The 144,179-nt window shown below is 49.8% G+C and overlaps 3 protein-coding genes across 4 annotated transcripts; 1 reads left to right on the forward strand and 2 right to left on the reverse strand.

Moving 5' to 3' along the window:
* Window positions 1-1,822: 1,822 nt before the first annotated feature.
* Window positions 1,823-62,325, reverse strand: ARHGEF19 (Rho guanine nucleotide exchange factor 19). The gene is made up of 16 exons (XM_040326755.1): window positions 62,113-62,325; window positions 37,836-38,341; window positions 35,569-35,901; window positions 33,935-34,028; window positions 32,054-32,199; window positions 31,428-31,675; window positions 27,760-27,920; window positions 25,084-25,236; window positions 24,668-24,797; window positions 24,291-24,365; window positions 16,434-16,523; window positions 16,092-16,255; window positions 8,012-8,170; window positions 7,156-7,235; window positions 6,190-6,294; window positions 1,823-2,437 (listed from the first exon to the last, which is right to left on the reverse strand). The coding sequence occupies exons 1-16, from the start codon at window positions 62,115-62,117 to the stop codon at window positions 2,280-2,282; spliced, it is 2,607 nt and encodes an 868-aa protein (XP_040182689.1). The 5' UTR covers window positions 62,118-62,325; the 3' UTR covers window positions 1,823-2,279.
* A 19,955-nt stretch (window positions 62,326-82,280) lies between these two features.
* Window positions 82,281-126,518, reverse strand: ANO7 (anoctamin 7). 2 transcript variants are annotated; one of them, XM_040326753.1, is made up of 24 exons: window positions 126,059-126,518; window positions 125,608-125,780; window positions 123,606-123,708; window positions 123,280-123,449; window positions 123,082-123,189; window positions 116,854-116,990; window positions 111,917-111,974; window positions 111,722-111,832; window positions 110,445-110,610; window positions 110,249-110,339; window positions 110,062-110,158; window positions 109,838-109,981; window positions 107,563-107,700; window positions 106,639-106,737; window positions 105,518-105,620; window positions 99,769-99,880; window positions 99,543-99,597; window positions 97,639-97,736; window positions 96,477-96,613; window positions 95,204-95,409; window positions 94,859-95,001; window positions 93,374-93,464; window positions 91,144-91,303; window positions 82,281-82,848 (listed from the first exon to the last, which is right to left on the reverse strand). In XM_040326753.1, exons 2-24 carry the CDS (start codon window positions 125,746-125,748, stop codon window positions 82,814-82,816), a joined length of 2,703 nt encoding a protein of 900 aa, XP_040182687.1. In that variant the 5' UTR covers window positions 125,749-125,780; window positions 126,059-126,518; the 3' UTR covers window positions 82,281-82,813. The 2 variants fall into 2 exon arrangements, with proteins under 2 accessions (XP_040182687.1, XP_040182688.1); XM_040326754.1 differs by having other exon boundaries at window positions 91,169-91,303; window positions 126,059-126,517.
* Window positions 126,519-135,096: 8,578 nt separating this feature from the next.
* On the forward strand, window positions 135,097-135,816 carry LOC120916147 (claudin-8-like). Its single transcript, XM_040326965.1, has one exon. It carries the CDS (start codon window positions 135,097-135,099, stop codon window positions 135,814-135,816), a length of 720 nt encoding a protein of 239 aa, XP_040182899.1.
* The last annotated feature ends 8,363 nt before the right edge of the window (window positions 135,817-144,179 follow it).

Here is a 144,179-nt window from a genome sequence, read left to right on the forward strand (position 1 = left end):
GTGTGCGGCCACTGGCGTCCCTAACAACCAGTAAACAACGCGGTTGTTAAGGAGTGTGCGGTTACTGGCGTCCCTAACAACCAGTAAACATCACGGTTGCTGAGGAGTGGGCTGCCGCTGGCTTCCCTAACAACCAGTAAACAACGCGGTTGTTAAGGAGTGTGCGGTTACTGGCGTCCCTAACAACCAGTAAACATCACGGTTGCTGAGGAGTGGGCTGCCGCTGGCTTCCCTAACAACCAGTAAACAACGTGGTGGTTAAGGAGTGGGTGGCCGCTGGCGTCCCTAACAACCAGTAAACAACACGGTGGTTAAGGAGTGTGCGGCCGCTGCATCTTTACCTATCTATGAGTCATCTGCTCTCAGTGGGGTTCCCTGCTGACAGCTGAATGTAAAAAGAATAGCCGGCAATGAAAATTTAAGTAAAAATTATGTGGCGTGACCTCCGATCCATACCGGGTCCTTTTGGGTCTGGTATAGACTTTGAGGGGAACCCCCATGCCAATTTTTTTTTTAATTGGCTGGGGGTCCCCCACAAAATCCATACCAGGCCTAAAGAGTGGGCGGCTGCTGGCATCCCTAACAACACAGTTGTTAAGGAGTGGGAGGCCGCTGGAGTCCCTATCAACCAGTAAACAACACCGTTGTTAAGGAGTGGGCAGTCGCTGGAGTCCCTAACAACCAGTAAACAACACCGTTGTTAAGGAGTGGGCGGCCGCTGGAGTCCCTAACAACCAGTAAACAACGCGGTTGTCAAGGAGTGGGCGGTCGCTGCTTCCCTAACAACCAGTAAACAACACCGTTGTTAAGGAGTGGGCAGTCGCTGCATCCTTAACTACCTATGAGTCATTTGCTGTCAGTGGGGTTCCCTGCCGACAGCTGAATGTAAAAAGAATTGCCGGCAATCAAAAATGTAAGTAAAAATGACGTGGGGTCCCCACCGATCCATACCCTTTGGGTCTGGTATAGGTTTTGAGGGGAACCCCCATGCCTCACCGTTTTTATTTCAAATTTTGGAGTGCGGGTTCCCCTCAAAATCCATGCTAGGCCCTTTGGGTCCGGTGTAGATTTTGAGGGGAACCCACATGCCAATTTTTTTTTTTTTATTATTGGCTTGGGGGTCCACCCCCAAAATCCATATTGGGGCCCAAAGGGCTCGGTATAGATTTTGAGGGGAACCCGCACTCCAAAATGTAAAATAAAATGGCGTGGACCCCCCCAAAATCCATACCAGGGGTCTGGTATGGATTTGAGGGGGGCCCCCACCAAAATTGAAAAAAAAATGCAGTGGGGTCCCCCCAAAATCCATACCAGACCCAAAGGGCAAGGTATGGATTGGGGGGGACGCCACGCTATTTTTTTTTCGGGATTTTTTTTAATACCAGCAAAGCTTTTCTTTACATTCAGCTGTCAGTGGGGAACCCCGCTGACAGCTGATGACTCATCGGTTGTTAAGGATGCGGAAGCTGCCCGCTCCTTAACAACCACATTGTTTACTGGTTGTTAAGGATGCTGGCGGGTGCCGGTTCCTTAACTATCGCATGCCGGGATTACTACTTATTTACATTTATTGACTTTATCTCGTGATCTATGTGGTATTCATCGAGCGTTTTTTTTTGCTTTCTGCGGTGAAAACCACGTACAGCGATAGTAAATTGGCGCGGGATTTGGGAAAACGCCTAAAAGCCGCATGCGATCTGCTTCTGATTGGAGGAGGTTTTGTTATTTATGTTGCGGCTCCATAAATGAAGAGTAACAATGTATCTGCTCTGAGGGCCCCGTGTCTTCTAAGCAGTGCTGTGAGAAATGACGGCGACCTCCATAGGCGTGAATCAGAATCAAATTTAATTACAATGTAATGCGGAAATATTTACATAGTTTAGTGTCGCTCCCGGGGGGTGCCAAGACACACCCCCCCCCCAGTTTTTAGGGCCCCCCCCCCCGGGTAAAGTTCTCAGGCTCAGCCCATCCAGGACTGAAGTCTGTGCGATCGTCTTCATGCTGCAGAGTGTTCGATAAGCCCCTTTCGGCGTCTGGACAATCTATTGGCTGATTGGTGAAGAGGCTCCTCGGGGGCGGTCTGAGAGCGGCACAGATCGCCAAATATTTCAAGTACTTTGCAGAATAAGACCCGGGGGCCGGCGTGCTGCAGCAGTCATGTGCGATCGATGCCGCCGCCGTCATACAGTCGGGCGGCTGAAATGTACAGGACGTTAGAAAGTTCTACAGGTAAGCGGGGCTTCCCCCCCGCAGGGGGCGTGGTCCTCCGCGCGTCTCCTCTAAGGCGGCTTCATCTCTAATTTGCTGGTGGCGTGTTTGATGCGCTTGTTCTCGCGCAGGTTGCGCAGCCGGGCGTTCTTGTTGGTGATTTCCTCCACGTGCGTCGCCGGGACCCAGCCCCTCTCTCCGTCCGAGAGCCGGATCCCTTCCATCCAACCTGCCGGGGGGAGCAAAAGGGAAACCGTCAGCACCTGGCGGACGCATGCGGCAGACGCGTAATCCGATCCACAGCATCTGTTTGGGCCTGGGGGGCTCATTGTTATTCCCCGGCAGATGTGGAGTTTTACCCCCCCTCCCAGATTAATTTTCAGAGATCATCGGTGGTGGAGGGAATGGAAAGACTTTACTCTTTCATTCTTTCTATTCACTTTTTTTCCTTCTACCTTTCTTTTTTCTTTCTTTCTTTCTTTCTTTCTTTCTTTCTTTCTTTCTTTTTTCTCTTTCTACTTCTTTATTTCATTCTCGCTATTCACTTTTTTTTTCTTTCTTTCTTTCCTTCCTTCCCTCTTTTCTTTCATTCTTTTTTTGGTTTGTTTTTTTCTTTTCTCTCTTTCTTTCTTTCTTTCTTTCTTTCTTTCTTTCTTTCTTTCTTTTCTCTCTTTCTACCTTTCTTTCTTTTCCTTTTTTCTTTCTCCTTTTCTTTCTTTCTTTTTTCTCTTTCTACTTTTCCTTTATTTTTTTTTCTTTATTTTTCCTTCTTTATTTTCTCTTTCTGTCTACCTTTCTTTCTTTTCTCTCTTTCTACTTTTCTTTCTATCTTTCTTTCTTCTCTTGTTTTTTTTCTTCATTTTCTTTCTTTCTTTCTTTCTTTTTCCTTTTTTTTCTTTCTCCTTTTTCTTTCTTTCTTTCTTTTTTCTCTTTCTACTTTTCCTTTATTTATTTATTTTTTTTCTTTCTTTTTCCTTCTTTATTTTCTCTTTCTGTCTACCTTTCTTTCTTTTCTCTCTTTCTACTTTTCTTTCTATCTTTCTTTTTTCTCTTGTTTTTTTCTTAATTTTCTTTCTTTCTTTCTTTCTTTTTCCTTTTTTCTTTCTCCTTTTTTCTTTCTTTCTTTTTTCTCTTTCTACTTTTCCTTTTATTTATTTATTTATTTATTTTCCTTCTTTATTTTCTCTTTCTGTCTACCTTTCTTTCTTTTCTCTCTTTCTACTTTTCTTTCTATCTTTCTTTCTTCTCTTGTTTTTTTTCTTCATTTTCTTTCTTTCTTTCTTTCTTTCTTTCTTTCTTTCTTTCTTTCTTTCTTTCTTTCTTTCTCCTTTTTTTCTTTCTCCTTTTTCTTTCTTTCTTTCTTTCTTTCTTTTTTTCTCTTTCTACTTTTCCTTTATTTTTTATTTTTATTTTTTTTTCCTTCTTTATTTTCTCTTTCTGTCTACCTTTCTTTCTTTTCTCTCTTTCTACTATTCTTTCTATGTTTTTCTTCTCTTGTTTTTCTTTCTTTCTTTCTTTCTTCTCTTGTTTTTCTTCATTTTTTTTTCTTTTTTTTTTTCTACCTTTTCTTTTTTCCTTTCTTTCTTTTCCTTCTTTATTTTCTTTCTCTTTTGCTTTCTTTCTTTCTACCTTTTTCGTCTTTTCTTTTCCTTTTTCGGACGGAAAATCCAATCGTGTGTACGGGGCATTACAGACCAACTCCAGGCAAAACCAATTTTGGGTGGAACAGGAAAGGCAGAGCAATGGTCTGTGTCCCCGTGTATGACACCCCCTCACTTGGACAAGAATTGAGGGGAAATCTCCCCAATGGAGAGATGGACAGCATTTCTCACCCTTCCCCACCCCCGCTGAACTATAAGGGATTTCTATCTGTCCTCTTTGATTACATTGACCCCGATACTTCGGCTTGAGAGTCGCCTGGAATCTGACAATTGTCACCCACCTGTCTCCCAGCTCCTGAGTGCGCATAACATCAGATTCCTCCATAGTTAAAAGGAATGTAAAGCTCTGCTATGCACGCTCAGGAGCCGGGAGGCACCATTATTATTATACTATATATATCTCAAAACAACCAATCAGATCTGAGACACCCCTTTTTATAGTAGAGGATGGACAATAAAAGGAAGGCTCTGATTGGTTGTTAGGAGTAGCGCAGACACTTTCCTGTCCTCTGTTGTTTCTAGAACTGGCTCCATAATTTCCCAACCTGATCAGTAGAAGGCAAAAGTTAAAAAGTGCCTCTCCCCCGCCTTTCCCCCTGTCCCTCCCCTGCCTTTTCCTCACCCACCCCTCCCCTGCCCTTTCCTCACCCCTCCCCTGCCCTCACCCCCTCATCTGCCTTTTCCTCGTCCCTCCCCTGCCTTTTCCTCACCCCTCCCCTGCCCTCACCCCCTCATCTGCCTTTTCCTCGTCCCTCCCCTGCCTTTTCCTCGTCCCTCCCCTGCCTTTTCCTCGTCCCTCCCCTGCCTTTTCCTCGTCCCTCCCCTGCCTTTTCCTCGTCCCTCCCCTACCCTTTCCTCGTCCCTCCCCTACCCTTTCCTCGTCCCTCCCCTACCCTTTCCTCGTCCCTCCCCTGCCCTTTCCTCGTCCCTCCCCTGCCCTTTCCTCGACCCTTCCCTGCCTTTTCCTCGTCCCTCCCCTGCCCTTTCCTCGACCCTTCCCTGCCTTTTCCTCGTCCCTCCCTTGCCTTTTTCCTCGTCCCTCCCTTGCCTTTTCCTCGTCCCTCCCCTGCCTTTTTCCTCGTCCCTCCCTTACCTTTTCCTCGTCCCTCCCCTGCCTTTTCCTCGTCCCTCCCCTGCCTTTTCCTCATCCCTCCCCTGCCCTTTCCTCGTCCCTCCCCTGCCCTTTCCTCGTCCCTCCCCTGCCCTTTCCTCGTCCCTCCCCTGCCCTTTCCTCGACCCTCCCCTGCCTTTTTCCTCGTCCCTCCCTTGTCTTTTTCCTCGTCCCTCCCTTGTCTTTTTCCTCGTCCCTCCCTAGTCCTTTTCCTCGTCCCTCCCCTGCCTTTTTCCTCGTCCCTCCCTTACCTTTTCCTCGTCCCTCCCCTGCCTTTTCCTCGTCCCTCCCCTGCCTTTTCCTCATCCCTCCCCTGCCCTTTCCTCGTCCCTCCCCTGCCCTTTCCTCGTCCCTCCCCTGCCCTTTCCTCGACCCTCCCCTGCCTTTTCCTCGTCCCTCCCCTGCCCTTTCCTCGTCCCTCCCCTGCCCTTTCCTCGACCCTCCCTTGTCTTTTTCCTCGTCCCTCCCTTGTCTTTTTCCTCGTCCCTCCCTTGTCTTTTTCCTCGTCCCTCCCTTGTCTTTTTCCTCGTCCCTCCCTTGTCTTTTTCCTCGTCCCTCCCTTGTCTTTTTCCTCGTCCCTCCCTTGTCTTTTTCCTCGTCCCTCCCTTGTCTTTTTCCTCGTCCCTCCCTTGTCTTTTTCCTCATCCCTCCCTTGTCTTTTTCCTCATCCCTCCCTTGTCTTTTTCCCCGTCCCTCCCTTGTCTTTTTCCTCATCCCTCCCTTGTCTTTTTCCTCGTCCCTCCCTTGTCTTTTTCCTCATCCCTCCCTTGTCTTTTTCCTCGTCCCTCCCTTGTCTTTTTCCTCGCCCCTCCCTTGTCTTTTTCCTCGTCCCTCCCCTGCCTTTTCCTCATCCCTCCCCTGCCCTTTCCTCGTCCCTCCCCTGCCCTTTCCTCGACCCTCCCCTGCCTTTTCCTCGTCCCTCCCCTGCCCTTTCCTCGTCCCTCCCCTGCCCTTTCCTCGACCCTCCCTTGTCTTTTTCCTCGTCCCTCCCTTGTCTTTTTCCCCGTCCCTCCCTTGTCTTTTTCCTCGTCCCTCCCTTGCCTTTTTCCCCGTCCCTTCCTTGCCTTTTTCCCCGTTCCTCCCTTGCCTTTTCCCCATTCCTCCCTTGCCTTTTTCCTTGTCCATCCCTTGCCTTTTTCCTCGTCCCTCCCCTGCCCTTTTCCTCGTCCCTCCCCTGCCTTTCCCCCATCCCTCCCCCGCCCTTCTTACCATCGCTGGTCTTTGTGGTGAGGCGCAGGATGTCGGCCTTTTCCAGGGTGAGTTCATCGTGTTCCTGGGCGGTGTACCCCTTAATGCACTGGACCTGAGGAGCATCTGGGGAGGAGAGACATGGAGGGCAATCAGCCAATGGGAAGAGGGGGAGGGGTCAGCTGAAAACTGCGCCAATCCTGCACTGCGCTACAAATATGCGACTTTGCCAATTGTAAAAGTGACAAGGAAGGAAATGAACGTCCATCGTATATAAAAAAAAAATGGACATACCATGTAGAGGACAGAGAGGGTTTATATTATTTGATAGACGTGCGGTTCGTTTCGTTCCGAATTAAAATTCGGAGTAATTTTCGTTCTTCAGATGTATCCGAATTTCCGAATTAGAATAGTATCACAAAATAACGATTTTCGAATCGTTTTCGAATTTGAATAGTTGAGAAAAAAAAGAAATAGAAAATAAAGGAATAGAATATTTTATTTCTTTTATTTTCTATTCTATTTTTATTCTTTTTGGAAATTGAATTAATTCGAAAACTTTTCGTATGAATTCGAAAATGAATAAACGAAACGAATCCCGAAAAACAAATTAAACAAATTTATGTAAATAACAAATCCAAAAATCAAACAAAACAAATTTGCCTGTCAGACGATGCAATCAGCACCTTTTCTGAACAGCTGCTAAGCAGTGCATTGAATTTAATGGGATTCCCTTTTAAGTGGAGCTCCGCCCTAATTCTGCGGTCGGCTGCTACCCGCGTCACCGACAAGTTTATCAAAGTCGCTCTTCAAGGTTATTTTTCCCGGATATTAATGGCGATTTTCTTATTTTATTCGATATCCGGCGGCGTTCTTGCGCTCTTCCAGGAATTTATGCTAATTGGCCACCCCCCTGGGCGGCCTCATTTGCATACATTTCCCGTGACACCCCGCAAGTGAAGTGATGATAATAATCATAGGAGGCACCTTCGCCGTCGGTGAGGTTCTCGAGGTCGATGAGCGGCTTGGAGGGACACATGGCGGAGATCCAGCGCTGCTTCTGACTCCTGCGGAGGGAGAGAGACGGGGAAAAGGTTAGGATCGCGCATGCGCTGTCACTTAATACACCGTTCTGAGCGCCGTGACGCTGAAAATTTCATATTTATAGATTTTAGAGGTTCAAATTTACACCCAAACTCCCATCAAAAGGCATAAAGCTGCTTTTTTTTTATCCCCCCCCCCCCCCCCCCATCATCAAACCTTTCTATTTTCATTACATTCCTTATTTTATACCCAATGGGAATCAAGCAGATCGTGGCTGGTGGGAGGGGCTTCCTGAAAACATCTCAGCCCCCCGGCCTCAGTACTCCTCTCCAGAGCCCTCAGTCCTGATGCAAACAGTGGGCTGGCTCATGGGAGGAGTTATGCAAATATCAAAATTCCTTGGTGGGTGGGTGTCCGTCTGGAGGAGTGGGCGTTCCTAGGGAGGATGAATTTGTATAGGTAACGCCCACATGTGATGCTGAGCCTCCATCACACCTCCCAAGTTTTTGAGATGGGAATGAGGGACACCTATCGGCAAAAGCATGCAGGCATAGGACACACCCCTTGCCACGCCCCCTTAAAGGAGAATCGCACAAAAAAACAAGATTGGTTAAACCCACGAGGGCTTTTTTTTTTTTACCACTATTATTCCTTTATATTGGCTTTTGGAATTTACAAAGGAGAGTTTCCGAAATGGTCTGACACCCCAGAATTGCCCTCTTGGTATTGTTATCTATACCCCCCTCCTCAAATCCCCTCATCCACTGCCAGACCCCCCCCCTCCCCCTCCTCCACTCACTCGCTCTGCGCACGGAGCAGGATCTGGTGTTTGGGGCGTTGCTCGTGGCACAGCTGGACGTGGAACACCTCGCCTGGGACCTCCTGTAGCTTCCAGCTCAGATCCGTCACCTTCAGGTCACACACCTGCGCGTGCGCAAAGACCGCGAACCGGCCCAGCCTGGGGGGCAGAAAGATCGATTATTATAAGAGAACGATTATTATACGAGAGTACTGTCTATTATTATATGTACAAATGGTGACAATGTTATAGATGCATTCCATATATAAATCTTTTATACAATACATTTATTTATTACTATAGACTTTCATGTTATTGGTTGGATTCTGGTTGGGGACAATGGACGGTGATTCTGGTTGGGGACAATGGACGGTGATTCTGGTTGGGGACAGTGGACGGTGATTCTGGTTGGGGACAATGGACGGTGAGTCTGGTTGGGGGACAATGGACGGTGATTCTGGTTGGGGACAATGGACGGTGATTCTGGTTGGGGGACAATGGACGGTGATTCTGGTTGGGGACAGTGGACGGTGATTCTGGTTGGGGACAATGGACGGTGAGTCTGGTTGGGGGACAATGGACGGTGATTCTGGTTGGGGACAATGGACGGTGATTCTGGTTGGGGACAATGGACGGTGATTCTGGTTGGGGACAATGGATGGTGATTCTGGTTGGGGACAATGGACGGTGATTCTAGTTGGGGACAATGGACGGTGATTCTGGTTGGAGACAATGGACGGTGATTCTGGTTGGGGACAATGGACGGTGATTCTAGTTGGAGACAATGGACGGTGATTCTGGCTGGGGACAATGGATGGTGATTCTGGTTGGGGACAGTGGACAGTGATTCTGGTTGGGGACAGTGGACAGTGATTCTGGTTGGGGGACAATGGACAGTGATTCTGGCTGGGGACAATGGATGGTGATTCTGGTTGGGGGACAATGATTCTGGTTGGGGACAATGGACGGTGATTCTGGCTGGGGACAATGGACGGTGATTCTGGTTGGGGACAATGGACGGTGATTCTGGTTGGGGACAATGATTCTGGTTGGGGACAATGGATGGTGATTCTGGTTGGGGGACAATGATTCTGGTTGGGGACAATGGACGGTGATTCTGGTTGGGGGACAATGGACGGTGATTCTGGTTGGGGACAATGATTCTGGTTGGGGACAATGGATGGTGATTCTGGTTGGGGGACAATGATTCTGGTTGGGGACAATGGACGGTGATTCTGGTTGGGGACAATGGACGGTGATTCTGGTTGGGGACAATGATTCTGGTTGGGGACAATGGATGGTGATTCTGGTTGGGGACAATGGACGGTGATTCTGGTTGGGGAAGAATGGACGGTGATTCTAGTTGGGGACAATGGACGGTGATTCTGGTTGGAGACAATGGACGGTGATTCTGGTTGGGGACAGCGGACGGTGATTCTGGTTGGGGACAATGGACGGTGATTCTGGTTGGGGACAGTGGACGGTGATTCTGGTTGGGGACAATGGACGGTGATTCTAGTTGGAGACAGCGGACGGTGATTCTGGCTGGGGACAATGGACGGTGATTCTGGTTGGGGACAATGGACGGTGATTCTGGTTGGGGACAATGGACGGTGATTCTGGTTGGGGACAGCGGACGGTGATTCTGGTTGGGGACAATGGACGGTGATTCTGGTTGGGGACAGTGGACGGTGATTCTGGTTGGAGACAATGGACGGTGATTCTGGTTGGGGACAATGGACGGTGATTCTGGTTGGGGACAGTGGACGGTGATTCTGGCTGGGGACAATGGACGGTGATTCTGGCTGGGGACAATGGACGGTGATTCTGGTTGGGGACAATGGACGGTGATTCTGGTTGGGGACAATGGACGGTGATTCTGGTTGGGGACAATGGACGGTGATTCTGGTTGGGTGACAATGGACAGTGATTCTGGTTGGGAACAATGGACGGTGATTCTGGTTGGGGGACAATGGACGGTGATTCTGGTTGGGGACAGCGGACGGTGATTCTGGCTGGGGACAATGGACGGTGATTCTGGTTGGGGGACAATGGATGGTGATTCTGGTTGGGGACAGCGGACGGTGATTCTGGTTGGGGACAATGGACGGTGATTCTGGTTGGGGACAGCGGACGGTGATTCTGGCTGGGGACAATGGACGGTGATTCTGGTTGGGGACAATGGACGGTGATTCTGGTTGGGGACAGCGGACGGTGATTCTGGCTGGGGACAGCGGACGGTGATTCTAGTTGGGGACAATGGACGGTGATTCTGGTTGGGGGACAATGGATGGTGATTCTGGTTGGGGACAATGGATGGTGATTCTGGTTGGGGACAGCGGACGGTGATTCTGGTTGGGGGACAATGATTCTGGTTGGGGACAATGGACGGTGATTCTGGTTGGGGGACAATGGACGGTGATTCTGGTTGGGGACAATGATTCTGGTTGGGGACAATGGATGGTGATTCTGGTTGGGGGACAATGATTCTGGTTGGGGACAATGGACGGTGATTCTGGTTGGGGACAATGGACGGTGATTCTGGTTGGGGACAATGATTCTGGTTGGGGACAATGGATGGTGATTCTGGTTGGGGACAATGGACGGTGATTCTGGTTGGGGAAGAATGGACGGTGATTCTAGTTGGGGACAATGGACGGTGATTCTGGTTGGAGACAATGGACGGTGATTCTGGTTGGGGACAGCGGACGGTGATTCTGGTTGGGGACAATGGACGGTGATTCTGGTTGGGGACAGTGGACGGTGATTCTGGTTGGGGACAATGGACGGTGATTCTAGTTGGAGACAGCGGACGGTGATTCTGGCTGGGGACAATGGACGGTGATTCTGGTTGGGGACAATGGACGGTGATTCTGGTTGGGGACAATGGACGGTGATTCTGGTTGGGGACAGCGGACGGTGATTCTGGTTGGGGACAATGGACGGTGATTCTGGTTGGGGACAGTGGACGGTGATTCTGGTTGGAGACAATGGACGGTGATTCTGGTTGGGGACAATGGACGGTGATTCTGGTTGGGGACAGTGGACGGTGATTCTGGCTGGGGACAATGGACGGTGATTCTGGCTGGGGACAATGGACGGTGATTCTGGTTGGGGACAATGGACGGTGATTCTGGTTGGGGACAATGGACGGTGATTCTGGTTGGGGACAATGGACGGTGATTCTGGTTGGGTGACAATGGACAGTGATTCTGGTTGGGAACAATGGACGGTGATTCTGGTTGGGGGACAATGGACGGTGATTCTGGTTGGGGACAGCGGACGGTGATTCTGGCTGGGGACAATGGACGGTGATTCTGGTTGGGGGACAATGGATGGTGATTCTGGTTGGGGACAGCGGACGGTGATTCTGGTTGGGGACAATGGACGGGGATTCTGGTTGGGGACAGCGGACGGTGATTCTGGCTGGGGACAATGGACGGTGATTCTGGTTGGGGACAATGGACGGTGATTCTGGTTGGGGACAGCGGACGGTGATTCTGGCTGGGGACAGCGGACGGTGATTCTAGTTGGGGACAATGGACGGTGATTCTAGTTAGGGACAATGGACGGTGATTCTGGTTGGGGGACAATGGATGGTGATTCTGGTTGGGGACAATGGATGGTGATTCTGGTTGGGGACAGCGGACGGTGATTCTGGTTGGGGGACAATGGATGGCGATTCTTGTTGGGTGACAATGGACAGTGATTCTGGTTGGGGACAATGGACGGTGATTCTTGTTGGGTGACAATGGACAGTGATTCTGGTTGGGGGACAATGGATGGCGATTCTTGTTGGGTGACAATGGACAGTGATTCTGGTTGGGGACAATGGACGGTGATTCTGGTTGGGGACAGTGGACGGTGATTCTGGTTGGGGACAGTGGACGGTGATTCTGGTTGGAGATAATGGACAGTGATTCTGGTTGGGGACAATGGACGGTTATTCTGGTTGGGGACAATGGACGGTGATTCTGGTTGGGGACAATGGATGGTATTCTGGTTGGGGAACAATGGACGGTGATTCTGGTTGGGGGACAATGGATGGTGATTCTGGTTGGGGACAGCGGACGGTGATTCTGGTTGGGGACAATGGACGGTGATTCTGGTTGGGGACAGCGGACGGTGATTCTGGCTGGGGACAATGGACGGTGATTCTGGCTGGGGACAATGGACGGTGATTCTGGTTGGGGACAATGGACGGTGATTCTAGTTGGAGAGAACGGACGGTGAATCTGGTTGGGGACAATGGACGGTGATTCTGGTTGGGGACAATGGACGGTGATTCTGGTTGGGGGACAATGGACGGTGATTCTGGTTGGGGGACAATGGATGGTATTCTGGTTGGGGAACAATGGACGGTGATTCTGGTTGGGGGACAATGGATGGTGATTCTGGTTGGGGACAGCGGACGGTGATTCTGGTTGGGGACAATGGACGGTGATTCTGGTTGGGGACAGCGGACGGTGATTCTGGCTGGGGACAGCGGACGGTGATTCTGGTTGGAGACAATGGACGGTGATTCTAGTTGGAGAGAACGGACGGTGAATCTGGTTGGGGACAATGGACGGTGATTCTGGTTGGGGACAATGGACGGTGATTCTGGTTGGGGGACAATGGACGGTGATTCTGGTTGGGGACAGCGGACGGTGATTCTGGTTGGGGACAGCGGACGGTGATTCTGGTTGGGGACAATGGACGGTGATTCTGGTTGGGGACAGTGGACGGTGATTCTGGTTGGAGAGAACGGACGGTGATTCTGGTTGAAGACTATGGACAGTGATTCTAGTTGGGGACAATGGACGGTGATTCTGGTTGGGGACAGTGGACGGTGATTCTGGTTGGGGACAATGGACGGTGATTCTGGCTGGGGACAGTGGACGGTGATTCTGGTTGGGGACAGTGGACGGTGATTCTGGTTGGGGACAATGGACGGTGATTCTGGTTGGGGACAGTGGACGGTGATTCTGGTTGGAGACAATGGACGGTGATTCTGGTTGGGGGACAATGGACGGTGATTCTGGTTGGAGACAATGGATGGTGATTCTGGTTGGGGGACAATGGACGGTGATTCTGGCTGGGGACAGCGGACGGTGATTCTGGCTGGGGACAGCGGACGGTGATTCTGGCTGGGGACAATGGACGGTGATTCTGGCTGGGGACAGCGGACGGTGATTCTGGTTGGGGACAGCGGACGGTGATTCAGGCTGGGGACAGCGGACGGTGATTCTGGTTGGGGACAATGGACGGTGATTCCGGCTGGGGACAGCGGACGGTGATTCTGGCTGGGGACAGCGGACGGTGATTCTGGTTGGGGACAGCGGACGGTGATTCTGGCTGGGGACAGCGGACGGTGATTCTGGTTGGGGACAGCGGACGGTGATTCTGGCTGGGGACAGCGGACGGTGATTCTGGTTGGGGACAGAGGACGGTGATTCTGGCTGGGGACAGCGGACGGTGATTCTGGTTGGGGACAGTGGACGGTGATTCTGGTTGGGGACAGTGGACGGTGATTCTGGTTGGAGACAATGGACGGTGATTCTGGTTGGAGACAGCGGACGGTGATTCTGGTTGGGGACAGCGGACGGTGATTCTGGTTGGAGATAATGGACGGTGATTCTGGTTGGAGACAATGGACGGTGATTCTGGTTGGAGACAATGGACGGTGATTCTGGTTGGAGACAATGGACGGTGATTCTGGTTGGGGACAATGGACGGTGATTCTGGTTGGAGACAATGGACGGTGATTCTGGTTGGAGACAATGGACGGTGATTCTGGTTGGAGACAATGGACGGTGAGTCTGGTTGGGGACAATGGACGGTGAGTCTGGTTGGGGACAATGGACGGTGATTCTGGTTGGGGACAATGGACGGTGATTCTGGTTGGGGACAGTGGACGGTGATTCTGGCTGGGGACAGCGGACAGTGATTCTGGCTGGGGACAATGGATGGTGGTTCTGGTTGGGGACAATGGACGGTGAGTCTGGTTGGGGACAATGGACGGTGATTCTGGTTGGGGACAATGGACGGTGATTCTGATTGGAGACAATGGACGGTGATTCTGGTTGGAGACAATGGACGGTGGTTCTGGTTGGGGACAATGGACGGTGATTCTGATTGGGGACAATGGACGGTGATTCTGGTTGGAGACAATGGACGGTGATTCTAGTTGGGGACAGCGGACGGTGATTCTGGTTGGGGACAGCGGACGGTGATTCTGGCTGGGGACAGCGGACGGTGATTCTGGCTGGGGACAGCGGACAGTGATTCTGGCTGGGGACAGCGGACAGTGATTCTGGCTGGGGACAGCGGACAGTGATTCTGGTTGGGGACAGTGGACAGTGATTCTGGCTGGGGACAGCGGACGGTGATTCTGGTTGGAGATAATGGACGGTGATTCTGGCTGGGGACAGCGGACAGTGATTCTGGCTGGGGACAGCGGACGGTGATTCTGGCTGGGGACAGCGGACGGTGATTCTGGTTGGAGACAGTGGACGGTGATTCTGGCTGGGGACAGCGGACAGTGATTCTAGCTGGGGACGGTGATTCTGGTTGGAGACAGCGGACGGTGATTCTGGTTGGGGACAGCGGACAGTGATTCTGGTTGGGGACAGTGGACGGTGATTCCGGCTGGGGACAGTGGACGGTGATTCTGGTTGGGGACAATGGACGGTGATTCTGGTTGGGGACAATGGACGGTGATTCTGGTTGGGGACAATGGACGGTGATTCTGGTTGGGGACAGTGGACGGTGATTCTGGCTGGGGACAATGGACGGTGATTCTGGTTGGGAACAATGGACGGTGATTCTGGTTGGGGACAATGGACGGTGATTCTGGTTGGGGACAATGGATGGTGGTTCTGGTTGGGGACAATGGACGGTGAGTCTGGTTGGGGACAATGGACGGTGATTCTGGTTGGGGACAATGGACGGTGATTCTGATTGGAGACAATGGACGGTGATTCTGGTTGGGGACAATGGACGGTGATTCTAGTTGGGGACAATGGACGGTGATTCTGATTGGGGACAATGGACGGTGATTCTGGTTGGAGACAATGGACGGTGATTCTAGTTGGGGACAGCGGACGGTGATTCTGGTTGGGGACAGCGGACGGTGATTCTGGCTGGGGACAGCGGACGGTGATTCTGGCTGGGGACAGCGGACAGTGATTCTGGCTGGGGACAGCGGACAGTGATTCTGGCTGGGGACAGCGGACAGTGATTCTGGTTGGGGACAGTGGACAGTGATTCTGGCTGGGGACAGCGGACGGTGATTCTGGTTGGAGATAATGGACGGTGATTCTGGCTGGGGACAGCGGACAGTGATTCTGGCTGGGGACAGCGGACGGTGATTCTGGCTGGGGACAGCGGACGGTGATTCTGGTTGGAGACAGTGGACGGTGATTCTGGCTGGGGACAGCGGACAGTGATTCTAGCTGGGGACGGTGATTCTGGTTGGAGACAGCGGACGGTGATTCTGGTTGGGGACAGCGGACAGTGATTCTGGTTGGGGACAGTGGACGGTGATTCCGGCTGGGGACAGTGGACGGTGATTCTGGTTGGGGACAATGGACAGTGATTCTGGTTGGGGACAATGGACGTGATTCTGGTTGGAGACAGCGGACGGTGATTCTGGTTGGGGACAATGGACGGTGATTCTGGTTGGAGACAGCGGACGGTGATTCCGGCTGGGGACAGCGGACGGTGAGTCTGGCTGGGGACAATGGACGGTGATTCTGGTTGGGGACAGTGGACGGTGATTCTGGTTGGGGACAATGGACGGTGATTCTAGTTGGAGACAGCGGACGGTGATTCTGGTTGGGGACAATGGACGGTGATTCTGGTTGGGGACAGCGGACGGTGATTCTGGCTGGGGACAATGGACGGTGATTCTGGTTGGGGACAGCGGACGGTGATTCTGGTTGGGGACAGCGGACGGTGATTCTGGTTGGGGACAATGGACGGTGGTTCTGGTTGGGGACAATGGACGGTGATTCTGGTTGGGGACAGCGGACGGTGAGTCTGGCTGGGGACGGTGCCCAATGTTGGGTAGACGGGTCCTCTTTGCGGCGGGACTCACTCCTTCTTCCTGGAGAGCAGTAGGCAGTCGTTGAACAGATGCAGGTAGACGGGTTTGGGGCTGAGTTTGAAGCGGGATCCGGCCGCGTTGGGGATCTGCATGTCCAGTTCCACCAGCTCCCCGTCCTTCACCAGCCAACGGGACTGCGAGATCAGAGGGAAGATCTGTGGAGGGAAAGGGGGAGGCGGTCAGATCTATAGGGGCCCCTGCGTGGCTACCAATCATAGTGAGACTATAAGGGGCCCATACATGGAGATGGAGCCACAGGGAGTCTTGCCCAGCCTGCCGATCCTGCCATGAACCAAACCTTCCCGAACCAGCCGGTCCCCTCCTCCGCCTTACCTTGCTCTCAAAGTGGATCTTCTTGTTGAGGTGGATCAGCTCTTCTGTCCTCTTCATTGATTGGACGCTGGCATTACATTCCTTCACCAGCTGAGGAGAAAAAACCCACCATTACAAGACGCCATTAGATTGTAAGCTCCTCCAAACAGACCCCCCCCCCACGCCCTCCATTTCAGCTCTATGTCCTGAGACTCTATCTGGGACCATCCCTCCCAGGGGCGGCTCTTTAATTAGGAAAATTAGGTGGTCTCCTAAGGCCTCGCACTCACAGGGGCCTCGCGGTCACCTAATATGCCTCTGCTCAGACCACTGTGTGCTAGATCCGTGCCTCCCAAAGCCTAGAGCTGCCTCTGCTCCATATGGGACCACTCTTCCTAACTCCCCCACTCCATATGGGACTACCCTTCCTATCCACCACCGCTCCATATGGGACTACCCTTCCTATCCACCACCGCTCCATATGGGACCACCCTTCCTATCTCCCACCGCTCCATATGGGACTACCCTTCCTATCCACCACCGCTCCATATGGGACCACCCTTCCTAACTCCCACGGCTCCATATGGGACTACCCTTCCTAACTCCCCCACTCCATATGGGACCACCCTTCCTATCTCCCACCGCTCCATATGGGACCACCCTTCCTATCTACCCCCACTCCATATGGGACCACCCTTCCTATCCACCCCCGCTCCATATGGGACCACCCTTCCTATCTACCCCCGCTCCATATGGGACCACCCTTCCTATCTACCCCCGCTCCATATGGGACCACCCTTCCTATCCACCCCCGCTCCATATGGGACCACCCTTCCTATCTCCCACCGCTCCATATGGGACCACCCTTCCTATCCACCACCGCTCCATATGGGACCACCCTTCCTATCTACCACCGCTCCATATGGGACCACTCTTCCTATCCACCCCCGCTCCATATGGGACCACCCTTCCTATCTACCACCGCTCCATATGGGACCACCCTTCCTATCCACCCCCGCTCCATATGGGGCCACCCTTCCTATCTACCCCCGCTCCATATGGGACCATCCCTTCTATCTGCCCCAGCTACAGATCCACCTGCACTACAGTTTTTTTTCCCCACCAAACTGAGCTAAAAACTGTATATCTGGAGTCCTGACCCTTCACTGGCTGAGTCTTATGATTGGCTACTCCATGCCCGGAGCTTTGTAGGGATCATGGAGAGGGATCAGGGAGAAGGGTCACACAGAGGGATCTTGGAGAAGGACCATGGGGAAGGATCTAGGAGAAGGATCACGCAGAGGGATCTTGGAGAAGGACCATTTAGAGGGATCACAGAGAGGGATCTTGGAGAAGGATCATGCAGAGGGATCTTGGAGAAGGACCATGGAGAGGGATCACAGAGAGGGATCTTGGAGAAGGACTATGAAGAGGGATCTTGGAGAAGGACCATGGAGAGGGATCTTGGAGAAGGACCATGGAGAGGGATCACAGAGAGGGATCTTGGAGAAGGACCATGGAGAGGGATCTTGGAGAAGGACCATGGAGAGGGATCACAGAGAGGGATCTTGGCGAAGGACCATGGAGAGGGATCCCAGAGAGGGATCTTGGAGAGGGATCACAGAGAGGGATCTTGGAGAAGGACCATGAAGAGGTATCCCAGAGAGGGATCTTGGAGAAGGACCATGGAGAGGGATCACAGAGAGGGATCTTGGAGAAGGACCATGGAGAGGGATCACAGAGAGGGATCTTGGAGAAGAACCACGGAGAGGGATCTTGGAGAAGGACCACGGAGAGGGATCTTGGAGAAGGACCACGGAGAGGGATCTTGGAGAAGGACCACGGAGAGGGATCTTGGAGAAGGACCATGGAGAGGGATCACAGAGAGGGATCTTGGCGAAGGACCATGGAGAGGGATCCCAGAGAGGCATCACAGAGAGGGATCACAGAGAGGGATCTTGGAGAAGGACCATGAAGAGGTATCCCAGAGAGGGATCTTGGAGAAGGACCATGGAGAGGGATCACAGAGAGGGATCTTGGAGAAGGACCATGGAGAGGGATCACAGAGAGGGATCTTGGAGAAGGACCACGGAGAGGGATCTTGGAGAAGGACCACGGAGAGGGATCTTGGAGAAGGACCACGGAGAGGGATCTTGGAGAAGGACCACGGAGAGGGATCTTGGAGAAGGACCACGGAGAGGGATCTTGGAGAAGGACCACGGAGAGGGATCTTGGAGAAGGACCATGGAGAGGGATCCCAGAGAGGGATCTTGGAGAGGAATCACAGAGAGGGATTTTGGAGAAGAACCACGGAGAGGGATCTTGGAGAAGAACCACGGAGAGGGATCTTGGAGAAGAACCACGGAGAGGGATCTTGGAGGACCACAGAGAGGGATCTTGGAGAAGGACCATGGAGAGGGATCATGAGAGGGATCATGGAAAGGGATCAGAACAGAGATCTTGGAGAAGGGCCATAGAGAGGGATCTTGGAGAAGGACCATGGAAAAGTATTAGGAGAGGGATCTTGGAGAAGGACCATTGGAGAGGGATCAGGAGAGGGATCTTGGAGAAGGACCATTGGAGAGGGATCAGGAGAGGGATCTTAGAGGACCACAGAGAGGGATCTTGGAGAAGGACCATGGAGAGGGATCAGAAGAGGGATCTTGGAGAAGGACCATGGAGAGGGATCAGGAGAGGGATCTTGGAGAAGGACCATGGAGAGGGATCAGGAGAGGGATCTTGGAGAAGGACCATGGGGAAGGATCTAGGAGAAGGATCACGCAGAGGGATCTTGGAGAAGGACCATTTAGAGGGATCACAGAGAGGGATCTTGGAGAAGGATCATGCAGAGGGATCTTGGAGAAGGACCATGGAGAGGGATCACAGAGAGGGATCTTGGAGAAGGACTATGAAGAGGGATCTTGGAGAAGGACCATGGAGAGGGATCTTGGAGAAGGACCATGGAGAGGGATCACAGAGAGGGATCTTGGAGAAGGACCATGGAGAGGGATCTTGGAGAAGGACCATGGAGAGGGATCACAGAGAGGGATCTTGGCGAAGGACCATGGAGAGGGATCCCAGAGAGGGATCTTGGAGAGGGATCACAGAGAGGGATCTTGGAGAAGGACCATGAAGAGGTATCCCAGAGAGGGATCTTGGAGAAGGACCATGGAGAGGGATCACAGAGAGGGATCTTGGAGAAGGACCATGGAGAGGGATCACAGAGAGGGATCTTGGAGAAGAACCATGGAGAGGGATCTTGGAGAAGGACCACGGAGAGGGATCTTGGAGAAGGACCACGGAGAGGGATCTTGGAGAAGGACCACGGAGAGGGATCTTGGAGAAGGACCATGGAGAGGGATCACAGAGAGGGATCTTGGCGAAGGACCATGGAGAGGGATCCCAGAGAGGGATCACAGAGAGGGATCACAGAGAGGGATCTTGGAGAAGGACCATGAAGAGGTATCCCAGAGAGGGATCTTGGAGAAGGACCATGGAGAGGGATCACAGAGAGGGATCTTGGAGAAGGACCATGGAGAGGGATCACAGAGAGGGATCTTGGAGAAGGACCACGGAGAGGGATCTTGGAGAAGGACCACGGAGAGGGATCTTGGAGAAGGACCACGGAGAGGGATCTTGGAGAAGGACCACGGAGAGGGATCTTGGAGAAGGACCACGGAGAGGGATCTTGGAGAAGGACCATGGAGAGGGATCCCAGAGAGGGATCTTGGAGAGGAATCACAGAGAGGGATTTTGGAGAAGAACCACGGAGAGGGATCTTGGAGAAGAACCATGGAGAGGGATCTTGGAGAAGAACCACGGAGAGGGATCTTGGAGGACCACAGAGAGGGATCTTGGAGAAGGACCATGGAGAGGGATCATGCAGTGGGATACTACAAGGGAACAGTAGAGGGATCTGGGAGAAGGACCATGGAGAGGGATCAGGAGAGGGATCATGGAAAGGGATCAGAACAGAGATCTTGGAGAAGGGCCATAGAGAGGGATCTTGGAGAAGGACCATGGAAAAGTATTAGGAGAGGGATCTTGGAGAAGGACCATTGGAGAGGGATCAGGAGAGGGATCTTGGAGAAGGACCATTGGAGAGGGATCAGGAGAGGGATCTTAGAGGACCACAGAGAGGGATCTTGGAGAAGGACCATGGAGAGGGATCAGAAGAGGGATCTTGGAGAAGGACCATGGAGAGGGATCAGGAGAGGGATCTTGGAGAAGGACCATGGAGAGGGATCAGGAGAGGGATCTTGGAGAAGGACCATGGAGAGGGATCAGAAGAGGGATCTTGGAGAAGGACCATGGAGAGGGATCAGGAGAGGGATCTTGGAGAAGGACCATGGAGAGGGATCAGGAGAGGGATCTTGGAGAAGGACCATGGAGAGGGATCTTGGAGAAGGACCATGGAGAGGGATCAGGAGAGGGATCTTGGAGAAGGACCATGGAGAGGGATCAGGAGAGGGATCTTGGAGAAGGACCATGGAGAGGGATCATGGAGAGGGATCAGAAGAGGGATCTTGGAGAAGGACCATAGAGAGGGATCTTGGAGAAGGACAATGGAGAGGGATCAGGAGAGGAATCAGAAGAGGGATCTTGGAGAAGGACCGTGGAGAGGGATCAGGAGAGGGATCATGGAGAGGGATCAGAAGAGGGATCTTGGAGAAGGACCCTAGAGAGGGATCTTGGAGAAGGACAATGGAGAGGGATCAGGAGAGGAATCAGAAGAGGGATCTTGGAGAAGGACCGTGGAGAGGGATCAGGAGAGGGATCATGGAGAGGGATCATAGAGAGGGATCTTGGAGAGGGATCAGGAGAGGGATCATAGAGAGGGATCAGGAGAGGGATCATAGAGAGGGATCTTGGATAGGGACCACATGAAAAAAAAAAATCAAACGATAATAAAATGCGATAGGGATAGAATAGAAGAGACATTTGGGACACAAGAAGCCCTCGGGAGCCACTTGCAGCCCATTGGCCCTTCTATTCCCCTGGAACTCCCTTCATTCCCCTCAGTGACATGTTGAAAATTTTACCCAAATGTTGGCAAAGTGAAAACGATGAATTTTGCTCCTGGGGGGGGGGGGGGGGGGGGGGGGGGTTGAGGTTCATCAGACCAAATGTGATTTCATCTCACAGGGGTGACAGTTTAGGAATGACAGTTACTGAGGGGGAGGGGTTAATGGAGATCCGCTGTCCAATCACAGACAAAGCTATGCTCTGTGAAAGGACATTTTCCGATCTGTGATGCGACTGATCGGAGGCGTCTGTGGTAAAGGTCAGACGGCCTGCGTCAGAATGTTCTGTTTGCCCCGCCCCCCTCCCCCCCAGCCAGTGACACCCCCAGAATGGCACCCCGGTGTCACTTCTCACCCTCCTGCCAACTCACCACAGCAGCCGGAATGCCAAACAGTCTGCTGTGTGCTGAGTGTCAATAAACCCCTTCACAGGATGACAGCTCCCCCCCCCCGCTGCTGAGAGTGCAGGATAGACCCCCCTGCTGAGAGTGCAGGATAGACCCCCTGCTGCCGCTGAGAGTGCAGGATAGACCCCCCTGCTGCCGCTGAGAGTGCAGGATAGACCCCCCTGCTGCTGCTGAGAGTGCAGGATAGGCCCCCCTGCTGCTGCTGAGATTGCAGGATAGGCCCCCCTGCTGCCGCTGAGAGTGCAGGATAGGCCCCCCTGCTGCTGCTGAGAGTGCAGGATAGGCCCCCCTGCTGCCGCTGAGAGTGCAGGATAGGCCCCCCTGCTGCCGCTGAGAGTGCAGGATAGGCCCCCCTGCTGCCGCTGAGAGTGCAGGATAGGCCCCCCTGCTGCCGCTGAGAGTGCAGGATAGGCCCCCCTGCTGCCGCTGAGAGTGCAGGATAGGCCCCCCTGCTGCCGCTGAGAGTGCAGGATAGGCCCCCCTGCTGCCGCTGAGAGTGCAGGATAGGCCCTGCTGAGGTGCTGCTGAGATTGCAGGATAGGCCCCCCCTGCTGCTGCTGAGATTGCAGGATAGGCCCCCCCTGCTGCCGCTGAGATTGCAGGATAGGCCCCGCTGAGCAGCCGCTGAGATTGCAGGATAGACCCTGCTGAGCAGCCGCTGAGAGTGCAGGATAGACCCCGCTGAGCAGCCGCTGAGATTGCAGGATAGGCCCCGCTGAGCAGCCGCTGAGATTGCAGGATAGACCCTGCTGAGCAGCCGCTGAGATTGCAGGATAGGCCCTGCTGAGCAGCCGCTGAGATTGCAGGATAGGCCCCGCTGCTGCTGCTGAGAGTGCAGGATAGGCCCTGCTGAGCAGCCGCTGAGTTTGCAGGATAGGCCCTGCTGAGCAGCTGCTGAGAGTGCAGGATAGGCCCTGCTGAGCAGCTGCTGAGATTGCAGGATAGACCCTGCTGAGCAGCCGCTGAGAGTGCAGGATAGACCCTGCTGAGCAGCTGCTGAGAGTGCAGGATAGGCCCCGCTGCTGCTGCTGAGAGTGCAGGATAGGCCCTGCTGAGCAGCCGCTGAGTTTGCAGGATAGGCCCTGCTGAGCAGCTGCTGAGAGTGCAGGATAGGCCCTGCTGAGCAGCTGCTGAGATTGCAGGATAGACCCTGCTGAGCAGCTGCTGAGAGTGCAGGATAGGCCCTGCTGAGATTGCAGGATAGGCCCTGCTGAGCAGCCGCTGAGAGTGCAGGATAGGCCCTGCTGAGATTGCAGGATAGGCCCTGCTGAGCAGCCGCTGAGAGTGCAGGATAGGCCCTGCTGAGCGGCCGCTGAGATTGCAGGATAGGCCCCGCTGAGCAGCCGCTGAGAGTGCAGGATAGGCCCCGCTGAGCAGCCGCTGAGATTGCAGGATAGGCCCTGCTGAGCAGCAGCTGAGATTGCAGGATAGGCCCTGCTGAGCAGCCGTTGATAGTGCAGGATAGGCCCTGCTGAGAGTGCAGGATAGGCCCTGCTGAGCAGCCGTTGATAGTGCAGGATAGGCCCTGCTGAGCAGCCGCTGAGAGTGCAGGATAGGCCCTGCTGAGCAGCCGTTGATAGTGCAGGATAGGCCCCGCTGAGCAGCCGCTGAGAGTGCAGGATAGACCCTGCTGAGCAGCCGCTGAGATGGCAGGATAGGCCCTGCTGAGCAGCCGCTGAGAGTGCAGGATAGGCCCTGCTGAGCAGCCGCTGAGATTGCAGGATAGGCCCTGCTGAGCAGCAGCTGAGATTGCAGGATAGGCCCTGCTGAGCAGCAGCTGAGATTGCAGGATAGGCCCTGCTGAGCAGCCGCTGAGAGTGCAGGATAGGCCCTGCTGAGATTGCAGGATAGGCCCTGCTGAGCAGCCGCTGAGAGTGCAGGATAGGCCCTGCTGAGATTGCAGGATAGACCCTGCTGAGCAGCCGCTGAGAGTGCAGGATAGGCCCCGCTGAGCAGCCGCTGAGATTGCAGGATAGGCCCTGCTGAGCAGCAGCTGAGATTGCAGGATAGGCCCTGCTGAGCAGCCGCTGAGAGTGCAGGATAGGCCCTGCTGAGATTGCAGGATAGGCCCTGCTGAGATTGCAGGATAGGCCCTGCTGAGCAGCAGCTGAGATTGCAGGATAGGCCCTGCTGAGCAGCCGTTGATAGTGCAGGATAGGCCCTGCTGAGCAGCCGCTGAGAGTGCAGGATAGACCCTGCTTAGAAGTCATAGGAGAAGGGGGTTGCCTTGGTACAGCAGAGCTCACCCCCCCGCATTGCTGATCAGGTAAGGTGGCCGGACACACACACGGGGGTCTTGGGGGGTGGGGGCGGGGATGGGCATTCCCTCGATTTAAAGGGTCTCTCTGCAGAGACCAATCCCTGAAGCGTCCAGCAGATGTCACTAGAGCACTGTGCTGGCCTGTGATTGGCCAGCCTGACGGTTGGGTCTGGCGGGTTCCGCTTACCTTCTTGAGCTCGGTGAACGCCTGGCTGGCCGTCTCCTCGTTCCGGGACCCGGGCGCCGTGTGCTTCAGGATATTCTGCGGAAATAAAAGGAGAAACGCTGAGAAATCGCCGAGGAGGTCGTTTCAGTCCAGGAGAGGAGCCTGAGAGGGGGCCCCAGGGGTCAGGTCAGTCCAGGAGAGGAGCCTGAGAGGGGGCCCCAGGGGTCAGGTCAGTCCAGGAGAGGGGCCCCCAGGGTCAGGTCTAAGCAGGAAATGGGGTCCTTTTTGGGTTGGGACCTTAGGCAGTTGCCTCATTTGCCTTACCGTTACCCTGAACAGAGCACATGGGGGGCGGGGGGGGGGATGGGCCCTACAGAGGGATAGTTGTGGCCCCGTACCTCCACCAGCATCTTCAGCCGCATGATCCTCTGGAAGGGCAGGATGAGGAAGGAGGTCAGAGGGAGACGTTGGCACACCTGGTCCTCCTCCAGCTTGGCCAGGATCCCCCGGAAACGAGCGTTTTCCTGTCTGGGGGGGAGAGAAGAGGAAGGAAGGACGGGTCAGCCTTCTGCTCTACATTCTACAAATCTCACAACAGAAGAAGCCCCGCCTCTACCACCGTTATAGGCGGGGTCTGGAGGTGGGCGGAGTCACCCCATAACTTCTTCTACAAGGATTTCCCAGTCTTATAGGTGACCATCAAGGGACCCCCCCATATTGCCCCCCCCCCCCACAACTGGTGCCACCCTCCCATTGGTTGAAGGCGGCCCATACAGGACCATCAGACATTATTCCCCGGGGAAGGGACACTTACAGCAGCCGTTGGTAGGTCTGTTCCTGGTAGGCCTGGTTGGTGACATAAGGTAAGTACACCCGCCGCAGCTCCGGGCAATGTCTCAGGACGATGTCACAGACGTCAAATCGCAGGATGTCCTCCTCCAACCGGTACTCCAGATCGTTCAGGAACCTGCGACGGGGAGCAGAGAATGTGACCTTCACCCAACATTCACCGCCAGAGAATGTGACATTCACCCAACATTCACCCAACATTCACCACCAGAGAATGTGACATTCACCCAACATTCACCACCAGAGAATGTGACCTTCACCCAACATTCACCGCCAGAGAATGTGCCATTCACCACGAGATTCACCGGCAGAGAATGTGACATTCACCCAACATTCACCACGAGAGAATGTGACATTCACCCAACATTCACCGCCAGAGAATGTGCCATTCACCACGAGATTCACCGGCAGAGAATGTGACATTCACCCAACATTCACCACGAGAGAATGTGACATTCACCCAACATTCATCACCAGATTCACCGGCAGAGAATGTGACATTCACCACAAGATTCACCGGCAGAGAATGTGACATTCACCCAACATTCACCACGAGAGAATGTGACATTCACCCAACATTCACCGCCAGAGAATGTGACATTCACCCAACATTCACTGATCACTTCGCTGTCAGTGATCCCCCCTCGCCCCTGTCAGGGATCCCCCTCCCCCTGTCAGGGATCCCCCTCCCCCTGTCAGTGATCCCCCCTCCCCCTGTCAGTGATCCCCCCTCCCCCTGTCAGTGATCCCCCTCCCCCTGACAGGGATCCCCCCTCCCCCTGACAGGGATCCCCCCCTGTCACTGATTTCCTCCCCCCTGTCAGTGATCCCCCTCCCCCTGTCAGTGATCCCCCCTCCCCCTGTCAGTGATCCCCCTCCCCCTGACAGGGATCCCCCTCCCCTGTCAGTGATTTCCTCCCCCCTGTCAGTGATCCCCCCTCCCCCTGTCAGTGATCCCCTCTCCCCCTGTCAGTGATCCCCCCTCCCCCTGTCAGTGATCCCCCTCCCCCTGTCAGTGATCCCCCCTCCCCCTGACAGGGATCCCCCCTCCCCCTGACAGGGATCCCCCCCTGTCACTGATTTCCTCCCCCCTGTCACTGATTTCCTCCCCCCTGTCAGTGATCCCCCTCCCCTGTCAGTGATCCCCCCTTCCCCTGTCAGTGAAACCCCCCCCCCCCTCCACCTCTGTCAGTGATCCCCCCTCCACCCCTGTCAGTGATCCCTCCTCCCCCCCTGTCAGTGATCTCCCCCCCTGTCAGTGATCTCCCCCCCTGTCAGTGATCCCCCCCTGTCAGTGATCCCCCCCCTGTCAGTGATCCCTCCTCCCCCTGTCAGTGATCCCCCTCCCCTGTCAGTGATCCCCCCTCCACCCCTGTCAGTGATCCCTCCTCCCCCCCTGTCAGTGATCCCTCCTCCCCCCCTGTCAGTGATCTCCCCCCCTGTCAGTGATCCCCCCCTGTCAGTGATCCCCCCCTGTCAGTGATCCCTCCTCCCCCCCTGTCAGTGATCCCTCCTCCCCCCCTGTCAGTGATCCCCCCTCCACCCCTGTCAGTGATCCCTCCTCCCCCCCTGTCAGTGATCCCTCCTCCCCCCCTGTCAGTGATCTCCCCCCCTGTCAGTGATCCCCCCCCTGTCAGTGATCCCCCCCTGTCAGTGATCCCTCCTCCCCCTGTCAGTGATCCCTCCTCCCCTGTCAGCGATCCCCCCTCCCCCTGTCAATGATAGTTTCCTGAATACATCGCCAACCCCCCCCCCCCCCCGCCTCAGTACTCCTCTCCAGAGCCCCCAGTCCTTATGCAAGCAGTGGGAGGGGTAATATTCTGTACGGTGGGGGATGGTATTTCATATGGTGGGGGATGGTAACCTGTACAGTGGAGGATGGAATTCTGTACAGTGGGGGGGGGGGTGATATTTCATACAGTGGGGGGGGGTATTCCATACGGTGGGGGGTGGTATTCTGTACAGTGGGGGGTGGGGTGGTATTCTGTATGGGGGGGGTGGTATTCTGTATGGTGGGGTGGTATTCTGTATGGGGGGGTGGTATTTCATAGGTGGGGGGGGTGGTATTCTGTACAGTGGGGGGTGGGATGGTATTCTGTATGGGGGATGGTATTCTGTATGGGGGGGTGGTATTCTGTACAGTGGGGGGGGTGGTATTCTGTATGGGGGGTGGTATTTCATAAGGTGGGGGGGGTGGTATTCTGTATGGGGGATGGTATTCTGTATGGGGGGTGGTATTCTGTACAGTGGGAGGGGGGTGGTATTCTGTACAGTGGGGGGGGGGGTGGTATTCTGTACGGTGGGGGGGGTGGTATTCTGTATGGGGGAGTGGTATTCTGTACAGTGGGGGGGTGGTATTCTGTATGGGGGGGTGGTATTTCATAAGGTGGGGGGGTGGTATTCTGTACAGTGGGGGGTGGTATGGTATTCTGTATGGGGGGTGGTATTTCATACGGTGGGGGGGGTTGTATTCTGTATGGGGGGTGGTATTTCATATGGTGGTGGGGGGGTGGTATTCTGTATGGGCGGGTGGTATTTCATACGGTGGGGGGGTGGTATTCTGTATGGGGGGTGGTATTTCATACGGTGGGGGGGAGGGGTGGTATTCTGTACGGTGGGGGGGGGGGGTGATATTCCATACCTCTCACTTATCTCCTTTACTTCGGGCAGTTTGGAGAAGAGCCACTGTCTCTCCTGGGCCCCCAGACACTCGTTGAGATCGGGGGAGTTGAGGAAATGATCGACAACGATGGAGAGACTGTTGACGTAGGACGCCTCCGAGGTCACCAACTCAAACTTGGCCTGCGGGAAAATGGCGGATGACAGATATCAGAATACAACACACTCCTCACAGCCACACCCCCCTCCCCTCCCCCGAGGATGAGATGATGTCATCAGTCTGCTGCAGGCAGGAGAAAACATTTCCTCAGTCTCTCTCCCCTCCCCCAAGACTGAGATGAAGTCACCGCCTCCTGCAATGTATCTGATGACAGGTCCACTTTATCAGCAAATAATTGTAATGTGTGGATTTACTGATCAATAAAACGGCCAATATAAGAGAATGTATTGATAATATTGATGTTCGGTATTTGTGTGATTGATGATCCAATCAATGAATGACATTGATAGACGTCTGATAATGAAAGTACAATATTGATACATTAGATGTCCAGAATAAATTAGAGATACACGATATTGATACGATAGATTTAAGTATTGATAAGATGGATTGATACATTGGATGTCCAATATTTGTAGGATAGATGAATGATATTGATACAATAAACTGATGGTATTGATATTAGATAAATAATATTGATATGATGGATATCCAGTATTGATAAGATAGCTGTATGATATTGATACAATAGATGTTCCTTATCAACACAATGGGCCAGATTCACAGAGCGAGTACGCCAGCGTACTTTCAAATTACCCGCGTCGTATCTTTAGTTTGAATCCTCAAACCAAGATACGACAGCATTTGGGTAAGATCCAACAGGTGTACGTCTTCGTACGCCTTCGGATCTTAGATGCAATACTTCGGCGCCCGCTGAGTGGAGTTTGCGTCGTTTTCCGCGTCGGGTATGCAAATTAGCGATTTACGACGATCCACGAACGTACGCGCGGCCGTCGCATTCTCTTACGTCGTCTGTAGTCGGCTTTTCCCAGCGTATAGTTAAAGCTGGTATTTTGCGGCGTATAGATAGACTTGCCATGTTAAAGTATGGCCGTCGTTCCCGCGTCGAAATTTGAATTTTTTTTTTTTTTTTTTTGCGTAAGTCGTCCGTGAATAGGAAAGGACGTAACTCACGTCTAAGTTAAAAAAATGACGTCCTAGCGACGTCATTTAGCGCAATGCACGATGGGAAATTTCGGGACGACGCATGCGCAGTTCATTCGGCGCGGGGACGCGCTTCATTTAAATGAAACACGCCCCCAACCCACCCAATTTCGAATCCGCCGCCAGAAATACACTACGCCGCTGTAACTTACGGCGCGAACTCGCTGAGCATTCGAATATACGCAAGGTAAGGTACGGTGGCGTAGTGTATCTCTGATACGCTGTGCCGATCGCAATGTATGTGGATCTGGCCCAATAGATTTACGATATTGATAAGCTATGTGTATGGTATTGATACGATAGATGTTCCTTATTGATACAATAGATGTACAGTATCGATAAGAGATATATATAAAATGAATGATAGATGGTAATTATTGATATGATAAATTTATAATAATGATATGTACGGTAATGATACAATAGATGTTCCTTATTACTGCAATTGATGTACAGTATTGATATAGATCTATCATTAATATCATATATAGATCAATACTGTACATCTATTGTATCCATAAGGAACATCTATCGTATCAATACCGTACATATAGCTTATCAATATCGTAAATCTATTGTGTTGATAAGGAACTATTGTATCAATATCATACAGCGATCTTATCAATACTGGACATCCATCATATCAATACCATTTATCTATCTAATATCAATACCATCAATTTATTGTATCAATATCATTCATCTATCCTACAAATACTGTACATCTAATGTATCAATACCATACATATAGCTTATCAATATGGTAAATCTATCAGATCAATAATGAACATCTATCATATTAATAATATATATATATATATATATGTGTGTGTGTTTCCATTATTAATACAATAGATGAACAGTATTGATCTGATAGATTTACGATATTGATAAGCTATATCTATGGTATTGATACGATAGATGTCCATTATTGAATCAATACACATTGATAAGATGGATTGATATTATAGATGTCCAGTATTTGTATGATATTGATACATTAGATGTCCAGTATTGATAAGATATATGTACGATATTGATACGATGGATGTTCCCTATCGACACGATAGATTTACGGAATTGATAAGCCATAGTTGCAGTATTGGTACGATAGATGTTCATTATTAAACCAATAGATGTACAGTATTGATAATATTATAGATATATATAAAATTAATATGATAGATGGTAATTATTGAGATGATAGATTCACGATATTGATAAGCTATACGTATGGTATTGATACAATAGATGTTCCTTATTGATACAATACATGTACAGTATTGATATAGATCTATCATATTAATATTTATATATATATATATATCTCTCAATACTAGATATCTATCACCACCTATTGTATCAATAATAGTCATCTATCGTATCAATACCATACACATAGCTTATCAATATCGTAAATCTATCATATCAATAATTACCATCATTCATATTAATTTTATATATATATGTTCATTATTGATACAATAGATGTACAGTATTGAGAGAGATATATATAAGATAATATGATATGATAGATGGTAATTATTGATATGATAGATTTACGATATTGATAAGCTATGTGTATGGTATTGTTACGATAGATGTCCATTATTGATACAAACACAATATTGATAAGATGGATTGATATTATAGATGTTCAGTATTGATATGATCGATGGTAATTATTGATATGATCGATTTACCATATTGATAAGCTATGGGTACATAATTGATATGATAGATGTGCTTTATTGATACAATAGATGTACAGTATTGATCTGATAGATTTACAATATTCATAAGCTATATTATTGATACGATAGATGTTCCTTATTGATTGACACAATAGATGTACAGTATTGAGATATATATATATATTTATGATATTGATATGATAGATGGTAATTATTGATATGATAGATTTATGATATTGATAAGCTATGTGTATGGTATTGATACGATAAATATACAGTATTGATCTGATAGATTTACGATATTGATAAGCTATGTGTATGGTATTGATACGATAGATGTTCCTTATTGATTGATACAGTATTGATATATATATATATTAATATGATAGATGGTAATTATTGATATGATAGATTTACGATATTGATAAGCTATGTGTACGGTATTGATACGATAGATGTCCATTATTGATACAATAGATGCACAGTATTGATAAGATATATATAAAATTAATATGATAGATTGGTAATTATTGATATGATAGATTTATGATATTGATAAGCTATGTGCATGGTATTGATACGATAGATGTTCCTTATTGATTGATACAGTATTGAGTTATACTGTATATATATTAAAATGATGGATGGTAATTATTGATCTGACAGAGTTACGATATTGATAAGCTATGTGTACGGTATTGATACGATGTCCATTATTGATACAATAGATGCACAGTATTGATCCGATAGATTTTCGTCATTGATACGCACCTCTTGCAGCTTCCTCTCCTGGACCGTGAGCGTATTCAGGACGCCGCTCCCTCGGACATCTGGGATATCCTGCCACAGGGAGAAGGTGGAGCCCCGGGATGAGCGCTGGGAGCGGAACGAGCTGCTGGGGGACAGGTTGCTCTTCGGACTCGCTGAAACGTCGTCCTCCTCCCCCGTCGTGTCTTCCCGCTTCTGTCGCTGCAGCTCGCGGTTTATGGCCACGTCGCTGTATTCCTGGTACAGGATGGCTGGGAATAGAAGAATTATTATAAGGGGGGGGGAGGGGAATAAAGTGTTCTTATTGTGTCTTTCTATCCTCCAGCAGAAGTTTGGATCTACAGCTGTGGACGGAACTCGCTACAACGGACGTCTTATGCGGAGAGCAAAGTGGATTACAAATGCTATGAGAAGGTAAGAATTACTGGACATCGTGCGTATAAACGCGTATAAACGCACAACTGGATGGAACTTGCTCACTTGTGTCTTTTTTATTTTTTTATTGCTCAATTTATTTGTGATGTAGACATTCTGAACTATTTGTATTATCTTAGAGCACAAAGCTGGTAGGTGGAAGTGGACAATCCCCTTGAAGGGCGGTCCGGGAATGGAAGGAGGGAGGGACTTACAGGTGAGCAGGAAGCGGGACTGTCTCCTCTCGCAGTAGGATTGCCTCCTTTGTGACTCGGCGTCCTCTGCCCTCTCCTGGCCGGGTGATAGTCTGCCCTCCTCGCTGGGTGGTCTGCCGGTCTGCCCACCCTCCGCCGATTTGCTCCTGAAAGGGTAAAAAAAAAAGAAAAGCCATTTGAGCCTCCGGGACCGGCCATGAGCCTCGACCTCGGCGGGGGAGGCAGAGAGGGGAGGCCGCCCAGGAACAATGGAAGGGCAAGGACTGAAAATTCCTCAAACTGAACAAACAAAGAGACGTTTCAGCCCCGGAGTGGCACAGAGAAGCGGCAGAGCGTGCTCACGCCACCGGAACCGGGACAATCCCCTCCATCTTCCTCCGGGGGGGGCGGGGCACTCATAGAGGGGCAAAGGATGACATTGGCCGATTATCTGCCAAAATTCTACCATCAGATGGGATTTACTCATTTTCATTCATCAACTAAATCATGTAGTAATAATAATAATAATAATAATAATGTAAATGTAATGTAGTAATAATAATAATAATAATAATAATAATAATATAAATAATTTAATAATGTAATAATAATAATAAAAATAATGTAATAATAATAATGTGATGTAATTATAATTATATTAATGTAGTAGTAGTAATAATAATAATATTAATGTAATAATAAAAATAATAATACTATAAATTTAATAATGTAATAATAATAATGTAGTAATAATAATAATAATAAAAATAATGTAATAATGTAATGTAATTATAATTATATTAATGTAGTAATAATAATAATAATAATAGTGTAATAATAATAATAATAATAATAATAATAATAATAGTAATGTAGTAGTAATAATAATAATAATAATAATAATATAAATAATTTAATAATGTAATAATAATAATAGTAATGTAATAATAATAATAAAAATAATGTAATAATGTAGTAGTAATAATAATAATAATAATAATAATAATAAAAATAATGTAATAATGTAGTAGTAATAATAATAATAATAATGTAGTAATAATAATAATAATAATAATATTAATAATAATAATAATAATGTAATTTCCAAGTGAATATTCTCACATTTGCTGCAAATCCAATACAGCTGAACTCCAGGGGGGGGGGGACTTTCATTTAAATATATTCCTCATTGGCTTCAAAGGATATAAATGCTGTTTTTGCCTTTGCAAACCCAGATATTACCATTTAATTTTTTTTGCAGTGACATCATCAGTGTGCTGTACATAGCCTGTGCCGAGAGCAGAGCTGTGGGAGGGGCCCAGCAGGCCCCACCCGCTACAGGAAGGGGCGGAGTTAAGACTAGTCAGTCTGTGCAAGGAGAGAGAGAGAGCAGAGTTGTGGGAGGGGCCCAACAGGCTCCACCCACTTCAGAAAACTACAGGATGGGGCGGAGACAAGGCAGTTACTCAGTTTGCACAGGGAGAGAGAGCAGAGCTGTGGGAGGAGCACATTAGGCCCCACCCACTACAGAAAATTACAGGAAGGGGCGGAGACAAGACCAGTCAGTCTTAATCATCTCTAATTGGGGATTTGAGGTTTGTATTCTGGTCTTGACCCCGTTGGGAAGATTTCTCTTACTTCCTGTCCTGGTGACACCCTCGTACACCTTGACACATTGGGTGTCACCTGGACAGGAAGTGGGGGGAAATCTCTCCAACAGATTACCAGGCTGTAAATAAAAACCCTCCCCGAGGGTCTAAGCCACTCCCTCCGAAATAATAATAGATGTTGGTGGAGCCGCACTCTTCAATGGCCCGTGTATTATACTCCACCCACTATGTCTGGGTCCCCCCACCCCCCCATCCCGGGGTATACAGAGCCCCCATTATACATCGCACTTACCTGAGCCAGGAGGTGTCCGTATCCCCCGGAGGCGGCTGCAGGAGGCTGGTCACCCCGGCACTGTTACATCTCCTCTCTCTCCTTCCAGATTTACCTGCAAAAGGGGGAGGGGGAGGGGCTCATTACATAGTCCATCAAGTCCAACCCAAAAATCAGATCTGTACAGAGGTGGGTGCCATCCCATCCCATTCCATGCCACACTGTACCACCTCATGCCTGCCAACCCATACCATCCCATGCCATCCCATCCTGCACCATCCCATCCCCTGTCATGCCATGCTATACCATCTCATCCTGCCTTATCTCATGCCAAACATTGCCTCCCATGCCATGTTATACCATCCCATTCCACCCTGCTTCACCCTGTACCATCCCACGCCACCCCATGCCATTCCATGTTATACTATCTCATGCCATCCCATCCCATATCATCCCATCCCATGCCATCCCATGCTATACCGTCACATGCCATCCCTATCCCATGCCATGCTATACCATCCCATGACATCCTGTCCTGCACCATGCCATGCCATGCCATCCTTCACCGTCCCATGCCATCCCATCACATCCCATCCTGCACCGTCCCATGCCATGCCATGCTATACCATCTCATCCTGCCCCATCTCATGCCAAACATTGCCTCCCATGCCATGTTATACCATCCCATGCCATCCTATCCTACACCATCCCATCCCATCCTGCTTCACCCTGTACCATCCCACGCCACCCCATGCCATTCCATGTTATACTATCTCATGCCATCCCATCCCATATCATCCCATCTTGCACCATCCCATGCCATCCCATGCTATACCGTCACATGCCATCCCATCCTGCAGCATCCTATCCTATGCTATACCATCCCATGACATCCCGTCATGCACCATGCCATGCCACGCCATCCCATACTGCACTGTCCCATGCCATCCCATCACATCCCATCCTGCAACATGCCATGCCATCTCATCCTGCACCATCCCATGCCATGCTATACCTTCCCATGCCATGCCATTCCGCACCATCCCATTCCCATGTTATACCATCTCATGCCATGCCATTCCATCCTGCACCATCCCATGCCAAGCATTTCCTCCCATGCCATGTTATACCATCCTATGTCATCCTATCCTGCACCATCCCATGCCAAGCACTGCCTCCCATGCCATGCTATACCATCCCATGCCATTCTATCCTGCACAATTCCATACTATCCCATCCTGCACCATCCCATACTATCCCATGCCATGCCAGGTTATACTATCACATGCTGTCCTGTGCCATCCCATGCCGTGTCATGCCCCCCCCCCCCCCATTTTATAAATTTCTAATGAGCTTCACAAACATGTCATCTGATCAGGGGCACGGTTGAGGCACGTCTCAGAGCTCAGACTTCATAGCTGGAAGTCGATATTTGGGGGGGATTGGGGGCCCCAGGGATGATAAGGAGAGGTCTGTGCCGCCATCTTGGCTCCGTGCCATAAATACTTTGCAGCTATCTTTGGGAATTGGATGACAATTCCATGAATGCCAATTATGTGTCGGTTGGGTGCCGTGATGGGCAAACTGTTGGCGCGTCTATAAATCCTGTATAATAATAATATAAAGAACGGATAGGGGGGCCGCGGTGTACCCACCTTCCTGGCTGGTGGAGGAGCCCTTCTCCCTCAGGGTGATTTTGGTGGAGAGGGATTTGCCGATTTTGGCGGTGAAGTTGTTCCTCCTTTGGCTGAGTTGCAGTTTGCTGATCAGTTCGGAGGCCGAGAACCTCCACCTCTCCTGCTCCACCTTCCCCCCGGCCGCCGCCCCCGCCACCGGCGCCGCCGCCTCCTGAGGCTCCGAAGTCTCCTTCCCGTCAGCCGCTGATGGGGGCCCGGGGTCTTCAGGGTCCACAAACACCGAATCTTCCTCCGGGGGCTGGACGGGCGCCGAGCTGCTGATGTCCGGCAGGTACAGGCGGAGTTTACGCCCTGTGAGGGCAAGACAGGGGAAAAAAGGAAAAGTCTTTCATCGTCATTATTTTTTAACAAATTTTGACAAATCCGTAAATTTTTGAATTTCCAAATATTCAAGTTTTCGAATTTCCAAAATTTTGGAAATTCAGAATTTTGGAAATTCGGAATTTGAAAAAAAAAGGGTTCCCCTTAATATCCATACCAGACCTGAAGGGCCTGAAAATTGAATTTGGGGGGGACCCCCACCCATTTCTTTTTTTTTGTCGCCATCAACTTTGGGACATCCTCCCCATGTTGAGGGCATGTGGCCTGGTAGGGTTCAGGAGGGAGGGGGCGCTCTCTCGTCCCCCCCTCTTGTGCTGCAGCCTGACAGGTTGTGTGCTCGGATAAGGGTCTGGTATGTATTGTTGGGGGGAACCCCACGCCATTTTTTTGTTAAATTTTGGCACGGGGGTTCCCCTTAAAATCCATACCAGACCTGAAGGTTCTGGTATGGATTTTTGGGGGAACCCCATGCCATTTAAAAAAAAAATTGTGCAGGGTTCCCCTTACTATCAATACTAGACCTGAAGGGCATGGTAATGGAATTTGGGGGGAACCCCACGCCATTTTTTTTACATTTTGGCGTGGTGTTCCCCTTAAAATCCATACCAGACCTGAACGGATAGATTTTTGGGGGGAACCCCACGCCATTTTTTTTTATTTTGGCACAGGGTTCACCTTAAAATACATACCAGACTTGAAAGGCCTGGTAATGGAATTTGGGGGGACCCCCACACATTTTTTTTTTCTTTTCAATGACTTTCAATGAGTTTTATCTGTACTGCCGGGACCCGATAATTCATGAATAGCCGCAATGACTTTTTTTCCTTTAGAAACTTCACTTTGTGCAGGACAGTTCTAAACACGGGAAAAATGCGCTACTTCACAGACATACTATAGACACCCCCCAGGTACGAAATTTAAAGGAATTTTTCACTTTTATTGTTTCACTTTAAGCATTATTAAAATCACTGCTCCCGAAAAAACGGCCATTTAAAAAAAAAAATGTTTTGCATTGATACATGTCCCCTGGGGCAGGACCCGGGTCCCCAAACACTCCCCTGGGGCAGTGTTTGGGGACCCGGGTCCTGCCCCAGGGGGAGTGTTTGGGGACCCAGGTCCTGCCCCAGGGGAGTGTTTGAGGACCCGGGTCCTGCCCCAGGGGGAGTGTTTGGGGACCCGGGTCCTGCCCCAGGGGGAGTGTTTGGGGACCCGGGTCCTGCCCCAGGGGAGTGTTTGGGGACCCGGGTCCTGCCCCAGGGGAGTGTTTGGGGACCCGGGTCCTGCCCCAGGGGAGTGTTTGGGGACCCGGGTCCTGCCCCAGGGGAGTGTTTGGGGACCCGGGTCCTGCCCCAGGGGAGTGTTTGGGGACCTGGGTCCTGGTCCAGTGGGAGTGTTTGGGGACCTGGGTCCTTCCCCAGGGGAGTGTTTGGGGACCCGGGTCCTGCCCCAGGGGAGTGTTTGGGGACCTGTGTCCTGCCCCAGGGGAGTGTTTGGGGACCCGGGTCCTGCCCCAGGGGAGTGTTTGGGGACCTGTGTCCTGCCCCAGGGGAGTGTTTGGGGACCCGGGTCCTTCCCCAGGGGAGTGTTTGGGGACCCAGGTCCTGCCCAGTGGAAGTGTTTGGGGACCCGGGTCCTCAAAACACTCCCCTGGGGCTGGACCCGGGTCCCCAAACACTTTTTATGACAATAACTTGCATATTAACCTTGATAATTAGCACTTTAGATTTCTCCCATAGACTTGTAAAGGGTGTTCCGCGCCCTCTCGAATTTGCCGCAAACACCCCAAATTGTTCGCTGTTCCCGCGAGCAGCCAATGTTCGAGTCTAACTCATATTCGGCCCGAACATAAAGATCATCCCTACTAGCAATATGTAAAGACACACCTGATATAATTTGTCACTTACATGCGGCTTTGGCTTTGTCTGAACCCTGCGATGACCGGTAGGAGGGTCGGGGATTCTCCAGGCCGGCGATATTCGGTGTTTCCGGCTGGCCGCTCTCGCTTTCCGTGCTGCTGGTCCTCCGCCTGTCCTGGGAAGGGCATTCAAGCGGCGCGGCGCATTCCTCCGTCCTCGGGGGCGGGGTCTCCTCTGTCCGCTCCACCCCCGAGCTCTGGAAGTTTATGAACCAATGATCCGGCAGGTGGTGGGCGCTCACTCCCGGGAGGGCGGGGCTTAGGGGGCTCTGCACCGTATGGAACCCCAGCTGTCTCTCCGTGCAGAGGGTGGGGACCCCACCGAACGCCAGGCTCTCCTGCTGGTACATGACCACCCGGGGCCGCTCTCTGGGGGGCGGCGCGTCGATCCCGGGCACCATGGTGCGCTCACGCCCGTAGGAGAGAGGGGTGTGGTGAGGCTGGAAGTCCGGGAGAGCTTGGTACTCCATGAAAATCGTGTTGGGGAGACCAGGCCTGCAAAAGACGAGAGAGAGTTGGATAGATGGCTCTATATTTAGCATGTATCTGGCTGGTTACAGAAGACACCTCCGGGACGGTGAGGACATTTTTAGGGCATTATTCATTTCACCTGTCAGGTTGAGGTCAGGGGTCAGGTTGAGGTCAGGGGTCAGGAAGTGAAGTTTAGGATCTGACCTCGGTCGGGGTCATTAGCAATGTCTATTATGGAAGGTGAGAGGTAATGATGGGATTCCCGAGGTTATCAGGGCCTATGGGGGGGTTCCTGCCTCCCCTTCTGGGGTGTCACCGGGGATCTTTGCCCCCCGGGGGGAGGCGGTAGGGATACCCCCCCCCCCCCAACAATGCCCAGGATCCTAATGGGGGGTTAAACACTGAATTGTCTTGTAGTGTATTGTTCATGTCTTATACTTTACAGCCCCATCGGGTTCACATGTCTAATCAATAGACAATAAATAACATTATAGAGACACAAACATTGTAACAAATTCAACAAAGACAATAAAAAAATATTGGATTAGGCTCCATTCACATCTATGCGACAAAACGCCCGACGCCGGACGCTTCTGCCGCTAGAGGGGAGAATTCCCATTGCTGTCTATGGAGATGGTTCACATCTCATAGACGCCGAACGCCTGTCGCCTGAAAAAAAGTCCCGGACCCTTTTTTTCAGGCGACATTGGCGTTCGCCCATTGACAGCAATGGGAATGCTTTGTCAAAAAAAAAAAAAAAAGTTTCACACTCGCGGCAAAATACGCCGCCTACGCCGTACGCCGTTGTCGCGGAGGTGTGAATGGAGGCTTAGAGTTACCAATGGAACACGAGAAGAGGCAAAAAGAAAAAACTGCAGCATCAACAAAAGACTATAAAGAATAATGATAATAATAATAATAAACAACAACAAAAAAATGTATAACAACAAAACTACTACTAATTATAATAATAATAATAATAATAAAAACAAATAATAAACTAATAATAGTAATAACAAAACTAATTATAATGAAAATAATAATAAACAACAAATAAAAAAAAATGTATAATAACAAAACTAGTACTATAAATAAATAATAAACTAATAATTATAACAAAACTAATCATAATAATAATAATGATGATGATGATGATAATAAAAAAACTAATAAAAGGTATAATAACAAAACTACCAATTATTATTATTATTATTATTATTATTATTATTATTATTATTATTATTATTATTATTAATATTAACAATAAAAACAAATAATAAACTAATAATAATAATAACAACAAAACTAATTATAATAATAATAATAATAATAATAATAATAATAATAAAAAAATAATAATGATAATAAACAACAAATAAAAAAAATGTATAATAACAAAACTACTACTAATAAAAAAATAAAAAAAATAATAAACTAATAATTATAATAAAACTAATCATAATAATAATAAAATAATAATGATAATAATAATAAACAACAAATAACAAATGTATAATAACAAAACTACTACTAATTATAATTATTAATAATAAAAATAAAAACAATAAACTAATAATAACAAAACTAATAATAATAATAAAATAATAATGATAAAAATAATAAACAACAAATACAAAAAATGTATAATAACAAACTACTACTAATAAAAAACACAAATAATAAACTAATAATTATAACAAAACTGATGATGATGATAATAATAATAATACAATAAATATTATAACGCCTCTCTCTACCCCGATAACCCCAACACTTCCACATCACGTGATCCCAATGACAATGAATAAAATATAGTGAAAGGTGAAGAGCGTGCGCACCGCACCCCGCACCCCACACACCACACCCCGCACCCCACACCCCACACACCACACCCCGCACACCACACACCGCACCCCACACACCGCACCACGCACCCCACACACCGCACCGCACCCCACACACTGCACCCCGCACCCCACACACCGCACCACGCACCCCACACACCGCACCCCACACACCGCACCCCGCACCCCACACACCGCACCCCACACACCGCACCACGCACCCCACACACCGCACCGCACCCCACACACCGCACCACGCACCCCACACACCGCACCGCACCCCACACACTGCACCCCGCACCCCACACACCGCACCGCACCCCACACACTGCACCCCGCACCCCGCACCCCACACACCGCACCACGCACCCCACACACCGCACCCCACACACCGCACCACGCACCCCACACACCGCACCCCACACACCGCACCCCGCACCCCACACACCGCACCCCACACACCGCACCACGCACCCCACACACCGCACCGCACCCCACACACCGCACCACGCACCCCACACACCGCACCGCACCCCACACACTGCACCCCGCACCCCACACACCGCACCGCACCCCACACACTGCACCCCGCACCCCGCACCCCACACACCGCACCACGCACCCCACACACCGCACCGCACCCCACACCCCCCACCCCACACCCCACAACATTGTAACCAGCTAAACACAACATTCCACACCACGGTCAGAACCTCAGAATAACATTCCACAATTACAGACACAACATTGTAACAAGTGAAGCCGCTACATTACAACAATCAGCACAACGCAGGTAACAAAGCGGCAAAAACAACGCAGTGATTATTCTGAGTGAATGAAGGATCCTGATTGGTCCGCCAGCTGGCAGGACTAGTAAAATGTTTAGTGTTTGGAAGAACCATTTCCTCCACCATAATACAGCTACAGCAGCAGGAGTGTGTAATGTACAGAGTACAGGGGTCAGGAGTGTGTAATGTACAGAGTACAGGGGTCAGGAGTGTGTAATGTACAGAGTACAGGGGTCAGGAGTGTGTAATGTACAGAGTACAGGGGTCAGGAGTGTGTAATGTACAGAGTACAGGGGTCAGGAGTGTGTAATGTACAGAGTGCAGGGGTCAGGAGTGTGTAATGTACAGAGTGCAGGGGTCAGGAGTGTGTAATGTACAGAGTACAGGGGTCAGGAGTGTGTAATGTACAGAGTACAGGGGACAGGAGTGTGTAATGTACAGGGGTCAGGGGTGTGTAATGTACCGAGTACAGGGGACAGGAGTGTGTAATGTACAGAGTACAGGGGTCAGGAGTGTGTAATGTACAGAGTACAGGGGACAGGAGTGTGTAATGTACAGAGTACAGGGGTCAGGAGTGTGTAATGTACAGAGTACAGGGGTCAGGAGTGTGTAATGTACAGAGTACAGGGGTCAGGAGTGTGTAATGTACAGAGTGCAGGGGTCAGGAGTGTGTAATGTACAGAGTACAGGGGTCAGGAGTGTGTAATGTACAGAGTGCAGGGGTCAGGAGTGTGTAATGTACAGAGTACAGGGGTCAGGAGTGTGTAATGTACAGAGTACAGGGGACAGGAGTGTGTAATGTACAGAGTACAGGGGACAGGAGTGTGTAATGTACAGAGTACAGGGGACAGGAGTGTGTAATGTACAGAGTACAGGGGACAGGAGTGTGTAATGTACAGAGTACAGGGGACAGGAGTGTGTAATGTACAGAGTACAGGGGACAGGAGTGTGTAATGTACAGAGTACAGGGGACAGGAGTGTGTAATGTACAGAGTACAGGGGACAGGAGTGTGTAATGTACAGAGTACAGGGGTCAGGAGTGTGTAATGTACAGAGTGCAGGGACCATGAGTGTGTAATATACAGAGTGCAGGGGTCAGGGGTGTGTAATGTACAGAGTGCAGGGGTCAGGGGTGTGTAATGTACAGAGGGCAGGGGTCAGGGGTGTGTAATGTGTAGGGGTCAGGAGTGTGTAATGTACAGAGTGCAGAGGTATGTAATGTACAAAGTTCAGGGGTCAATGAATGTAATGTACAGAGTGCGGGGGTCAGGAGTGTGTAATGTACAGAGTGCAGGGGTGTGTAACGTACAGAGAGCAGGAGTGCGTAATGTACAGAGTTAAGGGGTCAGGGATGTGTAATGTACAGAGTGCAAGGATCAGGGGTGTGTATTAGTAATGTACATAGGTCAGAAATGTGTAATGTACAAAGTGCAGGGGTCAAGGTATGTCGTGTACCGAGTGCAGGGGTCAGGGGTATGTAATGTGCAGGGGTCAGGGGTGTGTAAGGTACAGAGGGCAGGAGTGTGTAATGTACAGAGTGAAGGGGTTATGGGTGTGTAATATGCAGGGGTCAGGAGTGTGTAATGTAAAGAGTGCAGGGGTCAGGAGTGTGTAATGTACAGAGTGCAGGGGTCAGGGGTTATGGGTAATGTACAGGATGCAGGAGTCAGGAATGACAGCGTCTCCTGCATTTCGGGTTCCCATCACTTTAACCCCTGGTGCCCGGAGCAGCTCCCCCTCCTGCCCTGGCCCCGGGTCTCTGTACCCTTTGGGCTGTATGGCATCGCTTTGGTAAATCCCGGCAGAGCTCTGTATGTCCCGGCGACAACCACTCCCCCCTTTTCTTGCTCCGGTGTCACAGAGACAGGAAGTGAGGGAAATTCTTCCCAACGGGGTCACAGACCGGAACAAAAATGTGACAAAAGTGTGAACTCTTTCCCTGAGCAAAGGAAAGCCGTTTCCCCCGGAGTCAGGCTTCCGGCGCGGCCACACACGGAGTGCGCCGAGTGTCACGTGGTGACGTTAATCCGCAGACAGGCTTTGTCTACATTAGTGAGCCCCTCCAAAGGCTCCTTTTTGTTGAGGACAGGTCCCCTTTTATTTTTGGGACGTCGGTTCTGCTCAGACGCGGCACGCCGTCCCCCCTCCACCCTTTTGTGTCTCGTCTGGTGGCGTTCAGATTTTCCACCGCGGGGGTTTCCTGAGTACAAGGCGCTGGCCCGGTACATGTTAATCTCGGCGGCTCCGGATTCTGGCAGAGACCCGGCTGAGCTGCGAGGCTTCTCAGTAAATCCCATAATTATCCGGCCGTATCGCTTTCAGGGTAATTATAGAGCCGGCAGAGAAGCGCAGGAAACGCTTACTGCTCCGCGGCGAAAAAGAAACACGCAAATCCAGCGATAAACTTTGTGTGTGTGGGCGGCGGCGGACAAAAGTTCTGAGAAAGACACAAATGTTCATTTTCACAAAAGTCGACCGCCTCAGTTTTTATGGCGGCAATTCTGCATAAAGCCCAGAATGTTACGAAGAGCGATCTGGTGAAGCGCAAAAATCCTTCTTCACCATGAAAATGAACCAAATTCCATCAGAAAAAATTATATTCCCACTGCTTTTGTGAAGAAGGCTTCAGGGCGCCCAAGAAAGTCATTCAAGTGCCAGGAACATCTCCTACAGTGATCGGGGCGCCACCAGTGCAGAGAGGGGGGTGATCGGGGCGCCACCAGTGCAGAGGAGGGGGGAGATCGGGGCACCACCAGTGCAGAGAGGGGGGTGATCGGGGTGCCACCAGTGCAGAGAGGGGGGAGATCGGGGCACCACCAGTGCAGAGAGGGGAGTAATCAGGGAACCATCAATGCAGAGGGGGGTGATCGGGGCACCACTAGTGCAGAGAGGGGAGTAATCAGGGCACCACCATCAATGTAGAGGGGGTAATCAGGGCACCACCAGTGCAGAGAGGGGAGTAATCAGGGCACCACCATCAATGTAGAGGGGGTGATCGGGGCACCACCAGTGCAGAGGGGGAGATCGGGGCACCACCAGTGCAGAGGGGGGTGATCGGGGGACAACCACCAGTGCAGAGGGGGAGATCAGGGGACAACCACTGCAGAGGGGGAGATCGGGGCACCACCACTGCAGAGGGGGAGATCGGGGGGTCACCAGTGCAGAGGGGGAGATTGGGTGCCACCAGTGCAGAGGGGGGATGTTGGGGCACCACCAGTGCAGAGGGGGGAGATCGGGGCACCACCACTGCAGAGGGGGAGATTGGGTGCCACCAGTGCAGAGGGGGAGATTGGGTGCCACCAGTGCAGAGGGGGGATGTTGGGGCACCACCAGTGCAGAGGGGGAGATCGGGGCACCACTAGTGCAGAGAGAGAGATCGGGGCACCACCACTGCAGAGGGGGAGATCGGGGGGTCACCAGTGCAGAGAGGGGGTGATCCTAAAAGGTCAAAGAGTCCACCATAGTGTTTTATGAAAAATCCATTGATTCGAAAATCCAACAGGTTTCGGGGTTCGAACGCCCCCCTTCATCATCTGAGAGATCTTTCTTCATCTTTATCCTCTCGAAATCCACATTGATTACACAGGATATTAATGTATGATGTTCACCTGAGTAAGAAGTAGGAAGGGCCAAAAAATCCACCATTGTATTTTAAGAGATATCCATTGATTAGAAAATCCAACGAGTTTCGAAAGCTTCCCTTCATCATCTGAGAGAAGTTTCTTCCTCTTTATCCTCTCGAAATCCGATTTGATTACACCAGATATTAATGTATGATGCCCACCTGAGTAAGAAGGGCTCCACACCAAAGGCTCAAAGATTCCACCATAGTATTTTATGAAATATCCATTGATCAGACAATCCAACGGGTTTCGAACGCCCCCCTTCATCATCTGAGAGAGGTTTCTTCCTCTTCATCCTCTCGAAATAAACATTGATTACACCGGATATTAATGTAAGAAGTAGGAAGGGCTCTATGCTAAAGGGTCAAAGAGTCCAGCATGGGGTTTCGAACGCCCCCCTTCATCATCTGAGAGAAGTTTCTTCCTCTTCATCCTCTCGAAATCCACATTGATGATTACACCGGATAATAATGTATGATGTTCACCTGAGTAGGAAGGGCCAAAGTGTCCACCATTGTATTTTAATAGATATCCATCGATTAGAAAATCCAACGGGTTTCGAACGCCCCCCCCCTTCATCATCTGAGAGAAGTTTCTTCCTCTTTATCCTCTCGAAATCCACATTGATTACACAGGATAATAAAGAGGAAGAAACATTTCTCATATAATGAAGGGGGGGCGTTCGAACCCCGAAACCTGTTAGATTTTTGAATCAACGAATATCAAAAAAAATAATATGGTGGACTCTTTGACCCTTTGGTGTGACGCCCTTCCTACTTCTTACTCAGGTGAACATCATACATTATTATCCGGTGTAATCTATGTGGATTTCGAGAGGATAAAGAGGAAGAAACATCTCTCAGATGATGAAGGGAAGCTTTCGAAACCCGTTGGATTGTCTAATCAATGGATATCTCATAAAATACTATGGTGGACTCTTTGACCCTTTGGTGTCGCCCTTCCTACTTCTAACTCAGGTGAACATCATACATTAATATCCGGTGTAATCAAATCAGATTTCGAGAGGATAAAGAGGAAGAAACCATCTCTCAGATGATGAAGGGGGGCGTTCGAAACCCGTAGGATTGTCTAATCAATGGATATCTCATAAAATACCATGGTGGACTCTTTGACCCTTTGGTGTCGCCCTTCCTACTTCTTACTCAGGTGGGCATCATACATTATTATCCGGTGTAATCGGATTTCAAGAGGATGAAGAGGAAGAAACCTCTCTCAGATGATGAAGGGAAGCGTTCGAAACCCGTTGGATTGTCTAATCAATGGATATCTCATAAAATACTATGGTGGAATCTTTGACCCTTTGGTGTCGCCCTTCCTACTTCTAACTCAGGTGGGCATCATTCATTATTATGCGGTGTAATCAGATTTCGAGAGGATGAAGAGGAAGAAACATCTCTCAGATGATGAAGGAAAGCTTTCGAACCCCGAAACCTGTTGGATTTTCAAATTAATGAATATCGAATAAAATGCCACGGTGGACTCTTTGACCCTTTGGTGTGTCGCCCTTCCTCAGTTTATGAATATTCGGCACAATGAGTCCAGATTTCCGGTGGATAAAGAAGAAGAAGATCTCAGAGAAGGAAATGGAAACATTGAAACAATTTTCGGCGTCTTTCTGATATCAGAAATTCACCTAAACGTTCCATTACGGGCAATGTGTGAGGAATAAAGATTGCTAGCTTTGGGTTAGGATGTTAGTAGAGTGTCAGCCTTGTTGCCAAGGCAGGGCTCTATCGTGACCCCCCCCCCCCCCCCCGGGGTCTGGTGACCTTACAGGAAATGAGGTTGGAGGTTCTTCCCCCCCCCCCCGTGACATGGAGGATAATGAGAGTGAATGGAGAGGATTTAGAGAGGATAATCCGAGGCGTTCCCCCCGCCCGGGGCAATCGCACAACTTCTGCCCCCGCAGCACTTCTGAGGCTTCTGCGCTGGGAGGTGTTTGAGGAATTAGAGAAGGAATTTGCACCCCCCCTCCCCCCCGTCCTGTCAGGGAGCCTGTCACTCACCTACAAATTATACAAAGTATGCAGAACACCTCCGTGTGATAAATCTTACCAGTACACACCTTCATCACAACAATGGAACCAGTACAGACCAGTAGACGATCGGCGAGGGGACCCCAGAGATCGGCCCACTAGAGGCTGCACAACCCTAAAAAATGGAACCAGTACAGACCAGTAGACAAACGCTGAGGGGACCCCGGAGATACAATCCCATAGAAGCTGTACAGCCCTATAAAATGGAACCAGTACAATGGACCCAGTACAATGGAACCAGTAAAGACCAGTAGACGATCGCTGAGGGGACCCCGGAGATCAGCCCCCCTAGAGGCTGCACAACCCTAAAAAATGGAACCAGTACAGACCAGTAGATGATCACCGAGGGGACCCCAGAAATCAGCCGCACTGGAAGCTTTACAACCCTGTAAAATGGAACCAGTACAGACCAGTAGATCGCCAACTGGGACCCCGGAGATCAGACCCCCTAGAAGATGTACAACCCTATAAAATGGAACCAGTACAGACCAGTAGACGATCGCCAAGGGGACCCCGGAGATCAGCCCCCCTAGAGGCTGCACAACCCTAAAAATGGAACCAGTACAGACCAGTAGACGATCGCCAAGGGGACCCCGGAGATCAGCCCCCCTAGAAGATGTACAACCCTATAAAATGCAACCAGTACAGACCAGTAGACGATTGCCGAGGGGACCCCGGAGATCCAATCCCCTAGAAGCTGTACAACCCTATAAAATTGAACCAGTACAATGGACCCAGTACAATGGAACCAGTACAGACCAGTAGACAATCGCCAAGGGGACCCCAGAAATCAGCCCCCCTAGAGGCTGCAGAAACCTAAAAAATGGAACCAGTACAGACCAGTAGGCGATCGCCAAGGGGACCCCGGAGATCAGCCCCCCTAGAAGATGTACAACCCTATAAAATGGAACCAGTACAGACCAGTAGACGATTGCCGAGGGGACCCCGGAGATCCAATCCCCTAGAAGCTGTACAACCCTATAAAATTGAACCAGTACAATGGACCCAGTACAATGGAACCAGTACAGACCAGTAGACAATCGCCAAGGGGACCCCAGAAATCGGCCCCCATAGAGGCTGCAGAAACCTAAAAAATGGAACCAGTACAGACCAGTAGGCGATCGCCAAGGGGACCCCGGAGATCAGCCCCCCTAGAAGATGTACAACCCTATAAAATGGAACCAGTACAGACCAGTAGACGATTGCCGAGGGGACCCCGGAGATCCAATCCCCTAGAAGCTGTACAACCCTATAAAATTGAACCAGTACAATGGACCCAGTACAATGGAACCAGTACAGACCAGTAGACAATCGCCAAGGGGACCCCAGAAATCAGCCCCCCTAGAGGCTGCAGAAACCTAAAAAATGGAACCAGTACAGACCAGTAGATGATCACAGAAAGGACCCCGGAGATCAGCCCCCCTAGAAGTTTTACAGCACGATAAATTGGAACCAGTACAGTGGAACCAGTACAGACCAGTGAATGATCCCCCAAAGGCCGGGGCCGTCTTTAACGCAGGACAGAAGGGGAAGCTTCCCCGGGCCCAGTCATGGTTGTCGAGCCCAAAGCAGCTGCCCCTTTGTTTGTTTGTTTTTGAGGATTTTGGGGCGGGTCCAAGCACCCTTAAAGATGGCCCTGCTGAAGGGACACTGGAAATCAGCCCCGCTAGAAGCTGTATAGAGCTATAAGATGGAACCAGTACAGACCAGTAGATGATCCCCGAAGTGACCCCGGAGATCCCCCCCCCCCCTAGAAGCTGTACAGCGTACAAGGTGAGAGGTGCTAGTGGGGGGGGGGGGGGCTGATCTGTGTCAGACATTTGTGAACACCGCCAAGAACTGCTCAAAAAACGCTGGAAAATATTTGTTTAAAAAACAGAGAGACAGAATCCCGACTGACAGTGAGGAAAAGATGAAAAGTATCGGTTTGTTGCTGATTCCTGCAGACAGGTTACATTGTATCTTTCCATATCCTTGTGTCAGTGATGAGGATTGTGGCGGGGAGTCTCCCTCCTCTCGCTGACTCATATGGCGGCGGCGATGTGGCTGGGCCTGGTTTGGCAGATCACTGAGGACAGCCTGGACCCTCTTACTCATCCCCCCCCCCTCCACTGCCAGGAGCCGCGGCCCCGGCGAGGGCTTCCAGGTTCTGTCTGGATGGAGCCTCAGTGGTGGGCGGGGGATGGGAGCCGTTATTCTTCCCTGTCCCCCTCCATGGACTGTCCACACATTCCCAGCACGGGGACACAACTAAAGGACACGCCCCCACCCAGAGCTCCGCCCAGTGTAAGGTGGACACCGCAGCCAGGGGGGTGAATCTGCAGCAGTCTGACCAAAAAAAAAAGAGGTCTCACTTCTCATGCTGCACACTCACACCAACCTAAAAAAAGTGGGGAAGTAGTCCAGCCAGGGGAGGGGGGGGCGGGGGGAGTGGCCCCAGGGATCCCCCAGGCAGAAGAGTGTCTTTAGCCCCTCCCACGTTGCTTTATCCCCCGGCCAGTTTTTGCGTCGGGAGAGATTTCGCTTCACTTCCTGTCCCAGAGACCCAACAGGAAGTGAGAGGAAACGTGCGGCGCGTTCCCACAGGTTGTGTGTAGGGCAGCCCATTATTTTCACCCCAATGCGTTAAAAAAAAAAGAAAACGCGTAAGAGAAATCTCTGACCCTCTTCTGAAAATCCGCCGCATCTCTCCAGCGGGGACACCGAGCCCCTCCCCCGCTCCGTCCAAAACGAGAGAAAACGTTTGGGCCTTACACTTCAAATAGGGGAAAAAAAACAAAATCCCATATCAGAGAAGAGTTCATTTCATCTACTAAAATAACACCGGTACTGGAGATTTTAGTAGACTAAAATACGACTAAAACCATTCAAATTACTAAAATACGACTAAAGCAATTTAGGTGACTAAAATACAACTAAAAAAAAAATCAAAAACCTAAAATAGGACTAAAACTGAAACAATTCATATGACTAAAATACGACTAAAACATATCAGGTGACTAAAATACGACCGTATTATTAAGTAAAATAATTAAGATGACTAAAATACAATTAAATTAAAACAATTCAAATAACTAAAATTGGACTAAAGCTGAAACAATTCCACAGACTAAAATACGACTGAAACAATTCAGATGACCAAAATACAACTAAAAAAATAAAAAAAATAAAAATAGGACTAAAACTGAAACAATTCCACAAACTATAAAATACGACCGAAAGTAAAACAATTCAGACGACTAAAATACGACTAAAACCATTCAAATAAACTAAAATAAGACTAAAGCAATTCAGATGACTAAAATACAACTAAAAAAAAATCAAAAACCTAAAATAGGACTGAAACTGAAACAATTCATAGGACTAAAATACGTCTAAAACATATCAGGCGACTAAAATACGACCGAAAGTAAAACAATTCAGATGACTAAAATACAACTAAAAAAAATTAAAAAACTAAAATAGGACTAAAACTGAAACAATTCCACAGACTATAAAGTATGACCGAAAGTAAGACCATTCAGACGACTAAAATACGACTAAAACCATTCAGATGACTAAAATGCAACTACAAAAAATCAAAAACCTAAAATAGGACATAAAACTGAAACGATTCAGAAGACTAAAATACATCGAAAACAATTCGTATGACTAAAATACGACTGAAAGTAAAACAATTCAGATGACTAAAATCAGATTAAAACTGAAAAATTCGGAAGACTAAAATAGGACTAAAACTGAAAGAATTCCACAGACTATAAAATACGACTAAAACAATTCAGACAAATAAAATGCGACTGAAAGTAAAATAATTAAGATGTCTAAAATACAATTAAATTAAAACAATTCAAAAGACTAAAATACGACCGAAAGTAAAACAATTCAGACCAAAAACGTAAATGTATTTTATTGGGATTTTCTTCATGGAAAAATCGTCTTTTTTGTTTCTTTCTAGAAAATTACTCAGAACCCCCAAACATTATATATAAAAAAAAACTAAAAACTAAAGTTAGCACGATTTTTATTTTTGTATACTAAGGCTAAGCAATGCTTTAATTTATTTTACAGGTTACATGTTTAGAGTTACAGAGGAGGTCTAGTGCTAGAATTATCACTCTCACTCCAACGATCGCGGTGTATGTAACCCGTGTGTATCTGGCTCTGATACTAGCCAGGGTCTTCCCAGGGAATGACTAGTATCTCTCCCCAGCCTGTCCCCCACTAGGGATTTAGCTTTAAGTTTGACTGGAACATTGCCTGTTCACCGAACAATTTGGGGTGTTTGCGGCGAATTTGAAAAGCAGCAGAACACCCTGGAATAGTCTATGGAAAAAATCTAAAGTGCTAATTTTAAAGGCAAGTTATTGTCCTAAAAAGTGTTTGGGGACCTGTGTCCTGCCCCAGGGGAGTGTTTGGGGACCCGGGTCCTATCCCAGGGGAGTGTTTGGGGACCCGGGTCCTGTCCCAGGGGAGTGTTTGGGGACCCGGGTCCTGTCCCAGGGGAGTGTTTGGGGACCCGGGTCCTATCCCAGGGGAGTGTTTGGGGACCCGGGTCCTGTCCCAGGGGAGTGTTTGGGGACCCGGGTCCTGTCCCAGGGGAGTGTTTGGGGACCCGGGTCCTGTCCCAGGGGAGTGTTTGGGGACCCGGGTCCTGTCCCAGGGGAGTGTTTGGGGACCCGGGTCCTGCCCCAAGGGAGTGTTTGGGGACCCGGGTCCTGCCCCAGGGGAGTGTTTGGGGACCTGTGTCCTGCCCCAGGGGAGTGTTTGGGGACCTGTGTCCTTCCCCAGGGGAGTGTTTGGGGACCTGTGTCCTGCCCCGGGGGAGTGTTTGGGGACCTGTGTCCTTCCCCAGGGGAGTGTTTGGGACCTGTGTCCTGCCCCAGAGGAGTGTTTGGGGACCCGGGTCCTGCCCCAGGGGATTGTTTGGGACCTGTGTTCTGCCCCAGGGTAGTGTTTGGGGACCTGTGTCCTGCCCCAGGGGAGTGTTTGGTGACCCGGGTCCTGCCCCAGGGGAGTGTATGGGACCTGTGTCCTGCCCCAGGGGAGTGTTTGGGGACCCGGGTCCTGCCCCAGGGGAGTGTATGGGACCTGTGTCCTGCCCCAGGGGAGTGTTTGGGGACCTGTGTCCTGCCCCAGGGGAGTGTTTGGGGACCTGTGTCCTGCCCCAGGGGAGTGTTTGGGGACCTGTGTCCTGCCCCAGGGGAGTGTTTGGGGACCTGTGTCCTGCCCCAGGGGAGTGTTTGGGACCTGTGTCCTGCCCCAGGGGAGTGTTTGGGGACCTGTGTCCTGCCCCAGGGGAGTGTTTGGGGACCTGTGTCCTGCCCCAGGGGAGTGTTTGGGGACCTGTGTCCTGCCCCAGGGGAGTGTTTGGGGACCTGTGTCCTGCCCCAGGGGAGTGTTTGGGGACCTGTGTCCTGCCCCACGGGACATGTATCAGTGCAAAAAAAAGTTTTAAAAAAACAATAAAAGTGAAATATTATTTTAAATTTCGTACCTGGGGGGTGTCTATAGTATGCCTGTAAAGCAGTGCATGTTTCCCGTGCTTATAACTGTCCCTGTACAAAATGTAATTTCTGAAGGATAAAAAGTCATTTAAAATCCCTGCTCCCAAAAAAAATGCCGTTTTTAATACTTTTTTTTGCATTGATACATGTGCCCTGGGGCAGGACCCGGGTCCCCACACACTCCTCTGGGGCAGGACCCGGGTCCCCACACACTCCCCTGGGGCAGGACCCGGGTCCCCAAACACTTTTTAGGACAATAACTTGCATATTAGCCTTTAAAATTAGCACTTTAGATTTCAAACGTTCGAGTCCCATAGACTCCTCTCCTATACATAGTGCCCACTATCATACTCTCCACACTCCTCTCCTATACATAGTGCCCACTGTCATACCCTCCACACTCCTCTCCTGTACATACCGCCCACTGTCATACCCTCCACACTCCTCTCCTATACATAGTGCCCACTGTCATACCCTCCACACTCCTCTCCTGTACATAGTGCCCACTGTCATACCCTCCACACTCCTCTCCTGTACATACTGCTCACTATCATACCCTCCACACTCCTCTCCTATACATAGTGCTCACTTTCATACCCTCCACACTCCTCTCCTATACATAGTGCCCACTGTCATACCCTCCACACTCCTCTCCTATACATAGTGCCCACTGTCATACTCTCCACGCTCCTCCTGTGCACACTGCTCACTGTCATACCCTCCACACTCCTCTCCTATACATAGTGCCCACTGTCATTCCCTCCACACTCCTCTCGCATACATAGTGCCCACTGTCATACCCTCCAAACTTCTCTCCTATACATAGTGCCCACTGTCATACCCTCTACACTTCTCTTCTATACATAGGGCCCACTGTCATACCCTCCAAACTCCTCTCCTGTACATACTGCTCACTGTCATACCCCCACACTCCTCTCCTGTACATACTGTAACCCAACCTTACCCTTCACACTCTACATACTGCCAACTATCTTTCTCTCCACACTCCTTTCCTGTACATACCGCCTCCCATCATACCCTCCACACTCCTCTCCTGTACATACTTCCCACTGTCATACCCTCCAAACTCCTTTCCTGTACATACTGCCCACTGTCATACCCTCCACACTCCTCTCCTGTACATACTGCCCACTGTCATACCCTCCAAACTCCTTTCCTGTACATACTGCCCACTGTCATACCCTCCACACTCCTCTCCTGTAGATACTGCCCACTGTCATACCCTCCACACTCCTCTCCTGTAGATACTGCCCACTGTCATACCCTCCACACTCCTCTCCTGTACATACCGCCCACTGTCATACCCTCCACACTCCTCTCCTGTACATACCGCCCACTGTCATACCCTCCACACTCCTCTCCTGTACATACTGCCCACTGTCATACCCTCCACACTCCTCTCCTGTAGATACTGCCCACTGTCATACCCTCCACACTCCTCTCCTATACATACTGCCCACTGTCATACCCTCCACACTCCTCTCCTGTACATACTGCCCACTGTCATACCCTCCACACTCCTCTCCGGTACATACCACCCTCTGTCATACCCTCCACACTCCTCTGCTGTGCATACTGCCCACTGTCATACCCTCCACACTCCTTTCCTGTACATAGTGCCCACTGTCATACCCTCCACACTCCTCTCCTGTACATAGTGCCCACTGTCATACCCTCCACACTCCTCTCCTGTACATAGTGCCCACTGTCATACCCTCCACACTCCTCTCCTATACATAGTGCTCACTGTCATACCCTCCACACTCCTCTGCTGTGCATACTGCACATTTATGCTGTCGTAGTGTAACTCCTGTACGCTACACCAACGCAGCGCAGAGAGGCAAGCATGGAATTCACAGAGCACTTGCTCCCAAAACTGTGCTGGGTTTCCTAGGCGTAAGCCGGCGTAGGTGGAAGTGGGCATGAGCCATGCAAATGAGGCGTGACCCCATGCAAATGATGGGCCGAGCGCCAGACAGATACGTATAACTAACATCGCATGCGCCGTCCCGTGGACGCATCCCAGTGCGCATGCTCACAAACACGTCGGAAAAACTGCCTAAGATACGCCGGATCACTGCCTATGGCGTGAACGTAACCTACGCCCAGCCCTATTCACGTCCAACGTAAACTACGTAAAATACGCCAGCTTGTGTTCCCCGGTGCAGCCTTTTGCATTGATGCTGCTGGGTTGCACCTCCTTTATGGGGCATAACTTTACGCCGGACGTACAACTTACGCGCACCACTCGTAGCCTGCGTCGGGCGCACGTACGTTCGTGAATCGGTGTATCTCCCTCATTTGCATATTTGAATAGAAAATCAATGGGAGCGCCACATGCGTCCAGCGTAAATATGCGCCCACTCTACGCTGGCGTAGGCAAGTTACGAATGAAGCCCGTTTTTAGGCGTATCTTGGTTTGTGGGTCCGGCGCACAGATACGACGGCGCATATTTGCACTTACGCGGCGTATCTGGAGATACGTTGGCACAAGTGCTTTGTGAATCCGGGCCTACGTCTGCAAGCAGTAAGAAGGAAGTCTCTGGAGGAGGCATTGAAGAAGCAGGAGAAGTTGGTCGCCTCTCTGAAGGAAAGCAGCAGTGTGTTCAAGGAGAAGTTTGAGAATGAGGCGAGATTCCAACAGATGAAGGAAAGTGCCTGTGCCAATGCCAGCCAGAGGGTGGATGCCACAGCAACGGTGACAGTATGGATGGCGGGGTAAGGAAGTGTCTACCAGTCTTCCAGGATAGAGTGGTGAACAGACTTTGCTATATTGCTATGGAGGAACAGAAACTTGCAGAGCGGTGAACAGACTTCACCGCATTACTAAGGAGGAACAGAAACTTGCTGTCCTGAAAGAAGGATCTGTCGCACCTGAGTCAGTATCTGCCCCCCTCCCTCCCCAGCGGCCTGGGTCATCTCAGGAGGAGGTTGAGCAAAATGGCGGATTGCTGCAGGCCATAACAGAAATGGAATCTCCCTTGAGTGGCACCGACTCTTTACATTGGTGATCAGTGAGAAGAATGTCCCTTACATTGGTGATCAGTGAGAAGAATGTTCCTTACATTGGTGATCAGTGAGAAGAATGTCCCTTACATTGGTGATCAGTGAGAAGAATGTTCCTTACATTGGTGATCAGTGAGAAGAATGTCCCTTACATTGGTGATCAGTGGGAAGAATGTCCCTTACATTGGTGATCAGTGGGAAGAATGTTCCTTACATTGGTGATCAGTGGGAAGAATGTCCCTTACATTGGTGATCAGTGAGAAGAATGTTCCTTACATTGGTGATCAGTGAGAAGAATGTTCCTTACATTGGTGATCAGTGAGAAGAATGTCCCTTACATTGGTGATCAGTGGGAAGAATGTCCCTTACATTGGTGATCAGTGAGAAGAATGTTCCTTACATTGGTGATCAGTGAGAAGAATGTCTCTTACATTGGTGATCAGTGGGAAGAATGTTCCTTACATTGGTGATCAGTGAGAAGAATGTTCCTTACATTGGTGATCAGTGGGAAGAATGTTCCTTACATTGGTGATCAGTGAGAAGAATGTTCCTTACATTGGTGATCAGTGAGAAGAATGTCCCTTACATTGGTGATCAGTGAGAAGAATGTCCCTTACATTGGTGATCAGTGAGAAGAATGTCCCTTACATTGGTGATCAGTGAGAAGAATGTTCCTTACATTGGTGATCAGTGAGAAGAATGTCCCTTACATTGGTGATCAGTGAGAAGAATGTCCCTTACATTGGTGATCAGTGAGAAGAATGTCCCTTACATTGGTGATCAGTGAGAAGAATGTCCCTTACATTGGTGATCAGTGAGAAGAATGTCCCTTACATTGGTGATCAGTGAGAAGAATGTTCTTTACATTGGTGATCAGTGAGAAGAATGTCCCTTACATTGGTGATCAGTGAGAAGAATGTCCCTTACATTGGTGATCAGTGAGAAGAATGTCCCTTACATTGGTGATCAGTGGGAAGAATGTCCCTTACATTGGTGATCAGTGGGAAGAATGTCCCTTACATTGGTGATCAGTGAGAAGAATGTCCCTTACATTGGTGATCAGTGAGAAGAATGTTCCTTACATTGGTGATCAGTGGGAAGAATGTCTCTTACATTGGTGATCAGTGGGAAGAATGTCCCTTACATTGGTGATCAGTGGGAAGAATGTTCCTTACATTGGTGATCAGTGGGAAGAATGTCCCTTACATTGGTGATCAGTGAGAAGAATGTCCCTTACATTGGTGATCAGTGAGAAGAATGTCTCTTACATTGGTGATCAGTGGGAAGAATGTCCCTTACATTGGTGATCAGTGAGAAGAATGTTCCTTACATTGGTGATCAGTGAGAAGAATGTCCCTTACATTGGTGATCAGTGGGAAGAATGTTCCTTACATTGGTGATCAGTGAGAAGAATGTCCCTTACATTGGTGATCAGTGGGAAGAATGTCCCTTACATTGGTGATCAGTGAGAAGAATGTCCCTTACATTGGTGATCAGTGGGAAGAATGTCCCTTACATTGGTGATCAGTGGGAAGAATGTCCCTTACATTGGTGATCAGTGAGAAGAATGTTCCTTACATTGGTGATCAGTGAGAAGAATGTTCCTTACATTGGTGATCAGTGGGAAGAATGTCCCTTACATTGGTGATCAGTGAGAAGAATGTTCCTTACATTGGTGATCAGTGAGAAGAATGTCCCTTACATTGGTGATCAGTGGGAAGAATGTCCCTTACATTGGTGATCAGTGGGAAGAATGTCCCTTACATTGGTGATCAGTGAGAAGAATGTCCCTTACATTGGTGATCAGTGGGAAGAATGTTCCTTACATTGGTGATCAGTGGGAAGAATGTCCCTTACATTGGTGATCAGTGAGAAGAATGTCCCTTACATTGGTGATCAGTGGGAAGAATGTTCCTTACATTGGTGATCAGTGGGAAGAATGTCCCTTACATTGGTGATCAGTGAGAAGAATGTCCCTTACATTGGTGATCAGTGGGAAGAATGTTCCTTACATTGGTGATCAGTGAGGAGAATGTTCCTTACATTGGTGATCAGTGAGAAGAATGTTCCTTACATTGGTGATCAGTGGGAAGAATGTCCCTTACATTGGTGATCAGTGGGAAGAATGTTCCTTACATTGGTGATCAGTGAGAAGAATGTCCCTTACATTGGTGATCAGTGGGAAGAATGTTCCTTACATTGGTGATCAGTGGGAAGAATGTCCCTTACATTGGTGATCAGTGAGAAGAATGTTCCTTACATTGGTGATCAGTGAGAAGAATGTTCCTTACATTGGTGATCAGTGAGAAGAATGTCCCTTACATTGGTGATCAGTGAGAAGAATGTTCCTTACATTGGTGATCAGTGGGAAGAATGTCCCTTACATTGGTGATCAGTGGGAAGAATGTTCCTTACATTGGTGATCAGTGGGAAGAATGTTCCTTACATTGGTGATCAGTGAGAAGAATGTCCCTTACATTGGTGATCAGTGAGAAGAATGTCCCTTACATTGGTGATCAGTGAGAAGAATGTCCCTTACATTGGTGATCAGTGGGAAGAATGTCCCTTACATTGGTGATCAGTGAGAAGAATGTCCCTTACATTGGTGATCAGTGGGAAGAATGTTCCTTACATTGGTGATCAGTGAGAAGAATGTCCCTTACATTGGTGATCAGTGAGAAGAATGTTCCTTACATTGGTGATCAGTGAGAAGAATGTCCCTTACATTGGTGATCAGTGAGAAGAATGTCCCTTACATTGGTGATCAGTGAGAAGAATGTCCCTTACATTGGTGATCAGTGGGAAGAATGTCCCTTACATTGGTGATCAGTGAGAAGAATGTTCCTTACATTGGTGATCAGTGAGAAGAATGTCCCTTACATTGGTGATCAGTGGGAAGAATGTCCCTTACATTGGTGATCAGTGAGAAGAATGTTCCTTACATTGGTGATCAGTGAGAAGAATGTCCCTTACATTGGTGATCAGTGGGAAGAATGTCCCTTACATTGGTGATCAGTGAGAAGAATGTCCCTTACATTGGTGATCAGTGGGAAGAATGTTCCTTACATTGGTGATCAGTGAGAAGAATGTCCCTTACATTGGTGATCAGTGGGAAGAATGTTCCTTACATTGGTGATCAGTGAGAAGAATGTCCCTTACATTGGTGATCAGTGAGAAGAATGTTCCTTACATTGGTGATCAGTGGGAAGAATGTTCCTTACATTGGTGATCAGTGGGAAGAATGTCCCTTACATTGGTGATCAGTGGGAAGAATGTTCCTTACATTGGTGATCAGTGAGAAGAATGCCCCTTACATTGGTGATCAGTGGGAAGAATGTCCCTTACATTGGTGATCAGTGAGAAGAATGTTCCTTACATTGGTGATCAGTGAGAAGAATGTTCCTTACATTGGTGATCAGTGGGAAGAATGTTCCTTACATTGGTGATCAGTGAGAAGAATGTCCCTTACATTGGTGATCAGTGAGAAGAATGTCCCTTACATTGGTGATCAGTGAGAAGAATGTCCCTTACATTGGTGATCAGTGAGAAGAATGTCCCTTACATTGGTGATCAGTGGGAAGAATGTCCCTTACATTGGTGATCAGTGGGAAGAATGTCCCTTACATTGGTGATCAGGGGGAAGAATGTCCCTTACATTGGTGATCAGTGAGAAGAATGTCCCTTACATTGGTGATCAGTGGGAAGAATGTCCCTTACATTGGTGATCAGTGAGAAGAATGTCCCTTACATTGGTGATCAGTGAGAAGAATGTCCCTTACATTGGTGATCAGTGAGAAGAATGTCCCTTACATTGGTGATCAGGGGGAAGAATGTCCCTTACATTGGTGATCAGTGAGAAGAATGTCCCTTACATTGGTGATCAGTGGGAAGAATGTCCCTTACATTGGTGATCAGTGAGAAGAATGTCCCTTACATTGGTGATCAGTGAGAAGAATGTCCCTTACATTGGTGATCAGTGAGAAGAATGTCCCTTACATTGGTGATCAGTGGGAAGAATGTCCCTTACATTGGTGATCAGTGAGAAGAATGTCCCTTACATTGGTGATCAGTGAGAAGAATGTCCCTTACATTGGTGATCAGTGGGAAGAATGTTCCTTACATTGGTGATCAGTGAGAAGAATGTCCCTTACATTGGTGATCAGTGGGAGGAATGTTCCTTACATTGGTGATCAGTGAGAAGAATGTCCCTTACATTGGTGATCAGTGAGAAGAATGTCCCTTACATTGGTGATCAGTGAGAAGAATGTCCCTTACATTGGTGATCAGTGGGAAGAGTGTCCCTTACATTGGTGATCAGTGAGAAGAATGTCCCTTACATTGGTGATCAGTGAGAAGAATGTCCCTTACATTGGTGATCAGTGAGAAGAATGTCCCTTACATTGGTGATCAGTGGGAAGAATGTCCCTTAGATGTGATCGGGTGTCGGGGGAGGTCCTCTTCCCTCTGACGCAATGATAAGTGATAGACAAGGATGTCCCCGGGTGTCGCCATGTTCAGTACAGGACTCGTCTCCTGTCACCTCTCAGTGACATCTATAAATAGAAGGGCCCGGCGTGGTCAGGGGACGGGGGACGGGGGGGGCGCTCTGCTGACGGACAGCTGGACGGGGCCCCCCGGCGATCTGATTGGTGGATTTATATTATTACACATTTGTATCATTCGGGGGAAATCACAACCGGCTACAATGTATCTAAAATAAAACTCAAAGTTCTCTCCATAACACGACTTCCTTCACCCCCCGGATACTTATTTTGTTTTCTGGGGGATGCGATTGGAAAAAAGGGGCCCCCCGTATATCTGAGGGGTGTATTATAAAAGTAATAATAATAATAATAGTAATAATAAAATAAAAAAAAATAAAAGAAAAATAAAATAAATAATAATAAAATAAAATAATAATAATAAAATAAAAGAAAACATAATAATATTATTATTATTATTATTATTATTATTATTATTATTATTAATAATAATAAAACAATAATAATAATAATAATAAAATAAAACTAAAAAAAAAAGAAAGAAAATAATAAGAGAATAAAAAAATAACAACATAAAACGAAATAAATAATAATAAAATGAAACTAAAAAACGAAGTAATAAAATAAAATAAAAAAAGAAAGATAATAATAATAGAATAAAAAATAATAATAGGAAAATAAAACCTAAATAAATAATATTAATAAAATAAAACAAAAAATAATCATTATAAAATGAAACTAAAAAATAATAATAATAAAATAAAACAAAATAAATAGATTAATAATAATAATAATAATAATAATAATAATAATAATAATAATAATATTTTAATAAAATAAAAACTAAATAAGAAATAAAAAAAAGAAAATAATAGTAGAATAAAAAATAATAATAACAAAATAAAACAAAAAATAATCATAATAAAATTAAACTAAAAATAATAATAATAACAAAATTAAACAAAATAAGTTGATAAATAATAATAATAATAATAATAATAATAATAATAAAAAAAACTTGGCAGACTCCTGGGGGAGGGGAACTTTTTAGGTTATGCGAACCTGCCGGCCAACCATGGGCTTTCTCCACCCCCCCCCCCCCGGATACTTATTTGTTTTTTTGGGGGATGTGTAGAAAAAAGACGCCCCATATATCTGAGGGGTGTATTATAGAATCATAGATTTGTATCGTTTGGTAAAATCACAACCATCTACAATATATCAAAAAACAGAATAATAACAATAATAATAAAATAAAACAAAAATAATAATAAGAAAAATAATAAAATAAAACAAAAATATATATAAAATAAAACTAAAATAATTAAGAAAATAATAATGGAATAAAAAAATAAAACAAAAAAAGTAATACTAATAATAAAATAAAACTAAAAAATAATATTAAAATAAAACAAAAAAAAAATAAAGAAAATAATAATGAAATAAAAAAACTAAATAAATAAAAATAATAAAATTAAACAAAAAATAATAAAAATAAAATTAAACAAAATAAATAGATAAATAATAATAAATGGGGGTGGGGGGCGGAACCTTTCTGCTGGCCAACCATGGGCTCCCTCCACCCCCCCCCCCGGATACTTATTTTGTTTTCTGGGGGATGCGAGAGGAAAAAAGAGGCCCCCCGTATATCTGAGGGGTGTATTATAGAATCACAGATATGTATTGTTTGGTAAAATCACAACCAGCTACAATGTATAAAAAATAATGATAATAATAAAATAAATAAAAGAAAATAATAATAAAATAAAAAACAAAATGTAAGGGGATGGGGATGAGGAGTGTGATAGGAGGAAGGGCCCCCAATACTGCAGCAGGAGGAGTGAGACTCTACGAGACGAGTCCACCTGTAACTGAAATATCTCATTTTTTTGGTGGTTGGACTTTTTAAAGGGACTTCTGTTTTGGAGGGGGGGAGGGGCAGAAACTACACAAACAATCGGAAAGTTTAGTTTTGGGCCCTCGGCCGGCTCGCTAATCCCGATAATCCCGGATTTTCCTCCTCGGCCTGTTTTGATGTTGGAGGTTCACGGGGACTCCAGGAACCCCCCCATCCCCCCAGTAACGTGACCAGCGAGGAGGCATTGTGTACTGGGAACTTCTCCGAACAAAGGGATTAATAGTGGGGAGAGAGTGACAAGTGAGGGAAAGTCGCCCCCCGCCCCCCCTCCTTCTTCTTCCCTCTCTGACTACTTTCCCCATTCTCCATAGCTGGCTCGGGACTAGTCACCCCCCCATCCCCCCTTCTTTCCGGGGTCCGAAGGGAACCCGCCGGTGCTGGCTGGGGGCCCTGGCGAAGTTTCAGATCAACAAGTGAGAAGGGAGGGGGGGTAAGGGAAGGGAATCTAACCGGGGAAAGTTTGTCCGTTAGACGTGGCGGTCGTTCGGTCGTTCGGTCGATCGGTCGTTCGGAAGAGAAGAAATCACGGTACCTCATTGTGAGCGTCCAGGGGCGTCACGTCCTCTTGCGGGTCCTGGCATCCCGGGAGGGGGGGTTCATGGCACGAAGATCCGGATCGGTGTCACCAGGCCCCCCGCCGGCCCCGGGGCGGCCCCCGTCCTTGCGTCAGGTGCTTCCGTCTCCCGATCTCTCTCTCCATGAAAATCCACTTTTTTCACATTCATCCCCCCTTTTTTTGCGCTGCCCCCCTGTCCTGCCCCCCCCCTCTCCGTCCTATGTCCCCAACCCCCCCTCTCTCATCCTATCTGCGATCTCGGCCCAGACGGTACCCAACACACCATGCCCCCCCCCCCCTTTTAAGTCATCCTTGGCACCTGTTGTGCACCTCGGTGTGCGCCCTGAGTGTAGAGAGCCCAGAGTGAGATGGGATGTGTGCGCCGGCTGGGGACAGGGATGGGGGGGGGGAGGGTGAGTATTGTGCTGACATGTCCCAGCCTACCCCCCCCCCCCCTCCTCAGTCCCTGCAGACATGTCTATGCTCACCAGCACATAACCGGTTTGGCAGCTCCCAAAATAACAGGGAGATTCTGTTTGCACATCTGGGAGGCAGTGGTGTCTCCAGATGGTGGGGGGGGGGGTTGGGGGGGCTTGCCGCCCCCCGGGAGGGAAAGGGTTACATCGCCTCTGCGGAGGGGGCAAGAGGGGGGTCAGGATGCCAGAGAATCCCAGAAACCAGTCTGAGGAGCTTTTATTGTCAGCAAACAAGAGGCTCAGTGAGCAAACAGAGGGCGCCCCCCCCCTCCTGCCCACTCAGTGCCCTGCCATCCATCACCAACCGGGCAACTGCCAGAGGAGGGGACCCCCACCGGGCAACTGCCAGAGAAGGGGACCCCCACCGGGAAACTGCCAGAAGAGGGGACCCCCCACGGGCAACTGCCAGAGGAGGCAACCCCTGCCCCCCAACGGGGCAACTGCCAATGGAGGGGACCCCCGCCACCAACGGCAACTGCCAGAGGAGGGAACCCCCACCCCCCACAGGGCAACTGCCAGAGGAGGGGACCCCCACCGGGCAACTGCCAGAAGAGGGGACCCCCCACGGGCAACTGCCAGAGGAGGCAACCCCTGCCCCCCAACCGGGCAACTGCCAGAGGAGGGGACCCCCGCCCCCATGGGCAACTGCCAGAGGAGGAAACCCCTGCCCCCCAACGGGGCAACTGCCAATGAAGGGGACCCCCGCCCCCCACCGGGCAACTGCCAGAGGAGGGGACCCCCACCGGGCAACTGCCAGAGGAGGGGACCCCCACCGGGCAACTGCCAGAAGAGGGGACCCCCCACGGGCAACTGCCAGAGGAGGCAACCCCTGCCCCCCAACCGGGCAACTGCCAGAGGAGGGGACCCCCGCCCCCCATGGGCAAATGCCAGAGGAGGAAACCCCTGCCCCCCAACGGGGCAACTGTCAATGGAGGGGACCTCCGCCCCCCAACGGGCAACTGCCAGAGGAGGGGACCCCCACCGGGCAACTGCCAGAAGAGGGGACCCCCCACGGGCAACTTCCAGAGGAGGGGACCCCCGCCCCCCATGGGCAACTGCCAGAAGAGGGGACCCCCCACGGGCAACTGCCAGAGGAGGCAACCCCTGCCACCCAACGGGGCAACTGCCAATGGAGGGGACCCCCGCCACCAACGGGCAACTGCCAGAGGAGGGAACCCCCGCCCCCCACAGGGCAACTGCCAGAGGAGGGGACCCCCACCGGGCAACTGCCAGAAGAGGGGACACCCCACGGGCAACTGCCAATGGAGGGGACCCTGCCCCCCACTGGGGCAACTGCCAATGGAGGGGCCCCCTGCCCCCCACGGGCAACTGCCAGAGGAGGGAACCCCCCATAATTACCCCAAGGTGACACTAGGGGGGGTGCTTGGCGCCCTGTGCTGGAGTGATGCCACCTGCTGTGTCCTGCAAGATGGAGGCGCCCCCTGTAGGGAATATCAAGGACTGCAATGTGTAAAAATGTCAATGCCCCAATTACCTGTATAGCAACTAACCCAACTACTTACTTCTGCTACACCTCCTGCCTAAAATAACTACTTACCTCTACTTCCCCCTTCCACCTAAAATAACTACTTACCTCTACTGCATCTCTTGTTCCAAAAAAACTAGCAAATCCCCCCTCCTGATAGAGCTTCTTACTACATCTACCTCCTGATATGACTACTTACAACTACTACTCAACCCCCCCCCATGATATAACTACTTACCTCTACTACATCTACCTCCTGATAGAACTACTTACCTTTACTACACTTCCTGCTTAAAATAATTACTTACAACTACTACATCTCTTGCTTCCAAAAATCTAGTAACCACCCTCCTGATAGAGCTACTTACCTTTACTACACCCCCTGCTGATATAACTACTTACCTCTACTAAGAACAGTTTGTGGGACACAGATACTCAAATCAAGACACCACATCCCATATAAAGTATATTGAAAAAAGAGAGATGGGAAAAGGGTAACAAACCCGGGGACTTTAAACGGTGTCAATGAAACGGTATTATAGACAAAGTAAAATAATATATTTTTTTATCTTACAAAATGGAACATTAAAATTGTAAACATAAATAACCATCCAATGAGGATATATCACGCTCAACCATGAGCTAAGGACCTGTGACAACGTTGCTCAACATGTTTCGCTCTTAACAAGCTTCTTCAGGAGCTGTACAGCTAATACTGGAAATCAAAAAAAGAAAATACAAAGGATGGAACAACACATTAGTGAATTATCACAAATAGGTAAATATACATAATAATATAAAGATACCAAGAAAATATACGCACAAAGTCAATAACTATAAAGTAAATAAATATATAAACTTTAATGTAAAGTTGAATGCAAATAATGGGCACCACTCACCACATCAAACCAGTTCTAGTCCATATATGAAGACTTGGATTTCCAGTATTAGCTGTACAGCTCCTGAAGAAGCTCGTTTAGGAAGGGTAGTAGAGTAGTTGTGATGGGTTGTGGGGTAGTTGTGATGGGTTGTGGAGTATTTAGGAAGGGTTGTGGGGTAGTTGTGATGGGTTGTGATGGGTTGTGGGGTAGTTGTGATGGGTTGTGGAGTAGTTGTGATGGGTTGTGGGGTAGTTGTGATGGGTTGTGGAGTAGTTGTGATGGGTAGTAGAGTAGTTGTGATGGGTTGTGGAGTAGTTGTGATGGGTAGTAGAGTAGTTGTGATGGGTTGTGGGGTAGTTGTGATGGGTAGTAGAGTAGTTGTGATGGGTTGTGATGGGTTGTGGAGTAGTTGTGATGGGTTGTGGAGTAGTTGTGATGGGTTGTGATGGGTTGTGGGGTAGTTGTGATGGGTTGTGGAGTAGTTGTGAGCTATGGGTTCTTGTTATGGGTTGTGGAGTATTTAGGAAGGGTTGTGGAGTGGTTGTGATGGGCTATGAGGTGCTTATGAAGGGTTGTGTGTTCTTGTGACATACTTGTTATTTTTTGTTTGCTTGTGAGGTATTTGTGATGGTTGCAGGGTTCTTGTGACATGTTGGGTATTTTTGATCGGTTGTGAGGTAGTTGGGGTACAGGGTGATTGTTATGGGTTGTGGCATGCTTATGAAGGGTTGTGGGGTACTTGTGATGGGTTGTGGAGTTCATGTGATGGGTTGTGGGGTACTAATGATGGGGTGTAGGAGTACTTAGAAGGGTTGTGGGGCACTTGTGATGGGTTGTGGGGCACTTGTGATGGGTTGTGGGGTACTTGTGATGAGGGTGGGGTACCTGTGATGGGTTGTGGGGTACCTGTGATGGGTTGTGGGGTACCTGTGATGGGTTGTGGGGCACTTGTGATGGATTGTGGGGCACTTGTGATGGGTTGTGGGGTACTTGTGATTGGTTGTGGGGCACTTGTGATGGGTTGAGGGGCACTTGTGATGGGTTGTGGGGCACTTGTGATGAGTGTGGGGTACCTGTGATGGGTTGTGGGGTACCTGTGATGGGTTGAGGGGCACTTGTGATGGGTTGTGGGGCACTTGTGATGAGTGTGGGGTACTTGTGATGGGTTGTGGAGCACTTGTGATGGGTTGTGGGGCACTTGTGATGGGTTGTGGGGCACTTGTGATGGGTTGTGGGGTACCTGTGATGGGTTGTGGGGCACTTGTGATGGGTTGTGGGGCACTTGTGATGGGTTGTGGGGTACCTGTGATGGGTTGTGGGGCACTTGTGATGGGTTGTGAGGTACCTGTGATGGGTTGTGAGGTACCTGTGATGGGTTGTGGGGCACTTGTGATGGGTTGTGGAGCACTTGTGATGAGTGTGGGGTACTTGTGATGGGTTGTGGGGTACTTGTGATGGGTTGTGGGGTACCTGTGATGGGTTATGGGGCACTTGTGATGGGTTGTGGGGCACTTGTGATGAGTTGTGGGGTACTTGTGATGGGTTGTGAGGTACCTGTGATGGGTTGTGGGGCACTTGTGATGGGTTGTGGGGTACTTGTGATGAGTTGTGGGATACTTGTGATGGGTTGTGGGGTACTTGTGATGAGTGTGGGGTACCTGTGATGGGTTGTGAGGTACCTGTGATGGGTTGTGGGGTACTTGTGATGGGTTGTGAGGTACCTGTGATGGGTTGTGGGGTACCTGTGATGGGTTGTGAGGTACCTGTGATGGGTTGTGGGGCACTTGTGATGGGTTGTGGGGCACTTGTGATGGATTGTGGGGTACTTGTGATGGGTTGTGAGGTACCTGTGATGGGTTGTGGGGTACCTGTGATGGGTTGTGGGGCACCTGTGATGGGTTGTGGGGTACCTGTGATGGGTTGTGGGGCACTTGTGATGGGTTGTGGGGTACCTGTGATGGGTTGTGGGGTACTTGTGATGAGTGTGGGGTACCTGTGATGGGTTGTGGGGTACTTGTGATGGGTTGTGGGGTACCTGTGATGGGTTGTGGGGCACTTGTGATGGGTTGTGGGGTACCTGTGATGGGTTGTGGGACACTTGTGATGGGTTGTGGGGCACTTGTGATGAGTGTGGGGTACTTGTGATGGGTTGTGGGGTACTTGTGATGGGTTGTGAGGTACCTGTGATGGGTTGAGGGGCACTTGTGATGGGTTGTGGGGCACTTGTGATGGGTTGTGGGGTACCTGTGATGGGTTGTGGGGTACCTGTGATGGGTTGTGGGGTACCTGTGATGGGTTGTGGGGTACCTGTGATGGGTTGAGGGGCACTTGTGATGGGTTGTGGGGTACCTGTGATGGGTTGTGGGGCACTTGTGATGGGTTGTGGGGTACTTGTGATGGGTTGTGGGGCACTTGTGATGGGTTATGGGGTACCTGTGATGGGTTATGGGGTACCTGTGATGGGTTGTGGGGCACTTGTGATGAGTGTGGGGTACCTGTGATGGGTTGTGGGGCACTTGTGATGGGTTGTGGGGTACCTGTGATGGGTTGTGGGGTACCTGTGATGGGTTGTGGGGTACCTGTGATGGGTTGTGGGGTACCTGTGATGGGTTGTGGGGCACTTGTGATGGGTTGTGGGGCACTTGTGATGAGTGTGGGGTACTTGTGATGGGTTGTGGGGTACTTGTGATGGGTTGTGAGGTACCTGTGATGGGTTGAGGAGCACTTGTGATGGGTTGTGGGGTACCTGTGATGGGTTGTGGGGTACTAATGATGGGGTGTAGGAGTACTTAGAAGGGTTGTGGGGGTTACCCCCGGACAAGTCATTGGGCATTTGTGGATTATTCCTGTCAGTAAATTCATCTCTAGAATTTTGAGTTTTTAGTAAATTGAAGATTTTGGAATAAATATTTTTCCAAATCTAAAGAAACATTTCCGTCGCTGAGAATTGTAGCGCAGTGTTTGTAAACACAGCGAGATGTTCTAATAATATAATAAATAATCCCGCCAATCGCCGATTGGGATAAAGTGATCCTCACTGCTGGGGTCTCCAGTGGCCTCTCTTACTACGTTATTCGCGCCGCGGGACGCAGATTTTGCGCCGTGTAACGCCGGGTGGCGCTCCGTTCCGGGGGAGAAAAGTTCTCTGGATCTGAAGAAAGTATTTGTTGGCTGAGAATTCTGTGAAGGAGATGAGAAGATGTCCCGTCTCTTATTAACGCCTCGAGTGTCGCCGAAAACGCAGAATTTCTGTCCAAGACTCGGTGTTATTATGATGGTGGAAAGTATGCGCCCCGGAGGGGTCACATGTGGGACGCGGAGCGCAGCACCTGTCACGGGGACTTCGCAGAGACTTGTACGCGGCACACAGTGTGATTGTACCTTGTGTGGGGCTGAGAGTTTATTCCCACATCCAGACGCTTCACCCCCCCCGCCCCCCCCCCCCATAGGGCGCGCTCTTATTTGAAGGACCACCACCCAAAAAACACTTCCAATGACCTTCTCCACCAATGGACGTCTAGGTGTACCGCCTGATGGTCTATGTGAGAGCCAATGAGGCAGGGGCGTTGCTAGGTCTGCAAAAGATCTGGGGCTGGAGCCCATAGCAGCTGTCACCAACCTTTTTGCCCACGTTGTCCATCTTGGCAAGGCCAGATGTCCTGCACATGCTCAGTTTAGTCTCTATTGCTGGAGAGAACGTTTCCTGTTTCAGTTGAACTGTTCAGGTCACATAATATTGACATCACACATGACATGTGGGCGTGTATACAGGCTGTAGTGGAAATCTCCTCCTACCTGAACTCTCAGCACTGGACAAACTGTGCCGTTTATCATGTGACCGTGGTATACAGATCAGCAAAAAAGGTATATAGTGGCAGCATTGTCATGTAAAAAGCAGATTTATAAGCTGTGGGCAAATTATTTAGTCACATCCCCCCTGCCTCCATCCCCCTCTGTGGTGCCACCAACAACCCCTGTCTCCAATCACCCCCTGCCACTAACACCCCCTGCCTCCATCCCCCTCTGCGGTGCCACAATCTCCCCCTGCCTCCAATCTCCCCCTACCTCCATCGTCCCCTGCCTCCATCTCCCTCTGCGGTGCCACCAACAACCCCTGTCTCCAATCACCCCCTGCCACTAACACCCCCTGCCTCCATCCCCCTCTGCCTATATCCCACTCTGCAGTGCCACCAACAACCCCTGTCTCCATCCCCACCCTCTGCAGTGCCACAAACACCCCCTGCCTCCATCCCCCTCTGCGGTGCCACAATCTCCCCCTGCCTCCATCCCCCTCTGCGGTGCCACAAACACCCCCTGCCTCCATCTATCCCCCTCTGCGGTGCCACAAACACCCCCTGCCTCCATCCCCCTCTGCGGTGCCACAAACACCCCCTGCCTCCAATCACCCCCTGCCTCCATCCCCCTCTGCGGTGCCACAAACACCCCCTGCCTCCATCCCCCTCTGCGGTGCCACAAACACCCCCTGCCTCCAATCACCCCCTGCCTCCATCCCCCTCTGCGGTGCCACAAACACCCCCTACCTCCATCCCCCTCTGCGGTGCCACAAACACCCCCTGCCTCCAATCACCCCCTGCCTCCATCCCCCTCTGCGGTGCCACAAACACCCCCTGCCTCCATCCCCCTCTGCGGTGCCACAATCACCCCCTGCCTCCATCCCCCTCTGCGGTGCCACAAACACCCCCTACCTCCACCCCCCTCTGCGGTGCCACAAACACCCCCTGCCTCCAAACACCCCCTACCTCCACCCCCCTCTGCGGTGCCACAAACACCCCCTACCTCCACCCCCCTCTGCGGTGCCACAAACACCCCCTGCCTCCAAACACCCCCTACCTCCACCCCCCTCTGCGGTGCCACAAACACCCCCTACCTCCACCCCCCTCTGCGGTGCCACAAACACCCCCTACCTCCACCCCCCTCTGCGGTGCCACAAACACCCCCTGCCTCCATCCCCCTCTGCGGTGCCACAAACACCCCCTACCTCCATCCCCCTCTGCGGTGCCACAAACACCCCCTGCCTCCATCCCCCTCTGCGGTGCCACAATCACCCCCTGCCTCCATCCCCCTCTGCGGTGCCACAAACACCCCCTACCTCCACCCCCCTCTGCGGTGCCACAAACACCCCCTGCCTCCAAACACCCCCTACCTCCACCCCCCTCTGCGGTGCCACAAACACCCCCTACCTCCACCCCCCTCTGCGGTGCCACAAACACCCCCTGCCTCCAAACACCCCCTACCTCCACCCCCCTCTGCGGTGCCACAAACACCCCCTACCTCCACCCCCCTCTGCGGTGCCACAAACACCCCCTACCTCCACCCCCCTCTGCGGTGCCACAAACACCCCCTGCCTCCATCCCCCTCTGCGGTGCCACAAACACCCCCTACCTCCATCCCCCTCTGCGGTGCCACAAACACCCCCTACCTCCATCCTCCTCTGCGGTGCCACAATCTCCCCCTGCCTCCAATCTCCCCCTGCCTGCATCGTCCCCTGCCTCCATCCCCACCCTCTGCGGTGCCATTAACACCCCCTACCTCCATCCCCCTCTGCGGTGCCACAAACACCCCCTACCTCCATCCCCCTCTGCGGTGCCACAAACACCCCCTACCTCCATCCTCCTCTGCGGTGCCACAAACACCCCCTGCCTCCATCCCCCTCTGCCACCAACACCCCCTGCCTCCATCCCCCTCTGCCACCAACACCCCCTGCCTCCATCCCCCTCTGCCACCAACACCCCCTGCCTCCATCCCCCTCTGCCACCAACACCCCCTGCCTCCATCCCCCTCTGCCACCAACACCCCTGCCTCCATCCCCCTCTGCCACCAACACCCCCTGCCTCCATCCCCCTCTGCCACCAACACCCCCTGCCTCCATCCCCCTCTGCCACCAACACCCCCTGCCTCCATCCCCCTCTGCCACCAACACCCCCTGCCTCCATCCCCCTCTGCCACCAACACCCCTGCCTCCATCCCCCTCTGCCACCAACACCCCTGCCTCCATCCCCCTCTGCCACCAACACCCCCTGCCTCCATCCCCCTCTGCCACCAACACCCCTGCCTCCATCCCCCTCTGCCACCAACACCCCCTGCCTCCATCCCCCTCTGCCACCAACACCCCCTGCCTTCACCCCCCTCTGCCACCAACACCCCCTGCCTCCATCCCCCTCTGCCACCAACACCCCCTGCCTCCATCCCCCTCTGCCACCAACACCCCCTGCCTTCACCCCCCTCTGCCACCAACACCCCCTGCCTCCATCCCCCTCTGCCACCAACACCCCCTGCCTTCACCCCCCTCTGCTACAATTGTACCTATGGTACAATTTTCTTTCCGGCATCCACAGGAAAACATAAAAAAAATGTAAAAAAAATGTAATAAAATACAATGTATCTAAAGTGTAAATGTTCTCTCAAAAACAATCACTTTATTGATCTGAATCCCCAAATACACAGATATTTGATCGATCAATCAGAAACAATCAACATTCCGCCACAGCCGATCGATCGCTTTTACAGTTTCAATCAATCGCGAGCTCGTCGAATCGATCGGATGGAGGATCTTTGATTTGTGGAACGATCGGTTGTATAAGGATATGTGTATGGCCACCTTTGGTTGGGGATTGGGAAGCAACGCACTCTCTGGAGCGCAGTCTGTGCGATCGGTTAATGCGATCGTATCCAGTCGAAGGGGGGGGGGGGCAGGGGAATGGCTGCAAGGACATTTAAAACAGATGTGAGCGTTCTTGTGATGTGTTTCACAATCGTGGCAAAGGAAATTGAATTGCACGCCGGGAACCCCAACCGCGTTCTGTAATTTTAAACGCATGTGACTGCACGGCCTGGGAAGGAAACGCATCGAACGATTCTACAGGCGACCGAATCTGAGATTTTCCCCCATCGGGCACCCCCCAGCCTGCCAGTGAGGAACGCAAAGTCCTCGGCATTCTGGGAGACGACTGAATTCTGTATTATGGGGTGTCCCTTCTCTCTATTGGAGGAAAAGTGTGTGCTGGGGGTCCCGCCATCTCTGGGGGTCCAGGCTGTGTATCCACTACCTCCACTATAGTGTGTGCTGGGGTCCCGCCATCTCTGGGGGTCCCGGCTCTGTACCCACTATAGTGTGTGTGTTGTAGACATTTCTCTGATTACAGAGCTTCACCAGACAGGATGACATCTCTGGGGGAGGGGAGGGGGTGTGTGGCCCCCGGGGGCCCTGTCACAGCCTGTTTGTGCCAACTTGTCCATACAGCTTGCATCAAGATCAAAAGCCGTAAATTGGCCAGAATGTGTGACAGGGTGTCAGGATAACTCGTGTCAGAGCGGCCGAGGATTACCGCGCCGCCGTCTTATTCCCGCGACCGTCACAAATCCGCCCCGCCCCCCATGACAATGAATGCCAGGATGTGACCGGAGGGCTCAGACACAACCACAGTGTTATATAGAGGGCTGTGATGTCACCGCTCTCTAGTGATTGGATAGGCTGCATTCTCAGTGATGTCACCGCTCTCTAGTGATTGGATAGGCTGCACTCTCAGTGATGTCATCGCTCTCTAGTGATTGGATAGGCTGCATTCTCAGTGATGTCACCGCTCTCTAGTGATTGGATAGGCTGCATTCTCAGTGATGTCACCGCTCTCTAGTGAATGGATAGGCTGCACTCTCAGTGATGTCATCGCTCTCTAGTGATTGGATAGGCAGCATTCTCAGTGATGTCATCACTCTCTAGTGATTGGATAGGCTGCATTCTCAGTGATGTCACCGCTCTCTAGTGAATGGATATTCTGCATTCTCAGTGATGTCACCGCTCTCTAGTGATTGGATAGGCTGCATTCTCAGTGATGTCACCGCTCTCTAGTGAAGGGATAGGCTGCATTCTCAGTGATGTCACCGCTCTCTAGTGATTGGATAGGCTGCATTCTCAGTGATGTCACCGCTCTCTAGTGATTGGATAGGCTGCATTCTCAGTGATGTCATCGCTCTCTAGTGATTGGATAGGACACATTCTCAGTGATGTCACCGCTCTCTAGTGATTGGATAGGCTGCATTCTCAGTGATGTCACCGCTCTCTAGTGATTGGACAGGCTGCACTCTCAGTGATGTCATCGCTCTCTAGTGAATGGATAGGCTGCATTCTCAGTGATGTCACCGCTCTCTAGTGATTGGATAGGCTGCGTTCTCAGTGATGTCACGGCTCTCTAGTGATTGGATAGGCTGCGTTCTCAGTGATGTCACTGCTCTCTAGTGATTGGATAGGCTGCATTCTCAGTGATGTTACCGCTCTCTAGTGATTGGATAGGCTGCATTCTCAGTGATGTCACCGCTCTCTAGTGATTGGATAGGCTGCATTCTCAGTGATGTCACCGCTCTCTAGTGATTGGATAGGCTGCATTCTCAGTGATGTCACCGCTCTCTAGTGATTGGATAGGCTGCATTCTCAGTGATGTTACCGCTCTCTAGTGATTGGATAGGCTGCATTCTCAGTGATGTCACCGCTCTCTAGTGATTGGATAGGCTGCATTCTCAGTGATGTCACCGCTCTCTAGGGATTGGATAGGCTGTATTCTCAGTGATGTCACCAGTCTCTAGTGATTGGATAGGCTGCATTCTCAGTGATGTCACCTCTCTCTAGTGAATGGATAGGCTGCATTCTCAGTGATGTCACCGCTCTCTAGTGAATGGATAGGCTGCATTCTCTGTGATGTCACCGCTCTCTAGTGATTGGATAGGCTGCATTCTCAGTGATGTCACCGCTCTCTAGTGATTGGATAGGCTGCATTCTCAGTGATGTCACCGCTCTCTAGTGATTGGATAGGCTGCGTTCTCAGTGATGTCACGGCTCTCTAGTGATTGGATAGGCTGCGTTCTCAGTGATGTCACTGCTCTCTAGTGATTGGATAGGCTGCGTTCTCAGTGATGTCACTGCTCTCTAGTGATTGGATAGGCTGCGCTCTCAGTGATGTCACCGCTCTCTAGTGATTGGATAGGCTGCATTCTCAGTGATGTCACCGCTCTCTAGTGATTGGATAGGCTGCGCTCTCGGTGATGTCACTGCTCTCTAGTGATTGGATAGGCTGCGTTCTCAGTGATGTCACTGCTCTCTAGTGATTGGATAGGCTGCGTTCTCAGTGATGTCACCGCTCTCTAGTGATTGGATAGGCTGCGCTCTCAGTGATGTCACCGCTCTCTAGTGATTGGATAGGCTGCGCTCTCAGTGATGTCACCGCTCTCTAGTGATTGGATAGGCTGCGCTCTCGGTGATGTCACCGCTCTCTAGTGATTGGTGTAGTATGTCCCATCTAGAGATCTATGGTACAGTATATAGGATTTATCGGGGTAAAGTCTGATATTTCTGCTCACAGTGGAGAGCCGGTGGAATGTGTTGGGGGAGGGGCCGGATTCGCTTTCACGTATTGGCCGCAGGTTGTATCTGTAGCTGCGGGGGGTTCCTGGGCGTCGGCTATAAGCGAGAATTTAATTGCTTGCACGGGTACAAGTTTTTGCAATCACAACATCTGACAAGGAGGGAGAGTTCCTGAGGTCAGCGCGGCGTTCGGGGGACACGCCGCCGTCTGCAGACATTGTGCAACATTGTGTCACCCGGGCCAGAGAGGAGAACAAAGTGTACAGAAATATGTTACATTGTATACCAGGGGCCCGGGGCCCCCATGTTCAGGGGCACGATTGTATCAGGTCTCTGCTGGTTATCAGGTCATTGGGTCTCCATTAAAAAAAAAGAAAACGTTACTTTTGTATCCAGCTCACCTGAAGAAAAGTAAACTTCAGACCCCCAGCATCAACCCGAGACCTGGAGGGACTACAACTCCCAGTGTGGGCGGCTGCACAGGGTGCTGGGGGTTGTGGTTCCTCTCATCAGAGGTGAGCGGCACACTGATGATTTTGGAAATAGCCAACCTCCAGCAATGAATGTATGTAATGGCAAGGGGTGCTGGGGGGGGGGGGGTCTCTATTGTTGCTGGAGAGGGTCAGTTGTTGGGAGGGGTCTATATTGATGCTGGGGGAGTATTATGTTGCAGGGGGTCTATTGTTGCTGGGGAGGTCTATTACTGCTGGTGTGGATTTGGTGTTTCTGGGGGGGGGGGGGGGTCAATATTTGTTGGGAAGGACCTACTTTTGAGGGAGGGGTCTATTGATACTGGGGGGGTATATTGTTGTAGAGGGTCTATTGTTGCTGGAGGGGGTGGTCAATTTTTGGAAGGAAGGACCTACTTTTGAGGGAGGGGTCTAATTGATACTGGGGGGGGGGGGTATATTATTGTAGAGGGTCTATTCTTGCTGGTGGGATGGTTAGTTGTTGTTGGGGGAATCTACGTTTGAGGTATGAGTCTATTGATGCTGGGGAAGTATTTTATTGCAGGGGTAGATCTATTTGTTTGGAGGGCAGATCTACTGTTTGGAGGGTAGATCTATTGTTTGGAGGGTGGTCTATTGTTGCTGGTGGGGGATCTATTGTTGTTGGGGTGGGGGGGGGGTGAGTTGTTGTTGGGAGGAATCTACTTTTGAGACATGAGTCTATTGATGCTGGGGAAGTATTTTATTGCAGGGGTAGATCTATTGTTTGGAGGATGGTCTATTGTTGATAAGGAGGTCTATTGTTGCTGGAGAGGGTCAGTTGTTGGGAGGGATCTGCTTTTAAGGGAGGGTCTATATTGATGCTGGGGGAGTATTATGTTGCAGGGGGTCTATTGTTGCTGGGGAGGTCTATTACTGCTGGTGTGGATTTATTGTTGCAGGAGGGGGTGGTCAATTTTTGTTGGGAAGGACCTACTTTTGAGGGAGGGGTCTAATTGATACTGGGGGGGTATATTGTTTTAGAGGATCTATTGTTGCTGGTGGGGCGGTCAGTTGTTGGGGGAATCTACTTTTGAGGCATGAGTCTATTGATGCTGGGGAAGTATTTTATTGCAGGGGTAGATCTATTGTTTGGAGGGTAGATCTACTGTTTGGAGGGTGGTCTATTGCTGCAGGGGTAGATCCATTGTTGCTAAGGAGGTCTATTGTTGCTAGAGAGGGTCAGTTGTTGGGAGGGATCTGATTTTGAGGGAGGGTGGTATTTTGTTGCAGGGGGTCTATTGTTGCTGTGGAGGTCTATTACTGCTGGTGTGGATTTATTTTTGCTGGAGGTGGTGGTCAATTTTTGTTGGGAGGGAGCTACTTTTGAGGAAGGGGGAGTATATTGTTGTAGGGGTCTATTGTTGCTGGTGGGGGATCTATTGTTGTTGGAGTGGGGGGGGGTTGTTGGGAGGAATCTACTTTTGAGGGATGAGTCTATTGTTGCAGGGGGTCTATTGTTGCTGAGAGGTCCATTATTGCTGGTAGTGGGTATATTGTTTCTGGATTGGGGGGATCAATTGTTGTTGGGATGGATCTACTGTTGAGGGAGGGGTCTATTGATACTGGGGAGTATTTTGTTGTAGGGGTCTATTGTTGCTGGGGAGGTCTATTACCGCTGTTGGGGGATTTATTGTTGTTGAAGGAGGGGGTCAATTATTGTTGGGTGGAATCTACTGTTGAGGGAGGGGGTCTATTGATGCTGGGGAAGTATTTTATTGCAGGGGGTCTTCTGTTGCTGGGGAGGTCTATAAGTGCCGGTAGGGGGTCTATTTTTGCTGGAGGGATCTACTGTTGTTGGGGGTTTATTTTGTTGCAGGGGTTCTATTGTTCCTGGGGGGATCTATTGTTGCTGGTTTGGGATCTATTGTTGCTTGAGGAGGTCCGTTGTTGTGAGGGATATACTGTTGAAGAAGCCGTCTATTGATGTTGGGGATTCATTTTGTTGCAGGGGGTCTATTGTTGCCGTTATTCCGTTATTGCTGGGGAGTCTGTTATTTCTGCTGGGGGATCTTTTGCTGCTGGGGGGGGTCTGTTGATATTTGGAAGGATCTACTGTTGAGGCTGAAGTCTACTGATGTTGGGGGGTTATTTTGTTGCAGGGGTCTATTTCTACTGGTGGGGTCTATTGTTGCTGGAGGGGGGATCAATTGTTATTGAGAGGGATCTGTTTTGGAGGGAGGTGGGTCAATTTATGCTGGATGCTGGGAAGTATTTTGTTGCAGGGGTCTATTGTTTCTGGGGAGGTCTATTGTTGCTGGCAAATGGGTCTATTGTTGCTGGGGGGTATGTTATTGCTGCAAGGGTCTATCTCTAGAAGGGGAGGTACTGGGAGGGCAGGTAGGGGGTGGAAGCAAGGGACGGTGCTTGGAGGCGGGCAGAGGGGTCCTTTGTTTTCACCCCCTACCCGCCTCCAAGCAGAGGGTGGAAGCAAGGGACGGTGCTCAGAGGCAGACAGGGGGTGGAAGCAAGGGACGGTGCTCGGAGGTGGGAAGGGGTTGGACACAAGGGATGGTGCTCGGAGGTGGGAAGGGGTTGGACACAAGGGACGGTGCTCGGAGGTGGGAAGGGGTTGGACACAAGGGACGGTGCTCGGAGGTGGGAAGGGGTTGGACACGAGGGACGGTGCTCGGAGGAGGGCTGGGGGTGGAAGCGAGGGACGGTGCTCGGAGGTGGGAAGGGGTTGGACACAAGGGATGGTGCTCGGAGGTGGGAAGGGGTTGGACACAAGGGATGGTGCTCGGAGGCGAGTAGGGGGTGGAAGCAAGGGACGGTGCTCGGAGGCGGGCAGGGGGTAGAAGCGAGAGACGGTGCTCGGAGGTGGGAAGGGGTTGGACACAAGGGATGGTGCTCGGAGGCGAGTAGGGGGTGGAAGCAAGGGACGGTGCTCGGAGGCGAGCAGGGGGTAGAAGCGAGAGACGGTGCTCGGAGGTGGGAAGGGGTTGGACACAAGGGATGGTGCTCGGAGGTGGGAAGGGGTTGGACACAAGGGATGGTGCTCGAGGGTGGGAAGGGGTTGGACACAAGGGACGGTGCTCGGAGGTGGGAAGGGGTTGGACACAAGGGATGGTGCTCGGAGGTGGGAAGGGGTTGGACACAAGGGAGGAGGAGGGCTGGGGGTGGAAGCGAGGGACGGTGCTCGGAGGAGGGCTGGGGGTGGAAGCGAGGGACGGTGCTCGGAGGCGAGTAGGGGGTGGAAGCAAGGGGCGGTGCTCGGAGGCGGGCAGGGGGTGGAAGCGAGGGATGGTGCTCGGAGGAGGGCTGGGGGTGGAAGCGAGGGACGGTGCTTGGAGGAGGGCTGGAAGCAAGGGACGGTGCTCGGAGGTGGGAAGGGGTTGGACACAAGGGACGGTGCTCGGAGGAGGGCTGGGGGTGGAAGCGAGGGACGGTGCTTGGAGGAGGGCTGGGGGTGGAAGCGAAGGACGGTGCTCAGGGAAGGGCTGGGGGTGGAAGCGAGGGACGGTGCTCGGAGGCGGGTAGGCGGTGGAAGCGAGGGACGGTGCTCGGAGGAGGGCTGGGGGTGGAAGCGAGGGAAGGTGCTCGGAGGAGGGCTGGGGGTGAAAGCGAGGGACGGTGCTCGGAGGAGGGCTGGGGGTGGAAGCGAGGGACGGTGCTCGGAGGAGGGCTGGGGGTGAAAGCGAGGGACGGTGCTCGGAGGCGGGTAGGGGGTGGAAGCGAGGGACGGTGCTCGGAGGAGGGCTGGGGGTGGAAGCGAAGGATGGTGCTCGGAGGAGGGCTGGAAGCGGGGGACAGTACTCGGAGGCGGGCAGGGGGTGGAAGTGAGGGACGGTGCTCGGAGGAGGGATGGGGGTGGAAGCGGGGGACAGTACTCGGAGGCGGGCAGGGGGTGGAAGCGAGGGACGGTGCTCGGAGGAGGGATGGGGGTGGAAGCGAGGGACGGTGCTCGGAGGTGGGTAGGGGGTGGAAGCGAGGGACGGTGCTCGGAGGCGGGCAGGGGGTAGAAGCGAGAGACGGTGCTCGGAGGTGGGAAGGGGTTGGACACAAGGGATGGTGCTCGGAGGTGGGAAGGGGTTGGACACAAGGGATGGTGCTCGGAGGTGGGAAGGGGTTGGACACAAGGGACGGTGCTCGGAGGTGGGAAGGGGTTGACACAAGGGACGGTGCTCGGAGGTGGGAAGGGGGTGGAAGCGAGGGACGGTGCTCGGAGGAGGGATGGGGGTGGAAGCGAGGGACGGTGCTCGGAGGTGGGTAGGGGGTGGAAGCGAGGGACGGTGCTCGGAGGCGGGCAGGGGGTGGAAGCGAGGGACGGTGCTCAGGGAAGGGCTGGGGGTGAAAGCGAGGGACGGTGCTCGGAGGCGGGTAGGGGGTGGAAGCGAGGGACGGTGCTCGGAGGAGGGCTGGGGGTGGAAGCGAAGGATGGTGCTCGGAGGAGGGCTGGAAGCGGGGGACAGTACTCGGAGGCGGGCAGGGGGTGGAAGCGAGGGACGGTGCTCGGAGGAGGGATGGGGGTGAAAGCGGGGGACAGTACTCGGAGGCGGGCAGGGGGTGGAAGCGAGGGACGGTGCTCGGAGGAGGGATGGGGGTGGAAGCGAGGGACGGTGCTCGGAGGCGAGTAGGGGGTGGAAGCGGGGGACAGTACTCGGAGGCGGGCAGGGGGTGGAAGCGAGGGACGGTGCTCGGAGGAGGGATGGGGGTGGAAGCGAGGGACGGTGCTCGGAGGCGAGTAGGGGGTGGAAGCAAGGGACGGTGCTCGGAGGCGGGCAGGGGGTGGAAGCGAGGGATGGTGCTCGGAGGAGGGCTGGGGGTGGAAGCGAGGGACGGTGCTTGGAGGAGGGCTGGGGGTGGAAGCGAAGGACGGTGCTCAGGGAAGGGCTGGGGGTGGAAGCGAGGGACGGTGCTCGGAGGCGGGTAGGCGGTGGAAGCGAGGGACGGTGCTCGGAGGAGGGCTGGGGGTGGAAGCGAGGGAAGGTGCTCGGAGGAGGGCTGGGGGTGGAAGCGAGGGACGGTGCTCGGAGGAGGGCAGGGGGTGGAAGCGAGGGACGGTGCTCAGGGAAGGGCTGGGGGTGAAAGCGAGGGACGGTGCTCGGAGGCGGGTAGGGGGTGGAAGCGAGGGACGGTGCTCGGAGGAGGGATGGGGGTGGAAGCGGGGGACAGTACTCGGAGGCGGGCAGGGGGTGGAAGCGAGGGACGGTGCTCGGAGGAGGGATGGGGGTGGAAGCGAGGGACGGTGCTCGGAGGTGGGTAGGGGGTGGAAGCGAGGGACGGTGCTCGGAGGTGGGTAGGGGGTGGAAGCGAGGGACGGTGCTCGGAGGAGGGCTGGGGGTGGAAGCGAGGGACGGTGCTCGGAGGAGGGCTGGGGGTGGAAGCGAGGGACGGTGCTCGGAGGAGGGCAGGGGGTGGAAGCGAGGGACGGTGCTCGGAGGCGAGTAGGGGGTGGAAGTAAGGGATGGTGCTCGGAGGCGGGCAGGGGGTGGAGGCGAGGGACGGTGCTCGGAGGAGGGCTGGGGGTGGAAGCGAGGGACGGTGCTTGGAGGAGGGCTGGGGGTGGAAGCGAGGGACAGTGCTCGGAGGTGGGTAGGGGGTGGAACCGAGGGACGGTGCTCGGAGGAGGGCTGGGGGTGGAAGCGAGGGATGGTGCTCGGAGGAGGGCTGGGGGTGGAAGCGAGGGACGGTGCTTGGAGGAGGGCTGGAAGCAAGGGACGGTGCTCAGAGGTGGGAAGGGGTTGGACACAAGGGACGGTGCTCGGAGGAGGGCTGGGGGTGGAAGCGAGGGACGGTGCTTGGAGGAGGGCTGGGGGTGGAAGCGAAGGACGGTGCTCAGGGAAGGGCTGGGGGTGGAAGCGAGGGACGGTGCTCGGAGGCGGGTAGGCGGTGGAAGCGAGGGACGGTGCTCGGAGGAGGGCTGGGGGTGGAAGCGAGGGAAGGTGCTCGGAGGAGGGCTGGGGGTGGAAGCGAGGGACGGTGCTCGGAGGAGGGCAGGGGGTGGAAGCGAGGGACGGTGCTCAGGGAAGGGCTGGGGGTGAAAGCGAGGGACGGTGCTCGGAGGCGGGTAGGGGGTGGAAGCGAGGGACGGTGCTCGGAGGAGGGCTGGGGGTGGAAGCGAAGGATGGTGCTCGGAGGAGGGCTGGAAGCGGGGGACAGTACTCGGAGGCGGGCAGGGGGTGGAAGCGAGGGACGGTGCTCGGAGGAGGGATGGGGGTGGAAGCGGGGGACAGTACTCGGAGGCGGGCAGGGGGTGGAAGCGAGGGACTGTGCTCGGAGGAGGGATGGGGGTGGAAGCGAGGGACGGTGCTCGGAGGAGGGTAGGGGGTGGAAGCGAGGGATGGTGCTCGGAGGAGGGCTGGGGGTGGAAGCGAGGGACGGTGCTCGGAGGAGGGCAGGGGGTGGAAGCGAGGGACGGTGCTCGGAGGCGAGTAGGGGGTGGAAGTAAGGGGTGGTGCTCGGAGGCGGGCTGGGGGTGGAAGCGAGGGACGGTGCTCGGAGGAGGGATGGGGGTGGAAGCGAGGGACGGTGTTTGGAGGCGGGCAGGGGGTGGAAGCGAGGGCGGGTGCCCGGAGGAGGGCTGGGGGTGGAAGCGAGGGATGGTGCTCGGAGGAGGGCAGGGGGTGGAAGCAAGGGACGGTGCTCGAAGGTGGGTAGGGGGTGGAAGCGAGGGACGGTGCTCGGAGGTGGGTAGGGGGCGGAGACAAGGGACGGTGCTCGGAGGAGGGCAGGGGGTGGAAGCGAGGGACGGTGTTTGGAGGCGGGCAGGGGGTGGAAGCGAGGGCGGGTGCCCGGAGGAGGGCTGGGGGTGGAAGCGAGGGACGGTGCTCGGAGGAGGGTAGGGGGTGGAAGCGAGGGACGGTGCTCGGAGGTGGGTAGGGGGTGGAAGCGAGGGACGGTGCTCGGAGGAGGGCAGGGGGTGGAAGCGAGGGACGGTGCTCGGAGGCGAGTAGGGGGTGGAAGTAAGGGATGGTGCTCGGAGGCGGGCAGGGGGTGGAAGCGAGGGACGGTGCTCGGAGGAAGTGTGCAGGGGGTGGAAGCGAGGGACGGTGCTCGGAGGCGAGTAGGGGGTGGAAGTAAGGGATGGTGCTCGGAGGCGGGCAGGGGGTGGAAGCGAGGGACGGTGCTCGGAGGCGGGCAGGGGGTGGAAGCGAGGGACGGTGCTCGGAGGCGGGCAGGGGGTGGAAGCAAGGGACGGTGCTTGAAGGAGGGCTGGAGGTGGAAGCGAGGGACGGTGCTCGGAGGCGGGCAGGGGGTGGAGGCGAGGGACGGTGCTCGGAGGAGGGCTGGGGGTGGAAGCGAGGGACGGTGCTCGGAGGAGGGAAGGGGGTGGAAGCAAGAGACGGTGCTCAGAGGCAGACAGGGGGTGGAAGCGAGGGACGGTGCTCGGAGGTGGGTAGGGGGCGGAGACAAGTGGTAACTCAGAAGGGGGAGGAGTTTTTACACCTATTCTCTGAGAACAAAGCCCCGATAATCACCAATATTTTACCAGAACTCTTCGGCATGAAACATTCTTGTGCTTTATTATTATTATTACAAAGAGACGGGAAGACACACCCAGCAGGATAATGATTGGACGGATACAGTGCTGCGTTTTTTCATGCTCCATATTGTCACATAAACTCCAACCAGGCCACGCCCCCTAATGCGTTTTACTCCGCCCCCCCGGAGCTTCATCCTGGGGAACTTAGGTCTGTGCTTCAACTTCAATGGTGAGCGTCCAATCAGGACTCAGGTGATGACATCCATTGTGCGTCTGTGTCGCCTCCAATAACAGAAGCGTTTTATTTCCATCCGCGGCGCAACGCGCATTTCAAATTTTTTTTGGTGCAAAATATAACAGTCCGTCATTGGAAGACATCGAACGTCTTTGTGCTCTGCAAGGAAGACATCGAATGTTTATTTATTCCCTCCTCCAGCCGACAACTCAGATCAGCAGTCTATACATAGCTCCGCCCTCTATGGCTACGGACCCAATCCCAATCTATCGCCTAATCTCCGACCGCTGGCCGGGTACGTCTCGGAAAAACTCAGTCGATCAGGGCGCAGGGTGAGACGCTGCTTGCTGGAAGAGAGCAAAGTCACATGTGTGTCACTGCAAGAACCGTCATAATAATAATAATAATAATAATAATAATAATAATAATCATCTTTTTTATTTTTTTATATTTACAATATTATTATTATTATTATTATTATTATTATTATTTTTATTTAGAATCTATATAGTTCTATTTTTAAGGATCTATATATTATTATTCATTATTATTATTATTTTTCAGGATCTATGTATTTAATTTTTATAATTATTATTCAAGATCTATTTATTATTATTATTTTTATTATTAATAATGCTTTTATTTTGTTAAATTCAGGATCTATATATTATTATTATTATTATTGTTAATCAGAGAATCTATATGGTATTATTATTTAGGATCTATATATTATTAATTTTTATTATCATTTTTCAGGATCTATTTATTATTATTATTTTTCAGGATCTAATTATTATTAATAATAATAATAATAATAATAATAATATTATTAATGATAACAATAATAATCTTTTTTTTTTTAATTCAGCATCTATGATTATTACTGTTATTATCATTAAGAATAATAATAGATCCTGAATAATAATAAATTCTGAATAATAATAAATTCATAGATCCTGAAAAATAATAATAATAATGAATAATAATATATAGATCCTAAATAATAATACTATATAGAGCCTGAATAAAAATAACAATAATGATAATAATAATAGTAATAATAATATATAGATCCTTTATTTGAAAATGTTTTATTATTATTATTATTATTGAAAGATAATAATAATAATAATAATAATAATAATAATAATAATAATAATAATAATAAAAAATAGATCCTGAAAAATAATAATAATTATAAAAAATATATAGATCCTAAATAATACTATAAAGATTCTAAATAAAATTAACAATAATAATAATAATAATAATAATAATAATAATAATAATAATATATAGATCCTGAATTGGAAAAAAATAAAATGATTATTATTATCAATATTAATAATAATAATAATAAATAGACTCTGAATAATAATAATAAATACATAGATCATGAAAAATAATAATAATGAATAATAATATATAGATCCTAAATAATAATACTATATAGATTCTGAATAACAATAATAGTAATAATAATAATAATAATAATATATAGATCCTGAATTTAAAAAAGGTTTTATTAATTACTATTATTATTATTATTATTAAATAGATCCTGAAAAATAATAATAAATAAAAATATATAGATCCTAAAAAATACTATATAGATTCCGAATAAAATTAACAATAATAATAATAATAATTGTATTAATAATATATAGATCCTGAATTGAAAACAATAAAAATGATTAGTATTGTTATTATCAATAATAATAATAGAAAGAATAATAAATAGATCCTGAATAATAATAATAAATAATAATAATAATAAATATATAGATCCTGAATAATAATAATAATAATGAATAATTATATAATAGATCCTAAATAATAATACTATATAGATTATGAATGAAAACAACAATAATAATAATAGTAATAATAATATATAGATCCTTAATTTAAAAATGTTTTATTAATTATTATTATAATTATTGAAAATAATCATAATAATAATATAATAATAATATCCTGAAAAATAATAATACATAATAATAAATGCATAGATCCTGAAAAATAATAATAATAATAATAAATAAATAAAAATATATAGATCCTAAATAATACTATAAAGATTCTAAATAAAATTAACAATAATAATAATAATAATAATAATAATAATAATAATAATAATAATATATAGATCCTGAATTGGAAAAAAATAAAATGATTATTATTATCAATATTAATAATAAATAATAATAATAAATAGACTCTGAATAATAATAATAAATACATAGATCATGAAAAATAATAATAATGAATAATAATATATAGATCCTAAATAATAATACTATATAGATTCTGAATAACAATAATAGTAATAATAATATATAGATCCTGAATTTAAAAAAGGTTTTATTAATTACTATTATTATTATTATTATTATTATTATTATTATTAAATAGATCCTGAAAAATAATAATAATAATAATAAATAAAAATATATAGATCCTAAAAAATACTATATAGATTACGAATAAAAGTAACAATGATATTAATAATAATAATAATAATAATAATTGTATTAATAATATATAGATCCTGAATTGAAAACAATAAAAATGATTAGTATTGTTATTATCAATAATAATAATAGAAATAATAATAAATAGATTCTGAATAATAATAATAAATAATAATAATAAATATATAGATCCTGAAAAATAATAATAATAATGAATAATTATATAATAGATCCTAAATAATAATACTATATAGATTATGAATAAAAACAACAACAATAATAATAATAATAGTAATAATAATATATAGATCCTTAATTAAAAAATGTTTTATTAATTATTATTATAATTATTAATAATAATCATAATATTAATATCCTGAAAAATAATAATACATACAAATAAATACATACATAGATCCTGAAAAATAATAATAATAATAATAATAATAATAATAATAAATAAAAATATATAGATCCTAAACAATACTATATAGATTCTGAATAAAATTAACAATAATAATAATAATAGTTTAAATAATATATAAATACTGAATTGAAAAAAATAAAATGGATTATTATTGTTATTATTAATAATAATAATGATGATAATAAATACATAGATCCTGAAAAAAAATTATGAATAATAATATATAGATCCTGAATAATAATACTATATAGAACCTGAATAAAAATAACAATAATAATAATAATAATAATAATAATAATAATAATAATAATAGTAATAGTAATAATATATAGATCCTGAATTTAAAAATGTTTTATTAATTATTATCGTTATTAATAATAATAATAATAATAATAATAATAATAATAATAACAAGACAACGCTGGACCCCATGGGCTAGTAAGTATGTCAGGAAGGCAATTTCCACGTTTCTCATGCGTAGGGCCGCGCAGGACATGCGGGAACGCTCCCCACGCGCTCTATCGCACCAGCGCGGTGATTATACAATTCCCCCCCCCCCCCTCCGCCTTCCCTGCATGTGTGTGATTTAGGATCACATTGGCCTCACGCCGCCCAGACAAGAGCACAGTTTCTTGTTGTATACATACAGTATCTCACAAAAGTAAGTACACCCCTCAGTGACATTTCTTGCATCTTTTCATGTGACAACACTGAAGAAATGACACTTTGTATCTCCAATGTTGTGTAGTGAGTGTACGGGGGGGGAGGGGTGTACACAGGGGGGGGGGGGGGAGTGTACAGCTTGTGTAACAAATAACTCAACACAGCCATTAGTCTAAACCCCGCTGGCAACAAAAGTCAGGACACCCCTAAGTGAAAATCTCCAAATTGGGGCCCAAAGTGTCAATGTTTTGTGTGGCCCCCCATTATTTTTTAACCCTCTTGGATGTATCCAAATTTCCGAATTAGAATAGTACCAATTTTAAACAGAAAGAATAAAATTTGAATTCGGATGAAATTCTAATCGTTTTCTAATCATTTTCGATTTCAAATAGTTTTCCCAATTTCCAAAGAGAATAAAATAGAATAGAAATTAAAGGAATAGAACAGAAATATATATACATATTCTATACTATGGGCCAGATCCACGAAAGAATTACGCCGGCGTATGTCTTGATACGCCGCGTAATTTTAAATTTTGCGCGTCGTATCTTTGTTTTGTATCTACAAAACAAGATACGACGGCATCTGGGATCGATCCGACAGGCGTACGTCTTAGTACGCTGTCGGATCTTAGGTGCATTTTTCCGCCGGCCGCTAGGTGGCGTTTCCGTCGAATTCCGCGTCGAGTATGCAAATTAGCTAGTTACGGCGATCCACGAACGTACGTCCGGCGCATTTTTTTACGTCGTTTGCGTTCGGCTTTTTCCGGCGTATAGTTACCCCTGCTATTATGAGGCATACTCAATGTTAAGTACGGCCGTCGTTCCCGCGTCGCCTTTTGAATTTTTTACGTCGTTTGCGCAAGTCGTTCGCTAATAGGGATTTGCGTAGAATGGCGTCACCGTCGTAAGCATTGGCTTGTTCCGGTTTTATTTCGAGCATGCGCACCGGGATACCCCCACGGACGGCGCATGCGCCGTTCAAAAAAAACGTAGTTTACGTCGGGTCACAACGTATCTACATAAAACACGCCCCCCCATCACATCCATTTGAATTCCGCGCCCTTACGCCGCCAAAGATACACTACGCCGCCGTAACTTACGGCGCAACTTCTTTGAGGATTCGAAAAAAATAAAATAAGTTACGGCGGCGTAGTGTATCTTAGATACGCTACGCCGACGCAAATATGCGACGAGGTACGTGAATCTGCCCCGATTTCTTTATTTTCTATTCTCTTCTGTATCCAAATTTCTGAATTCGAATAGTACCGAATTTAAAACGAATCCGAAATAACAAAATTCTAATCGTTTTATATATAATAAATATGTTTTTTTTTTCTATTCCTTTCTTTTCTATTCTATTTTATTCTCTTTGGAAACTGGAAAACGATAAGAAAACTTTTCGTATCAATTTGAAAATGAATAAACGAAACGAATTAAACAAACAAAACAAATTTATGTAAATAACGAATCAAAACGAATGTTTTCGTTCTGCACGTGTCTAATATTTACAAAAAAATGTGAGGGGTGTACTTACTTTTGTCAGATGCTGTGTATGGCAGCAGATTGTTTGATTTGGTGGCAATTATCGGACAATCTTATTTTTTTATCCCTCTTGGATGGGCGACCCCCCCCCCCCCCAGGAGACCTGCACCCCTCCCCCCCAGGAATGTGAAGCGATTTTAGAATTTGGGACACAAAAGAGTCAGAAAAACTCGGCGCGGCACAAAGATCTCCTTATTCCGCCTTTTGTTGCACGGCGATGTCAGGTACCGCGGGCGGCCGATGTCATACGCCACCGCGCTTTTCAGGAAAGCGCTACAGATTGGCGTTTTCGGTGAAGAAAAGGATTAATCCGAGAATGAAACCCCCCCCCCCAGGGCTCTGCCTGCCCCCCCACCCCCCCGCCGCCGGCCCTGAGAGCCGCCATTGTCCGCTTCTAATTTATGGAAATCTATTTGTGTCTCCGAATTCCTCGGAATGGGAAGAGCCTCGGGAATGATGCGACCTCAGCAAGAGGAGGGAGGAGCAACACTGAGAGTTCTCACTGCGACCAAAAGTCCCGACATTCCCGCAAAACGCATCGGAGTCCGCGGGGGAGGGGGAGGGCTCTGGGGGGAGGTCACAGAATCTCTCTAACTTTTTTTTTTTTTTTTAACTTTAATCACAATTATTATTATTAACAGCAAAACAACAACAAAATTCCACACCGAGTGTCCCGAGGATGAAGAGCGGGGGCTGGGCAGATCCGGAAAACGGGGAGTGTCAAGGTGAGTGCCAGTCTTCAAATCAGGGTTAGAATTAGGGATCGGGTTAGTGTTAAGATTAGTGTTAGGGTTATTATTAGGGATAGGATAAGTGTTAGGGTTATTATTAGGGATCGGGTTAGTGTTAAGATTAGAATTAGGAAAATGGGGCCAGATTCACAGAGCAGATACGCCGTCGTATCTCTCAGAGTATCTATGCGACAGATTCATAGAATCAGTTACGCATAGATAGCCAGAAGATCCGACAGGTGTAATTATTTTACACTGTCGGATCTTAGGATGCAATACCGCGGCAGTTTGCGTCGTAAACCAGCGTCGGGTATGCAAATTAGCAGTTACGGCGATCCCCGACGGATTTTCTCGTTCGCTACGTCGCCGCTAGTCTAGTTTCCCGTCGCAAAGTTAGTCGTCGTTTGACCTGCCCTAACTTTAGTCAGCAAGCGTATTGCTGTCTAAAGTATGGCCGTTGTTCCCGCGTCGAAATTTAAAATTTAACGTTGTTTGCGTAAGCCGTCCGGGAATACAGAAGTACGCAACGCGCGTCGCCGGTAGAAAAAATGACGTCACGGCGCGCAAAGCACGGCGGGAGTTAGGAAACGGAGCATGCGCAGTAGGTCCGGCGCGGGAGCGCGCCTAATTTAAATGGCACACGCCCATTTGAATTGGCCGCCTTGCGCCGGAGGCCGTCGGCGTAGGTTTTCATCGCAAGTGCTTTGTGAATCAGGCACTTGCGATGAAAACTTGCGGCGGTGTAACGTATCTACGATACGTTACGCCGCCGCAGTTCTATGTGAATCTGGCCCATGGTTATTATTAGGGTTAGTGTCAGGCCCCGTACACACCATAGAATCCATCCGCTGAAAAATCTCAGCGGATAGATTCTATGGTGTGTACATTCCTGCGGATATTTATCCGCAGGAATTTCACGATTCCAGCGGATAAAAATTTGTAGACATGTCTACAAATCTATCCGCTTGAATCGATCCCAACGGATTGATCCGCTGGTCTGTACAGACTCACCGGATCCATCCGTCCGAAGGGATCCCCCGCATGCGTCGTAATAATTCGACGCATGCGTGGAATTCCTTATATGACAGCGTCGCGCTCGTCGCCGCCTCATCATCGGGGCGACGGCGTGACACGTCATCGCGAGGGGATTTCGGCGCGGATTTCGATCCTATGATGAGTACACACCATCGGATCCAAATCCGCTGAAATCCTCTAGAGGATTTATCCGCGGAAACGGTCCGCTGGACCGTATCCGCGGATAAATTCTCTCGTGTGTACTAGGCCTCAGGGATAAGGTTAGTATTAGGGTTATTAGGGATAGGATTAGTATTAGGGTTAGGATTAGTGTTAGGATTAGTATTAGGGTTAGGATTAGTGTTAGGATTAGTATTAGGGTTAGGATTAGTATTAGGGATAGGATTAGTGTTAGGATTAGTATTAGGGTTAGGATTAGTGTTAGGATTAGTATTAGGGTTAGGATTAGTATTAGGGTTAGGATTAGTGTTAGGATTAGTATTAGGGTTAGGATTAGTGTTAGGATTAGTATTAGGGTTAGGATTAGTGTTAGGATTAGTATTAGTGTTAGGATTAGTATTAGGGTTAGGATTAGTGTTAGGATTAGTATTAGGGTTAGGATTAGTATTAGGGATAGGATTAGTGTTAGGATTAGTATTAGGGTTAGGATTAGTGTTAGGATTAGTATTAGGGTTAGGATTAGTATTAGGGATAGGATTAGTGTTAGGATTAGTATTAGGGTTAGGATTAGTGTTAGGATTAGTATTAGGGTTAGGATTAGTGTTAGGATTAGTATTAGTGTTAGGATTAGTATTAGGGTTAGGATTAGTGTTAGGATTAGTATTAGGGTTAGGATTAGTATTAGGGATAGGATTAGTGTTAGGATTAGTATTAGGGATAGGATTAGTGTTAGGATTAGTATTAGGGTTAGGATTAGTGTTAGGATTAGTATTAGGGTTAGGATTAGTATTAGGGTTAGGATTAGTGTTAGGATTAGTATTAGGGTTAGGATTAGTGTTAGGGATAGGATTAGTATTAGGGTTAGGATTAGTGTTAGGATTAGTATTAGGGTTAGGATTAGTGTTAGGGATAGGATTAGTATTAGGGTTAGGATTAGGGATAGTATTAGTGTTAGGGTTAGGATTAGTGTTAGGATTAGTATTAGGGTTAGGATTAGTGTTAGGGTTAGGATTAGTGTTAGGATTAGTATTAGGGTTAGGATTAGTATTAGGGTTAGGATTAGTATTAGGGTTAGGATTAGTGTTAGGATTAGTATTAGGGTTAGGATTAGTGTTAGGGATAGGATTAGTATTAGGGTTAGGATTAGGGATAGTATTAGTGTTAGGGTCAGGATTAGGAAAATGGCTATTATTAGGATCAGTGTTAGGGTTAGTATTAGGGTCAGTGTTAGGGTCTCTGCCTGGAATAACATTCAATCAGTATTGGAATAGTTTGAAGTTTTCAGACTGTTGATTTGTCTCCCCCGACCCCCCCACATGCATTTCCCCCCTTTTCTGTAAAGGTGAAGGAGTTACCTGGCGGGTGCGGAGGGCGGAGTTACCTGGCGGGTGCGGAGGGCGGAGTTACCTGGCGGGTGCGGAGGGCGGAGTTACCTGGCGGGTGCGGAGTTACCTGGCGGGTGCGGTGGGCGGAGTTTTCTGAGGGGTGAGGGCGGTGCGGTCTCCTGTACAACATCCAGCACAGCACAGGGACACGACACCACGAGACACCGCACTGCCACAAGACGGCGACATGCAACGCACAACACCAAACCGTGCCGCTGACTGACCTGAGGAGCCGGAGGCCGGACTCACCGTCATCAGAACCTCCTGGTTGTCGGCCAGCGCCTGCTTGGCCAGGTACCGCTCCCGCTTCACTTTAATCTCCACCGACTCTGGGATGTCCGGGACCATCCAATCAATACAGCGCAGACTGAAGAACACCACGTGCTGGGGGAGGGGAGACACAGAAATATACGTCAGGACGATCCGCACAGTCATTAGATCGACATAACCGGGCCCACAGCAACTTCCAAATACTGAGGGCGCCACGCAATCGTACAATCCTGGGCCACACATCAGTCGTTTGATTTTGTTTCTTAATTGTAACATTTTTGCTACATCTGAACAACAAACTGCAACAATGTTTCAATAAGAACTTGTTTTCAGCACTTTATCACATCGTATGTGTATTGTATGTGATTGTATGTGTATTGTGCTCCCCTGCTCCGCCTCCCTCCTCCCCCTTACCTTACCCCCCTCCTTCCTCCTCCCCCGGCTCCGCCTCCCTCCTCCCCCTTCCTCCTCCCCCTTACCTTTCTCTCCTCCTCCTCCCTCCTCTTCCCCCTTACCTTCCCCTGCTCCTCCGCCTTACTCTCCTCTGCTCCTCCTCCTTACTCTCCCCTGCTCCTCCTCCCTCCTCTTCTTCCTTACCTTCCCCTGCTCCTCCTCCCTCCTCTTCTTCCTTACCTTCCCCTGCTCCTCCTCCCCCATACCTTCCCCTGCTCTGCCTCCCTCCTCCTCCCCTTTCCTTCTCCTGCTCCGCCTCCCTCCTCCTCCCCCTTACCTACCCTTGCTCCTCCTCCCTCCTCTTCCCCCTTACCTTCCCCTGCTCCTCCGCCTTACTCTCCTCTGCTCCTCCTCCTTACTCTCCCCTGCTCCTCCTCCCTCCTCTTCTTCCTTACCTTCCCCTGCTCCTCCTCCCTCCTCTTCTTCCTTACCTTCCCCTGCTCCTCCTCCCCCATACCTTCCCCTGCTCTGCCTCCCTCCTCCTCCCCTTTCCTTCTCCTGCTCCGCCTCCCTCCTCCTCCCCCTTACCTACCCTTGCTCCTCCTCCCTCCTCTTCCCCCTTACCTTCCCCTGCTCCTCCTCCTTACTCTCCTCTGCTCCTCCTCCTTACTCTCCTCCTTACTCTCCCCTGCTCCTCCTCCCTCCTCTTCTTCCTTACCTTCCCCTGCTCCTCCTCCCCCATACCTTCCCCTGCTCTGCCTCCCTCCTCCTCCCCTTTCCTTCTCCTGCTCCGCCTCCCTCCTCCTCCCCCTTACCTACCCTTGCTCCTCCTCCCTCCTCTTCCCCCTTACCTTCCCCTGCTCCTCCTCCTTACTCTCCTCTGCTCCTCCTCCTTACTCTCCTCCTTACTCTCCCCTGCTCCTCCTCCCTCCTCTTCTTCCTTACCTTCCCCTGCTCCTCCTCCCCCATACCTTCCCCTGCTCTGCCTCCCTCCTCCTCCCCTTTCCTTCTCCTGCTCCGCCTCCCTCCTCCTCCCCCTTACCTACCCTTGCTCCTCCTCCTTACTCTCCTCTGCTCCTCCTCCTTACTCTCCTCCTTACTCTCCCCTGCTCCTCCTCCCTCCTCTTCCCCCTTACCTTCCCCTGCTCCTCCTCCTTACTCTCCTCTGCTCCTCCTCCTTACTCTCCTCCTTACTCTCCCCTGCTCCTCCCCCCTCCTCTTCCCCCTTACCTTCCCCTGCTCCTCCTCCTTACTCTCCTCTGCTCCTCCTCCTTACTCTCCTCCTTACTCTCCCCTGCTCTGCCTCCCTCCTCCTCCCCTTTCCTTCTCCTGCTCCGCCTCCCTCCTCCTCCCCTTTCCTTCTCCTGCTCCGCCTCCCTCCTCCTCCCTCTTACCTTCCCCTGCTCTGCCTCCCTCCTCCTCCCTCTTACCTTCCCCTGCTCCACCTCCTCCTCCTCCCCTTACCTTCCCCTGCTCTGCCTCCCTCCTCCTCCCTCTTACCTTCCCCTGATACTCCTCCCCCTTACCGTCCCCTGCTCCTCTTTCCCCTCATCCCTCCATCTCCCCTGCTCTTCCCCCTTACCACCCCCTCCTCCTCCGCCTTTACCTTCCCCTCCTCCTCCCTTCTCCTCCCCCTGCCTCCTCCTCCCTTTTCTCCACGCTAACAGACTGACCCCATACACTGTGCACTGTTATTTCATTCCTGTGAAGACTGGAAGTTCTGGGAAGCAACTCCGAGAGAGCAGGAGCCAGCAGCATTGAAAGTTGTAAACTGCTCTCGTATTCACTCACCTCAAAGGCAATGATGAACCCCAACCGCACGGCCAGAAGCTTCCAATAGAAGAGAGTGTATCTACCGTCCTCGTCCCGGAAGGCTTTGTACCTGCACCATACAGAGAGAGATGGGGTGAACTCTGACCCCGGGGTGTCCCCGATCCCCCCCAAAACATTCATCATGGGATACATAGAGAGGATCTATGCTCCCCCCCCCCCTATCACTGACAGGGGGGGACAGAAAAGTAACAATGTGCTGAAAATATACTTTTTTTTTTTTAGGGGTTTGGATTAATGTCCTTTTACTTCCTTTTTTACTGACCCCCTGTAGGTCTGCTGGAGGATCTATTGTTGCAGGGGCAGATCTATTGTCGGAAGGGGGATCTGTTGCTGGCAGGTAGGTCTACTGTTGCTAGTGGAGAATCTGTGGTTGTTGGGAGGTGGGTAGGGGGTCGAGACAAGGGACGGTGCTCAGAGGTGGTTAGGGGTGTAACCAAGGGACGGTGCTCAGAGGTGGGTAGGGGTGTAACCAAGGGGTGGGTAGGGGGCGGAGACAAGGAACGTAGCTCAGGGGTGGGTAGGAGGTGGAACCAAGGGACGGTGCTCAGAGGTGGGTAGGGGGTGGAGACAAGGGACGGAGCTCAGGGGTGGGTAGGAGGTGGAACCAAGGGACGGTGCTCAGAGGTGAGTAGCGGGTGGAGACAAGGGACGGTGCTCAGAGGTGGAACCAAGGGACGGAGCTCAGGGGTGGGTAGGAGGTGGAACCAAGGGACGGTGCTCAGAGGTGGATAGGGGGTGGATCCAAGAGACGGTGCTCAGAGGTGGATCCAAGAGACGGTGCTCAGAGGTGAGTAGAGGGGTGTAACCAAGGGACAGTGCTCATAGGTGAGTAGGGGGCAGAGGCAAGGGACGGTGCTCAGAGGTGGGTAGGGGGCAGAGACAAGGGACAGTGCTAAGAGGTGGGTAGGGGGCAGAGACAAGGGACTGTGCTCAGAGGTGGGTAGGGGTGGAACCAAGAGACAGTGCTCAGAGGTGGATAGGGGGTGTAGGCAAGGGACGGTGCTCAGAGGGGTGTAAACCAAGGGACGGTGCTCATAGGTGGGTAGGGGGTGGAACCAAGGGACGGTGCTCAGGGGTGGGTAGGAGGTGGAACCAAAAGACAGTGCTCAGAGGTGGGTAGGAGGTGGAACCAAAAGACAGTGCTCAGAGGTGGGTAGGGGGGTGGAACCAGGAGACGGAGCTCAGAGGTGGGTAGAGGGGTGGAGACAAGGGGTGCCTCAGAAGGGGGTAGTACCTGCACCTATCCTCTGAGAAGAAAGCCCTGGTTGTTCCCATGGGGGGGGGGGGGTTCTCATGACATGACCTGCTGGTGGTACTTGAGGTCCGGAGTCAGAAAACTCCTTCCATATGGTTCAGTCCAGGATGGGATGTCCCCCAAGGACATAACTGCCCACCAATGGTGTGTCTTCCACCCACCTGTATGGAAGGAAGGGGGCCTCTCACCTGCACAGGGTGTGGTTGGCGGACACGTAGCTGTGCGGTGAGTAGGACAGCGTGAAGTTTAGGTAGCCGTCCAAGTTGCTGTCGTATTCGTACTGGTAGAGGAGGCGCGGGAGGAAGTCGGAGGTGAAGGCAATGAGAAAAGCCTGGAATAAGCAGAGACAAGGGGATTCACCATCTTCCTACCACTTTTATAAAGAGGTGGGTTAAACTATAACAGCCAAATCATGATATAAATTTAGGAGCAATAAAAAGATGATTGATTATCGGTAGTAAATGTATTGATCGATCCGGCCCCAGAAGAGCGGCAGAGGAGGAACACGTGGAAGGGGGGTTTTCCTCACTCACATTGACGATGACGGAGAGTTGGGCCAAAGCCTCCAGGATATGGAACCAGACTCCGATGTGCTGCGCCCGCTCCGCCACGGGGCGCCGATATTCTCGCACAAACTTCTGGGCGTCCAGGCGAATCTCCACCCAGTTGTTGAGCAGAGCGAAGAGCGGGGCCAGCGGGAAGGCGGCCACAAAGATAGTGATGAAACCAAACTGGATGACTAAGAGAAGAGACGGGTCAGGGTGGTGAAGACATTTCATTCATGACCCCCCCCCTCCCCCGCCTTACAGGGTCTCATCTCTGCCCTCTTCCTGCCCCTCCATACATAAAATGTGTAATAATTTATTGTTTTGTATTACATTTTTGTTACTTTTTTTGCTTTTTCCTGCTAAAATAATAAAGTAATAAAGAAATTTCCGAAATTTCTCATTTCCAAACTTCCGAAATTTTTGATATTTCAGAAATCAGAAAGTTTCGAAAACCGGATATTCGAAAATGAGAAATTCAAAAATTCCTAATTTGAAATGTTTTAATCCAAATTTTTAAATTTTCGAATTCCGAATTTCCGATAAAAGCTATGAATGAAGAAATTTTTCAGCAGAGCACATCTACTGGACACCTCCAAGTGGTGTTTCCAGAGTGCCAAATGTAAGGGAATATGGAGGGGTCCTTTAATGCCCCCCAGTGGGGCATCCACTAGACATGTGCAATTTGTTTAGTTCTGAATTCGTTTAACAAATTTTGACAAATTTTAAAACTTCCGAAATTTGTAATTTCTGAACTTCCGAATTTTCTAATTTCCGATATTTCAAATTCCGGAAATTCGAACATCAGAAATTCGAACATCAGAAATTCGAACATCAGAAATTCGAACATCCAGAATTTGAACATTTTAAACATTTTGAATTTCCAAATTCCCACATTTTTCGAATTTCCTGAATTTTCAAAAGAAGCTATGAATGAAAAAAAATTTCGGCAGTGCACATGTCTACTAGACACCTCCTAGTGGTGTTTCCAGAGTGCCAAATGTAAGGGAATAAGGAGGGGTCCTTTAAGACCCCCCTCCCCATGGAGCATCCACCAGACACCATCCTAGTGGTGTTTACAGAGGGCCACTTGTAAGGGAATATAAGGGTGTCCTTTAATGCCCCCCCCCCCAATGGAGCATCCACCAGACACCTCCTATGGTCTTCATCTGAAGTGGCTTTGGCCGAGCCTTTGTAGGGTCCATTTGTCCAACTTTCTGGAGGTGTAGAAAGCTGACATTTACCCCAGCGGGTCACTCACCCATCTCCAGGTACTCCTCAAAGAGCCCCTCACACTCGATGAGTTCATAGTCTTCCTCCCATCGCTTTGGTTCCTCGGAGATCTGCGTCCCGCGGACCTTGGCCAGCTGCCTCCTCTGCCGCCATGACTTCAACTTCCTGCCAGAGAAAGCCGACGGTGATAAACTGGCAGATTTCACAGGTATGTGTATTACCCACCAATACTCTATATGCACGGTCCAAAACATCGTCTACTGTATAATGAGGGTCAGAAGGCTGGACACCAGCTCATAAGTTCTGTCTCCTAACTTTAATTAGACATGTGCAATTTGTTTAGTTCCAAATTCTTTTTTTTTTTAACGAATTTTGACAAAGTCGTCAATTCCGAAATCTCCGAATTTTTCAATTTCCGAATTTTTGGGTTGCCGAAATTCCAAATTGTCGGAAATTTCCGAAATTTGAAATTTAGGAAATTGGATTTTTGGAATATTTAAATTTTGGAAATTCGAAACAAGGAAATTGAAAATTTTCGAAGATCAGGAATTCGAAATTAGAAATACGGAAATTTGAAAATTGGATTTTCGAATTTCCAAAATTTACTGAATTTCCAAATGCAAAAAAAAGAATGTAACTAAAACTAAAACAAACACATTTTTTGGCAGTGCACATGTCTATTGCTTTCTTGAAATTGCATTTTTTGAGACCTTCAGTGGTGGTTCTTATCCTTTTTTTCATCAAATTATGACTTGTTTGTTTTAAGGGCCCTCAATGATCTTCCATAAATGTCCGTCTTCAAAGACCTGAAGATACAACTGGTTTCGGCATAGAGGGTCCGCACACAAATCTAACATTGTTTTTATGTAATCCTAAAATCTTGGCTTTGATGGTCTCAATGTGAAAGGTCTCAAACCCCTCGTTCTTGGGCCAGAAGATGGAGCTTCATCTCCAGTGCCGACCTTCAGCTACTCAATTAAAACTGTACACAACATAAGTGCTTGGATTTGACTCCGACATGGACCAGCCCCAGCACTTGTACCTCAACACCCCATCTCCATGACCACCGAAACCGATCCATTTTCATCACTTTTCTAGCATTTTATGGTCCACTTTATGGTTAGGTGTCCTCCAATCACATATATCAATTACACATTATTGTACATTCGTTATCTGTCCGTATCACTTACGGGATCAGAAACTCCTGGATATTGCTGACAATCTGCTTGCCGACCATTATAATGAAGAGCTGTTGGGCCAGTTCTATGAGGCAGCCGCCAGGACCGCACTGTAGAGGGAGGCAAGAAAATAAATAACACAGAGTGCAATTGATGCTCATCCAAAATGTAAAGCCCCCCCCCCCCCCATGTGCGGGGAAAACAATCTTTGGCTAGGAGATGACCAGGTGGTCTTAAAATCTTTGCTTTTAAACAATACACCCTTGCACATTACAAGGTTGGACATTCATAGCATTCTGAATACCTGCTAGAAGAAGTTCAAGGACAATAGGAATCGTAAAACGAAAACTCTGGGTTTGTTCAGTTAAAACAGATCAGCCTAGTATAGTATTAATTCACTTCCACCCTTGTGGTTACAGTTTTTGGACAAGACCATTTTTGTTTCTGTGCCCCCGAGTACAAAGCCAGCTCCATAAAAACAAGGTGTGACCACTGTCGGGTGGAGGATGGAACTTGAGTGTCCTGCACAGGGCCCTGACCTCAACCCTACTTCGGGATGGCTTGGAAACTCAATTTCGTGAGTCATCCAACATCAGTACCCAGCCTCAACCCTACTGAACACCTTTGGGATGGCTTGGAAACTCAATTTCAAGAGTCATTCAGTAGGGTGGAGGCTGGGTACTGATGTTGAATGACTCTTGAAATTGAAGTTCCAAGCCATCCCAAAGGTGTTCAGTAGGGTTGAGGCTTGGTAGTGATGTTGGATGACTCTGGGATGGCTTGGAAACTCATTTTCAAGAGTCATCCAACATTACTACCCAGCCTCAACCCTACTGAACACCTTTGGGATGGTTTGGAACCTCAATTTTAAGAGTCATTTAACATCAGTACCCAGCCTCCACCCTACTGAATGACTCTTGAAATTGAGGTTCCAAGCCACCCCAAAAGGTGTTTAGTAGGGTTGAGGCTGGGTACTGATGTTGAACACCTTTGGAATGGCTTGGAAACTCAATTTAAAAAGGTGTTCAACATCAGTACCCAGCCTCAACCCTACTGAACACCTTTGGGATGGTTTGGAACCTCAATTTCAACAGTCATTCAACATCAGTACCCAGCCTCAACCCTACTGAACACCTTTGGGATGGATTGGAACTTCAATTTCGTAAGCCATCCAACATCAGTACCCAGCCTCCACCCTACTAAACACCTTTGGGATGGCTTGGAACCTCAATTTCAACAGTCATTCAACATCAGTACCCAGCCTCAACCCTACTGAACACCTTTGGGATGGCTTGGAACTTCAATTTCGAGCCAGGTTGTCTCATACATCATCAGTGCCAGACCTCAACTCTACTGAAGGTTATGCGACCCGAAACCAGGTTTTCTCATCCACAATCATTGCCCGCCCTTACAAATGGGCAGAAAATCCCAAAGACACCCTGCAAAATATTGTTAAAAATCTTCTGAGAAGAGTGGAGGATGTTAAAGTAACTAAGTGATGGTGGGGGGGTGGTGGACTTCATATTGTCTATGGTTTTGATTTGGGATGTCTAACAAGCTCATCTAGGTGTGATGGTCAGGTGTGTATTTCTAGGAGATCTTATGATAATAGTGCTCTCTGCAGTACTTATAGCATGCAACCATCACAGCTTGATGAATTAGGCCCACGGGGGCTCCAAATGACCCCAAGTCCCCTTATTGGGACCCCCAAGTGCTCAGTGTAATGGATCCCAAACCTGTCTTGCATTTGGCATTAGTCTGTTCTTCCCGAAACAAAATGAAATTTGGATGCACCAAGGGAATGCAATCATTCTGGGTGATTTTACGCCCTGTGGGGGTTTCATAAAATATATGATATAGTCATCTTCATGCCCAGCAGGTCACACAACATATTTCTTCATAGAGGTAGAACTTACATCCTCGTTCCTCATACCCAAGAGTTTGCCGTAATGGCCGGGATATCCCACAAATCTGCAAGGCAGAAACGCACAGTCATCAAAGGCCACGATTGGTTGTTTTTTTCGTACTGTACATCGTCAGTGTCTCACGACTGGACCATTGACTATATTTCTGTAGGCGGGGGGGGGGGGGGATGTGCATGGGATAGATATTGCGGATGTAGCAGCAAAATTGTCTTCTCACCTGCCTTTGAAGAAAGCCACGTAGAATGGTGATGAGTAGAAGTTCACAAACTGGAAGATGAAAACCTTGAAGGTAAACGCATCCTCGTGTAACGATTGGGTGCGATGCATCTCTGTGATAGTGAGGAGATAAGGGTTATCCAAGAGCACCTGTCTATCACAAGAGGTCCTGTCTATCACAAGAGGTCCTGTCTAAGCTTTCTGTGCAGGGCACTGTATAGACACCTTTCCTGTTTACTACCCATCCCAAGGGCAATACCCAGGACCACACCCCACCCCATCCCAAGGGCAATACCCAGGACCACACCCCACCCCATCCCAAGGGCAATACCCAGGGCCACACCCCACCCCATCCCATCCCAAGGGCAATACCCAGGACCACACCCCACCTCATCACATCCCAAGGGCAATACCCAGGACCACACCCCACCCCATCCCAAGGGCAATACCCAGGGCCACACCATACTAATTATTAGAAAGAAGACTAGAAGTACATATGATCACCTATTTTTCAGATATCTGCAGAGAGACTTATTGGAACGCATAGGAAATGTTATATACTGTACTGAGAACGGCAGAGAATCCCTTTACTGCCCCCCTAAACACCTCATCCCAAGGTCATTAGCCAGGGCCATGGGAATGAGGAGGGTATCAAACAATCACACTAACTAAAAGATATAGAGAGAGGCATAAAACCATAGAGGTACTTCTAAGCTATATACACCTCAGAGGTCATTTCTAACCTATATGCACTGGATGTTGTAAGGACCCCTTTACAGTCCCTCACTCCCCCTTCCCACACAACAACAACAAGGGCCATAGCATGCTAATAATTCAGAGGGGATGAATAGTACACCAGATCACCCATATCAGATACAGAGGGATGCATAAAACCTCAGAGGTCATTTATAACCCTGTATGCATCGGATGATGTAGGGACCCCTTTACAGCCCCTCAATCCCCCTTCCCACACAACAATAACAAGGGCCATAGCATGCTTATAATTCAGAGGGGATGAATAGTACACCAGATCACCTATATCAGATACAGAGGGATGCATAAAACCTAAGAGATAATTTGTAACCTGTATGCATCGGATGATGTAGGGACCCCTTTACAGCCCCTCAATCCCCCTTCCCACACAACAATAACAAGGGCCATAGCATGCTAATAATTCAGAGGGGATGAATAGTACACCAGATCACCTATATCAGATACAGAGGGATGCATAAAACCGAAGAGGTAATTTCTAACCTGTATGCACTGGACATTGTAAGGACCCCTTTTCAGTCCCTCAAGCCCCCTTCCCACACAACAATAACAAGGGCCATAGCATGCTAATAATTCAGAGGGGATGAATAGTACACCAGATCACCTATATCAGATACAGAGGGATGCATAAAATCTAAGAGATCATTTCTAACCTGTATGCACTGGACATTGTAAGGACCCCTTTTCAGTCCCTCCAGCCCCCTTCCCACACAACAGTAACAAGGGCCATAGCATGCTAATAATTCAGAGGGGATGAATAGTACACCAGATCACCCATATCAGATACAGAAGGATGCATAAAACCTTAGAGGTCATTTATAACCTGTATGCATCGGATGTTGTAGGGACCCCTTTACAGCCCCTCCAGCCCCCTTCCCACACAACAATAACCAGGGCCACAGCATTCAAATTGTAAGGAATGAGCATTAGACCAGAGCACCTATCTATCAGATACAAAGAGATGCATAAAACAGAAGAGGTACTTTCTATACTATATGTACTGGATGCTTTAGTAATCCTTTTACTGTCCCTCTGATCCCTCATCCCAAGGACAGGGACAGGAACCACATCACGCTATTTAATAGGAAGGAGAAAATAATTACACAAGAGCACCTGTCTATCAGAGACAGAGAGATGCATAGCACCACAGAGGATATTTCTCAGCTATTTATACTGGGCGCATTGAGAACCCTTTACCGTTCCTCAGACCCTTCACCCCCACCCCCTATATAACAATAACCAGGGCCATACTAGTGATACTGTGAGTATCCAAAAAAAAGGGTCAGGGGGAGGAAAGCCCCCTAGATTGCCACACTGGTGTTGTAAGAGTCTAGATAATCGGAAAATAAAATATTTTTGTTACAGTACAAAATACCCTGACCCAATACTCTAATACCCCCAACAAACTCTGAAACACCAGCACTGCAAGACCAATATGCCAACCTCCTCCTAACACTCATGTAATGTCTATCGAGTGTATACCATGCACTACCCACCTTGTTATGTTCTCACCATGCACTACCCACCTTGTTATGTTCTCACCATGCACTACCCTCCTTGTGTTCTCACCATGCACTACTCACCTCACTGTGTTCTCACCATGCACTACCCTCCTTGTTATGTTCTCACCATGCACTACCCTCCTTGTGTTCTCACCATGTACTACTCACCTCACTGTGTTCTCACCATGCACTACCCACATCATCGTATTCTCACCATGCACTACCCACCTTGTTATGTTCTCACCATGCACTACCCTCCTTGTGTTCTCACCATGCACTACTCACCTCACTGTGTTCTCACCATGCACTACCCTCCTTGTTATGTTCTCACCATGCACTACCCACATCATTGTATTCTCACCATGCACTACCCACATCATCATATTCTCACCATGCACTACCCACCCACATCATTGTATTCTCACCATGCACTACCCTCCTCATCGTATTCTCACCATGCACTACCCACCCACATCATTGTATTCTCACCATGCACTACCCTCCTCATTGTATTCTCACCATATACTACCCTCCTCATTGTGTTCTCACCATGCACTACCCACCTTGTTATGTTCTCACCATGCACTACCCACCTTGTTATGTTCTCACCATGCACTACCCTCCTCATTGTATTCTCACCATGCACTACCCTCCTCATCGTATTCTCACCATGCACTACCCTCCTCATTGTATTCTCACCATATACTACCCTCCTCATTGTGTTCTCACCATGCACTACCCACCTTGTTATGTTCTCACCATGCACTACCCACCTTGTTATGTTCTCACCATGCACTACCCTCCTCATTGTATTCTCACCATGCACTACCCTCCTCATCGTATTCTCACCATGCACTACCCTCCTCATTGTATTCTCACCATATACTACCCTCCTCATTGTGTTCTCACCATGCACTACCCACCTTGTTATGTTCTCACCATGCACTACCCTCCTTGTTATGTTCTCACCATGCACTACCCTCCTTGTGTTCTCACCATGTACTACTCACCTCACTGTGTTCTCACCATGCACTACCCACATCATCGTATTCTCACCATGCACTACCCACCTTGTTATGTTCTCACCATGCACTACCCACATCATCGTATTCTCACCATGCACTACCCACCTTGTTATGTTCTCACCATGCACTACCCACATCATCGTATTCTCACCATGCACTACCCACCTTGTTATGTTCTCACCATGCACTACCCTCCTTGTTATGTTCTCACCATGCACTACCCACATCATCATATTCTCACCATGCACTACCCACCCACATCATTGTATTCTCACCATGCACTACCCTCCTCATCGTATTCTCACCATGCACTACCCTCCCCATTGTATTCTCACCATATACTACCCTCCTCATTGTATTCTCACCATATACTACCCTCCTCATTGTGTTCTCACCATGCACTACCCTCCTTGTGTTCTTACAATGCACTACCTACCTCATTGTGTAACCACCATGTACTACTCACCTCACTGTGTTCTCACCATGCACTACCAACATCATCGTATTCTCACCATGCACTACCCACCTCAATGTATTCTCTCTATGCACTACCCACCTCATCGTATTCTCACCATGCACTACCCACATCATCGTATTCTCACCATGCACTACCCACCCACATCATTGTATTCTCACCATGCACTACCCTCCTCATCGTATTCTCACCATGCACTACCCACCCACATCATTGTATTCTCACCATGCACTACCCTCCTCATTGTATTCTCACCATATACTACCCTCCTCATTGTGTTCTCACCATGCACTACCCACCTTGTTATGTTCTCACCATGCACTACCCACCTTGTTATGTTCTCACCATGCACTACCCTCCTCATTGTATTCTCACCATGCACTACCCTCCTCATCGTATTCTCACCATGCACTACCCTCCTCATTGTATTCTCACCATATACTACCCTCCTCATTGTGTTCTCACCATGCACTACCCACCTTGTTATGTTCTCACCATGCACTACCCTCCTTGTTATGTTCTCACCATGCACTACCCTCCTTGTGTTCTCACCATGTACTACTCACCTCACTGTGTTCTCACCATGCACTACCCACATCATCGTATTCTCACCATGCACTACCCACCTTGTTATGTTCTCACCATGCACTACCCACATCATCGTATTCTCACCATGCACTACCCACCTTGTTATGTTCTCACCATGCACTACCCACATCATCGTATTCTCACCATGCACTACCCACCTTGTTATGTTCTCACCATGCACTACCCTCCTTGTTATGTTCTCACCATGCACTACCCACATCATCGTATTCTCACCATGCACTACCCACCTTGTTATGTTCTCACCATGCACTACCCTCCTTGTTATGTTCTCACCATGCACTACCCACATCATCATATTCTCACCATGCACTACCCACCCACATCATTGTATTCTCACCATGCACTACCCTCCTCATCGTATTCTCACCATGCACTACCCTCCTCATTGTATTCTCACCATATACTACCCTCCTCATTGTATTCTCACCATATACTACCCTCCTCATTGTGTTCTCACCATGCACTACCCTCCTTGTGTTCTTACAATGCACTACCTACCTCATTGTGTAACCACCATGTACTACTCACCTCACTGTGTTCTCACCATGCACTACCAACATCATCGTATTCTCACCATGCACTACCCACCTCAATGTATTCTCTCTATGCACTACCCACCTCATCGTATTCTCACCATGCACTACCCACATCATCGTATTCTCACCATGCACTACCCACCTCATTGTGTTCTCACCATGCACTACTCACCTCATTGTGTTCTCACCATGCGCTACTCACCTCATTGTGTTCTCACCATGCACTACTCACCTCATTGTGTTCTCACCATGCACTACTCACCTCATAGTGTTCTCACCATGCACTACCCTCCTCATCGTGTTCTCACCATGCACTACCAACCTCATCGTGTTCTCACCATGCACTACCCTCCTCATTGTGTTCTCACCATGCACTACCAACCTCATTGTGTTCTCACCATGCACTACCAACCTCATCGTGTTCTCACCATGCACTACCCTCCTCATCGTGTTCTCACCATGCACTACCCACCTCATAGTGTTCTCACCATGCACTACCAACCTCATCGTGTTCTCACCATGCACTACCCTCCTCATCGTGTTCTCACCATGCACTACCCTCCTCATCGTGTTCTCACCATGCACTACCAACCTCATCGTGTTCTCACCATGCACTACCAACCTCATCGTGTTCTCACCATGCACTACCCTCCTCATCGTGTTCTCACCATGCACTACCCTCCTCATTGTGTTCTCACAATGCACTACCCACCTCATTGTGTTCTCACCATGCACTACCCTCCTCATCGTGTTCTCACCATGCACTACCCACCTCATCGTATTCTCAACATGTACTACCCTCCTCATCGTGTTCTCACCATGCACTACTCACCCCATCGGGTTAGTTTTTCGGCCAGTGAGGTGTAGACTTGACTCATTAGCAAGATAAGGACTAGGTTGACCATAGTGCTGCTGATATTGGCAATGTTACCAGCCTACAATTCAGAACGCAGAAATGCTTGTGGATCATGACTGAGGAGGAGGAGATACGTTATACTGCTAATTAAAAAGGTGATTAAAAAAAAAGAAGAAACTTACATTGCAACAGGTATAGAATTCACAGGTGACTGATAATTATACAATCAACTTATTTAAATAATTTTCTGGCAATTGACATTATCAGGTGCGAAGGAAGGCCAGGAATTTGTCTCAATCGTTTTTGTGATAAATACATTGGCCCAGATTCACAGAGTGTGGGCGCACATTACGCCGCCGTAAGAGGTAAGCATTGCATTCAGCAAGCTATTGCTCCCAACGCTGCGCCAGCGTGGCGTGGAATTCGAAGTGGGCGTGACCCATGCAAATGAGGCGTGACCCCGTGCAAATGATGGGCCGAGCGCCAGACAGATACGTATGACGAACTGCGTATGCGCCGTGACGTGGACGCATCCCCCTGCTCCTGCTCACAACCACGTCGGAAACAACTGCCTAAACTACGCCGGATCACTGCGTACGGCGTGAACGTAACCTACGCCCAGCCAGACACACGTCCAACGTAAAATACGTCGGCTTGTGTTCCCTGGTGCAGACCTGAGCATGTCTGCTGCTGGGTTGCACCTCCTTTATGGGGAATAACTTTACGCCGGACGTATAACAACTTACGCACACCTCGCGTAGCCTGCGTCGGGCGCACGCAGGTTCGTGAATCGCCGTATTTCCCTCATTTGCATATTTGAATGGCTAATCAATGGGAGCAGCACCATGCTCCCAGCCTAAACGTGCGGCCACCCTACGCCGGCGTAAGCAAGCTACGTCGGCGGGGTGTAGCCTGGTTTTGTAGCCTGGTTTTAGGCGCATATCTGTTTGTGGGTCAGCCAATCACATTTTCTGGCCTACAGCACCTGGCTCTGTAATTTACCCCCCTAGTGTGTTTAAGGGGTTTTTGCACAATTGAGTCTGGAGAATCGCTGTCCCTTTTATTTTAGTTCCAGTCTACCAGAGGGTCTGCCTTACCTGTGTCATGAGAATGCTGTTTCCGGTGTGATACATCATCATGCTGATGATTCCGCGGTACATGATCACCGACACCAAGAAGATCATCACTACGCACAGCTGCAGAGAGAAGAGACACCCAGGTATGGAAGGGGGTTCATCTCGCCCAAATTCAGGAGCCCCAACATTTCAGATCATTTTGTTCAGTTCCACATGCAGCTTGGTCATCGCTGACCATAAGCCAAACATTTCGTTTGAAATATTTAATAAAAAAAATCGCAATAAGCGTTTATCGGTTGGTTAACCACAAGGGGGCGCTGAAGGGTTTAAGTGTGACCTCATGTGTGTTTACAACTGTAGGGGGGTGTGGCTGCAGGTGTGACGTCATCGATTGTGAATCCCTATAAAAGGGAACACACGATCGATGCCGCCGCCGCCACAGTGAAGAACGGGGAAGCTGTGTTTACATACAGCTCTCCCAGTTCTTCAGCTCCGGGGACCGATCGCGGGACTCCAGCGGCGATCGGGTCCGCGAGTCCCGCGGCCGTGGTCACGGAGCTTCGGACCGGGTCGCGTGCACACGCCCGCGACCTCACGGCTGGGCTTAAAGGGCAACGTCCATATACGTTGATGTGCCCAGCCGTGCCATTCTGCCGACGTAAATCGGCGTGAAGGGGTCCTTAAAGGGATTAGTTAATTAGCTCATGTTTATTGATGCTTCTGGTTACAGGTGTATTGTTAGAGTAAAATGAGCAGGAGGGCGGAACCTCTTCTTCTACTGTATATAAGACTTGTATTCTGGTTCTAATAAACAGTCCATGTTCAGCAATCAAACAAGTTTCGTCTTGTTTGTTGTTGATAGCGGTTGGAATATCCGATATCTATATTCAGACTGGGAGGAAGCGGTATATGACGAAAGTGTGGGGGACGTTTCCTTCCACTCACCATAATCACAATCACCATGGATCCGGTGAGGATTCGGGAGAGACGAGCTCTTTCTGGAAAGTACGGCTCCTTCACTCCTGTGATTGGGTTCTGCTCCATCTGTGGGGCCATCGCGGCAAATTCTGGCCGGGGGGGCTCCTGGACATACATAGGTGAGAAGGTCAGAATAGGGGAGAAGGTCAGAATAGGGGAGAAGGTCAAAATAGGTGAGAAGGTCAGAATAGGGGAGAAGGTCAGAATAGGGGAGAAGGTCAGAATAGGGGAGAAGGTCAGAATAGGGGAGAAGGTCAGAATAGGTGAGAAGGTCAGAATAGGGGAGAAGGTCAGAATAGGGGAGAAGGTCAGAATAGGGGAGAAGGTCAGAATAGGTGAGAAGGTCAGAATAGGGGAGAAGGTCAGGAGGTCAGAATAGGGGAGAAGGTCAGAATAGGGGAGAAGGTCAGAATAGGTGAGAAGGTCGGAATAGGGGAGGAGGTCAGAATAGGGGAGAAGGTCAGAATAGGGGAGAAGGTCAGAATAGGTGAGAAGGTCAGAATAGACACATTCAGGACAAGAAGAAACCACCTAGAAATATCTGGAGAAATCTAGAAGTAGAGCCAATGTTTTCTAAAGAGAACCCGTCTGAGTTCTCTGAACATTGTATGTTAACAACCCGAGCTGTGGATCCAGAAGGATTTCGGGTGGATAAATTCTCTTGCGTCACCTAAAAAACACTTTTGGAACTTTAACTTGTTGCCTGACAAATGTTGGCTTGGGTTGAACACAGTGGCGGTGCGTCCATAGAGGGTGCAGGAGCGCCCCCCCCCCCTCTCTCCTGCACCCGTCAATCTCCAATAGATTTATGCATTGCATTAATCTATTGTCGCCGCTGCCACCCCCCATTCAGGTGTCCGGCCCCTTGTCGGGCACAGGGCATCTGAATTACAGCTAAGTGCCAGGTGAGGGGGCACACTGGCAACATTTGATGGGGAAAACTGGCAGCAATTGATGGGGCAAACTGGCGGCAATTGATGGGGCAAACTGGCGGCAATTGATGGGGCAAACTGGCGGCAATTGATGGGCACAGTGGCGGCAATTGATGGGGCAAACTGGCGGAATCTAATGGGGCACACTGGCTGCAATTGATGGGTACAGTGGCGGCAATTGATGGGTACAGTGGCCGCAATTGATGGGGAGAACTGGCGGCAATTGATGGGGCAAACTGGTGGCAATTGATGGGGCAAACTGGCAGGAATTGATGGGGAAAAACTGGCGGCAATTGATGGGGCAAACTGGCAGGAATTGATGGGGCAAACTGGCGGCAATTGATGGGGCAAACTGGCGGCAATTGATGGGGTATACTGGCGGCAATTGATGGGGTAAACTGGCGGAAATTGATGGGGAAAACTGGCGGCAATTGATGGGGAAAACTGGCGGAAATTGATGGGGTAAACTGGCGGAAATTGATGGGGAAAACTGGCGGCAATTGATGGGGAAAACTGGCGGCAATTGATGGGGAAAACTGGCGGCAATTGATGGGTACAGTGGCGGCAATTGATGGGGCAAACTGGCGGCAATTGATGGGGCAAACTGGGGGCAAACTGGCAGCAATTAATGGGTACAGTGGCGGCAATTGATGGGGAAAACTGGCGGCAATTGATGGGGCAAACTGGCGGCAATTGATGGGGCAAACTGGCGGCAATTGATGGGGCAAACTGGGGCACACTGGCGGCAATTGATGGGGCAAACTGGGGCACACTGGCGGCAATTGATGGGGCAAACTGGCGGCAATTGATGGGGAAAACTGGCGGAAATTGATGGGGAAAACTGGGGCACACTGGCGGCAAATGATGGGGCAAAGTGGCGGCAATTGATGGGGCAAAGTGGCAGCAATTGATGGGGCACACTGGCGGCAATTGATGGGCACAGTGGTGGCAATTGATGGGGAAAACTGGCGGCATCTAATGGGGCACACTGGCGGCAATTGATGGTTACAGTGGTGGCAATTGATGGGCACAGTGGCGGCATTTGATGGGCACAGTGGCTGCATTTGATGGGCACAGTGGCTGCATTTGATGGGCACAGTGAGGCTACAATTTATGTATTTTTTTTCTTTGTTTGTGCCCCCCAAAAAATTTTGAGCACCAGCCGCCACTGGTTGAACAGCTCAGTCTGTCAAGACACAGATATAGACAGGACACTGTGCGCAAAGCCATGACTAGGGTGAAGGTGGTTCCTCTGAACCATGTGGGGGTCCTGCATCAAATCTTCACAATCATGGGGCATGGGGCCTCACCTCTTCCTCCTGGAAGTCCATGCAGTCCCAGTGATGGGCCAAGGTCGCATTCTTCCTCTTCCAATACTCCAGGAAACTGACCGCCCAGAAGGACATGAAGATGCTAAAGAAGACCGTTCCTGGGTGGTCAAACAGATACCCAACCTAGAAGATGCAATGTGGGGGGGTGAGCAGGCATCTGCCATGGGCGGCCATTCACAAGGTTGGGCCTCCACTCCACCCACCTTTGCCATGGGGCAGATCTCCGCGATGTACCAGGTCTTACAGGTGTCACACAGGGGGCACATCAGGAACTCCGTCCCGCTGTCACAGACTTGCTGCCTGCGGGTTACAATAAGAAATGTCCGTTACCTTTTCGCCTTCTCAGTGTGGCCAGAATCATACAAGACGTGGCGCGGCCCTCACACTCACGCGGCTGTATTACTCCCCATTGTCAGGAGGCCAGACACGAAGACACCGGTCCCAACAACGGCGGCCGGGAGCAGCCAGGCAGTGTAGAAACCTGGAGAGGAAAGGGCGGGGCTATAATAGATTGTACTGACTATGACATCACCAGATCGACTTCTTCAGGTACCGCCAATCATTAAAGGCCAGAGATGTTACTTACCCAGCCAGGCAAAGTATATAGCCACCTTTTCCCCAAAATACTCCCGTATGTGATCCAGCGGTTGATATTTGTACCACTGGGACCAACTCGCCCAGTACCGATAGAGGATCTGACGAGGGTTCAGGCTCTCCAGGGCCACCTCATACTCTGGCATTTCATAGGGCCCCTAGGAAGAACCAAAAACAGGGACAATCTATTACACAAGGCAGACTTGAATTATTATCATAGCACAGGCCATGCTTATCCACCCACCACTGGGATCCACCCACCACAGGGGCACACCCACCCACCACAGGATCCACCCACCACAGGATCGATCCACCCACCACAGGATCCACCCACCACTGGATTCACCCACCCACCACTAGGATTTCACCTACCACTGGGATCCACCCACCCACCACAGGATCCACCCACCCACCACTGGGATTTCACCCATCACTGGGATCCACCCACCACAGGGACACATCCACCCACCCACCACAGGATCCACCCACCACAGGATCGATCCACCCACCACAGGATCGACCCACCCACCACTGGGATCCACCCACCACTGGGATTTCACCCACCCACCACGGGGACACACCCACCACTGGGATCCACTCACCCACCGCAAAATTATTCCCTGAGGTGGGTGAAGATGCTTCCAGTGATAACGAGCTCTACATATTCCATATTCTGATCCACCCACCCACCACAGGATCCACCCACCACTGGGATCCACCCACCCACCACTGGGATCCACCCACCCACCACAGGATCCACCCACCACAGGGATCCACCCACCCACCACTGGGATTTCACCCACCACTGGGATCCACCCACCACAGGGACACACCCACCACAGGGACACAGCCACCCACCCACCACAGGATCGACCCACCCACCACAGGATCGACCCACCCACCGCAGGATCCACCCACCACTGGGATTTCACCCACCCACCACGGGGACACACCCACCACAGGATCAACCCACCACTGTAATCCACCCACCCACCACTGGGACCCACCGCAATATTATTCCCTGAGGTGGGTGAAGATGCTAACAGTGATAACGAGCTCTACATATTCCATATTCTGATCCACCCACCACTGGGACCCACCCACCACTGGGATTTCACCCCCCACGGGACCCATCCACCACTGGGATCCCCCCCCCCCCCCCGGATCCACCCACCACTGGACCCACCCACCACTGGGATTTGCCGAGAAGCAAACGTTGGTTGGGTTGGACGACGGTTGGGTCGGCTGTACCGGGACGTCGGCGCTCACCTCATGAGGGGGGAAGGCCGCGGTGTAGATTCCTTCCTTCAGCATCCGCTCGATCCCGACCTCCGCGTGTTTCCGCTTCCCGTACATCGAGCGCGACAGAACCTCGTACAACTGCGGGACGGCAGGTGGGAAATGTGAGGGAAAGTTTCAGAATGCGAAGCGAGAATCTCGTCATGCCGGAAAATCTCTACTTACAATGCGACTTCTCTGCGTGTTGGTGAAATACGTGGAATGGAAATCACTTCCCAGAAACCTAAAGGAACAAATTATTACCAATGTAAGGAACATTCTTCTCACTGATCACCAATGTAAGGGACATTCTTCTCACTGATCACCAATGTAAGGGACATTCTTCTCACTGATCACCAATGTAAGGAACATTCTTCTCACTGATCACCAATGTAAGGAACATTCTTCTCACTGATCACCAATGTAAGGGACATTCTTCTCACTGATCACCAATGTAAGGGACATTCTTCTCACTGATCACCAATGTAAGGGACATTCTTCCCACTGATCACCAATGTAAGGAACATTCTTCTCACTGATCACCAATGTAAGGAGCATTCTTCTCACTGATCACCAATGTAAGGGACATTCTTCTCACTGATCACCAATGTAAGGAACATTCTTCCCACTGATCACCAATGTAAGGGACATTCTTCTCACTGATCACCAATGTAAGGAACATTCTTCCCACTGATCACCATTGTAAGGGACATTCTTCCCACTGATCACCAATGTAAGGGACATTCTTCCCACTGATCACCAATGTAAGGAACATTCTTCTCACTGATCACCAATGTAAGGGACATTCTTCTCACTGATCACCAATGTAAGGAGCATTCTTCTCACTGATCACCAATGTAAGGGACATTCTTCTCACTGATCACCAATGTAAGGGACATTCTTCTCACTGATCACCAATGTAAGGGACATTCTTCCCACTGATCACCAATGTAAGGGACATTCTTCTCACTGATCACCAATGTAAGGGACATTCTTCCCACTGATCACCAATGTAAGGGACATACTTCCCACTGATCACCAATGTAAGGGACATTCTTCTCACTGATCACCAATGTAAGGGACATTCTTCTCACTGATCACCAATGTAAGGGACATTCTTCCCACTGATCACCAATGTAAGGGACATTCTTCCCACTGATCACCAATGTAAGGAACATTCTTCTCACTGATCACCAATGTAAGGGACATTCTTCTCACTGATCACCAATGTAAGGGACATTCTTCCCACTGATCACCAATGTAAGGGACATTCTTCCCACTGATCACCAATGTAAGGGACATTCTCCCCACTGATCACCAATGTAAGGAACATTCTTCTCACTGATCACCAATGTAAGGGACATTCTTCTCACTGATCACCAATGTAAGGGACATTCTTCTCACTGATCACCAATGTAAGGAACATTCTTCTCACTGATCACCAATGTAAGGAACATTCTTCTCACTGATCACCAATGTAAGGGACATTCTTCTCACTGATCACCAATGTAAGGGACATTCTTCCCACTGATCACCAATGTAAGGGACATTCTTCTCACTGATCACCAATGTAAGGAGCATTCTTCCCACTGATCACCAATGTAAGGGACATTCTTCTCACTGATCACCAATGTAAGGAACATTCTTCCCACTGATCACCAATGTAAGGGACATTCTTCTCACTGATCACCAATGTAAGGGACATTCTTCTCACTGATCACCAATGTAAGGGACATTCTTCTCACTGATCACCAATGTAAGGAACATTCTTCCCACTGATCACCAATGTAAGGGACATTCTTCTCACTGATCACCAATGTAAGGAACATTCTTCCCACTGATCACCAATGTAAGGAACATTCTTCCCACTGATCACCAATGTAAGGGACATTCTTCCCACTGATCACCAATGTAAGGGACATTCTTCCCTCTGATCACCAATGTAAGGGACATTCTTCCCACTGATCACCAATGTAAGGGACATTCTTCTCACTGATCACCAATGTAAGGGACATTCTTCTCACTGATCACCAATGTAAGGGACATTCTTCTCACTGATCACCAATGTAAGGAACATTCTTCCCACTGATCACCAATGTAAGGGACATTCTTCCCACTGATCACCAATGTAAGGGACATTCTTCTCACTGATCACCAATGTAAGGGACATTCTTCCCACTGATCACCAATGTAAGGGACATTCTTCTCACTGATCACCAATGTAAGGGACATTCTTCCCACTGATCACCAATGTAAGGGACATTCTTCTCACTGATCACCAATGTAAGGGACATTCTTCTCACTGATCACCAATGTAAGGGACATTCTTCCCACTGATCACCAATGTAAGGAACATTCTTCCCACTGATCACCAATGTAAGGGACATTCTTCCCACTGATCACCAATGTAAGGGACATTCTTCCCACTGATCACCAATGTAAGGAACATTCTTCCCACTGATCACCAATGTAAGGAACATTCTTCTCACTGATCACCAATGTAAGGAACATTCTTCTCACTGATCACCAATGTAAGGGACATTCTTCTCACTGATCACCAATGTAAGGGACATTCTTCCCACTGATCACCAATGTAAGGAACATTCTTCCCACTGATCACCAATGTAAGGGACATTCTTCCCACTGATCACCAATGTAAGGAACATTCTTCCCACTGATCACCAATGTAAGGGACATTCTTCTCACTGATCACCAATGTAAGGAACATTCTTCCCACTGATCACCAATGTAAGGGACATTCTTCCCACTGATCACCAATGTAAGGAACATTCTTCTCACTGATCACCAATGTAAGGGACATTCTTCTCACTGATCACCAATGTAAGGGACATTCTTCCCACTGATCACCAATGTAAGGAACATTCTTCTCACTGATCACCAATGTAAGGGACATTCTTCCCACTGATCACCAATGTAAGGGACATTCTTCCCACTGATCACCAATGTAAGGAACATTCTTCTCACTGATCACCAATGTAAGGGACATTCTTCTCACTGATCACCAATGTAAGGGACATTCTTCCCACTGATCACCAATGTAAGGGACATTCTTCCCACTGATCACCAATGTAAGGGACATTCTTCTCACTGATCACCAATGTAAGGGACATTCTTCCCACTGATCACCAATGTAAGGAACATTCTTCCCACTGATCACCAATGTAAGGGACATTCTTCTCACTGATCACCAATGTAAGGGACATTCTTCTCACTGATCACCAATGTAAGGGACATTCTTCTCACTGATCACCAATGTAAGGGACATTCTTCTCACTGATCACCAATGTAAGGGACATTCTTCTCACTGATCACCAATGTAAGGGACATTCTTCTCACTGATCACCAATGTAAGGAACATTCTTCTCACTGATCACCAATGTAAGGGACATTCTTCTCACTGATCACCAATGTAAGGAACATTCTTCCCACTGATCACCAATGTAAGGGACATTCTTCTCACTGATCACCAATATAAGGGACATTCTTCCCACTGATCACCAATGTAAGGGACATTCTTCCCACTGATCACCAATGTAAGGGACATTCTTCTCACTGATCACCAATGTAAGGGACATTCTTCTCACTGATCACCAATGTAAGGGACATTCTTCTCACTGATCACCAATGTAAGGGACATTCTTCTCACTGATCACCAATGTAAGGGACATTCTTCCCACTGATCACCAATGTAAGGGACATTCTTCTCACTGATCACCAATGTAAGGGACATTCTTCTCACTGATCACCAATGTAAGGGACATTCTTCTCACTGATCACCAATGTAAGGGACATTCTTCCCACTGATCACCAATGTAAGGGACATTCTTCCCACTGATCACCAATGTAAGGGACATTCTTCTCACTGATCACCAATGTAAGGGACATTCTTCCCACTGATCACCAATGTAAGGGACATTCTTCTCACTGATCACCAATGTAAGGGACATTCTTCTCACTGATCACCAATGTAAGGGACATTCTTCTCACTGATCACCAATGTAAGGGACATTCTTCTCACTGATCACCAATGTAAGGGACATTCTTCTCACTGATCACCAATGTAAGGGACATTCTTCTCACTGATCACCAATGTAAGGGACATTCTTCTCACTGATCACCAATGTAAGGGACATTCTTCTCACTGATCACCAATGTAAGGGACATTCTTCTCACTGATCACCAATGTAAGGGACATTCTTCTCACTGATCACCAATGTAAGGGACATTCTTCTCACTGATCACCAATGTAAGGGACATTCTTCTCACTGATCACCAATGTAAGGAACATTCTTCCCACTGATCACCAATGTAAGGGACATTCTTCTCACTGATCACCAATGTAAGGGACATTCTTCCCACTGATCACCAATGTAAGGGACATTCTTCTCACTGATCACCAATGTAAGGGACATTCTTCTCACTGATCACCAATGTAAGGGACATTCTTCTCACTGATCACCAATGTAAGGGACATTCTTCCCACTGATCACCAATGTAAGGGACATTCTTCCCACTGATCACCAATGTAAGGGACATTCTTCTCACTGATCACCAATGTAAGGGACATTCTTCCCACTGATCACCAATGTAAGGGACATTCTTCTCACTGATCACCAATGTAAGGGACATTCTTCTCACTGATCACCAATGTAAGGGACATTCTTCTCACTGATCACCAATGTAAGGGACATTCTTCTCACTGATCACCAATGTAAGGGACATTCTTCTCACTGATCACCAATGTAAGGGACATTCTTCTCACTGATCACCAATGTAAGGGACATTCTTCTCACTGATCACCAATGTAAGGGACATTCTTCTCACTGATCACCAATGTAAGGGACATTCTTCTCACTGATCACCAATGTAAGGGACATTCTTCTCACTGATCACCAATGTAAGGGACATTCTTCTCACTGATCACCAATGTAAGGGACATTCTTCTCACTGATCACCAATGTAAGGAACATTCTTCCCACTGATCACCAATGTAAGGGACATTCTTCTCACTGATCACCAATGTAAGGGACATTCTTCCCACTGATCACCAATGTAAGGGACATTCTTCTCACTGATCACCAATGTAAGGGACATTCTCTTACCTCTGCAGTTTGGATCGGCGGAAGGCGCAGGTGTAGTAGTCCAGCGGCTTGTTGGGGACGTACTGGTACATGGGGTTGGGGAGGTGAAGTCTCTGCAGGAAGCGATCCGAGGCGTTGCTGTCCGGATTGGGCTGAGCCTGCGGGAAATAACAAAGGTGAGTCTCTCTGTCTATGAGGAGGGATTATTTCCTGTAACAGCCAGAACCGGGGAATACCATACTCGCCTCTCAAAGTTAGCGTATAGGAGATACGCTACGCCCGCCTAAAGATACACAATTGTATCTGAATCCGGGACAGAAAGTTCTCTTTCCGTGTGATGAATATACAATGTAATCATTCACCGACCTATTATAAAGGATGATGAAGATTTTTTTTAAAGAATTGAAAATATAAAACGACGCGCCGGATTCAATCAATGGGGTCGCCGGTCACAGAAGAAACGGGCATCAGAATATACAAGGAAAAGATGTTCATCCCGATAGGAAGAAATGATCCCAAAGATCGAGAAGCCGGAGGATCGGCCAGAAGAGATCGGCTGGGACTGGGATGGAGGTCCCTAAAAATAGAGAAGATAATAAATACAAATAAGAGATTGTATCCAAATGGTGTCTATTATATATAGAGAGAAATAATTTGTTACAGTAACAGTTTATATGATAATGAAGGTTATCTATGTACCTGATTATATGAGATCCGCAACACACCCAATAATGTCCTCTGTCGCACAGTCCTCTGTCGCACAGTCCTCTGTCGCACAGTCCTCTGTCGCACAGTCCTCTGTACACACACACACATAGGGCCAGATTCACGAAGGAGATACGCCGTCGTATCTCTGAGTCTGAGGCATCGTATCTTGGCGTCTGATTCAAACAATCAGAAACGCCAGAATTTCTCTAAGATACGACCAGTGTAAGTCTCCTACGCCGTCGGATCTTAACTGCATATTTATGCTGGCCGCTAGGGGCGTGTACTCCGATTTACGCCTAGAAATATGTAAATCAGCTACATGCGCCTTTTCACGAACGTACGCCCGGCCGTCACAGTACAGATACGCCTTTTACGTTAGGCTTTTCCCGGTGTAAAGTTACCCCTGCTATATGAGGCGCAGCCAATGATAAGTATGGACGTCGGGCCAGTGTCGAATTTTCCGTTGATTACGTCGTTTGCGTAAGTCGTTCACGAATAGGGCTGTGCGTTATTTACATTCACGTCGAAAGCATTGGCTTCTTGCGGGTTAATTTGGAGCATGCGCACTGGGATACTTTCACGGACGGCGCATGCGCCGTTCGTAAAAAGCATCATTTACGTGTGGTCACAACAAATTGACTTAAAACACGCCCACACGTTCCACATTTGAATTAGGCGGGCTTACTCAAAGTTGCGGAGGCGTAACGTAAATAGGATACGTTACGCCCACCCACAAATACGCCATTCTACGTGAATCTGGGCCATAATCATCATTGGATTGAATTATGTTAAGGAACAAAACAAATATATATCAATATAGTAAAATTTTCTGTTTAGCCCCCATTCACACCAAGGCGTTTTGTTGCCTGTAGTGTGATGCCGCAGCAGCCCCGAGACGCTGGAGGGATGAAAACACATTGCCCTCTATGGAGATGGTTCACATCTCTACGCCGAACGCCGTACGCCTGAAAAAAAGTCCCGGTCCTTTTTTTCAGGCGGCTTTCGGCGTTCGGCATAGGAGATGGGAACCATCTCCATAGAGGGGGCAAGGCTGCATTCACAATCGCGGCGGCAAATCGCGGTACAAAACGCCGCAATTTGTCGCCGCAATTCGCGGGACAAAACGCCGCGATTTTGTACGCCTAGGTGTGAATGCAGCCTTAGTATTTGTTCATAGAGAGGAGAAAATAAACAAATACGTTTAAATAACTAAATCCAAACCAGGGAGTATCCGAGGATCGAGGGGAGGGTTTAGGAAACGTAAAAGCTATATCTATAGAAATCCACTAGAGGGCGGTGTTGCATAATATCATTAGAGCCGGTAATATTAGACATGGCCTCTTACTTGACAGGATCGACCTTCCATCATCCTTCATTATCATATAAACTGTTACTGTAACAAATTATCTCTCTCTATATAATAGATACCATTGGGATACAATCTCTTATTTGTATTTATTATCTTCTCTATTTTTAGGGACCTCCATCCCAGTCCCAGCCGATCTCTTCTGGCCGATCCTCCGGCTTCTCGATCTTTGGGATCATTTCTTCCTATCGGGATGAACACCTTTTCCTTGTATATTCTGATGCCCGTTTCTTCTGTGACCGGCGACCCCAGTGATTGGACCCGGGGGGGCGTTTTATATTTTCAATTCTACATTCATGGAATGAACTTTCTGTATTTTTACACTTCGAGGAACTAGTTGTCCTTCACTGTACCCCCTGAAGGAGATTCCCCCGAAACGCGTCGGGTGTAAAGAAGGTTCTTCATGTATTTTCTTCTATGGTGACAGTCATTGGAACTGTATATTTGGAATACTATCAGTGCCTTAAAAGTCCCCCCAGGGGACCCCCCCTTTTTCTTTTCTCTGTGTTTTCTCTCACCACACCGACGACCCGCCCACATCTCAGCAGCGCTCCGCCCTATGACGGATTACCCAATCGTGTATCAGAAGAACGCCATAGCAATGACCTGAGAGGACGGGGGTTGGGATTCAAAATGGGGGGGGCGGCTCTCTGTTGGCGGGGGGTACCATCAGGGGGCCCCCGGAGTAATCTGAGAAATGTAGAAAGGATGAGGGCGCCACGCAACCAGTGTGAGTCTAGAAGGTTTTTTTATTGTAGAGAAAAGGCCAACACGTTTCGGGGGATCAGAACTCCCCCTTCATCAGGACCAGAGAAACAAATAACCTAAAGCAACAATAAAAATCCAACACGTTTCGGACCTAAAGATTTACCCGTTTATCAAGTCTAGGGATACACATTACATCAAGTAACAATAATATCCAACACGTTTCAAGGAATCAGAACTCCCCTTCATCAGGACCAGAGAAACAACATAAATAAACAAGTTTCGGGGGTTAAGAACTCCCCCTTCATCAGGACCAGAGAAACAACAAAAGAACAAGAAAAATCCAACACGTTTCAGGATCAGAACTCCCCCTTCATCAGGGCCATTGAACCAACATAAAAACACAGGAAACCCCAACACGTTTCGGGATCAGAACTCCCCCTTCATCAGGACCAGGGAAACAAATAACCTAGAGCAACAAGAAAAATCCAACACGTTTCGGACCTAAAGATTTACCCCTTTATCAAGTCTAGGGATACACATTACATCAAGTAACAACAATATCCAACACGTTTCAAGGGATCAGAACTCCCCTTAATCAGGGCCAGAGAAACAACAAAAGAACAAGAAAAATGCAACACGTTTCAAGGGATCAGAACTCCCCCTTCATCAGGGCCATTGAACCAACATAAAAACACAAGAAAACCCAACACGTTTTCGGGATCAGAACTCCCTCTTCATCAGGGCCAGAGAAACAACAAAAGAACAAGAAAAAATCCAACACGTTTCGAGGGATCAGAATTCCCCCTTCATCAGGACCAGGGAAACAAATAACCTAAAGCAACAAGAAAAATCCAACACGTTTCAGGCTTAAAGAACTCCCCCTTTATCAAGGCTAGTGATACATTTTACATAAAGTAACAAGAATATCCAAAATGTTTCAGGGAATCAGAATTCTCCCTTCATCAGGGCCGGAGAAAAAACATAACGTAACAAGAAAAACCCAACAGGTTTCGGGGGCGCAGAATTCTCCCTTCATCAGGGCCGGAGAAAAAACATAACGTAACAAGAAAAAGCCAACAAGTTTCGGGGGCGCAGAATTCTCCCTTCATCAGGGAAAGAAAAACAAATAACATAAACAAACAAAAAAAATCCAGCATGTTTCGGGGGCGTAGAACTCTCCCTTCATCAGGGCCAAAGAAACAACACAAAATTCAACACGTTTCGGGCTCTCCGAACACCCCTTTCATCAAGACTAGGGAAACAAATAAAATAGTAACAAGAAAATCGAACACATTTCAGGCTCTCAGACGTCCCTCTTTATCAGGGCCAGAGAAAAAATAATATAAACAAGAACGATCCAACACATTTCGAGGGCTCAGAACTCCCCTTCATCAGGGCCAGGGAAACAACATAAAGTAACAAGAAAAACCCAACAAGTTTCAGGGGAGCAGAATTCTCCCTTCATCAGGGCCAGAAAAACAAATAACATAAACGAACAAGAAAAACCCAACAAGTTTCGGGGAGCAGAATTCTTCCTTCATCAGGGCCAAAGAAACAACATAAAATGTAGCACGTTTCGGGCTCTCCGAACTCCCCCTTCATCAAGACTAGGGAAACAATACAGTAACAAGAAAATCAAACACATTTCAGGCTCTCAGACGTCCCTCTTTATCAGAGCCAGGGAAAAAATAACATAAAGTAACAAGAAAAATCCAACACATTTCGAGGGCTCAGAACTCCCCTTCATCAGGGCCAGGGAAACAACATAAAGTAACAAGAAAAGCCCAGCAAGTTTCGGGGGCGCAGAATTCTCCCTTCATCAGGAACAAAAAAAAAAAAAAAATGACTTAAACAAGAAAAAAAAAAAGTTTCAGGGAGCAGAATTCTCCCTTCATCAGGGCCAAAGAAACAACATAAAATGTAACACGTTTCGGGCTCTCCGAACTCCCCCTTCATCAAGACTAGGGAAACAATACAGTAACAAGAAAATCAAACACATTTCGAGGGCTCAGAACTACCCTTCATCAGGGCCAGGGAAACAACATAAAGTATCAAGAAAAGCCCAGCAGGTTTCGGGGGCGCAGAATTCACCCTTCATCAGGAACAAAAAAACAAATAACATAAACGAACAAGAAAAAACCAACACGTTTCGGGGGCTTAGAATTCTCCGTTCATCAGGGCCAAAGAAACAACATAAAATGTAACACATTTCGGGCTTGCCGAACTCCCCCTTCATCAGGACTAGGGAAACAAATAATACAGTAACAAGAAAATCTAACACATTTCAGGGTCTCAGACGTCCCTCTTTATCAGGGCCAGGGAAAAAAATAACATAAAGTAACAAGAAAAATCCAACACATTTCAAGGATTTAGAACTACCCTTCATCAAGGCCAGGGAAACAACATAAAGTAACAAGAAAAACACAACAAGTTTCGGGGATGCAGAATTCTCTCTTTATCCAGAACAAAAAACAAATAATATAAAACGAACAAGAAAAACCCAACAAGTTTCGGGGGCTTAGAACTCTCCCTTCATCAGGGCCAAAGAAACAACATAAAATTTAACACGTTTCGGGCTCTCCGAACTCCCCCTTCATCAGGACTAGGGAAACAATACAGTAACAAGAAAATCAAACACATTTCAGGCTCTCAGACGTCCCTCTTTATTAGGGCCAGGGAAAAAATAACAAAGTAACAAGAACAATCCAACACATTTCGAGGGTTTAGAACTCCCCTTCATCAGGGCCAGGGGAACAACATAAAGTAACAAGAAAAACCCAGCAAGTTTCGGGGGCGCAGAATTCTCCCTTCATCAGGAACAAAAAAAAACAAATAACATAAACAAGAAAAAAACAGAAAGTTTCGGGGAGCAGAATTCTCCCTTCATCAGGGACAGAATAACAAATAACATAGTAACAAGAAAAACCCAACACATTTCCAGGGCTCAGAACTCCCCTTCATCAGGGCCAGGGAAACAACATAAAGTAAAAAAAAACCCAGCAAGTTTCGGGGAGCAGAATTCTCCCTTCATCAGGGACAGAATAACAAATAACATAAAGTAACAAGAAAAATCCAACACTGTGCTGTCATATTGTCGTATACCAAATTTTGTATTTATCACATATTATTTGTCTTCCCTTCTATTCAGTTCCTTTATGTTATCTGCTTTCCTGGCCCTGATGAAGACTCCGAAACGCGTTGGACTTTCTCTCATCTTGTACAATGAAACCTTCTGGCCTCATACCAGTTCTAATTCTTTTAAGAAATTACATTTTATGAAAGTTGTCCCCGGGGTGCAGCATAAAAAAGTAGAAAAGTGCCGACACTGCGATCCTCCCCCGCCGCGCTTAGCACGGTATTGATTATTCAGAATGTCACCGGCGCGTTTTTACTGCTTTATGAAGCGCCCCTCTGCGCTCACCCTGACCACCCGGGTTTATTGCGGCCCGTGAGAGGGCAGACCAGACCTGTAGCGGCGCCCGTATGCACAGCTCCTCCGCGTAGTACACCAAGAGGTCCCAGGGGGCGCTGAGCTTCAGGTAGTGGATGGATCTTCGCTCGCTCAGGGTCTGCTCCTGCCGGGGGGGACAGAGAGACGGACATTAGGGGTCGGGACATTACAAGAGGAGTGTGTGGGGGGGGGGAACCCCGGGCAGCGCTCTCACCTTCTCCAACAGAAGCCCCGCCTTCAGCAGGTTGCGGTGAAAACGCCTTCGGTGATTTTCATTGGCCTCTCTCCTCCTCGCTCGGCGCTGCTGCTCTCGTTCCGCCTGGGCCGACGTCTTCATCTTGTGCTTCTTGGATTGAAGCTTCTCCTCCCAAACCAGAACAAAATCTGCGACAGAGGACAGTGATATTTTCAGGGGGGGTAATAAAGAAATAATTTCATTAGCAAACGTTCTGCATCACACTCGTGAACTTGTGAACCCCTCCCCCCTCCTTGCAGTGCACCCCCCCCCCCCCAACAAATATAAAGTGACACAGATCTTACCGATGGGGGTTTTGCCATCATTGAAGGTGTTTTGCGGGAGTTCCGTCCTGTACAGATCGGTACATGGGATGTATACGGGATCGTCATCGTAGTCCTCCTCGTACTGTACAAAAAGAGCGCAACGTCAGAAAGAGGTCAGTTGGTTAGGTGGGGGATGGTTAGATAAGGGCTGGCTAGCCTTGGTTGGTTTGCCCGGTTTGGTTAACTAATGGTTGGTTAGCTGAGGGTTTGTTAGCTAAGCGTTGGCTGGCCTTGGTTGGTTAGTTCAGGGTTGGCTGGCTTTGGTTGGTTAGCTGAGGGCTTGTTAGCTGAGGGTTGGCTGGCCTTGGTTGGTTACCTGAGGGTTGGTTTGCACCGTTTGGTTATCTGAGGGTTTGTTAGCTGAAGGTTTGTTAGCTGGGGGCTGGTTAGTTGAGAGTTGGTTGGCCTTTTTTGGTTAGCTGAGGGTTGCTTGGCTGAGGGTTTTTTTTAGCTGAGGGCTGGTTGGCCTTGGTTGGTTAACTGAGGGTTGCTTAGCTGAGGGTTACTTAGCTGTGGGTTGGTTGGCCTTGGTTGGTTAACTGAGGGTTGGTTAGCTGAGGGTTTGTTAGCTAAGGGTTGGTAAGCTGAGGGTTGGTTTGCCCTGTTTGGTTAGCTGACAGTTGGCTAGCTGAGTGTTGGTTGGTCTTGGTTGGCTAGCTGAGTGTTGTTTGGTCTTGGTTTCTTAGCTGAGGGTTGCTTGGCTGTCGGTTGGTTTTCCCTGGTTGGTTAGCTGAGTTTTGGTTTTCCCTGGTTGGTTAGCTGTGGGTTGGTTAGCTGAGGGTTGGTTGGCCTTAGCTGGTTAGCTGTAGGTTTGTTTTCCCTGGTTGGTTAGCTGAGGGTTGGTTGGCCTTGGTTGGTTAGCTGAGGGTTGGTTTTCCCTGGTTGGTGAGCTGAGGGTTGGTTAGCTGAGGGTTGCTTAGCTGTCGGTTGGTTGGCCTTGGTTGGTTAGCCAAGGGTTGGTTTTCCCTGGTTGGTTAGCTGAGGGTTGGTTTTCCCTGGTTGGTTAGCTGTGGGTTAGTTTTCCCTGGTTGGTTAGTTGAGGGTTGCTTAGCTGTGGGTTGGTTAGCTGAGGGTTGGTTGGCCTTGGTTGGTTAGCTGAGGGTTGGTTTTCCCTGGTTGGTGAGCTGAGGGTTGGTTAGCTGAGGGTTGCTTAGCTGTCGGTTGGTTGGCCTTGGTTGGTTAGCCAAGGGTTGGTTTTCCCTGGTTGGTTAGCTGAGGGTTGCTTAGCTGTGGGTTGGTTAGCTGAGGGTTGGTTGGCCTTGGTTGGTTAGCTGGGGGTTGGTTTTCCCTGGTTGGTTAGCTGTGGGTTGGTTAGCTGAGGGTTGGTTTGCCCTGGTTGGTTAGCTGAGGGTTGGTTTGCCCTGGTTGGTTAGCTTAGGGTTAATTTGCCCTGGTTGGTTAGCTGAGGGTTGGTTTTCCCTGGTTGGTTAGCTGTGGGTTAGTTTTCCCTGGTTGGTTAGCTGAGGGTTGCTTAGCTGTGGGTTGGTTAGCTGAGGGTTGGTTTGCCCTGATTGGTTAGCTTAGGGTTAATTTGCCCTGGTTGGTTAGCTGAGGGTTGGTTTTCCCTGGTTGGTTAGCTGTGGGTTAGTTTTCCCTGGTTGGTTAGCTGAGGGTTGCTTAGCTGAGGGTTGGTTGGCCTTGGTTGGTTAGCTGTGGGTTGGTTAGCTGAGGGTTGGTTTGCCCTGGTTGGTTAGCTGTGGGTTGGTTAGCTGAGGGTTGGTTTGCCCTGGTTGGTTAGCTGAGGGTTGATTTGCCCTGGTTGGTTAGCCGTGGGTTGGTTAATCTGGGCATTACTGGCACAAAACATGGGATTAAATGAAAAAGGAACCTGAATATCGTCACAGATTACTCAAATTCTAGTGACACAATTCCTCCCAGCAATCAGATCGGGTGAATGGAGGGGGACAGTCACAGAGAGGTGGTTCCCCCGGGGGGGGGGGACGATCGATTCAGCGACATACAGAAATAAAACGGTTCTCACATAGTCATCAGCGCTGCCTCCATTGGGCAAAGTCCCTGGAGAGTCTCCGAGAAGTTCGGCCCCATCTCTGTCCAGATCCACGAAGGAACTCGCGTCCAGATCCGACCAATCCGACAGCTTCCTCCGGAACATCCTGGCCATTATACATGCCCTGGGCGGGGTACCAACGGGCACTGGGGGGGACAAAGATCAGCAGAGGAGGGTGATATATACAGGGGGGACAGAGGAGAGTGATGGAGGAGTGATAGAGGAGGGTGATGGGGGGGGGGGCGACAGATGAGGGTGGTGGGGAGGGGTAATGATGATGGGGGGGGGTTATGATGATGGGGGGGTTACAGATGAGGGTGGTGGGGGGGTGATGATGATGGGGGGGTGATGGAGTAAAGTGAGACAAGGTGACCGGTCAGTGTGGGGTGTCATTGGGTGTCCCCCCTCTTTTGTAGCCCCTTACCTGCTCTCTGTAGATGGTGGTATTTGTGTGCCGCCCCCTCTGCAGTCTTGCCCCCGGAGGGAAGGGGTTGCAGGCTGCACACGGATTGCAGGGGACGGTTGCAGTCTCCTCTCCTCTCCTCCCTCCTCTACATTACAGCATCAGTCAGGCCGGGGAGGGGCGGCTGCACAGAGGATGCTGAGATCTGCACCGTCTGTATACAGCTATCCGTATACCGCCCTCAATCAATACCACCCCCCCCCTCTAAATCTCACCCCTGGGGCCCCTCACACTTCAATAAAGGAGCAGCCACCAACCGCTGGAGGGCCACAAACCAGAGGCATGGTGGGAGTTGTAGTTCCTCCCGCACTGTAGATTGATGATGGGAACTTTGCACTGGGATTACAGGGCAGGAAGTGAGCCGTGTGCAGAAAAATGTCTTCCCCCCCCCATTACCAGATCTTCATCTCATGGATGGACCAAGCAGAATCCTCTCCATGACACCCACAACGTCCGGACGTCGCTATTGGCTCCGGACTCTAACCCAAAACGGCCAATCGCGCGGATGCAAATCGGTACGAAAAAGCGTGCAGACGTTGGTCAAGAAATGTCATCGTTATTTAGGTGAACATCAGAATGTGAAAGATGTGAGAGCCGAGCTCCAGGTACCCAACAATGTCCCCCCCACCAGGGCCAGGACGGGGGGGGGGCAAGAGGGGAGGCTGCCCTGGGCACTGGCTCCAGGTACCCAACAAGGACAATGTCCCCCCCACCAGGGCCAGGACAGGGGGAGGGCAGGAGGGACGGCTGCCCTGGGCACTGGCTCCAGGTACCCAACAAGGACAATGTCCCCCCCCCACCAGGGCCAGGACAGGGGGAGGGCAGGAGGGGCGGCTGCCCTGGGCACTGGCTCCAGGTACCCAACAAGGACAATGTCCCCCCACCAGGGCCAGGACAGGGGGGCAGGAGGGGGCGGCTGCCCTGGGCACTGGCTCCAGGTACCCAACAAGGACAATGTCCCCCCCACCAGGGCCAGGACAGGGGGAGGGCAGGAGGGTCGGCTGCCCTGGGCACTGGCTCTAGGTACCCAACAAGGACAATGTCCCCCCCACCAGGGCCAGGACAGGGGGGGGCAGGAGGAGCGGCTGCCCTGGGCACTGTCTCCAGGTACCCAACAACGACAATGTCCCCCCCACCAGGGCCAGGACAGGGAGGGGGCAGGAGGGGAGGCTGCCCTGGGCACTGTGGTATCATGTGAGGTGGAGGGGGCACCACAGGGAGATCAGGGGGGGGGGGATTTGTGATTAGAAGAATTCAGGTGGTGGCAGGGGTAAGAATTGTGATTTGTGTTGGGGGGGGGGGGGGGTTTATAATAAGAGGAGGGATTTGTGTTATAAAAGTAAAACAATAGAGGGGAAATATTTTATACAGGGGGAGGGGGGGGGGATTGTGCTAGGAGGGGAAATTTGTGCTGGATTGTGGTATTATGGGGGATTGGGGGAGGGGATTATGTGCTAAACCCCCCCCCCCCTTCAGCACAAAATCCCCTCCCCCAATCCCCCATAATACCACAGTGGGGGGGGGGGGATTTGAGGGGTAGAGGATTTGTGCTATGAGGGGGAAATCTTTTTTGAGGGGGGGGGGGATTCATGCCGGGTAGAGAGAGGATCTGAGCCGGAGAGGATGGTGGGGTAAAGATTTGGGCTGGGATGGGAGGTTTCAGCAGGGGGGGGGCAGATTTACACTGGGAGGAGGGGGAATTTATACTTAGGGAGTGAGCGATTTGGGGGGGGGGGGGGATTTTTCGCTGACACATAACGCTCATACATCTTGAGGAAAGGGGGGGAGCAATTTGGCATGTTCGCCCTGGGCTCTAGATGACCTTGTCCCGGCACTGCCCCCCACCCCCATAGCCCTCCCCCCGCGCGCGAACGACTGCGCTTGGTCACACATGTAGGTATGAGCCAACCCGTAGTCCAGGAAGCAGATGGTGACCCTGGACTTTTTAAAAAAAAATCTGACTCGGTGTGCGAGTGTTGTCTCCCAACACAAAGCAAAAATTCCCGCTAATGGGGTGTGCAGTACCGCATTTGGCCTGAGGTGTGGGGGCGCCGGTGACACTCAAAACGGTCCGAAAAAAAAGTCTTAAATCGCTCGAAAATACGCCAACCCTTTCCAAGGTCAACCGAGCTGACCCCGGGCTCTCCGGCGCCCCCCTCCCACCTCTGGCTACATGTGGTATTGCATGCCATTGGAGTCAATGCGGAACAAATTATTTTTGTTTCCATTGACTTCTATGGGGAAACTCGCTTTGATATGCAAGTGCTTTGGATTACAAGCGTTCTCCTGGACCGGATTATCCTCGTAATCCGAGGTTCCGATGTACCTGGAAGGGTTACACTGACTCAAGGGGAGTCCTACGACAGGTATATCCGATGACAGGTCCACTTTATAGGAGATATGAAGACCAGCACTGGGGTCCCTAGACGCCATACACGATGTCAGCGACTCCGGCGGCGGAATGGTTGTCGGAATGGTTGTCGGTGGCAGGTGTTCTCTCCTGGGATCTTCTGCCCTCCTCAGAGATTTGCAGAGAACAAAAACATCCAGAGATGGAAAGTTCTGCAGCCAGAGACTCCTTGTTAACCTCTCATTATTCTATACATGTTTGTTTCGTTCTGAATTGAAATTTGGGCGAAACTTTCGTTTTTCAGAGATTCGGATGTAACCGAATCTCCGTGAACAAGGCTTCTGACGAAGCGCGTTAGCCTTTACCGTGATTACACATGGTCATATTGGAATAAAGACTATCAAGACTTCATTTCCAGAAGTGCCGGCTCCTTTATGCTTTTATTTCGTTGTTTCCGTCTGGGATGCTGAAAGGACGTCCCGAGCGCCTGCACTTCCCCCGCACTGCACACATTTCGTAATGAATTTAAATAAATCCGAAATAATGAAACACAATTTTGTCCGAAATTCAAAAACAAATTTGAAATATAAATATATTGCCGATTTCCTGTGGTCAAGGATCTCCCAGTGGTCATCTGTGGTCAAAGCTCTGCCAGTGGTCAACAATTTGCCAGTGGTTACCTGTGGTCAAGAATCTCCCGGTGGTTGCCTGTGGTGAAGGATTTCCCAGTGGGCATCAGTGGTCAATGATCTCTTGGTGGGCACCTGTGGTTAAGGATCTTCCAGTGGTCATCTGTGGTCAAGGATCTTCCAGTGGTCATCTGTGGTCAAGGATCTTCCAGTGGTCACCTGTGGTCAATGATCTGCTGGTGATCACCTGTTTGTCAAGATCTTTCGGTGGACACCTGTGGGCAAGGATCTGCTGGTGGTCACCTGTGGTCAAGGATCTGCCAGTGGTCACCTGTGGTCAAGGATCTGCCAGTGGTCACCTGTGGTCAAGGATCTGCTGGTGGCTACCTATGGTCAAGATCTCCCAGTGGTCACCTGTGGTCAAGGATCTGCTGGTGGTCACCTGTGGTCAAGGATCTGCTGGTGGTCACCTGTGGTCAAGGATCTGCTGGTGGTCACCTGTGGTCAAGGATCTGCATGTGGTCACCTGTGGTCAAGGATCTGCTGGTGGTCACCTGTGGTCAAGATCTGCTGGTGGTCATCTGTGGTCAAGGAGCTGCTGGTGGTCACCTGTGGTCAAGGAGCTGCTGGTGGTCACCTGTGGTCAGGGATCTGCTGGTGGTCACCTGTGGTCAAGGAGCTGCTGGTAGCTACCTGTGGTCAAGGAGCTGCTGGTGGTCACCTGTGGTCAAGGAGCTGCTGGTGGTCACCTGTGGTCAAGGAGCTGCTGGTGGTCACCTGTGGTCAAGGAGCTGCTGGTAGCTATCTGTGGTCAAGATCTCCCAGTGGTCACCTGTGGTGAAGGATCTCCCAGTGGTCAAGGATCTGCTGATAGTTACCTGTGGTCAAGGATTTTCCGGTGGTTACCTGAAGTCAAAGATCTCCCAGTGGTGACCTATGGTCAAGGATCTCACGGTGGACACCTGTGGTACAGCACCAAAATCTTTCAAGATCTGGCACCGCCACCCCAGAAAAGTGTCCTTGTGGTACACATGGTGCCCCCATTATCAGTTGAGCATCACTGGATATATGCCTGGGTACTAATACCCTCTTGTATGAATGTGTGACTGGGTACTGATACCCTCTTGTGTGGATGTGTGCCTGGGTACTGATACCCTCTTGTGTGGATGTGTGCCTGGGTACTAATACCCTCTTGTATGGATGTGTGCCTGGGTACTGATACCCTCTTGTGTGGATGTGTGCCCGGGTACTGATACCCTCTTGCGTGGATGTGTGCCCGGGTACTGATACCCTCTTGCGTGGATGTGTGCCCGGGTACTGATACCCTCTTGTGTGGATGTGTGCCCGGGTACTGATACCCTCTTGCGTGGATGTGTGCCCGGGTACTGATACCCTCTTGCGTGGATGTGTGCCCGGGTACTGATACCCTCTTGCGTGGATGTGTGCCCGGGTACTGATACCCTCTTGCGTGGATGTGTGCCCAGGTACCGATACCCTCTTGCATGGATGTATGCCCGGGTACTGATACCCTCTTGCATGGATGTGTGCCTGGGTACTGATACCATCTTGCATGGATGTGTGCCTGGGTACTAATACCCTCTTGTGTGGATGTGTGCCTGGGTACTGATACCCTCTTGTGTGCCCGGGTACTGATACCCTCTTGTGTGGATGTGTGCCCGGGTACTGATACACTCTTGTGTGGATGTGTGCCCGGGTACTAATACCCTCTTGTGTGGATGTGTGCCTGGGTACTAATACCCTCTTGTGTGGATGTGTGCCTGGGTACTGATACCCTCTTGTGTGCCCGGGTACTGATACCCTCTTGTGTGGATGTGTGCCCGGGTACTGATACCCTCTTGTATGGATGTGTGCCCGGGTACTGATACCCTCTTGTATGGATGTGTGCCCGGGTACTGATACCCTCTTGTATGGATGTGTGCCTGGGTACTGATACCCTCCTGTGTGGATGTGTGCCCTGGTACTGATACCCTCGTGTGGATGTGTGCCCGGGGACTGATACCCTCTTGTATGGATGTGTGCCCGGGTACTGATACCCTCCTGTGGGTGCTAGGTAGACGTACCCAATAAAGTGTCCTTGGGTTGTCTATATGAAGGGATCTGCTTTGCAGAGTTCCCCTTTACCACCACACATCCCTGTCCTCCGTTCCACGTGCCCACGGAATGCCCGCGCCGCCCTCCCCATTGTTCTGTGCCCCGGGACAAAACGTGGAATTCTAGTAAACAATAACAGCCTCATAGTTCTCACCGCCGTCATCTCACTGACTGACTGACACATTGACTAACCGACCTGTTCAGCGACAACCGGAGCGGGTGACTCCGCCGCCCACATTCCTCACCCCGATGACTCGCCGTCAGAGTGCTGCTCCACCACGTGCCGCGCACCGCCGTCCGCTCCGCACGCCTGCAAACGCCAAACCGGTACGGCCGCATTTTATTTCTCTTTTCATTCTGGAATTTTCTGTCACCGATCCAAATATTTTGTTTTCCCGCGGCGAGCGCGTCTGCGAACCGACAAAATCTCCCAGAACCACGCCAATGCCTTCGGCAACTTTATTGAGTTTAAAGTGGAACTCCAGACAATTTTGGAGAGGGTAAGGGGAGTCGGTGGCTGCATTAGTTTCCCTTTTTCACCTTAAATTTTCTCCCGGTGATCCCGCCATTAACACACTTCCTGTCCTCAGGTGACAATGCACACCGCACTGCGTCCAGTGTTAGGACGGCGGCGCCCTGGGCTAAAACACAGGACTCCACCCCCTCTCTCGCTGCTAATACAGGTCCTAAATGGGAGTACCACCCTGCCAGCTCTGGGATGCCCATTCTCCATCCACCGTGCTTCAGCTGCCCATAGTTGGCATGGAGGGTGCACCGCGCATGCGCAGTCATTCCCTTGCTTTCTAGCAGTTGGGGGTGGATGGAAAGAGGGGAGAGGGAAGAAGAGAGGGAAGAAGAGAGGGAAGAAGAGAGGGAAGAAGAGGAAGGAAGAAGAAGAAGGAAGAAGAAGAAGGAAGAAGAAGAAGGAAGAAGAGAGGAGAAGAGAGGAGAAGAGAGGAGAAGAGAGGAGAAGAGAGGAGAAGAGGGAAGAAGAGAGGGAAGAAGAGAGGGAAGAAGAGAGGAGAAGAGGGGAGAAGAGGGAAGAAGAGGGAAGAAGAGGGAAGAAGAGGGAAGAAGAGGGAAGAAGAGAGGAGAAGAGGGAAGAAGAGAGGAGAAGAGAGGAGAAGAGGGAAGAAGAGGGAAGAAGAGAGGAGAAGAGGGAAGAAGAGGGAAGAAGAGAGGAGAAGAGAGGAGAAGAGGGAAGAAGAGGGAAGAAGAGAGGAGAAGAGAGGAGAAGAGAGGAGAAGAGAGGAGAAGAGAGGAGAAGAGAGGAGAAGAGAGGAGAAGAGAGGAGAAGAGAGGAGAAGAGAGGAGAAGAAGAGAGGAGAAGAGGGAAGAAGAGAGGAGAAGAGGGAAGAAGAGAGGAGAAGAGGGAAGAAGAGAGGAGAAGAGGGAAGAAGAGAGGAGAAGAGGGAAGAAGAGAGGAGAAGAGGGAAGAAGAGAGGAGAAGAGGGAAGAAGAGAGGAGAAGAGGGAAGAAGAGAGGAGAAGAGGGAAGAAGAGAGGAGAAGAGAGGAGAAGAGGGAAGAAGAGGGAAGAAGAGGGAAGAAGAGGGAAGAAGAGAGGAGAAGAGGGAAGAAGAGGGAAGAAGAGGGAAGAAGAGGGAAGAAGAGGGAAGAAGAGGGAAGAAGAGGGGAGAAGAGAGGAGAAGAGGGAAGAAGAGAGGGAAGAAGAGAGGGAAGAAGAGAGGGAAGAAGAGAGGAGAAGAGAGGAGAAGAGGGGAGAAGAGGGAAGAAGAGGGAAGAAGAGGGAAGAAGAGGGAAGAAGAGGGAAGAAGAGAGGAGAAGAGGGAAGAAGAGAGGAGAAGAGGGAAGAAGAGAGGAGAAGAGGGAAGAAGAGAGGAGAAGAGGGAAGAAGAGAGGAGAAGAGAGGAGAAGAGAGGAGAAGAGAGGAGAAGAGAGGAGAAGAGGGAAGAAGAGAGGAGAAGAGGGAAGAAGAGAGGAGAAGAGGGAAGAAGAGAGGAGAAGAGGGAAGAAGAGAGGAGAAGAGAGGAGAAGAGGGAAGAAGAGAGGAGAAGAGGGAAGAAGAGGGAAGAAGAGGGAAGAAGAGGGAAGAAGAGGGAAGAAGAGGGAAGAAGAGAGGAGAAGAGAGGAGAAGAGGGAAGAAGAGGGAAGAAGAGGGGAGAAGAGAGGAGAAGAGGGAAGAAGAGGGAAGAAGAGGGAAGAAGAGGGAAGAAGAGGGAAGAAGAGGGAAGAAGAGAGGAGAAGAGGGAAGAAGAGAGGAGAAGAGGGAAGAAGAGGGAAGAAGAGAGGAGAAGAGGGAAGAAGAGGGGAGAAGAGGGGAGAAGAGAGGAGAAGAGAGGAGAAGAGAGGAGAAGAGAGGAGAAGAGGGAAGAAGAGAGGAGAAGAGGGAAGAAGAGAGGAGAAGAGGGAAGAAGAGGGAAGAAGAGGGAAGAAGAGGGAAGAAGAGAGGAGAAGAGAGGAGAGGAGAAGAGAGGAGAAGAGGTAAGAAGAGAGGAGAAGAGAGGAGAAGAGAGGAGAAGAGGTAAGAAGAGAGGAGAAGAGAGGAGAAGAGAGGAGAAGAGAGGAGAAGAGGTAAGAAGAGAGGAGAAGAGAGGAGAAGAGGTAAGAAGAGAGGAGAAGAGAGGAGAAGAGGGGAGAAGAGGGGAGAAGAGGGAAGAAGAGGGAAGAAGAGAGGAGAAGAGGGAAGAAGGAAGAAGAGAGGAGAAGAGGGAAGAAGGAAGAAGAGAGGAGAAGAGGGAAGAAGAGAAAGAAGAGGAAGAAGAAAAAAGAGAGAGAAGAAGTAAGAGAGAGGAGAGAGAGAGAGAGAGAGAGAGAGAGAGAGAGAGAGAGAGAGAGAGAAGAATAGAGAAGAGAGAGAAGAGAAGAAAAGAAGAGAGGAGAGAGAGAAGAGAAGTGAGGAGAGAGAAGAGAAAGAAGAGAGGACAGAAGAGAGAGAAGAGAGGAGAGAAGAGAGAGAAGAGAGGAGAGAAGAGAGGGAAGAGAAGAGAGGAGAGGAGAGAAGAGGAGAGAGAAGAAGAGAAGAGAAGAGAGGCAAGAGGAGAGAAGAGAGGGATGAGGAGAGAAGAGAGGGAAGAGGAGAGAAGAGAGGGATGAGGAGAGAAGAGAGGGAAGAGGGGAGATAGAGGAGAGGAGAAGAGAGAGGAGCGAGAAGAAAGAGAGAAGAGAGAGAAGAGAGGAGAGAAGAGAATCTTTGGTTTATGATGATCCGTCTACTGGTAGCAGTCTCCAGATTCTAAAGAGAAGCCTCGGGGGGGGGGGGGGGTAACCCTTCGAAACGCGTCAGGCAGCAGCAGTGGTTCGCAGTCCTCTCTTTAGGTCCCGGAGACTGCTTCCAGTAGACGGATCATCATAAGCTTTATAAATGCTGGACTTTGAATGGATGTAGAGAAGAGAAGACTGCAGATAAACAGGTACAACTGATATAGGAGGATTCGTTTCACCTCTCTGGGGATATGGAGGGCTTACACCCACTTTAAAAGATGTCCGAGTCCCCGCAGAGTTGATTCCACTCACTTCCTGTCACGGTGACCACACAGGAAGAAGATTCCCAGGCAGTCACTAAAACTTAACAAAGAATAAGAATCAGAGGGAGGCGAGACTTTGTCTCCATAAACGTCTCTGATGTCATCGGTCGGTGGGATTACGTTTCTGACTCATCGGGTTTATCTCGTATTTTTGGCGGCTCCGCGTGCCGGTGACGATATCAATGCGGCGCTCCGACACGGGACCTTATCGGCTTCTCCCCAAAACACAACTCAGGAATTCCAATTAACATTCTTTCTTTTTTACAGACTCCATTGTGAGAGATAATTGCCGCTGTAATTATGTGATTCCTTGCGAGGGATCCGCCACGTGACGCCGCGCCATAAATTGGCCTCCCGGGAGTCACCCCGGCTCACTCGCCTCTCTTCCAGGTCACAGAAGTCTCGTTCCTCCGAGGAAAGCCATGATCTGCTACTTGGTCCACATCCTGGGCATCCTCTCCGGCGCCATCGGGATGATCCTCACCTGGGTCGTCTGCTTCCTGCCGCAATGGCGGCTGGCGGTCTTGGCGGAGAACAACAGCTTCGTGGTGGAAGGCGGGAGGATCGACGGCGAGTGGCTGAGCCGGTGGGACGGCCTGTGGGTCACCTGCCTGAGCCAGCGCCGCTTCACCCTGGAGTGCAACGACTACGGCTCCCGGGTGTCCCTCACCTCCGACCTCAAGGCCGGCCGCGTCTTCCTGGGCTTCAGCATCGCCATGACGGTCCTGGCCTTCATCCTCTCCCTGATCGGGATCATCATGTCCAGCTGCTGCTCCCGCTGCGGCGAGAGCCGCGAGGATAGGCGCTGCCTGACCCTGACCGCGGGAGTCCTCTACCTCCTCAGCGTGGTCCTCATCCTCATCCCCGTCATCTGGGTCATCATCAACGTGGTCCGAGGGTCCTACGACGCTTCCCTGACCAGGGGGGCCGTCAGGCTGGAGATCGGGGAGGCCATGATGCTGGCCTGGCCCACCATCATCTTCCTCCTCATCGGGGGGATCATCCTGTGCTCCAGCTGCTGCTGCTCCAGGGAACTGGTCAACCAAGGGCAATACAGGCCGGCCTGCGACCAGGGGCTGGTGCAACGCAAGCGCGGCGGCGACGAGCGCTCCTGCAGCACCCCCAGAATGCAGTACATATAAATCTCCACCAGATGTCACCGCACGAGGACTTTACCGACTTAGCTGGGCTGTGAAGGCGCCTGAAATATGAACTGTCTGTGCCGAGTGCGCTCCCCACTTCTTGGACTCTTCCAGCAGACGTCTGAGAACGAACGGCGGAATCTGATTGGGCACTGTTGGGGGGAAACAGACAGTAGAGGGGAACTTTGGCCATTTTTTTTCACCAACCACAGAAATGGACCAGAGATCTGATCTGGGACTTGTAGTCCCTGGGCGGTGCCGGCAGACGCCTGACGAAACGTTTGTCACGACGTCTTTTCTGTACATTTGCTTTATGTTTAGACTGCTAATGGAAATCGACCAATCAGGTGTCATGTATATAATGTGAATGTTTCTTATTTACTGTCTGCAACAATTGTATTTATTTCATGTATGATGTCATAATATTTATATGATGTCATAATGTTTATATGATGTGTTATTATTTATATCATGAGATATTAAAAACAACGCTAAACCACTTCCTGTATGTCGGGTGTAATTCTCGGGATCTGTTCTTATTCTGTATGTATGGACTCTGCACAGTACTGCTGTCCTCTGCCCTGCTGACCCCCTGTACACTACCCTACAAACGGCTGACCCTGTCCTCTGCCCTGCTGACCCCCTGTACACTGCCCTACAAACGGCTGACCCTGTCCTCTGCCCTGCTGACCCCCTGTACACTGCCCTACAAACTTCTGACCCTGTCCTCTGCCCTGCTGACCCCCTGTACACTGCCCTACAAATGGCTGACCCTATCCTCTGCCCTGCTGACCCCTGTACACTGCCCTACAAACAGCTGACCCTGTCCTCTGCCCTGCTGACCCCCTGTACACTGCCCTACAAACGGCTGACCCTGTCCTCTGCCCTGCTGACCCCCTGTACACTGCCCTACAAATGGATGACCCTGTCCTCTGCCCTGCTGACCCCCTGTACACTGCCCTACAAATGGCTGACCCTGTCCTCTGCCCTGCTGACCCCCTGTACACTACCCTACAAACGGCTGACCCTGTCCTCTGCCCTGCTGACCCCCTGTACACTGCCCTACAAACAGCTCACCCTGTCCTCTGCCCTGCTGACCCCCTGTACACTGCCCTACAAACTTCTGACCCTGTCCTCTGCCCTGCTGACCCCCTGTACACTGCCCTACAAACAGCTGACCCTGTCCTCTGCCCTGCTGACCCCTGTACACTGCCCTACAAACGGCTGACCCTGTCCTCTGCCCTGCTGACCCCCTGTACACTGCCCTACAAACTGCTGACCCCTGTACACTGCCCTACAAACAGCTGACCCTTTCCTCTGCCCTGCTGACTCCCTGTACACTGCCCTACAAACAGCTCACCCTGTCCTCTGCCCTGCTGACCCCTGTACACTGCCCTACAAACAGCTGACCCTGTCCTCTGCCCTGCTGACCCCCTGTACACTGCCCTACAAACAGCTGACCCTGTCCTTTGCCCTGCTGACCCCTGTACACTGCCCTACAAACAGCTGACCCTGTCCTTTGCCCTGCTGACCCCTGTACACTGCCCTACAAACTGCTGACCCTGTCCTCTGCCCTGCTGACCCCCTGTACACTGCCCTACAAACGGCTGACCCTGTCCTCTGCCATGCTGACCCCCTGTACACTGCCCTGCTGACCCCCTAAACACTGCCCTACAAACGGCTGACCCTGTCATCTACCCTGCTGACCCCCTGTACACTGCCCTACAAACGGCTGACCCTGTCCTCTGCCCTGCTGACCCCCTGTACACTGCCCTACAAACTTCTGACCCTGTCCTCTGCCCTGCTGACCCCCTGTACACTGCCCTACAAATGGCTGACCCTATCCTCTGCCCTGCTGACCCCTGTACACTGCCCTACAAACAGCTGACCCTGTCCTCTGCCCTGCTGACCCCCTGTACACTACCCTACAAACGGCTGACCCTGTCCTCTGCCCTGCTGACCCCCTGTACACTGCCCTACAAATGGATGACCCTGTCCTCTGCCCTGCTGACCCCCTGTACACTGCCCTACAAATGGCTGACCCTGTCCTCTGCCCTGCTGACCCCCTGTACACTACCCTACAAACGGCTGACCCTGTCCTCTGCCCTGCTGACCCCCTGTACACTGCCCTACAAACAGCTCACCCTGTCCTCTGCCCTGCTGACCCCCTGTACACTGCCCTACAAACTTCTGACCCTGTCCTCTGCCCTGCTGACCCCCTGTACACTGCCCTACAAACAGCTGACCCTGTCCTCTGCCCTGCTGACCCCTGTACACTGCCCTACAAACGGCTGACCCTGTCCTCTGCCCTGCTGACCCCCTGTACACTGCCCTACAAACTGCTGACCCCTGTACACTGCCCTACAAACAGCTGACCCTTTCCTCTGCCCTGCTGACTCCCTGTACACTGCCCTACAAACAGCTCACCCTGTCCTCTGCCCTGCTGACCCCTGTACACTGCCCTACAAACAGCTGACCCTGTCCTCTGCCCTGCTGACCCCCTGTACACTGCCCTACAAACAGCTGACCCTGTCCTTTGACCTGCTGACCCCTGTACACTGCCCTACAAACAGCTGACCCTGTCCTTTGCCCTGCTGACCCCTGTACACTGCCCTACAAACTGCTGACCCTGTCCTCTGCCCTGCTGACCCCCTGTACACTGCCCTACAAACGGCTGACCCTGTCCTCTGCCATGCTGACCCCCTGTACACTGCCCTGCTGACCCCCTAAACACTGCCCTACAAACGGCTGACCCTGTCATCTACCCTGCTGACCCCCTGTACACTGCCCTACAAACTGCTGACCCTATCCTCTGCCCTGCTGACCCCCTGTACACTGCCCTACAAACAGCTGACCCTGTCATCTACCCTGCTGACCCCCTGTACACTGCCCTACAAACGACTGACCCTGTCCTCTGCCCTGCTGACCCCATGTACACTACCCTACAAACAGCTGACCCCTGTACACTGCCCTACAAACAGCTGAACCTGTCCTCTGCCCTGCTGACCCCCTGTACACTGCCCTACAAACGGCTGACCCTGTCCTCTACCCTGCTGACCCCCTGTACACTGCCCTACAAACGGCTGACCCTGTCCTCTGCCCTGCTGACCCCCCTGTACACTGCCCTACAAACGGCTGACCCTGTCCTCTGCCCTGCTGACCCCTGTACACTGCCCTACAAACAGCTGACCCTATCCTCTGCCCTGCTGACCCCTGTACACTGCCCTACAAACGGCTGACCCTGTCCTCTGCCCTACAAACAGCTGACCCTGTCCTCTGCCCTGCTGACCCCCTGTACACTGCCCTACAAATGGCTGACCCTGTCCTCTGCCCTGCTGACCCCTGTACACTGCCCTACAAATGACTGACCCTGTCCTCTGCCCTGCTGACACCTGTACACTGCCCTACAAACGGCTGACCCTGTCCTCTGCCCTGCTGACCCCCTGTACACTGCCCTACAAACAGCTCACCCTGTCCTCTGCCCTGCTGACCCCTTATTCTGCCCTACAAACAGCTCACCCTGTCCTATACTCTGCTGACCCCCTGTACACTGCCCTACAAACAGCTGATCCTGTCCTCTGCCCTGCTGACCCCCTGTACACTGCCCTACAAATGGCTGACCCTTTCCTCTGCCCTGCTGACCCCCTGTACACTGACCTACAAACGGCTGACCCTTTCCTCTGCCCTGCTGACCCCCTGTACACTGCCCTACAAACTTCTGACCCTGTCCTCTGCCCTGCTGACCCCCTGTACACTGCCCTACAAATGGCTGACCCTGTCCTCTGCCCTGCTGACCCCTGTACACTGCCCTACAAACGACTGACCCTGTCCTCTACCCTGCTGACCCCCTGTACACTGCCCTACAAACGGCTGACCCTATCCTCTGCCCTGCTGACCCCCTGTACACTGCCCTACAAACAGCTCACCCTGTCCTCTACCCTGCTGACCCCCTGTACACTGCCCTACAAACAGCTCACCTTGTCCTCTGCCCTGCTGACCCCCTGTACACTGCCCTACAAACGACTGACCCTGTCCTCTGCCCTGCTGATCCCCCTGTACACTGCCCTACAAACAGCTCACCCTGTCCTCTGCCCTGCTGACCCCCCTGTACACTGCCCTACAAACAGCTCACCCTGTCCTCTGCCCTGCTGACCCCTGTACACTGCCCTACAAACAGCTCACCCTGTCCTCTACCCTGCTGACCCCCTGTACACTGCCCTACAAACAGCTCACCCTGTCCTCTGCCCTGCTGACCCCTGTACACTGCCCTACAAACAGCTGACCCTGTCCTCTGCCCTGCTGACCCCCTGTACACTGCCCTACAAACAGCTGACCCTGTCCTCTGCCCTGCTGACCCCCTGTACACTGCCCTACAAATGGCTGACCCTGTCCTCTGCCCTGCTGACCCCTGTACACTGCCCTACAAACGGCTGGTCATCTCTCTAATAAGGTGACTGGGCTGTTTTTTTTTTAATCCTGGAGTTCATAAAATCAGCCACCAGGTGGTGCCATTTCAGTTCCTGGTGAAAAAAAAAAAAAAGGAAAAAGAATTTCATTAAAGAAGAAAAAAATACAGTGCCTGGAAAAAGTATTCATACCCCTAGAAACTCCCCACATTTTCTCAGGTTACACCCAAAAACCTAAATGTATTTTATTGGGGTTTTATGTGAAGTGGAAGGAAAATGATACAAATAAATGTGAAAAGTGTGGGGGGAGGGGCATCAATACTTTGTAGAACCCCCTTTCTCTACAAGTCTTTTTGGGGGTGTCTCTACCAGCTTTGCACATCTAGAAAAATATCTCAGTCTCTGTCAGATTGGATGGAGAGCGTCTGTGAACGGCAATTTTCAAGTCTTGCCACAGATTCTCAATGGGATTTAGGTCTGGACTGTGACTGGGCCATTCTAACACATGAATAGGCTTTGATGTAAACCATTCCATTGTAGCTCTGGCTGTACTTTAGGGTCGTTGTCCTGCTGGAAGGTGAACCCCCCCTCCCCCGGTCTCAAGACTTTTCTTCTAAGATTGTCCTGTATTTGTCTCCATCCATCTTCCCATCAACTCTGACCAGCTTCCCTGTCCCTGCTGAAGAAAAGCATCCCCACCACATGAAGCTGCCACCACCATGTTTCACAGTGGGGATGGTGTGTTTAGGGGGATGGGCAGTGTTAGTTTTCCCCCACACATAGCAATTTGGTGTCATGTGACCAGAGCACCTTCTTCCACATGTTTGCTGTGTCCCCTCCCCCACATGTTTGCTGTGTCCCCTCCCCCACATGTTTGCTGTGTCCCCTCCCCCACATGATTGCTGTGTCCCCTCCCCCACATGTTTGCTGTGTCCCCTCCCCCACATGTTTGCTGTGTCCCCTCCCCCACATGTTTGCTGTGTCCCCTCCCCCACATGTTTGCTGTGTCCCCTCCCCCACATGTTGTTCTTCCTCCAATGTCTTTCTTCTTGTCACTCCTCCATAAAGGGCAGATTTGTGGAGAGACCACTAATAGTTGTCCTGTGGACAGATTCTCCCCCCTGAGCTGTGCAGCTCCTGTGCAGCTCCTCCAGAGTTACCATGGACCTCTTGGCTGCTCCTCTGATGAAGGCTCTACTTGCCCGGCCCGGTCAGTTTAGGTGGACGGCCATGTCTTGGTAGGTTTGCAGTTGTGCCATACTCTTTCCATTTTCCGATGATGGATTGAACGGAAGCTCTGTGAGATCTTCAAAGCTTGGGAGATTCTTATATAACCCAACCCTGCTTTATACTTCTCCACCACTTCATCCCTGACCTGTCTGGGGTGTTCCTCGGCCTTCATGATGCTGTTTGTTCACTAAGGTTCTCTAACAAACCTCTGAGGGCTTCACAGAACAGCTGTATTGATACTGAGATTACATGACACACAGGTGGGCTCTATTTACTAATTAGGTGACTTCTGAAGGCGATTGGTTCCTCTAGATTTTAGTTATCAGAGTAAAGGGGGCGCCATACAAATGCCCCTCCCCCCACACACTTCTCACAGATTTATTTGTATCATTTTCCTTCCACTTCACAATTATGTGACACTTTGTGTCTCTCACATAAAATCCAATAAAATACATTCACGTTTTTGGGTGTAACCTGAGAAGATGTGGGGAATGTCAAGGGGTATGAATACTTTTTCCAAACACTGTATATAGAGGGGTATGAATACTTTTTCCAGGCATTGTAGTTTCTGATACTCTGAGATCGTCCAATCAGAGGCGTTTTCAGGGAATACTCGGTGGCCCTTTCTCTCGCCCTCCTGTGTGAAGTGGGCGTGTCGGTGACTCTGAACACTCGATCTTACATTTGTTGTCAAACACTTGACTGGAGGATCGTTTCGTCGCTCGGCAAACACTCGTCTCGCCTCTCCACGGCCGCCGGCGGCGCAATGTGACGGCGCTGCCAGGATATCGCCGATGCTCCACCCGCCTTCCATCCAATATTTCTGGGCGGATCACACCATCCAATCTCGATACAATTAATGTCTCATCCTGTCCAATCAGGCGGCCGCCCCCGGAATATAGATTTTTTGGTAGAGCTGAAGGGGATTGTACAATCAGATTGTATGGTGAGGGAGACAGAAAAATCCAACGTATTCCCGGTTGTCACCAGAAGAGGAATAGAGGGGAAATCCTCCATCGGGGACACCAAATCTCCCGCACGATGGAGACGTCTCTTCTTCTGATTGTGACCCCGGGGACAGGAAGTGAAGGGAAATCTCCCCAAAGACAGCACTTCTCCCCCTCCCCCACGTACAATCCGACCCCACACAGGACAATCTGCTACATGCAACATATTTCCGACACAGGCTGACGCCGGTCACTGATTGGTCCGGTCAGAGCAGGCTGACGCCGGTCACTGATTGGTCCGGTCAGAGCAGGCTGACGCCGGTCACTGATTGGTCCGGTCAGAGCAGGCCGACGCCGGTCACTGATTGGTCCGGTCAGAGCAGGCCGACGCCGGTCACTGATTGGTCCGGTCAGAGCAGGCCGATGCCGGTCACTGATTGGTCCGGTCAGAGCAGGCCGACGCCGGTCACTGATTGGTCCGGTCAGAGCAGGCTGACGCCGGTCACCGATTGGTCCGGTCAGAGCAGGCCGACGCCGGTCACTGATTGGTCCGGTCAGAGCAGGCCGACGCCGGTCACTGATTGGTCCGGTCAGAGCAGGCCGACGCTGGTCACTGATTGGTCTGGTCAGAGCAGGCCGATGCCGGTCACTGATTGGTCCGGTCAGAGCAGGCTGACGCCGGTCACTGATTGGTCTGGTTGGAGCAGGCTGACGCCGGTCACTGATTGGTCTGGTCAGAGCAGGCCGATGCCGGTCACTGATTGGTCCGGTCAGAGCAGGCCGACGCCGGTCACTGATTGGTCCGGTCAGAGCAGGCCGACGCCGGTCACTGATTGGTCCGGTCAGAGCAGGCCGACGCCGGTCACTGATTGGTCTGGTCAGAGCAGGCCGATGCCGGTCACTGATTGGTCTGGTCAGAGCAGGCCGATGCCGGTCACTGATTGGTCCGGTCAGAGCAGGCTGACGCCGGTCACTGATTGGTCTGGTTGGAGCAGGCTGACGCCGGTCACTGATTGGTCTGGTTGGAGCAGGCCGATGCCGGTCACTGATTGGTCCGGTCAGAGCAGGCCGACGCCGGTCACTGATTGGTCCGGTCAGAGCAGGCCGACGCCGGTCACTGATTGGTCTGGTCAGAGCAGGCCGATGCCGGTCACTGATTGGTCCGGTCAGAGCAGGCTGACGCCGGTCACTGATTGGTCCGGTCAGAGCAGGCTGACGCCAGTCACTGATTGGTCCGGTCAGAGCAGGCCGATGCTGGTCACTGATTGGTCCGGTCAGAGCAGGCCGATGCTGGTCACTGATTGGTCCGGTCACTGATTGGTCCGGTCAGAGCAGGCTGACGCTGGTCACTGATTGGTCCGGTCAGAGCGGGCTGACGCCGGTCACTGATTGGTCAGGCTGACTCAATCTCCCAGAGCAACAGGCAAATCATTTCTGTTTCCATTTCTCTGAACTCGTCGCCGTTTTCCCGATCGTTTTGCGTCTGCGTACGATCCTCCATCGACCACAACGCCCCAGATCAGTACAATCGCAGCGTTCGGAAATTCTCCGCCATTCCTGTCCTTCATCACTAAAGAATTGTCAGAAAAATCGCCCCTAAAAGATTTCCAAGCCGTTTATTTCCTCAAAAATTCCCCCGTGAGGTTGTCACGTGACAACACAATGTGCTGGGCTGTGATTGGCTGCCTGTCCCGGGCTGTGAAATAGAGGAAGTCCCCTCCAGAAAATATATAAATACCGAGTGTGACGGGGACTTCGTATTCCTGAACGCAGGCCGCTG

This window comes from Rana temporaria, chromosome 10 (genome assembly GCF_905171775.1).
Source record: "Rana temporaria chromosome 10, aRanTem1.1, whole genome shotgun sequence".
Taxonomy (NCBI): Eukaryota; Metazoa; Chordata; class Amphibia; order Anura; family Ranidae; genus Rana; species Rana temporaria.

Excerpts from the sequence above, each read along its gene's own strand:
- ARHGEF19 (XM_040326755.1), bottom strand. Across the intron at positions 27,921-31,427 it reads AGGAGAGGAAGCTGCAAGAG|GCCAAGTTTGAGTTGGTGAC; the intron begins GTGCGTATCAAT and ends ATTTTCCCGCAG. Across the intron at positions 24,798-25,083 it reads CAGACCTACCAACGGCTGCT|ACAGGAAAACGCTCGTTTCC; the intron begins GTAAGTGTCCCT and ends TCTCCCCCCCAG.
- ANO7 (XM_040326753.1), bottom strand. The coding sequence starts at position 125,748 with ATGGCCAGGATGTTCCGGAGGAAGCTGTCGGATTGGTCGGATCTGGAC. Across the intron at positions 123,190-123,279 it reads CGGGGCTTCTGTTGGAGAAG|GAGCAGACCCTGAGCGAGCG; the intron begins GTGAGAGCGCTG and ends CCCCCCCGGCAG. Across the intron at positions 82,849-91,143 it reads TCCGGCCTCCGGCTCCTCAG|CAAGCAGCGTCTCACCCTGC; the intron begins GTCAGTCAGCGG and ends GCTCTCTTCCAG.
- LOC120916147 (XM_040326965.1), top strand. The coding sequence starts at position 135,097 with ATGATCTGCTACTTGGTCCACATCCTGGGCATCCTCTCCGGCGCCATC.